The sequence below is a fragment of the Haliotis rufescens genome, unplaced genomic scaffold, assembly GCF_023055435.1.
Source record: "Haliotis rufescens isolate VD_foot unplaced genomic scaffold, xgHalRufe1.0.p SCAF_44, whole genome shotgun sequence".
In the NCBI taxonomy this organism is placed as follows: Eukaryota; Metazoa; Mollusca; class Gastropoda; order Lepetellida; family Haliotidae; genus Haliotis; species Haliotis rufescens.
The window spans coordinates 443,160-587,338 of NW_025964157.1; the positions used below are offsets into that span (position 1 = coordinate 443,160).

The 144,179-nt window shown below is 40.6% G+C and overlaps 3 protein-coding genes across 5 annotated transcripts in view; 2 read left to right on the top strand and 1 right to left on the bottom strand.

Moving 5' to 3' along the window:
• Nucleotides 1-1,916: 1,916 nt before the first annotated feature.
• Nucleotides 1,917-118,971, top strand: LOC124136025 (cadherin-like and PC-esterase domain-containing protein 1). 2 transcript variants are annotated; one of them, XM_046501772.2, is made up of 23 exons: nucleotides 1,917-2,133; nucleotides 64,310-64,612; nucleotides 91,780-91,924; nucleotides 92,402-92,547; nucleotides 94,231-94,303; nucleotides 95,023-95,212; nucleotides 96,364-96,538; nucleotides 97,087-97,241; nucleotides 97,687-97,759; nucleotides 98,718-98,879; nucleotides 99,367-99,471; nucleotides 101,289-101,497; nucleotides 101,720-101,775; nucleotides 102,800-102,829; nucleotides 103,509-103,698; nucleotides 104,844-105,024; nucleotides 105,737-105,863; nucleotides 106,567-106,703; nucleotides 107,373-107,593; nucleotides 108,744-108,845; nucleotides 109,640-109,727; nucleotides 110,880-111,026; nucleotides 112,831-118,971. In XM_046501772.2, the coding sequence occupies exons 2-23, from the start codon at nucleotides 64,325-64,327 to the stop codon at nucleotides 112,993-112,995; spliced, it is 3,165 nt and encodes a 1,054-aa protein (XP_046357728.2). In that variant the 5' UTR covers nucleotides 1,917-2,133; nucleotides 64,310-64,324; the 3' UTR covers nucleotides 112,996-118,971. The 2 variants fall into 2 exon arrangements, with proteins under 2 accessions (XP_046357728.2, XP_046357727.2); XM_046501771.2 differs by lacking the exon at nucleotides 1,917-2,133 and adding an exon at nucleotides 41,488-41,886.
• Nucleotides 118,972-128,417: 9,446 nt separating this feature from the next.
• LOC124136026 (ubiquitin-like protein 4A) lies at nucleotides 128,418-133,547 on the bottom strand. 2 transcript variants are annotated; one of them, XM_046501773.2, is made up of 5 exons: nucleotides 133,490-133,547; nucleotides 132,981-133,129; nucleotides 131,080-131,185; nucleotides 129,747-129,958; nucleotides 128,418-128,703 (listed from the first exon to the last, which is right to left on the bottom strand). In XM_046501773.2, exons 2-5 carry the CDS (start codon nucleotides 133,026-133,028, stop codon nucleotides 128,617-128,619), a joined length of 453 nt encoding a protein of 150 aa, XP_046357729.1. In that variant the 5' UTR covers nucleotides 133,029-133,129; nucleotides 133,490-133,547; the 3' UTR covers nucleotides 128,418-128,616. The 2 variants fall into 2 exon arrangements, with proteins under 2 accessions (XP_046357729.1, XP_046357730.1); XM_046501774.2 differs by lacking the exon at nucleotides 133,490-133,547 and adding an exon at nucleotides 133,430-133,451.
• A 218-nt stretch (nucleotides 133,548-133,765) lies between these two features.
• The window catches only part of LOC124136027 (nuclear transcription factor Y subunit beta-like), a 12,650-nt gene continuing 2,236 nt past the window's right edge, over nucleotides 133,766-144,179 (top strand). The window contains exons 1-8 of the mRNA XM_046501776.2: nucleotides 133,766-133,857; nucleotides 138,748-138,830; nucleotides 139,704-139,777; nucleotides 140,605-140,670; nucleotides 141,039-141,106; nucleotides 142,262-142,391; nucleotides 142,779-142,860; nucleotides 143,769-143,842. Coding sequence (XP_046357732.1) covers nucleotides 138,749-138,830; nucleotides 139,704-139,777; nucleotides 140,605-140,670; nucleotides 141,039-141,106; nucleotides 142,262-142,391; nucleotides 142,779-142,860; nucleotides 143,769-143,842 — 576 coding nt within the window. The 5' untranslated portion in view covers nucleotides 133,766-133,857; nucleotide 138,748. The remainder of the gene's footprint in view (nucleotides 133,858-138,747; nucleotides 138,831-139,703; nucleotides 139,778-140,604; nucleotides 140,671-141,038; nucleotides 141,107-142,261; nucleotides 142,392-142,778; nucleotides 142,861-143,768; nucleotides 143,843-144,179) is intronic.

Genomic DNA, 144,179 nt, shown 5'->3' on the forward strand with positions numbered 1-144,179 from the left:
CTTGGAACACCGTCCGTTGTTGACGCTGGATGAAAGGAAGAACCACTGGCCGTAAGATATTGTCAATGTAGCGTTGTGCTGTCAGATTGCCTTCGACGATGACAAGTTCCGTCTTCTCGTCCCCTCAAATGCCGCCCCAGACCATCACACTTCCGCCCCCATAAGGTTCCACCTCCTGGACACAACAAGGAGCCGTACGTTCACCACGTCGTAGATAAACTCGCGTCCGCCCATCAGGTTTGAAGAGTTGGAACCTGCTCTCGTCACTAAACAGCACTCGCCGCCATTCCCTTGTTGCCATCGCTTAGTTTGCCTGCACCACGTCAATCTGGCACGTCGATGTTGACGGGTCAAGGTCATGCCCTTGAAAGGGTGGATCGATGCTCATGATGCCAATCACTGGATTGTCCAGCCCAGACTCGATTATTTACAGACCGCCGTCATATAACTGGTATATTGCTGAGTGCGGCGTTAAACAACAAACAAACACAACCAACATCAGCTACTATCGGTGGTATGATATATAGAGCCTGACCTAGTCTGCCATACAGACCCTGACACAAATATATCAAATACAGTCCATGCAAGTCTATAACGTTTGGCAAGTCTAGAATGAATTTTCCCGTCACACACACTTTCAATGGCATGCCAGTGATAGGTAACAGGAACCTTTACACGTGTCGTGAAATTTCAAGAAATAATAGCTCTGCAGATTTGTTTAGTCTCTGAAAATGAAGAGAGTCCCTGGGCTCCTTTTTTTATTATATTTTTATTAAGATAACTGATTTTCATCTGTAAGATATGTTCATTTCAGAGACTAGATGTAAGTCTACGCCTGACCCCTCATCTCAAGTTTGGCAGGTAGCGTGTGTGTGTTTGTTTGTTTGTTGTTTAACGCCGAACACGGCAATAGACCCTCAAGTTTGGCAGGTAGCGTGTGTGTGTTTGTTTGTTTGTTGTTTAACGCCGAACACGGCAATAGACCAGCTACAGGACGGCGGCTAGTAACAATCGAGTCTGGACCAGACAATCCAGTGATTGACAGTGGGAACAACGATCTACGCCGTCGGGGTACCACGAAACACAATCAACCAAGACACTGAGCCTGACCATATGTTTATTTTGTCGCCTTTTGTTTGTTTTTTTTGTTTGTTGTTTAACGCCGCACTCAGCGATATTCAAGCCATATGACGGCGGTCTGTTAATATTCGAGTCTGGACCAGACAATCCAGTGATTGACACCATGAGCATCGATCCATGCATTTGGGATACGATGACATGCTTCAACCAAGTCAGCGAGCCTGACCTCCCGATCCGGTTAGTCGCCTCTTACGACAATTTTAACTTGGAATCCCCGTGGGGGCTCTCATATGTAAGTAGTTCCAATATATACAGTGAAGTTCAGGATATAAAAATAACGAAGGGTGCTGAACTTTTTTTCATGAGTTTATAAAGCACGTCCAGGAGAGTGTTCGGTTTTGTAGTTCCATTAGCTCAAAGAGTGAGTGAGTTGGGTTTAATGCCGCTTTTAACAGTATTCCAGCCATATCGCGGCGTGTCAGCTTAATGTGGGAGGAAAGCCCGAAGTGATGCAGGTCTCAGACGTTTACCACTTCGGTGAAACCCACGAGCACGGGTATGGTGCTGACAAACCTAGAAACATAATCGGGGCGAACCGGGATTCGAACCCACAATCATAGGTTTCTGGCGTGCCAAGGGACGCAACTCTGCACAGCGAATCTACAGGCTGTGCCCAAAGAAAGCTCAAAGAAAAGAGCAAACTGCGTCAAAGGTCGCTTTACAGTACAAAACTACTCCAGAAAACTGAAACCGAAACTACACGAAAACAGGACGTCAAGCGGAGAAAGGTCAACGACTGTCCATCGGCGGCGTGGCTGTGACGTTAAACATGCAACAGAACTGTGAATAATTGTCGACAGAGATCAAAGGGTTCAGGGCGTGGCTCTCAGCCAGCTGAGTGATTCCTCAGTCCGTCACGTGACTGCGGTGCCATATGGACTGTTCCTGGGATAACCACTTCACGTTGGATATCAAACTAATGCACGCGGAGTGTTGGGAATTATCCGGCGCTATCGGAACCAGTGGGTAAAGGACAGGAGTGCTGTAGGCGGGGTAAGGCGACATGTCGGATAACCCTTAGTCAGACTCGTAAATTCCAAAGTCCTTCCATGGGAGGCTCCGTCGATATGTGATAAAGTTTGTTTCCTTGTTATCCCAACTGCAATTCTGACATTTCGAACTTGCGGTGTTGTTAATATCTGCAAGCAGGGAGAGTGAGTTGGGTGTTGCTGCAGACAACAGCCTTGGTTTTTCCTGAGTAAGATTGCAGGTGTCCTGAACAGTAGGCTTGCTGTTAGAAAAGACCATAGTTCATCTCATACAGCCTTTAACAATGGGAGGTGACTGATGATATTCTGATTGCTTTTGATGTCAAATTGATATCAAGTGATGAGGATCTTTCAGTGTTTTAGATATATGTAGTTACTGTATATTTTGAATGAGCTGGGTTTACACTGTGTTAAACTGTATCTGATTACTGGCCTGTGTCCAGTGTATCAGTTTAATGTAGCCCAGGTCTATATACTACTCAAGAACAACTGTTTTCGTAATATAGATTATAGAATTGATATTTAATAAAATCAATTTCTAGACATTATAAAGGTTATGCAGTGCAAGTACAGCCAAGAACCAGTCTATAAGGCTTCCGTTTAGCATGTGACATTCATTACACGATTGGCAGATATTGAGATAGTGTCCTGAAGATATTTGGATATTCATGTATAGATTTAAAAAGGTCAGTGAAAGAGTGCAGGGTAACAAACTTAAGAAATTTTAAGCACTTCAACAATATTTCTTTATAAGAATATCTCATAAACACATTAGCCATAGATATATTTTACATAATATCAATACAATATTGTATCGAAAATTTGTATTCAATAAACTAATTATGTGAGCCCCATGCTGCGAATCTGAAACACAAACCATATTCAAACATGCCATCTGTATTCCAGGACAATATGCTAACCTGTCTCACATATTATTTCTCATGTGTTTTGGGGTAAATGTTTATGTAAGTAAAGTGAGACCTTTATGAGAGGCAGTATATCCTGCACTCAACAGCACTGCTTCCATCAGCACCCTGCCTCCCGCCCCTGTGTGGAGTACATCATGATTGCAGTGTATACACTTTGTCATCAACCTGCCACGCCCATCTGTGGGGTCAGCTGGTAGATGAAGATACATCACATATGTTGCAGTATATGTAGCCAGTATTCATTTGTAAATTACTGCACAACTGAATATGATTGTATCTATGTCACATGCAAGGGAATATACATGTACTATTTCCCTTCAACTGATTTCGTTGCTTTAACAGGTGTTTTATAGAATGTGTAGACTCCCTCACATGTTTTTGTTTGTTGTTAGGTATATTCCAGCGATGTGATGTGGTCTGTAAATAATCAAGTCAGGACCTGACAATCCAGTGATTGACATCATGAACATCTGGGATTAGATGACATGCATTAGCCAAGTCAGCGAGCCTGACCAACCAATCCTTAAGCTGCTATTACAACAACCTTGGCTTGCTGAAGACTAATTCTAACCTGGATCTTCATGGGGTCCTTCCATGTCTGACTAGGGGCACAAGTATGTCGTCCCATGAGTGTGTAGGGGGCACGGGTGGCCCAGTTGTCTAAGGCGCCGCGATTCGCTGTGCAGAGTTGCGTCCCTTGGGCACGCCAGAAACCTATGATTGTGGGTTCGAATCCCGGTTCGCTCCCATTATGTTTCTAGGTTTGTCAGCACCATACCCGTGCTCGTGGGTTTCACCGAAGTGGTAAACGTCTAAGACCTGCATCACTTCGGGCTTTCCTCCCACATTAAGCTACAGGTCGCGATATAACTGGAATACTGTTAAAAGCGGCGTTAAACCCAACTCACTCACTCACTCACTCATGAGTGTGTAGGGTCCGTCTCATGTCCAAATAGGAGGGGCATTGGTGACCTAAGCATCTAAAGGTTGGTTGGTTGGTTGGTTTATTGTTTAACGCTGCACTCAGCAATATTCCAGCTATATGACAGCAGTCTGTAAATAATCAAGTCTGGACCAGACAATCCAGTGATTGATATCATGAGCATCGACCCACCCAATTGGGATCGATGACATGCATCAACCAAGTCAGCGAGCCTGACCACCTGATCCAGTTAGTCGCCTTTTACGACAAGCATAGTCACCTTTTACGGCAAGCATGGGTTGCTGAAGACCTATTCTACCCCGGAATCTTCACGGGTCGCATCTTTAGCACCCCAATTAACTTGGCAGAGTAATCAGGGGTTACAATCCTTTTCCACCCTGATTATGTTTCTAGGCTTGTCAGCACCATACCCGTTCTCGTAGGTTTCACCAAAGTGGTAAACGTCTAAGACCAACCTTACTTTAGGCTTTCCTCCCACATCAATCTGACACACTGTGATAAAACTTATATACCCCCACATCAAGTTGACACGCCGCGATGCTCCTGAAATACTCCTCAAAGTTTTGAATCCAACTCACTTATTCACTCACTAACAAAGGCCTAAATAAAAAATGTGAGCTTTAGACAGCTTGCTTCAAACCATGAAACTCTACTTTACTGACCGACAATCCTGTTTGTTTGGAAACCTTAATCCAGCCATACTGTCCTTTCCCAATGAAATCATCCAAATTTGCAAACTTTCTGGATCAACGAACTATGGATGCTAATTAATGTTGGTTTAATTATGAATGGACTCTCAAAAAAAGATTGTCCTCATGGCAAGGTTTCCAGACTAACACATGGGGCGGTCGGGTAGCCTAGTGGTTCGATTCCCGACATGGGTACAATGTGTGAAGCCCATTTCTGGTGTCCCACGCTGTGATATTGCTGGAATATTGCTAAAAGGGGCGTAAAACCATTTTCACTCACTCCAGACTAACAGTGTCAAGATCTATCTGTATTCGGCTCAGGGCTGGTTTACCAACTTTAAGAAATGGACATGTAATATATTCTATGGGTTTCAGATGATCTCTGAACCATGATAAGTTGTCGGAAAGTATTATTGTCTAACTGTTGTTCAATGTTGATATCCACACAAGACAATACCACATGTGTTTGTGAACAGTATGGAAGCCTTTTAGGGCCATTTATTTTTTTAAATTTTTCTTTAAGCTACTAACTTCTAATTTCAAGATGCGAATATGAAATTTCACCTTATTATCTTGAAATTTTAACTTATTATCTTGAAATTTTAACTTATTATCTTTAGATTTCAACTTCTGTATCTTGAAATTTTAACATAGCATCTTGAAATTTCAACTTAGTATCCTGATGATATGTTGACATTTCAAGATACTATGTTGAAATTTTAAGTTATAATCTTAAAATTTCAAGATTATTATTTGCCAGAACACTTTTTTCAAATTTTGTTCTATTTCTATGTCACAGCCACACCAACCTGAATTCACAATTGTACTAAATGAAATAAGGGTGATAAATGCAACTTTTAGATAATAACAGTATTAATCAAGCCAAAAACTATATAAAACCTTAAGGGCCTAGTTTATGGGTTGGTCGGTAATGGAAAACATGAATATTTCTTCACATCTTGATGATGAAAGTTACGGAAACCTCTAAGGGCCACTTGTTATCCTTCTATTTTTTTTTAAATTTCAAGATAGCAAGTTGCAATTTCAAGATATGTTGAAATTTCTAGATACTAAGTTGAAATTTCAAGATACATACGTTGAAATTTCAAGTTAAAATCTCAAATTTTGTATTATTATCTTGAAATTCAAGATCATTATCTTGAAATTCAACTTAGTATATATATCTTGAAATTTCAAGATAATTAGTTGAAAATTCAAGATAATAAGTTGAAATTTCAAGTTATAATCTTAAAATTTCAACTCATTGTCTAGAAATTTCAAGATCAATATCTTGAAATCTAAAATTTGTATCTTGAAATTTCAACATAGCATCTTGAAATTTCAACTTAGTATCTTAAAATTTCAAGAAGATCATGAATATAAATAATGACCCTAAGAGGCTTCCGTAGGATCCTCCTCCTCAAGCCAGCCTGTCTTCAGCAGTCAATATGTGTCCCAGATGACAGTCAAGTGTGTTGCACTGTCTAGCAGGATTATTATGGAACAAATTAATCTTCCCTAACTGATCTATTGCTCTTCATCAGTCAGTCCAACAGTACCTATATCTGGATAATTATGGTCTTACAAATACATTAACCTAGGTTCATCTAAACAGAACAAAATACATGTAGGTGGTTCTAGGTATGTATCTCTATTGTATCTGGCATAGAGGTGATAGAGGGGGGAAATGATGTTAAATTAATTAAAGGGCAGAGTGGTTACTGTTTATACAGAAACATGTAGATGTATTTCATTTTTCAGAGAAAGGTTTCTCTTCTTGATTAAATGTGGACAGTTGCTAGCGACAAACTGTATTTTTATAGTATTTTAAAAAAGATACCTGAAACTTTTTTTAAAGACTTATGAACCCATTACAAATATACAGGGAAATTAAAAAGAATAAATTTCAGTTATTGTTTTATATTTTCTGTAATGTTGGATGATTCTATGGAAACCTTTTAGGGCCATTTGTTTGATTTTACTTTTTTTCTTGAAATTTCAAGATACTCACTTGAAATTTCAAAATGTTATGTTGAAATTTCAAGATATTGATCTTGAAATTTTAAGATTTTAACTTGATTACAAGATCGTAAGTTCAAGATGCATACGATGAAATTTCAAGATAATAAGTTGAAATTTCATGATAATAAGTTAAGATAAATTTATAGAAATAATAATTTGAAATAAGTATGTATCTTGAAACTTCAAGTTAGTATCTTGAAATTTCAACTTACTGTCTCGAAATTTCAAGAAAAGAATAAAAAAACAAATGGCCCTAAAAGGCTTCTGCATGATTCATAAACCAGAAAATTAATAATACGCTGACCTTGCTAACCTTAGGTGTAACACAATTCATCAGGCAGATCATTCCACTCTATTCTTGGTCTACATCTCATCATAAAGCCCCATCTGAAACCATAGAATATTACATCAGCATCATGTCGATATCTGCCGTATTACCCAGCTGCAGATGTATATTTCATGTCATGTGTGATATAGACAAGCTGGGCCTGTGATACATTGCAGGTGCCCCACAGACTGGCCATGTAAACACACTGTGTATCTGATTGTACATTTCATACACATGTGGTCAGCTGAGGCCCTCAGCTGTCTTGCTCTCCACACAGCAGGGCTTCATCAGCCCTTCTTTATCAAACTCAGGAATTTGGAAAATTCTGTGAACAAGACTTGTTTCAGTTTTGTTTTTATTTTGATTGTACATCCTCCAAGACTGAAGGTTAAGGGGAATATTTTGCTTTGATTGATGATATGAACTGGACATGTGGACCATTAGAATGTTGTTCTGTGTTTGATGTATTTGACAAAACAGATCAGTATTTAGACTTACTTAGCACAAGTCTCAAAGGGAACTATTATTAGTTTAAATCGTAATTTCTAGATTATATGAATAATAAGAACACGCTCTCCCTACAAAAGAATAGCATCCTTGACATCTGCTTATCTAGATTTGCTGTTTATAAGAATGGAACTACTGTACAGGTATATATACGTACTTATCATTCAGTAAAGACTTGGAGCAAGGCTAATCAATATTGTATACATATCCTCTTTGTTTTGACGTCAGATTCAAGCAATGGAATTTTGTAAACTCCGTTAAATCAGTGATTGTCTAAACAAGTTAACTGATGCTTTTTGTTCAATTTTTATACATTTTATTTTTTTAATCCACAGAAATTAAATCAGCATTTAGAAACTGAATTGAACAATTTTATTTTTATGGTGTTTTTTAAATTCATTTCATCAATCCTTAAGTCAAAAACTATATGAAATGCTATATAGACTATTAAAGGCTTTATTCAACTTTATTCAACTGACTTGGCATTGTGAGTGTCAGAATATCAGTTATGTCACATGCTATCAATGGAGGCAAGCCCCAATGCGATGTGAGAAGACCGTAGGGTGTTGATGAAGCAAAGATAAAATCAGAGGGATTTGAATCAACAATCATTAAGTCCAGGATCCGCTGCATTTCCCCTCTCACTCACGTTTCTTTAAGTGGGTGTATTGGCTGCCTCTGAGTCTAAGACACAGAGATATATGTGCAGAGTTGTGTCCCTTAGGTGTGCCAGAAACCTAAGATCATGAGTTTAATTTCCAAATCATGGTTCTAGTTTGTCAGCACCATACCATCTTCCTGAGGCAAGGGAATTAACTGACTATACAACTCCCGTTTTTCACCCTTGAACTGGGCTGGAATTTCTGAGTTTGATCGTTACTAAGCTCCACCAGTGGCTATTACAAGTTATGTCCCTTCTATGTCCCTCCTATTGACCAATTAGATTCCACCTCTCATATCATTTGCATTTGCTTGAAACAAAACGGCGGCACCCAGTCAGACGATCTGATCGATAATCAAGATCTATATTGTGATAAGATTTGCTTTGTAAATCAACCAAAATCTGAGCAACTGGATGTCGATTTAGTTACGTGATTTTGATTGGATAGAGCATAGACTCGATAGTCCAGCCAAAATATAACTCCATAATTCCAGCCTAGTTCGGCAAGGGTGGAAACTGGACTTTTATAGTCAGTTAATGTCCTTGGCTCTGGAAGATGGCTAAATAGCCGTTCTTGTGGATTTCACCAAAGTGTAAATAACATGCTGTGATATGACTGAAGAACTATTCAAAACAGTGTTAAAACTCACTCACTCACTCACAGCTTGCATGTTGATCTTTGTCTCGGGGACAGGGTGACATCGGAAGGAGGGCATCTATTTCCAATATCGTCTTTCTTTTGTTGTTTTGTTCCAGAAACAAAGATCAACATACAGCGCTCATGTCACTCAGCATGCCACTTTCATTTCTATGTTCTTCATACACAGGGCTCAATAAGGAGTTCTTCATGACATTTATGTGCCTTAGCTTCCTCTTTGGAAACGGTTATATTGTTGTTCAAATGATCTGATGTTTCAAAAGATATATTTCAATTCCATGTATGGGTTTTATCTGTGGTGGTGTGTCAGATTGAAACTGTAAGGAGAACTGCTATATTCAATGTTTTCCTGAGCTGCAATGTACAACAGGGTTATGCGTTAAATATAAGAGTGAGTGAGTGAGGGAGTAAGTGGCTGGCTGGCTGGCTTGCTGGGTTTGTTCGAGTGAGTGAGTGAGTGAACAGTATTTCAGCTATATCACTGTTGCTTAAAGTAGATGAAAAGCCAAACGTGATGAAGGTCAAATACATTTAGTCAACCCGTTATAAGCATGGACATGGTGCTGACCAACCAAGGATCATAATCACCATCAATACATGATCATATAATCCTGGTAAGCCTAAGGGAAACAACTCTGCATAGAGATGCTAAGAAGACAGGGCCACTCATCGCTAATTGATGATTACAGAAACAAAATACATTTCTATTTTCAAATGACAAAATTGTAAGCTTTCAAAGACAAATGAATGTTGTTATATTTTCTCAGCACACTACATTATCACACAACCCTATAAGACTGTCTCGTGGTAGAGCATCTGACCGGAGGGTGAAAGGTCGAGATTCGATCCCCGGCCATGTCATACCAAAAGACGTTAAAAGATAGTACTTGTTATTACCCTGTCTAGCACTCGGCATTAAGGAGCTAAAACGAGGACTGGTCAGCTTGAAGTCAGTATACTGTGTCTGAGTGGGGTATTCATGTTAAACTGCAGCATGGTATCTCAGTGGGCTAGCACTATAACACCGGAATTAGTCTGAACTAGTATCAGCACACACACACACACACACACACACACACACACACACACACACACACACACGTCGCTATGTAAGTACAATAATCAAGAACGCAACGTTAAGCCACATTTCACCTCACCACCTCACCACCTCACCACCTCACCACCTCACCAAATGGGAAAGCAATAGACCTGCACCATGACTGTAGAATATATATTTTTTAGGTATATATTTTTTACTAAAAGACTAGGCAAGACTAGATCAAACTAATCAAGTCTAGTTTGCTTGATATGAAAACAGCAGAAGAGGAAAGGTTCTATATAAGATTTTTAAAATTATTTTAAAGACATGTTTTCATTGACTAAGTGTTAGTCTTGGAAAGCATACCGGGTATAATCTGACATTTAACTGTCATGCAAAATAAATGGCCTATAGAATGCTAGGAGAGAGGTTTCTTTACCATTTGTGTTTATCCTCCAGGATTCCTACTGTTGGTTGAAGGGGGCACGGGTGGCCCAGTCGTCTAAGGCGCCGCAATTCACTGTGCAGAGTTGTGTCCCTTCGGCATGCCAGCAACCTATGATTGTGGGTTCGAATCCCGGTTCGCCCCAATTATGTTTCTAGGTTTGTCAGCACCATACCCGTGCTTGTGGGTTTCACCGAAGTGGTAAACGTCCGAGACCTGCATCACTTCGGGCTTTCCTCCCACATTAAGCTGACACGCCGTGATATAACTGGAATACTGTTAAAAGCGGCGTTAAACACAACTCACTCACTCACTCATTCACTACTGTTGGTTGATATAACAATCCCTCTTAGTCCACCAGATTGTCAGACATTAGTGTAATTGGTAGCTATATTCATGATAGACATTTCATGATTAAAAGGGGCACAGTTGGTCCAGTTGTCTAAGATGCCTCAATTCACTGTGCTGAGTTGCATCCCTTGGGCGCGCCAGAAACCTATGATTGAATCCCGGTTCGTCCCGATTATGTTTCTAGGTTTGTCAGCACCATACCCGTGCTCATGGGTTTCACCAAAGTGGTAAACATCTGACACCTGCATCACTTCGGGATTTCATCACACATTAAGCTGACACACCGTGCTATAACTGAAATACTGTTCAAAGTGGCATTAACCCCCACCTACTCACTCATAATCTCATAATTAGAAAGTTATGTTAAAATAATTCAGCTGCCGTTGATACAGTAAGGTACCAAATTGAGTCTATCATTTTTTCTAAAATGAAACATGATTTGTTCATACACATAAACACAAAAAGATTCTACAAATTACAAACAAATATACTGTTTTCAAGACAACTATTTACAATAAGTATTTGCTGATACCGCAAGCACAAATTGAACTACACTATGCAAAATAATGTTCATGTTTTCATAGTTTTTCAGTGGTCTTCAAAATTGCATTTCAATATGGATGCCATTTGACAACATCATATGCAAAAGCAGTTAAAATGACAGCTATTTCCTCGGGTGCCTGTACACTTCATCCCCCTGCATCTGATAAGTATCTTTACAGCCCGTCAATGTGCAAGTGTTTATTTCTACACTTTATCCCCGATTTTCCATATTTTTTTCCAAGGCATTTCCGGAGAAGTGGCATGTTTTATGCAGTGGCTGTTTGGATAAGTTGAAAGGATAATACTACATGTAGTGGCAGTGTTGCTGTATAAACAGTCATGTGACACTATACTTTAATGTCATGTGAAGTTTGAGACAAGCTGATGGGAATTTGATATGAGATGTTTTAATCACAAAGAAAATATTTCTCTTCTGTTTGTTGTGAAAATCTGTTGATGAAATCTTAGGACATATGTTTCATCAATCAAAATTGTTCCCATCCATGCTGAGAGCTTTTTCTGGTCTGTTCATTACGGGGTAATGAATGTGTGGTAATTTGAACAAACGGGAACTCAAAGTAAATTTTATGTCAAGGTTAAATATTTAGCATCCTTAACAAACAAGTGGGAGTGAAACGCTGAGTTCTTCGGATATGATATTTAGATTCTGATATTTAGGTCGAAAGTGGACAGTTGATGTGGGGTTGCCAGCAAGTAAGACACTAAAATAAACTTTTTAAATAGGATTTAAAACAGAAATCAACAAAAGATTATTATCAAAAAAAATTTGACTGTTAAATTTATTGTTTAGGTATATTTCTTTTACTAAAAGCCTAGGAAAGTCTAGATCAAACCAACCAAGTCCTATGAAAACAGTAGAAGAGGAAAGGTTCTTTCGAAAAAATGTATTATTATTTTAAAAGAGATGTTTTCATTGACTAAGTGTCAATACCCTAAAGGCGACGTTTCGATAGAGATCTATACCAAAACATCACCTTCAGAGTATTAAAGAAGTTTTTATCCACAAATTGTGTCTACTTTGTCATCCATCAACTTCTAAGTAATGCCTATCAAACAATGCACACTGTCCACAAGAAAATATGGTATCTGTAAAACTTGCTACCTGTCCTGTTTACTCAATATTTGACTTCAGTCTTTCATGGATGCCCTACAGACTGACTGCCATGTTCCCTCTGATCTCGGGACAAACCTGCAATCATGTTCCTGTCCCCGAGGAATGATTAACCTTCTGGACCAAGGCACGGGAAGAATAGCATGTGAGTGTGGAGTTGGAGCCGTGAACGGCACCACTGTGTGGATGTTGTGAGAAAAAACACAAGATTTTGCTTCTGATTTAGTCTAATGTACCGTAAGCACAAATGAATTTATTTGGGGTTTTGATCACACTTTCAATGTTAGGGTGGATCTGTAAAACCAAAACATGAATTCTTTGGTTTAAAAGCATATTTTGTTAATCAAACATAACATTGTTTTCACTTTTAGCAATGTTTAGCTATCTCATTCATAAATGATAGAGTAAGACCTAAGTTTACTCATCAATGGATACATTATATTTTTGGTAGGAAGGCTTTCTATTTAGTTTTGAAACAGTAAAAGTTTTCAGTTCCGTTATTAAGATTATGCACAAGAAAATGAAAAAGAATTGCAGTAGTTTCTACAAATATATAACAGATCTGTTGTCACCATAGACAGCCATCCAGTGTCCACTGAGGAACCCACCACATGTGATGTAACCATGTGACCTGACTACCCCAGGGGGCCTGTAATCCCCTCCCCTTTTAATCCCCAACCACCCCGAACAGCAGGGGGGCGGGGACTGAGGTCAAGAAAGTTCAGCAAGAAAGCTAAAATAATCCCCTTTCTTATGACTGAATCAACACAAGTCTTTACAATGAAGATGGATTTCTTCAAACACATGTTTAACATATTAAAATTATCCAGGATTTGAAGAGACATCTAATCTAAAATATTGGTAGTATGAAACATGCTAAGAGATCGATCCAACTGACAGTACATGCAAGTTTAATTTAAGCTGTTTTGAGCTTTTGATTTAATCAGTTAATGATTACCCCACTTATAACCCAACATTGTTTCAGTTTAGACCTGAGACCTAGACCTAGACCTAGACCTAGACCTAGACGGGCTCTAGGGCTGGGACGGGTAACTTGGGTACTCAGGTCGGGTGGGTACTGAGTTGGACGCGTGTACCACAGGACTACCCGGACCCGTGGTTAGTCATGTGATATATTGTTTAATGGCAAAAATTATCTAGAACTCTATGGTTACACTACAAGTCACTAATGTTCGCATTTCTTCTGACTATACACCCATTTCTTCGGACTTTTATGTTTGAATAAAGAGAAAACTTCAGTCTACGTCAGTGTATGCATGACCAGATCATTTTATACCTGTATCTAAATACTGTTTGACAGAAGTATGGTCAAACGTTTCCCAATTGGACATTTTGTACCTATCTTTTGAGACCTACAGCTGGTACCCGGGTAGTGTCAGGTAATAGGGGGAGGGTACCCAGGTAGTTATTTTGGACTCGTCCCAGCCCTAATGGGCTCTGAACAATGGAGCATCGTTCTCTGAATCACTGCTCTTCAGTTTCATGTGACGATCTTAACTGTCATTACAACAGACAGGGAGAATTATTTCAAACATTCTCCTGCTAATTGCAGTTTGTAACATTATTGAAGCCCAAATATGTTGTCATCTGAATGCATGTTCTCATTTCCATTTGTAAATCATCATGTCAAGTGAAGTTCTATCACAATTATCACTTTTTCATAGACCAAGATAGTTATTTCCTCAGAAGATATATCTTTTGTTTTGTAAGAATTGATATGATGCTGAATGGATTTTTGAAAATTTCATTTGGACACGACGCCATGAGTCTTCAAATGAGAACTTTCCGTACATACATACTTTTATGTCACAATGTTCGTTCAGCTGAAGCAATATGATTTAGTTCTTGACTGCACACAAGGCATGAAATTTTTCACAAATCTTGTCCCCAAGAAAGTGCATTATACTCAAGTGCACACTGTACAAGGTAGACACAATTTATGGATAACAACTTCTTTAATACCCTAAAGGCGACGTTTCAATAGAGATCTATACCAAAACATCACCTTCAGAGTATTAAAGAAGTTTTTATCCACAAATTGTGTCTACTTTGTCATCCATCAACTTCTAAGTAATGCCTATCAAACAATGCACACTGTCCACAAGAAAATATGGTATCTGTAAAACTTGCTACCTGTCCTGTTTACTCAATATTTGACTTCAGTCTTTCATGGATGCCCTACAGACTGACTGCCATGTTCCCTCTGATCTCGGGACAAACCTGCAATCATGTTCCTGTCCCCGAGGAATGATTAACCTTCTGGACCAAGGCATGGGAAGAATAGCATGTGAGTGTGGAGTTGGAGCCGTGAATGGCACCACTGTGTGGATGTTGTGAGAAAAAACACAAGATTTTGCTTCTGGTTTCCGGAGGAAATTTGATTCAAGTTGTTAACAGATCAGACAGTGCGTCTTCAAACCTGTGAGGCAGGTGTTACATGTGGTATGTTCTGAAGATCAGGATGATCAAATAAAATTTAGACTTTTGGTAGATTCTTGTTAAATCAAACCAGCTTATCAGCAAAATTGTTTGTTTCAAATTGAGTCCAATGATTAGGATTTGGGGGCAGCAAAGTTGCTGGAAAGCTGATGTTTTTCTCACTATAAGGATGCTGGAGGGGGAGTATTGGGGAGGGGGAGTGGTGGGGACGGGGGCAGAATACTGGTCCCAAGTTGTTCATGATTGTCTCTCTGTAGAGATTCTGGGACAGAATATCTTCTCTGGGGCAGTATAGGTCTGTGGATCATGATCGTCTGTGTGTGGGGATTCTGGGGCAGAATAGGTCCCTGTGGATCATGATTGTCTGTGTGTGAGGATTCTGGGACAGAATAGGTCCCTGTGGATCATGATTGTCTGTGTGGGGATTCTGGGGCAGAATAGGTCCCTGTGGATCATGATTGTCTGTGTGTTGGGATTCTGGGGCAGAATAGGTCCCTGTTGGTCATGATTGTCTGTGTGGGGATTCTGGGGCAGAATAGGTCCCTGTGGATCATGATTGTCTGTGTGGGGATTCTGGGGCAGAATAGGTCCCTGTTGGTCATGATTGTTTCTGTGTGGGGATTCTGGGGTAGAATAGGTCTCTGTGGATCATGATTGTCTGTGTGTGGGGATTCTGGGGCAGAATAGGTCCCTGTTGGTCATGATTGTCTGTGTGGGGATTCTGGAGTAGAATAGGTCTCTGTGGATCATGATCGTCTGTGTGTGGGGATTCTGGGGCAGAATAGGTCCCTGTTGGTCATGATTGTCTGTGTGGGGATTCTGGGGCAGAATAGGTCCCTGTGGATCATGATTGTCTGTGTTGGGATTCTGGGGCAGAATAGGTCCCTGTTGGTCATGATTGTCTGTGTTGGGATTCTGGGGTAGAATAGGTCTCTGTGGATCATGATTGTCTGTGTTGGGATTCTGGGGAAGAATAGGTCACTGTGGATCATGATCGTCTGTGTGTTGGGATTCTGGGGCAGAATAGGTCCCTGTGGATCATGATTGTCTGTGTGTGGGGATTCTGGGGCAGAATAGGTCCCTGTTGGTCATGATTGTCTGTGTTGGGATTCTGGGGTAGAATAGGTCTCTGTGGATCATGATTGTCTGTGTTGGGATTCTGGGGAAGAATAGGTCTCTGTGGATCATGATCGTCTGTGTGTTGGGATTCTGGGGCAGAATAGGTCCCTGTGGATCATGATTGTCTGTGTGTGGGGATTCTGGGGTAGAATAGGTCTCTGTGGATCATGATCGTCTGTGTGTTGGGATTCTGGGGCAGAATAGGTCCCTGTGGATCATGATTGTCTGTGTGTGGGGATTCTGGGGCAGAATAGGTCCCTGTTGGTCATGATTGTCTGTGTGTGGGGATTCTGGGGCAGAATAGGTCCCTGTTGGTCATGATTGTCTGTGTGTGAGGATTCTGGGGCAGAATAGGTCCCTGTTGGTCATGATTGTCTGTGTGTGGGGATTCTGGGGCAGAATAGGTCCCTGTTGGTCATGATTGTCTGTGTTGGGATTCTGGGACAGAATAGGTCCCTGTGGCTCATGATTGTCTCTGTGTGAGGATTCTGGGACAGAATAGGTCCCTGAGGCTCATGATTGTCTCTGTGTTGGGATTCTGGGGAAGAATAGGTCTCTGTGGATCATGATTGTCTGTGTGTGGGGATTCTGGGGCAGAATAGGTCCCTGAGGCTCATGATTGTCTGTGTGTGAGGATTCTGGGGCAGAATAGGTCCCTGTTGGTCATGATTGTCTGTGTGTGGGGATTCTGGGGCAGAATAGGTCCCTGTTGGTCATGATTGTCTGTGTTGGGATTCTGGGACAGAATAGGTCCCTGTGGCTCATGATTGTCTCTGTGTGAGGATTCTGGGACAGAATAGGTCCCTGTGGCTCATGATTGTCTCTGTGTGAGGATTCTGGGGCAGAATAGGTCCCTGAGGCTCATGATTGTCTGTGTGTGAGGATTCTGGGGCAGAATAGGTCCCTGTTGGTCATGATTGTCTCTGTGTGTGGGGATTCTGGGGCAGAATAGGTCCCTGAGGCTCATGATTGTCTGTGTTGGGATTCTGGGGCAGAATAGGTCTCTGTGGATCATGATTGTCTGTGTCTGGGGATTCTGGGACAGAATAGGTCTTTGTGGATCATGATTGTCTCTGTGTTGGGATTCTGGGACAGAATAGGTCTTTGTGGATCATGATTGTCTCTGTGTGGGGATTCTGGGACAGAATAGGTCTTTGTGGATCTTGATTGTCTCTGTGTGTGGGGATTCTGGGACAGAATAGGTCTCTGTGGATCTTGATTGTCTGTGTCAGGGGATTCTGGGTCAGAATAGGTCACTGTGGATCATGATTATGTCACCTGATGCTTGTCTATCCATGGATTCCAGAGTAGAATAGGTCACAGTAACCTGTTAATGGATGGTTTAAGATGCTCATGATGTCAATCACTGGATTGTCTGGTCCAAAACTGATTATTTACAGACTGCCATCATATATCTGGAATATTGCTGAGTGTGGTGTTAAACAAACAAACAAACAAACAAACATGCTGCCATGATATAATTGCAAAATATCCTTGACTGTAGCATTAAAAATTCATTCTCTCACTTTAAAACATCTACAAACTTTCAGAGACTGAAATAACTTTCATAAGAATCAAAAGAAAGTTGGAATTTCCACTATTTATAGATCCCCATTGCAATGCACAACCACACACCAGCCAAACAGCTTTGTATATTTCTGTCTAGCGCTTACTGCAGTCACAGTTTATTTGACAGCAAACAAGCATGGTTGGTCCTGTCAAAAAAAGCGGAATTTTAATTTCTTTTAAATCATGTCTCCCAAAATTAGAAAATGATCCCAAAAATATGTGGTGAGTCATCGCGACTCCCATTTTTACAAGGCTATTTAAAACCCTGAAAACAACATCAATTTGAGACATATCGATCGCTAATGCATGTTGCATGATTTATCACCTCTAACAAAATGTTTTAGCTATATTGAGGAAAAACATACACTCCTAAATGCATAAGCTGCATGACACTTTTTAATTATTTAAAAAAAAAAAAGTTTATGTTTAAATTTTGTTGATGGAAACCACCATGACGCTAATTACATTGCTGTTGTCCAAGGTTTAACCACGTGATAACGATATGCCAAGGGGGATAGTCTGTTCAAGGTTTTGAGTTTTTTGTGACGATACTTTATAATCGAAAGAAATTGATGTTAAACGTAACCCTACTTCACTTCAGTCATTTAAGAATTTTTTTTCTTCTTTTCTTAAAGTGCAAAAATATGTGTTTATTCCTTTAAATGATTCTTGCTGAAAACATCAGTGAAGGACTAAGTCTGGGAAATGTTCTTCTTAGGCAGATTAATGTTTTTATTTCTGTTTAATTTAATTATTTTTTTATCAGGATAGTAATTTGTTACAGGTTGTTGGCGATTACAGGGTCTGAGGTAAAGCCTGGTTTAGATGTCCATCAAACTGACTTGAAAAGTTTAGGAGAAAACTCCATCTAATAGTGTTTGTGATTCAAGCAAGTTAAAACAATACAAACATTTGTTTACGAGGTGCTGTACCGACTTATTGTGTTGAACATTAGGCCAAACAAGTCTGTCTTGCAGGGCTGGGACGGGTAACTTGGGTACTCGGGTCGGTTGGGTACTGAGGACCTGGGTACCCTCAGGACTACCGGACCTGTGGTTAGTCATGTGATACATTGTTTAATGACAAAAATAATCTAGAAATTTATGGTTACACTACAAGTCACTAATGTTCGCATTTCTTTCTGACTATGCACCCATTCCTTTAGACTTTTATGTTTGAATAAAGATGAAACTTCAGTCAACTTCAGTGTATGCATGACCAGATTGTTTTATACGTGTATGTAAATACATTTTGGCCAGGGCTATGGTCAAACTATTCCTAATCGGACATTTTGTACCTACAGTGGATACCCGGGTAGGGTCAGGTAATGGGGAGGTGGGTAGTAAATTTGGACTCGTCCCAGCCCTACTGTCGAGACATATAGTGCTATACAAATATACAATATACAATATACAATATACAATATTCAATATTCAATATTCAATATTCAATATACAATATTCAATATACAATATACAATATTTAATATACAATATACAATATACAATATTCAATATTCAATATACAATATACAATATACAATATTCAATATAAGAATATACAATATACAATATTCAATATACAATATTCAATATACAATATACAATATACAATATACAATATTCAATATACAATATACAATATTCAATATAGAAATATACAATATTCAATATACAATATACAATATTCAATATTCAATATTCAATATAAAAATATACAAGATCAGAAACCTAAAACACACAATCACTTTTGGTGTTACTTTTCAAAGCAAAACATTACTGCTAAACACGAAACACTGAAAAGCAGGTCAGCTATCCAGAGTGAAGTACACCTGTTGGTCCTGTTATTTCACGTGATTATCCTGTGATTATCCTGTTACGATTATTTTCTAATTAAAAGTGTGCAGTGTATTTCTGTCTTTTAGTTTCTAATCAATTTCATTACCTATTGCGTCCTTACTGACAAATATCAAGAATCCCTTTGTCTTCATCTTCATGTTTGTATTAATCAAATGTTCACGTAGAAACTAATCTCTGATATCATTATCAAATGTCAAATTAGAAGTAGCAAATGATGACTTCCTGAATACAATCTGACCTCAGCAATGTCGGACAACTCTATTTTATGTACAGGGGGTTAAGTTTGGTGTTCTCAAAATTTTCACGTTGATTATCTGCGGCATTTCTACCAATACCAATTGTCATGTCTCTCTCACATTTGCGTGTGATCGTTCAGCCATTGCATTCATCTGCGCTGTCCATACCCATCTTTGGGAACAACTCGGTAGACACTTCTCTCTTAAAAATAACGTCGTCCAATTTACGTCAAGTTGCAAGAGCATGTTCAAATCTCTTGAATTGACGTCATGACAGAACAATGTTTTACAGTGAAGTAAAGCATGCTTTGTTCTTTATTGTTCTTTGGGTTCATCTCGTAGCTATTTTATATATATAGAATACTAAACGAGCTCCCGTGTAATACCAATTTTATGAAACGAGTGAATAGTTGTGGTATCTGACGAGCGAAGTTTCATAAAATTGGTTTTACACGGGAGCGAGTTTAGTATTTTATTTATTACTTGCAATTTATAACGTTTTTTGAATTATACTGTTGAGTATGAATAGGCTGACACCTACATGATCCACGACATAGTCCAATTGAGTTTAATAGAATAATACCATACAACGGGTCTACCTTTAGAATTCACAACATTATCTTAGGGCTAAGACTTTCGCATCTCACATACTTTAACTTAGACCAACGACTGCCGTTGGGCTACAATACGATCGCCTTGTGGAACGGGCCTTGCACCTCAAAGTTTTCAATAACGTCACAATACCCGATGACGTAATTTGTGGAATTTTGTTGCAAGATCCATCGGCGAAACAATGCCATGTGACGTCAGCCTAGCAACAAGGTTGCTGGGGTCATCGAGTGTGCATAAGCTCCTCTCAGTGATCTATCAACTCCACACGCAATGTCGTTGAATAAGCCAAGGGATGTTGAGAGCTTTCAATATTTGTTCGTGAAACGTGTTCCGAGAGTACATAAGCACGCGTTTTGGTATTACACAATGTGTAATAAAGCTGTATGTTTATTAAACGGGTGATCTCTTCACGGGCAAGTAATAAAATGATATATACCATTGGCAACATTAGGTCTGTCTTGAGTCTGTGTTGAATAACAAAATGCTAAAAATAGCTGTCCAATCAAATTACTGTCATAAATGAGGGAAGTTCATGCTTGGTCAATTGCATGTATAAGCGAGATGCATGACGACATCCCTTCCAAATATAAGCTATGTTGTCCAGGGTATTTATCCTGACAGAATGCTGATGTGATGCCCTAGATAAACGAAGATGCACTCTGATAGGTGGAGAGAGTTTCTGCTAAGTGGTCTTGCCCGTCAACTGACACCTTAATCCCCACAGTACATGACCACTGACCTGGACGACAGGTATTGTCTGACCCCTTGATCCCCTGTACCCCCCTATTTACCCCCACCCCCCAGCTAGCCCATGGAGGCCAGTGATGGAGTACCCCCTCTGGCTGGAGTTGTGTCCACTGATCAAGGTGCTAACAAGACAGCAACAGGCTGGGAAAGAACAGTAAGTTATTTAAGAGGTGTATGGTTCAGATCTTGGAGGCTGTGAGATTGATGAGGCAGTGAAATGACCCAAAGTAGAATGCCAGGTGTAGCATTGAATATTAATACTAGCGGGCCATTATACGGAAGTATGGACACCTTTTAGGGCCACTTTTTGTGGTGTTTTTTCTTGAAATTTCAAGACAGTAAGTCGAAGTTTCAAGATACATATGTTGAAATTTCTGGTTAAAATCCTAAAATTTCAACTTTGAATCTTGAAATTTCATGTAAATATAAATTTCAACTTAGCATCTTGAAATTTCAAGAAAAAAACAAAAAAACAAATGGCCCTTTAAGGCTTCCGTACCATTAGCTGGAAGGCCATGATATGATTGGCCATGATATGTGTGTATCTCACTATGTGACACTGGTCTTGATACTATACATTACCTTCAATCGTCACCGCCTCCGTGGTCTTGTGGTAGAGCGTCCGCCCGGAGAGCGGAAGGTCCAGGGTTCGATCCCGGGCCGCGTCATACAAAAAGACGTTAAAAGATTGTACTTGTTGTTACCCTGTCTGGCGCTCGGCATTAAGGGGCTAAAACAAGGACTGGTCGGCTCGGAGTCAGTATACTGTGTCTGAGTGGGGTATTCATGTTAAACTGCGGCATGGTATCTCAGTGAGCTAGCACTATAAATCGGCATCAGTCCGGACTAGTACAAGCAGCCACACACACACATACACGTGCATGCACGTCGCTATATAAGTGCAATAATCTTGGACGCGACGTTAAACCCAACTTCACCTCACCTCACCTTCAATCGTCAGAATAGCATCCCAAACACCATGGATTGAACAATTTTTTTCATTTTATAGAATACATGAAGTCACTTTATTGACAGTCACTTTATCTTAATGGAGAAATTCCTCTCTTCATTGTCCCAGATAATATGTATATTGAGTCATCATGTATCACATATATATATCAGTTTTTAAGTCGAATGCTATTTATCGCAGTTTCAGCGTATAGTTTCACCCTCAATTTATAAAAATTAATGCAAATTAAGGCAATCAAACAATATCCTCATATCTCACATTAATAGGTAGGGAGGAAAGATTATATATTTATATAATATTTCTTTACTAAATTTTACAGATCTATAAAAATAATCTTATTTTCATGTACAGTGTGACCTGTTTTGACCACATTCTCGTGGCTCGAAGTGAGGTGAGGTGAGGTAGGGTGAGGTGAGGTGAGGTGAGGTGAAATGGGCTTTAACGTCGCGTCCAAGATTATTGCACTTATATAGCGACGTGCATGCACGTGTGCGTGTGCGTGTGTGTGTGTGTGTGTGGCTGCTTGTACTAGTCCGGACTGATGCTGATTTATAGTGGTAGCCCACTGAGATACTATGCCGCAGTTTAACATGAACACCCCACTCAGACACAGTATACTGACTCCGAGCCGACCAGTCCTTGTTTTAGCGCCTTAATCCCGAGCGCCAGACAGGGTAACAACAAGTACCATCTTTAAACGTCTTGTATGACGCGGCCGGAGATCAAACCCCGGACCTTTCACTCTCCGCGCTGACGCTCTACCACGAGACCACGGAGGCGGTCTCTGGCTCGAAGGAGAAAGAAATGGACGCCAGGTCATAGTGACCATGGCTAGCTTCCACTTCCAATTTAATTTTTTTTTTTTTTAAAAATCAAAATCTGTGAACAAACAAAATTTCAGTTGAAATTATCATTTCTTGACAGTATTTAGAATGTTTTCAATATATTAAGCTTCGGGGTAATGTTAGGCTGCACATATTTTGGTTTTCGTAACATGGGCCGCCACATACTCCTACTGAAAACAGCTGAGAAATAAATAAATTAAACATAAAAATATCTCCTGCAAGTAATATAGACCCTCTCCTACAATATACAATGTTCTATATAAACTCCATGTCTACATCACTATCAAAGATTCAAGAAGCCAGCTGCAGTTATAACTCCACATCAGAATGACTTTCATATAAATAAATAAATCATTGACATAGCTATATAATTTTTTTTTTTTTATTTGTCTGTGGAAAAACTGGAACAAGTCCGTGAAACACGACATCAAAAAATGTGGGCTTAGGAGCAGACGGATCATGAGGAAAAACAATTATGTTAAAAAGCCTGTAATAGGTAGTCAAGAAACTCTTGACCACATTTTTATATTGCATGGTGTTCTGATGTTTTACTAACTCGAAGTAGATTAGGTAGGGCAGGGCATGCTGACCCTTTTCGCGAACACCTGGTGTCAACACTATTTTCAGCGATCCATTCATATAATTGTCACCTCTATTTTGCCTTTTATACCCAATGGAATCTATTTCCGAAATAATCGAGACTGATTATTCTTGACGTTGTATATTTGTGTTAATTGTTATACACTTGACAGTGATATCAGGGGCAGGTGGCACAAAGCGATCTCACTTTCAATTCACAGCAATAACAAACTCCTTGATGTCCGCATCGTCGCACAAGCTGATATTTATCAGAATGTACTTCTTTCTGAATCATTGATGGCAGGCATGTTGAAATCATGTTATATACAATTGTTCGGTTACAAAACGTAGAACTGCAGTCCAACAATTTTCAAAGTATGTGTGACAAAACTTTTGGTCAGAAAACACGATAGAAATCGACTGAGTGTGTATTTGAGAGACAGATCCTGATATATACACATCTCTATTTCTAACTGTGACGTCATAACGTTTGCCTAACAACAGATTGTGTGAACTCATTATGTTCTCCTTATCTCCTACCATGAAGTGGGGTGGGGATATTGGAACGAGTTTGTCCGTCCGTGTTTCCGTCCATCCAATTATCGATGGGAGACAAATTTTCTCCAAAACTATTTAACATGTTTAAGTTAGAGAAATGAAATTTTACACACTCATGTAAGTGGTCACGATCTCAAATGAGTTCAAAAAGTGGTGTCTTAAGTTCACATTTTACAGAGTTGAGCCCCTTGCTCTTTAATTTTGTGAATACTGCTTGAAATTAGCAGTTTCTCAGAAAAAAATGAAGTTACATGAATAAGACTTTGCAAGCTCATCAAAGAAGTACTTGTCAAGATTGAGTTCGAAAATTGGTGCAGTTGTATTTGTTTCCAGTTACATTGACATCCATATTATTCACTACTACAGTGATCCCTCGCTATTGTGCTCTTCGATAAAGCGCTACCTCGGTTACTACGCGCGGTAACGCATGGCTCCCAAAATTTATGTACACTTTTAATACTGAGAGTTTTACACAGACATAATTGTATTGTTGTTCGTTGTTCATTTGCACATAACGCTTCTCATTGCATAATCAACCGTTTATCGCTGAATGGAGTTCTAATAATCTGTTTGAAAACATCCGCGGCAAGTCCCGGAAATACGATTGTTCAACTAGTTAACTTTTCACACTATACATCCTTTGATCTTAGAAGCGCATGCATGCAATAAAAGAGAACCACAAGCGAAGTTTATATTCTTAATTAGTGGGCAATCCAATTTGAGGCGACACTGTCACACACATGCATGAAGTTGCTGTCACATCACGGCGGTATATCAACAAACCAAATTATTATGTGCCCCAAGGCGGGCATAGTGATAACGCTGGTGTCTTGTTGTCATAGAGGTTTCTCCTTAATGTTTGCTTATGTTTGTTTGTTTGTTGTTTAACGCCGCACTCAGCAATATTGCAGCTATATGACGGCGGTCTGTAAATAATTGAGTCTGGACCATGATGGATCATGAGAATTGATCCACGTAATTGGGATCTATGACATGCATCAACCATGTCAGCGAGCCTGACCACCTGATCCCGTTAGTTGCCTCTTACGACAAGCATAGTCGCCTTTTACGACAAGCATGGGTCGCTGAAGATCTAATCTACCCTGGATCTTCACGGGTCTGTTTGCTTATGAAGTGGATGTGCTCCTCATACAAATTACATGAAAATCAGAATGTACTCGGAACATTGGACTAATACCACTCCACTTACCCCTGGCTACACCATACCAAAAGATGGTACTTGTTGTTACCCTGCCTGGCAACAAGACAAGGACTGCTCAGCTGTGTTACACTGCTTGTACTGTATTAATCCTTTTGCACTTCGGCAAGCAGCAAACCACATGTTCATGAACATCCCTATAAACCCCAAATAATCTTGAATCCGACATTAAACCCCATTTCAGCTTGCCTGATACACAGAATTGGCCAAATTTTACAAACTTAATGGATTAATTTTCAAGCTTCTAGATCAAAGCTGATGTCATTTAGATACAAAAATTACCTCTGACGACATCCCTTTGGAATTTTTTTTTTTTTATATATCGTAAAATTAAACTATTTATGTCTTGAAAGTTATTTGAATTTGAATTAATCTTACATCTTCAGAAGTCATGAGATTTATAGGAAAATGTCAACAGTGTAACGATATTGTCTCATTCTGATTATCTTGTGATATATGATCTGCTGTATTTGCTGCTGAGAAGGGATCGGATATAGTTTGTTTGTTATCTGAGATGTTTACCCATTTCTTGGGCTTGACAGCATAGTGATCATCACTTCAAAGGGCTCATTGTATAGTTTTTTCAGTTTATATTTGTCTGAATGTGGAATAAAGGAGTATGTTTAAATACTCAGCAATGTCAAAGACATGGGCAGTAACTGGAAAGACTTGTAGCCAAGATGATCACATCCTTGAGTGAGTGAGTGAGTGGGTTAGGTGAGTGAGTGAGTTAGGTGAGTGAGTGAGTGAGTGAGTGGGTGGGTTAGGTGAGTGAGTGAGTGAGTGAGTGAGTGAGTGGGTTAGGTTAGTGACTGAATGAGTGAGTGAGTAGGTTAGGTGAATGAGTGAGCGAGTGGGTTAGGTGAGTGAGTGAGTGGGTTAGGTGAGTGAGTGAGTGAGTGGGTTAGGTGAGTGAGTGAGTGAGTGAGTTAGGTCAGTGAGTGAGTGAGTGGGTTAGGTGAGTGAGTGTCAGTGAGTGAGTGGGTTAGGTGAGTGAGTGAGTGAGTGAGTCCCCTTTGTGTTTTCAGGATCGACTGCTGAGCTTTGAATCTGATTCACTCTGTTTCTTGATCTGGGAGAACCATCCCATTGCTTGTGGGTTTCACTAGATTTCTTTAGGTTTCACAAGGTTTCACTTGGTTTCACTAAACATCTACAACCCCGCCCCATCTTCCTCCCAAATGAATGGATATTACTGACATTTGTGTTCACAAGGGCATATGCCAAACTCACTCACTCACCCATTCTCACAAGAAACACAGGGTAGACTCAGAACAGATGGATGGAAGAATGGATGGATGAAGGGGATGATGATGGTTTGAAATGATGAACAGATGGAAATAATCAGTGTATGAGTGAGTGAGTGGATGTTATTCATCCATTGATCATCCCTTCATCCAAAGACTGATTATTATCCTTGCATCATCTTCATGTACCTGTATTCATTGATTTTTTATAATTCTAATTTTAGCTGATAACCTTTTGGGATTCCATTTTGTTTTAGCACATATCTACACGCGGGGAAATCTGTGGTATAAATGTTAACTTTTGAGAAATCACATCCGTACATGGAACTCATATAGCATCACCTTAAGCATGTGACTTTGTTCGTAATGTGCCATTATTCACCAAGTGAATGGGTACCCGGTAGGATGAGACGGTTGTGTGACTATGAACCTTCTAGCACTTCACATGAATCTTGGGTAGTATACTCCCCAGGGAGCTGAGAATGAATATCGAGTGCACACTGATCCAATGACCGGGGTAATAATGTTATCACTTTCAGCATGCACCTAGGGGATGGCGACTAGCACAAAGTACACACATCAATAATATTATTAATAATAATGATAATGATGATGATGATGATAATAATGATGATGATAAAGATAATGATGATGATGATAATTATAATAATGATAATAATGATGATGATGATGATGATGATGATAATAATAATGATAAAAATAATAATAATAAAAACAACAACCATTATAATAATAGGAGGAGGAGGATTGTGGCGGTGGTGGTGGTGGTTATTATTATTATTATTAACAAATAAAAAACTTTGTTATTGTATTGTGGTCCTAAAATCTGTGTATGTTTTAACATACAGCCATACCTTATTGACGTTTCAGTGTAGATCCTAACACCTTTATCACACTAATTGTAATAAGAAGTTGTTCATCCATAGAACTCGTCTTACTTCATCACTCCAACTTCTAAATGCCACTCAAAGAAGTGTTGTACACATAGTTATTAAATACGAGGTCAAATCAGATATGTCACCTAATGAATGAAAATCATTCACAAGATGTTAGAATATTAAGTGTTAATCTATACACACCACACTAATGTACAATATACTCCACACATGCTGCCATCATTAGTAACATCAGCCAAGATGTTATACCCGGACTAACATCGTCTAGAATCTCTGAACCCCTGAATGCGTTCGGCCTGTCCTATTATATCAGAGTTCTTTGTGCAGCTAAGGCAATACAAAATACAGGACAGAGTTGGTGTACTAAAGGGACCTGAAATGCCTGGCTAAAAAGTGGTGGTTAGTTGAAGGTTTTGGGAGGTCACGCTGCATGAGGTCACGTAGAGACAGGTGGTCGGAGAGAGAGTAGCCAACGAAAAAGACGCGGGACAAATACTTTGGATAAGAATTAACCTGACCGTCGCCAAAGCTTATGAATAACAGTTACCTTGTTCAGGAGTATTCAGGAGTGTTTGAGGTGAGATTTTATAGTCGTGAGTGATGTACTGTCGATCATGCCATCAGTGTTTTGTGAGAGTTGTTTTTTTCTGTCATAATAAAACTGTTGAGCAATCCCTTATTTTATTTGGTTGCAGATATTGGATTTGATTAAAATGATTTTTTGTCTGTGTAGGCTTTGTAACTCAAGGTCCTCATGATTGCCATGGCGATGGATTTATTTGAATTGACTTCGTGGGAGGAGTGGGTACACATAAGCTTTTGTTGTTAAAAAAAATATATCTGATATCTATTTGAACAAATATTAATCTGGAACATAAAAAATCAATCCGGTCAAAAATGAATAAACAGTTTAATTCTAAAAATAATTTTATTTGTCCATGAAGGATCAATAAATATGCAACTTAGAGTTTTGAATAGGTTGATGGATGGTCGTCATTGTTGAAGGACCAGCAACGTTACAGACCAGTCTGCAAAACTCTCCACCTGATAAAAATGTTTTCAATAGTCTTTAATATGTCAATGATTAATAAAGTTGGTTTAAAGAAATAATATAACAAATATGTAGCTTGCAGAAATGTACCAGAAACATGACATCCTTAGTAGGGCATAGTACATATGCACTTATACAGCATTCACCTGATGAAGGCGCAAGACGTAGCTCTGAAACATCGTACAAAGAATAAAAGAGGTTGCTATCGATAAAAAAAGTGTCATGTATTCATGTTCTCCCAACTTCTAAATGCCTGTGACAGACTTAGTGGGGCAGTTGTTCGGAAACAGCTCCATAATGAATCCAGGTCACTGTTAATGAAAGGCCACAGAGAGGTGTTGAAATCAGCCCTTATTTGCCCCTGTGTGTGTCACTGGGTGTGGACACACAGTCTTAGACAATAAGATGGAGAAACAAGAAGCTCTGAGTAATTCCAGTGTAAGTATGACCTCTGAACAAGCCAATTACTTATCATTCCTAAATTTCTCTGTTTCTGAAAATTTATTATGTTTGTGGTAGTTTATACAAAAGAGACTGCCTTAAAAAATTATAGCTGCAGAACTTTCTTTGGGTAAAAAGAATCTCTATTTTCCCTGGTTTGCAGAACATATGTTAATTCTGAACTCCCATGGTGTGTGTTCTTTCACATGCCTGATGGTTGTATCAGTTGTATCGGTTGTATCTAGTTGTATATTGTTTTGGAGTATATGCTTACTCCTTCATCAGGTGACTTGAAAGATCAATTTCGTGGTTTATGCTGACAGTCTGAACTGTTTATATACGACAGATACATTTTTCCAGAATTTAATTGCCCATAAGTAAGGGTGCATAAAACACACAAATGTGTATTATTCACGAATAAATAAGTCTTGTGTACATTGTTAAATCCGAAGGGGTGCTAATTAGGATTGTTCACTAGCCAATATATTACCATATACCGCAGTGGGCGCTTATTAGAGCGGGGCGCTTATTAGGTCGAATACGGTATTGGTTATCAAAAGCCACAACTTGTTGTAGACGATGTTGCAGTCATGCATTCCAGGACGTTACTGTAGCTGACACAAGTGACCTAGCCGACAGATGTATATGTAAAGCAATAAGCTAATAACGCACCTACTTGTGACTGCCGCATGGCCTAAGCCTGTATTGACACTTGAATGGCAGCTATTGACGAGCGTATATGTCCTCTCTAAGCATGGGTTACACTGTATAAATACAGCTAGCCACATTGTAAATAGCCAGGCAGTAGATATATACAACCCCGTGATTGACTTGGAGCAGGTTTGTTGCCCACAAGGTGTTTCTTGGGATTAAACAGGAGGTACTTCAGAGATATGTATGGGGATTTATATCAGAGAAAGTATTGGTTAGCCAGGCTTTCAATTTCAGCTTCCTCTATAATGTAGTGGTTTTCGAGTATGGCTCACGTATGTAGTTGTGGATAGTCTTGGACAGTTGAGTTGCTACACCCTATGTAAGCTGTCTTAAAACACATCTGTGACGTCATTCTATTGTTTTTCAGGAATGGAGAGTTGCTTGTCAACTGTACATTATCTTGAAGCAGCATTTGAATTTTTCAAATATTTTCAACTACAGAATATTTTGTCAAAGTGTAAAAGTAGGTATGAGTTTTAAGGAGGGGAATATCCTCGTAACTCTCCATTCCTTAAAAATAATGGGCCTCGGCCCTTGCGGGGCCTCTGCTCCATTATTTTTAAGGAATGGAGAGTTACTCGGACATTCCCCTCTACGTAATGATCTGTTGAGTCCGTGTTCTAGTGGATAGACCATCTGCCCAGAAAGATGAGGGTTAGTGGTTTTGATCCCGGCGGCGTCATACCAAAATACATCTTTCTGAGGCAAGGGAGTTAACTGACATTAAAGTCCAGTTCATCCTTGCCAAACTAGGCTGGAATTAAGGAGTTATCTTTTGGCTGGACTAACGAGTCTATGCATAGTCCAATCAAAATCCTGTAACGATATCGACATCCAGTTTATAAACAACATGGCAACTGCCATGCCGAATTCGTTCAATTGCAGGATTTGCAGATCATGTGTACTGTCAAACCTGTTTTATTACAATAAAGGTCTTTATTATTGATAAGATTGTCTTGAAACAGCACAGCCATTTTGTTTGAAGCAAATGCAAGTGATATGAGAGATGGAATCTGATTGGTCAGTAGGAGGGACATTGAAGGGACATAACTCATAATTGCCTCTGGTGGCGCTACGATCAAGCCTGGAAATTCCAGCATAGTTCGGCAAGGGTGGAAACTGGACTTTTGTAGTGAATTAACACCCTTCCCTTGAGAAGATGGTCGTCACCCTGCCTGGCGCTCAACATAAAGGGGATAAAACAAGGATTGGTGGGCTCGGAGTCAGTGTCTGAGTGGGGTATCCATGTTCAACTGCAGTTTGGTATTTCAGTGGGCTAGCATACTGTAAAACTGGCGTTAGTCTTGACTAATACCTCAATACCCTCCCCCTTGCCCCCACCGACACACACATACATGCACATTGCTGACTTACCATATTAGTGCAAGAATCTTAAATGCAACATTAAACCCCATTTTACCATTTTACCCTCGCCAGGCAGGGTAACAACAAGTGCCATCTTTTGATGACTTTTGGTTTGACACATCCAGGCATCAAACCACCGACCTTCCACCCTATAGGCAGACATTCTTTCCACCAGACCAAAGAGACAAAGATAAGATACTACTGCAGTTTAACATGAACTAGCTACTTGTAAATATCAGGGTTAGAATAGGTCTTCAGCAACGCATGCTTGCCATAAAAGGCGACTATGCTTGTCGTATTCGGTGACTTACAAGGTCGGGTGGTCAGGCTCGCTGACTTGATTGATGCATATCATCGTATCCCAATTGCATAAATCGATGCCCATGATATTAATCACTGGATTGTCTGGTCCAGACTCGATTATTTACAGACCGCAATAATATGGCTGGAATATTGCTGCGTGCAGCGTTAAACAACAAACAAACATGAACCAACTAGCCCACCAGACCTTCACATCAGCCACAGCCCTATCTGCAGCCCTGCTCACCTCGTCTCACACCACGATACATAATATGCTTGTTGTCTTTGTATCTCTACGCTTCAACCAATCCTCTGTCATCCCCCATCCATTAACCCACATCTCCCCATCCCCATCACCTCCAGGCAGCCATCATGACAACAACACTTATCATGCTCTTCTAAGACAAATATCATGCTGTACATGGAATTAAACATTTATTGCACCAATTTCCAAATTCCTGAACATTCTCTTGTTCATTTTATTCGATTTGTGGCCAGGAAAATATCCCGTCTCACATGCCATTTGCTTTTGCTCTCGGCAACTAGTTCTATTTTAGGCCAGATTGTTTTCAGATCACATGAAATCTAACATTGTTTATGTCGCTGGAATTTCCAGAGGTAAAAGGAGTGTGTCTTTTTCTGGGTATATAGCTCAATATGAAAAGCCTTGAAGAAGACAGATCAGGAAAATTCTATGTGCATCTCAAGAGCTATTAATTTTGTCTTGACACTGGCATTTGGCTAAACCTTGTTGCCTGTTTGTTTACATCTATGTGTGGGAATTGCAGGTGAAAGATCAGTTTCACATCGAAAGTTGTTAACTCTGTTTATGTTTTATGATCTGATAAAGACGTATTTTGTCTACACGCCTCATATTGTTATCAAATTCAGATTTAGCCGACCTTGCATATAATAATATTTTGAATTCCCTGCTGTCCAAGAAGTCATTCAAGGTGTTACTTGATGCAAGGGAGACCTTAGACTTGCACAAGTCTCTAAGGCAATAATTATTAGTTTAAATCATAAGTTCTAGATTATGTAAATAATAACAAGTTGTCCCTATAAGAGACTGGAGTCTTTAGATGTACTGTCCACATATCTAGACTTTCCTAATAGGAGGACATTAGCCCATCCATGGACTTTTCTTTCAGTACAGCCTTGGAGCAAGTCTATGGAAACCTCCTCATTGAGGCTTGTTCCTGGGTGTCTTTGCACTGCAAATTACGATTCCCTTTTATGATATAGTCTGATGAATATATTAATACTGTAAATCTTGAAATTAACGGGAGTGTGAATTAAAGGTGAAAATTGCGAGTGGTCTTGTTGATATTAATGAAACATTTATGTCTCCAAATGACTATTAACAATCTGCACACTTTGGATAGCGGAAATACCAACTTGAATATATACACAAACACGGTTTATTGAGCAGCAGTTGTAACAAGTACATAACAATGTCATTTAAAGAAAAGGAATTACACAATAGGCATCCAGTGAGTTATCACTGAGTTCTACCCACTCATGTCAAACTAGGCATCATTGACCACTCCAATCAGTGAACTTGTTCAATTATTTTATTGCCTTTAAACTTCGAATCCTTAATGCCAGTAAACAGAATAAACATATATGCTGTGAGTTGTTTTTAGGAAAACATGTTTATTGTTAGTACGTAAGTGCTTTACTCAGTGCTAATAAGCGGTGCTGTTTGCTGTTTGATTGGATTAAGGCAAGGATATGTATCATTCCACTGGGGATGGGGTAATGGAGTCACAACAATTTTGAGTCTCATTTTCGGTAGGGGTCAGCAGTCGTATTAATTTGGAGAGACATTAATTACCAGATTAACAGTATATGATTGAAAAGGGATATCTTCACATCTAGCAGTACGTCTACAAAATCAAATAAATTGTCATGTTTTAAATTCTTAAACTTCAGTTTTGATTTTGCATCTTTAATGATGTCACTTGTGTTTTATTTTTGAATAGTCAGGGTCTGTGAATATGATATGTTTTTTTTGTTTGTTTGTTTGATTGTTTGTTGTTTAATGCCGCATTCAGCAATATTCCGGCTCTATGGCGGCGGTCTGTGTAAATAATCAAGTCTGGACAAGACAATCCAGTGATTGATATCATGATCATCGATCCACACAAATTGTTCACCTCTTACAACAAGCATAGTCACCTTTTACGGCAGCATGGGTTGCTGAAGACCTATTCTACCCCGGATCTTCACGGGTCGAATAGTACATGGATATGATCAGGTTCACTGACTTGGTTGTACATGTCAGCGTTTCCAAATTACACAGATCGATGCTCATTATGTCCATCACAGGATTGTCTGGTCCAGACTAGATTATTTACAGACCACCATCATATGGCTGGAATATTGCTGAGTGCAACAAACAAAGAAGTTAGTAGGCAAGAAATTTTCCAACCTCATTAAGATCACATCTTCGTTCTCGCTACCACTAAACCAACATCTGAGGACATCCCATTACAGGTCACGGGGGCACGGGTGGCCCAGTCGTCTAAGAAGGCGCAATTCGCTGTGCAGAGTTGCGTCCCTTGGACATGCCAGAAACCTATGATTGTGGGTTCAAATCCTGGTTCGCCCCAATTATGTTTCTAGGTTTGTCAGCACCATACCCGTGCTCGTGGGTTTCACCGAAGTGGTAAATGTCTGAGACCTGCATCACTTCGGGCTTTCTTCCTACATTAAGGTGACACGCCGTGGTATCACTGGAAAACTGTTAAAAGCGGCGTTAGACCCAACTCACTCACTCACTCACTCACTCACCCATTACAGGTCAGGTCAGAACCTTTCGCAAACTTTGACTGACCAATCCGCAGGCGCAGTTTAACATGAATACTCCACTCACAGTATAGTTACTATAGTTACCAGCCCTTGTCTTATCCCCATAATGCTGAGCACCAGGCAGGAAAGCAACAAGTAGCATCTTTTGGTATGACAGCCGTGGATTGAAGCACCGACCTTCCACCCTCTACACAGACACTATATGCTATACACCACTGAGGCGGACCTTCAAAATTTAAATACAAAGGATGAATATCTTATCAATTTTTGTGACATGACAACATCTTTTGCTTTTTATGAAAGAGGGCGGTCGGGGAGTCTCGTGGTTCAGTGTTTGCTCATCATGACGAAGACCCCAATGTACAATGTGTGAAACCCATTTCTGGTCCCCCGCCTTGATATTACTGGAATATTGCTAAAAGTGACATAAACACTCACTCACTCACTCACTCACTGAAACCTGCCAATTCACTCACTCACCCACCCACCACTCACTCATCCACTCACTCAACCACTCACTCACTCGCTCACTCACTCACTCACTCACCCACCCCTTCCACCCACCCACTCACTCACTCACTCACCCTTCCCACCCACTCACTCACTCACTCACTCACTCAAGGATGAGAATATCTTGGCTACAAGTCCTTTTCTTCCACTATCAGCCAAATATAAACTGAAAAACTTATAAACTGTCATGATCACTATGCTGTCAAGCCAAAGCAATGGACACTCCACTTGGTAACACAATCCCGAATACCATCTGCAGAGATTTAGTAATACCAGCATCTTCAAACTTCTTCCCCAACTTGTCTACTTTACTCTCGAAGCTCTTAATCAACTATATCAATATATATATACCTCCTTCCCTCCCTTCCTCCCTCCCTCCCTCCCTCACTCACTCACTCACACCAACCTTCTCACTCACACCAACCTTCTCACCCACTCACTCACTCACACCAACCTGCCAACTCACTCACTCACTCACTAGCTCACGTGATTATCTTGGCTACAAGTCATTCCAGCTATTTTTTTCGACATTGCTGGGTTTTTCCACTATCAGCCAAATATAAACTGTAGATGTAACTGTGCCTAAGCAATGGGCTACACATCTCAGATAACAAACAAACTACATGTGTATCCGATATAGCAGTTCATATGTCACAAGATAATCAGAATGAGACAATATCATTACACTGTTGACATTTTCCTATAAATCTCATGACTTCTGAAGATGCAAGATTAATTCAAGGCATTAATTTTTTAATTTTTCGATTAACATTTCTTTCTCCCAAAGGGGTGTCATTAAAGGGAATCTTTTAAATTTAAATGACATCAGCATTGATCTAGGAGTTGACAATTAATCTATAAGTGTGCAAAATTTTAGCAACTTCTGTGTATCAAGCAATCTGAAATGGGGTTTAAAGTCGCATTCAGGATCATTTCAGGTTTATAGGGACTCACTCACCTAAACCAAAGTACCAGCGGTTCAGAATCTCACCTTTATTAAGACCTATCAAACTTGAGTGGTAAGGTGCAAGGTCCTAAATCCGTATTCCGTTTCGATTGACATGATTCAAGTTTTTGAGGTTTATGTAGAACATATATTTGGGAGCGAGATACTGATATGTTCAGTAGTTTTGAAAAAGCTTTTTGAAGTCCAGTGCTAAGTACGAGGGGCGTTCAATAAGTTTTGCAACTTCAATGTAAGACAAAGTCGCAGAATATCTTTTGCACTTTTATTTTTCAATATAATCTCCATTCACCTCAATACACTTATTCCATTTGTCCTTCAAGCTTTTAATACCACTTTTATAGAAATCTGCAGATTGGCCCTCTAACCATGCCTCTGTGGCAGCCTTTTTGTCCTCGTCATACAGGAAGCGTCTTCCATGTAGGGCAGATTTCATTTGCCGGAACAGGAAATAGTCACTGGGGGCCAAGTCTGGGCTGTACATTTAACGAATGGATGGACAGACGGACAAAAACAAATGACATGTGGGAGCTCACATGAGCAAAAACATAATTTGTTTTTTAAAATCCTGATGACTTTGTTCTTCTCAACATAGCCATTGGAAATACAGCATAGCAGTTTAAGACCTTGATGAAACCGGCTTTCATATGAAACACAACCGACATGGCAACAGTTTTAGATAATGTTTTGAGGAACAAAGAAAGTAATCTGAGCCACTTTTTTAATTCATTTGTTTACCCGACTACTGACAATGGTTTTTCTCAGTTTATTACAGTAACCTTTTAGTTTCAATCAAGAATTATGTTTCATCTCTATTGTGTTTCACTGAGAATTCAGGTGCAGTAGAGTTGCGCATCCACTGTCTGTCCCTGTTGATGCATGTTCTGTAAGTGTGTAATTTGAATAGTTCAAAAGCATGTGTACTGTAAAAACCTGATCCGTTTACAGAGGGTTCTGGAATTTTCATGTAACACCAACTGACTAAAGAAAATACCAATCGACTCACTCATGCACCCACTCAGTCTCAAACACATAACTAAATAAATAAGGTTCAACATATAGAACATACAGATTTTATAGAACATACAGAATATACAGATTATAGAGAACATACAGATTATAGAGAACACAGAATATATAGATTCTATAGAATATACAGAACATACAGATTATAGAGAACATACAGAACATACAGATTCTATAGAATATACAGATTATATAGAACATACAGAACACAGATTATATAGAACATACAGAACATACAGATTCTATAGAATATACAGAACATACAGATTATAGAGAACATACAGATTATATAGAATATACAGAACATACTAGATTATAGAGAACATACAGAACATACAGATTATATAGAACATACAGATTATATAGAACATACAGATTATATAGAACATACAGAACACACAGATTATATAGAACATACAGATTATATAGAACATACAGATTATATAGAACATACAGAACACACAGATTATATAGAACATACAGAACATACAGATTCTATAGAATATACAGAACATACAGATTATAGAGAACATACAGAACATACAGATTATATAGAACATACAGATTATATAGAACATACAGAACATACAGATTATATAGAATATAGAGAACATACAGATTATATAGAATATACAGAACATACAGATTATAGAGAACATACAGAACATACAGATTATATAGAACATGCAGAACATACAAATTATAGAGAACATACAGAACACATACTGGTAGAACATACATAACATACAGATTATATGGAACATACAGAATCTATGCAACAGACAGAAGAGGTTGAGAAACATTTGGTAACATGTTTTCTTCACTTGGGGACCAGTTATTTATTGTAGGGTTGGGGTGGGTCAGAGAGTTTTGATGTGCTAATGTACTGAAAATAATGACTCCCCTATGACTCCCCTATAATGCTTGTCATATTTTTGGATGACCCTCCCATGTCCTTGTACAGATTTTCCATGACCCTCTCAGAGAAGACAAAATGCAATGCAAAAGCACTGTACCTTTTATTTATTATACCCTTTATGTATTGTTTTGTTTGACCCTTACCCACATACTACCAGATTTAGTTTTGGTGCCCCTCCCCCATATTCCATCCTCCCCCACCCCCACCCCCCATCCCCCACTAATTTGTTATAAGTTTAAACAAAAGCAGTAACTTCTGTAAGGTGTCAGGCAATAAACACATGCTTGTTTATGCATATTGTTTGATTGGCGGGCACTACCAGTAGCGCAGGACATAGGTACACTGTTCACAAACACCAGGGCCCACTTGCACAAAGCGATCTTAGCGCTAAGATGATCGTAACTCCCATACTTTAACATAGGCTTACAATAGTCGTAGCGCTAAGATCGCTTTAGTCGTAGCATTAAGATCGCTTTGTGCAAGTGGGCCCTGATGATTTTCAGGGATCTATTCATATAATTTGTAACTGCTAATTTGCCTTTTATGCCTAGTGGAATCATCTTTTATGCCTAGTGGGATCATTTTTTATGCCTAGTGGGATTATCTTTTATGCCTAGTGGAACCATCTTTTATGCCTAGTGGAATCATCTTTTATGCCTAGTGGAATCATCTTTTATGCCTAGTGGGATTATCATGGCTGGCTATTCTCTGGTGTTGACCTTTCAAAATGTTTTCAGAGAAATACCTATCCTCTTTATCAACAGCTGATGATAATTAACACAACATTACCATTTCGATATATTTTCATTTACTTCCATAGGCAATCGTTCTTCAAGACATTTTGGGAACTTCGAAAGTTCGACAGATGATTATTAATTTAAATGACGGACATCATATGTCAACTTTGGAAGATGAAAGGAATACAACTGTGACAGATATAACATGTCTAGATCTCTCTAATTTTGGACAAAATATTTCAAATATGTTAAAGGCGTCTCAACGTATTGTAGTTGTCAGGGTGATAGTTTCTGACATTTGCTGAGATGAGATTTGGAAGGAAAGCCTTTTGTTATCAATATGTCTTGCATTATTTATCGAGATGAATTATCAATATGTGATTGAACAGATTAGTTTAACATGGAATCTTGAAGGTCATCAGGCTGGGTTCCAAGGTCGGAGGGCACTAAATCATCTGTCTCTGCCTCCTTGTCAATTGATAATCCGTAGGTATAATGTGACTGGAAACAGTTTAAATATTTCATCCTTTTAGGGTTTAGAGATAAGCTATAGATGTTTGACTTTAGTTCTTACACATCAAGGCACTTCTGTTTCGAAAAGAAATGGGTGTATTCTATTTTTGTAATTTTTATATTTTTATGAAAATATTTATTTTGACCTACACTAAAAAAGTGTGTTGGCCCAATGGCCCAATTTAGAGTCTTGTATGTCTTTCATCTGTGGTAGGATCTGTTGTTTGTGTGTTAAAGATGGCACAGTAGTGAGTTGACACAATTTGCTGTGCAGAGTTGTGCCCCTTATGTGTGCCAGAATCCTGTGATTGTTGGTTGAATTCCTGAATTACCCTGATGATATTTCTTGGGAAGTTAACGTCATACCTGTGCTTGTGGCTTTCATCACTTCTCACTTACTCACTCACTGAAATCTCAAATTCTCAGATTTCACAATCTCCCTGATTATGACCCTTGGTCTGTCGATCACCAGCAACGTGGTAACTGTCTTCAATCTGCATGGCATTATGATATAACTGAAATATTGTTTATGGTGATGTTAAACTCAACTTACTCAAAAAGAGAGGTGACATGAGCGTATGGATGCACAACTTGCTCTTCAGAAACTTGCTCTTCTTATGTAACAAATGTATTCAAATAATACCACCATTAGTTGAGAAAGGTCTGTTCAGAACTATATCAGTAATTCAGTCACAATGACAGCGTGTCATAATCAAGTACAAGATGTCAAAATGGCCGACACGATAAATGTGACGGGATTGATTTCGGGAGTTGCTAATGAAATTACTTTTTGAGCACTAAATAAAAAAAATTGATGTTTTTATTCAAAAGGATCCTTCAGACATCACTCTTCCTAACCGTGATTTTAAGGGATGACACAAAGATGCCTTATCATATAGATAGTGTTAAAACATCTGCCCACACGCAAATGCACACATGACGTCAAATGCACATTTGGCATCACACACACATGACATCACACGCACATATGACATAACACGCAAATAAGATATCACACGCACACATGAAATCACACACATATGACATCACACACACATATGACATCACACGCACATGATACGACACGCACATGACATCACATGCACATATGACATCACATGCACATATGACATCACACGCACATATGACATCACATGCACATGTGACATCAAATGCACATATGACATTGAACGCACATGACATGACACGCACATGACATCACATGCACATATGACATCACACGCGCATATGACATCACAAGCACATATGACATCACACGCACATATGACATCACATGCACATATGACATCAAATGCACATATGCCATCACACGTACATATGACATCACAAGCACATATGACATCAAATGCACATATGATATCACACGCACACATGACATCACACGCACATAAGGCATCACACGCACATATGACATCACACGCACATGACATCACACGCTACCGCGACGAGATCATCGGCCCTGTTGTTCTACCGTTTTTGTGTCGCCATGGCCCAGGCATTACCTTTCAACATGACAACCCCTGGCCTCATATTGCTCGACTTGTTAAGGATTCTCTTCAACAATACAACGTGAATGACATCCCCTGGCCGGCTCGCTCCCTTGATCTCTCACCAATCGAGCACATGTGGGATGAGATGGATCGGCGCCTTCGACGTCAACCACATGTTCCACAGACACTCCAGGAACTTCGAAACATGCTCCAGCAGATATGGACAGATATCCCACAGGACTTTGTGCGATGCCTGGTCCATTCCATGAGACGAAGATGTGTTGCTTGCATCGCAACCAGAGGTGGACACACACGCTATTGATTTGTAAATTGACGTTTTGGCATGTTCATGTTTTTTTTATGAAATCACACGTTTTCTGAAGTCAGTGTGGCAAATTAAACCATATGAACACTGACAGGAGTCTTTTATCTGTTGCAAACCGAAATTGTTTCAGATTTGGTAAAAAACATAACTTTGCATTAAATCTTATTCAATTTCACAGGAACTTTTGTTGTTCAGTATATATTCGTAACATTTGACTTTTCTCCTTTTATTTTAACTGAGTTATTTTTGTACCATAAGTATTGTATTTTTAACCATATGTAAAAAAAGGATGATTAAAAGGTTCTGTTTTTGTCATATAAAAATCCCTAGTTTTTGTTTATTGTCAAAGTGATTTTTACATAAGGGAGTTTTAAATAAGGTTTTCATAAGAACTGGCTGAGAGATTAAGGGTTAAAATACTCATTATTTTCATCAACTTAAAGTCAATCACACATTTACAGCTAGCCTTTTCAATTAAATATCACCCCATTCTGACACCCTTAATCCAAACTCCCAACATGTTCGCTGTTTATAGACAAACACAAGTCAGTTTGTCCTTTGTTCACCATGTCTGACAAGCGCTCAAACACTGCCTCAGTGAAATAACAATCATGATATCCTCTCATCAAACTCATACACCATACAATACCGTCTCCTCCAAACACAATCTCGGACACAAACACAATCTCAAACACAATCTCAGACACAAACACAATCTCCAACTATACAACACAGGGACTCGGTAGTCTCTTTTGTAGCCTTTCTGTCCACTTTGTTATCATCCAGAAAATAATCACCATTCAGAAAAAGTCCATTACAGATGTGCCCTATTAAACTGCCTCTACTCCAACACTCAATGCACAGTCTATTATAACACTATAAAGTGGCCATGACCATTTCCACTTCAAGGTCTCCTAGAAGAAAGACCTTCAAATGAACATCTCCATCGCCTCTGCTTAACCAGCAGGCCTATCCAGCCTACTGAACGAGCCTGAACGAACCAAGCATCACCCACCACACGCTCCCTCCCTCAGCATCAGTCAGCTGATCGCCACCACAGCGAGCAGTTGGCGTTCCCTGCCCTGCCCACATCTTAGCAAACCAGTGATGTTTATATTATTGCTGGAGAATAATTCCACCAGATGACTGACAGAGCTGTAGACTAATCGGATTTGAAACCTGTGCTGGTCCTCAAGCTTGGACAACCCTGTGAGGAGCAGGATTAGAGGTATTTTAACACCAACCTGTACATGTTGATGTGAGGAGTATACACTTTCATTCAGGCAGTTGCTGAGAGAATTTACGATATTCTGGAAGCAGGTTATAAGCACCTGTTTGTGCTGAGGATTTACACTGATCCGATGGGGATACTTGATTAGGCAGGTGAGTTATCTGACTTTGTTGTACTTCTTAACGCATCCCCTGCATTGTATGGATGAAGCTGTGAATGTGCCACTGTGGACAAGTATACATAGAGTGTGAATGGGTGGATCTAATGATGTAAGTCACACTCCAAACTTCAGAAGAATCAGGCGTGTTCACAATAACAAGTGAGAGCCAGCCAGAAACCTGTACGCTCTAACACACCAGGAAATGGTCCAGAATGAAAAGTGTATATTTATTTTGGGATCCAGCTCATCTGGTACCTGTTAGCCCGAAGATGATTTTGATGGAAAACATTTGAAATGTGTGAACTAAAATGGTTCTGTACTGTATGAACTAACTCTTTGTCTTGTTAAGGAAAGAAAAATATTGTTTCAAATTAAACAAACATGCAGCTAGCATAGCCACTGTTTCATTTATCAGCTATACTCCTCGTCTGCTGAATCAATACGACGAGGCTAACAGAGCATAGCATCCAGGTGTATAATGGAAAAAAGCTTCTTTTCATCGTCTGAAAACTATAGTGGTCTCAAAACAGAGTATTGATACATTTTGTACATATGACATCTTGTCACCATGACGAGGTGATTGTTAGATGAAGCTGCAGGTGTATAAATATATGATGTAGAGTATACAAGGCTCTTCACTACTCAAAGCATCTCATTATTATGTCAACATTGGATGGTTTAGGTGTGTGAATTTCAAGATCAGGGTTGGTATGCAACTGAATTATTTTACATGACTTTTTTTCTTTTTCTTTTTTTCTTTTTTTGTGCCACAATTTTACAACAGGACCAAGTGTTTTGACATGAATTTGGATCCCTCATTTGCTTGTTGGCTGAAACCTGTCAGTCGTTTCAGAATACCAATGCAAACTGATATACTTTTGAAAACCTGCTGGAATCCGGATGTTAACCCTCTGATATGTATAAAGTCATTCGTCAGTGTTATGGAATCCAGTGTTGAAAACATATTAAGGATGAAGTTTTGTTTGCAATCTGTCAGTCTTGATGGAATAGCATTTGAAACATTAATATTTATGAAATATGCTGTTGGAAAGCTGTCAGTCGTGATGGAATATCATTTCATAGCTGTTGGAAAATGGTAACAATTTTTTCCGGAAGCCTGTTAATGTGGATGGAATAGTATTGGAAACCTGTGAATCTTTATAGGTAATATGGCTGTAATCTTGATCCTATTTTTCATCCGTTGTTGTAAATCTGTAGTATTTGCTGAATATTTTTAGTGAGCAATCTGTCCAATGAGGTTTCAAATTTAAAACAGTAATAATATTAATATGAAGGGAATCAAGGTGACCTATTTTACCACTCTTGTACATAATCTGACCAACAGTGTGGCACTATCACCATGACAACGGTAAAATGTGTTTATGTGAAAACTGCCATGGTTAACAAGTTTGTTTGTTTGTTGTTTGTTGTTTAATGCCGCACTCAGCAATATTCCAGCTATATATATGACGGCGGTCTGTAAATAATTGAGTCAGGACCAGACAATCCACTGATTGACATCATGAGCATCGATCCACACAATTGGGATACGATGACATGCTTCAATCAAGTCAGCGAGCCTGACCACCCGATCCCGTTAGTCGCCTCTTACGACAAGCATAGTCACCTTTTACAGCAAGCATGGGTTGCTGAAGACATATTCTACCCCGGATCTTCACGGGTCGGTTAACAAGTCCCCATTATAGACTCATCGTTAGTCTGTCATACAGACCCTGAAACAAATATAGACAGCCCTTGCAAGTCTATAATGTTTGGCAAGTCTAGATTACTGCAGTATCAGGGTCTGTACAAATCTGCTGAATTCTGAAAATGAAGAGAGTCTCTGGGCTCCTTTTTATTATATTTTTATGAAGATAATTTAACAACTTTCAGAGACGAGATGTTAGTCTAACTTAGGGTAAGACACAGATAGGGTCTGAATCCCATGTGTTGACTGTGTCCAACTAGTCTTGATTGTGGAGGAAAAGCATCACTGTTAAGCTGCTTTGTGTCAAAGCGCTGTACATCACAATGTGTGTGTGTCATTTATCCTTGCTGCAAGCCTGATGTTGAGTCCTCAGAGTGCTGAATGATGCTGGAGATGCTGGAGACAATTCAAACATTACTTGTATTTTATACATTAACAGAAGAAGAGGATGTGACTTGATGTAAGAAGCTCTTAGTCAAGCTAAAAACAAAGTCTTGACACTGAGGGAGGGAGTGAACGAGGGAGGTATATATATATATATATCATGGGCGGATACAGCTTTTTTGAAAAGGGTGGGTGCACAATTAAGATCTATTTATTGTCTTTGGTGGTAATTTATACAGAAATAAAGATTTTTTTCGAAATAAAAAGGGGGGGGTGCGCACCCCCTGCACCCCCCCTCTGTATCCGCCCATGTATATACATTGATATAGTTGATAAACAGTTTCGAGACTGAAGCAGACATGTTGGAGAAAGAAGTTTGAAGATGCTGGTATTACTAAATCTCTGCAGATTGTATTGGGGATTGTGTTACAGAGTGGAGTGTCCATTGCTTTGGCTTGACAGCATAGTGATCATGACAGTTTATCAGTTTTTCAGTTTATATCTGGCTGATAGTGGAATAAAAGGATTCGTAGCCAAGATAATCACATCCTTGAGTGAGTGAGTGGGTGACTCAGTGAGTGAGTTGGTGAGTGAGTGAGTGGGTGAGTGAGTGAGTGAGTGAGTGGGTGCGAGCGAGAGAGAAGGTGGGTGGTTGAGTGAGTGGGTGGGTGGGTGGATGGGTGAGTGAGTGAGTGGGTGGGTGGGTGGGGTTTGGGTGAGTGATAGAGTGAGTGAGTGGGTGAGTGAGTGAATGGGTGGGTGAGTGAGTGAGTGAGTGAGGATGGGTGGTAGTGAGTTAAGTAGTGGGTGAGTGAGTGAGTGATAGAGTGAGTGAGTGGGTGACTCAGTGAGTGAGTGGGTGAGTGAGTGAATGGGTGAGTGAGTGAGTGAGTGAGTGAGGATGGGTGGTAGTGAGTTTAGTAGTGGGTGAGTGAGTGAGTGAGTGGGTGGGTTAGTGAGTTAGAAAGTGGGTGAGTGAGTGAGTGCAGGCAGGTAGGCAGGCGAGCGGTCAGGTGGGTCGATGGTAGTGAGTGAATGAGTGAGTGTCGTAATGCTGCTATATTCAGACTCATCACAGCGTGTCAGTTTGATGCGGGAGGAAGCAAGGAGCCAAGCATATATGTTAGGTTTATGTTAACCTAAAGAAATTTGGCTGTGGCCGCCAGTTGCCTACTGTTTCCTGATTGGCTGATAATAGGATGGGTGGGGCCTGTGAGCAGAAAGATGTGACTGGTATCCTTCCATCTGCATTTTTGTGTGTTAACGATAAGAGAAGGAGAAATTTTTGTTGAGTTATTTATTTATAAGAGATGACTTGAATGTATTTGTAGGTATAAAAGTAAGAAGTGGTGTGTACACATTATGCATGCCAATATTTATATTTAAACCTTGATCCATCAACACAAAAAATATTGAAGTATTTAAGCCATATGTGGGTACCAAGTGGGATGAGAATCAAACAATGATAATATCACATGAATTTGAAAAAAGGGGAGAAATGGGATTGGTTGGTTAATCTGAAATACAACATATAGCTTTCATAGGACTTCGACTTCCAGACTTATTTTAAGTTTTAACTAAGTTGTGGAAGATTAAGAGTAGAAAATAGACAGTATTTCCATGCATCAGCTTGATGTTGGAGGAAAGCCCCAAATGATGAATATTAACTACTTTTTTTAAACTAACAAGCATGGAATAGTGCTGAAAGACCAAGGACCCTTATGTGGGGAAATCTGGGATTCAAACACATGATCATCAAATCCTGACACAACTAAGGGATGTAACTCTATGCAGCAAAATGCAGAGCTTTCAGTACAGCATTCATCCAGCATCCCTATCTCAAACAGCTTTCATGGAATAGCACTAGCTCGACTTTTTAATTCATGTTTTAGAATTATTTCGCTTTTATAAAAAGACCCATGAAGATCCGGGGTAGAATAGGTCTTCAGCAACCCATGCTTGCCATAAAAGGCAACTATACTTGTCGTAAGAGACGACTAACAGGTTCGGGTGGCCAGGCTCGCTGACTTGGTTGAAGCATGACATCGATCCAAATTGCGTGGAACGAAGCTCATGATATCAATCACTGGATTGTCTGAGTGCGGTGTAAAACAACAAACCAACCAAACCAATCATAAAATACATATATTCCAAAGTTATGATGCAGAATGGGGGGCACGGGTGGCCCAGTCTCCTAAGGCGCCGAGATTCGCTGTGCAGAGTTGCATCCCTAAGGCATGCCAGAAACCTATGATTGCGGGTTCGAATCCTGGTTCGCCCAAATTATGTTTCTAGGTTTGTCAGCACCATACCCACCATGCTCGTGTGTTTCACCGAAGTGGTAAACGTCTAAGACCTGCATCACTTCAGGCTTTCCTCCCACATGAAGCTGACACGCCGTGATATAACTGGAATACTGTTAAAAGCAGCGTTAAACCCAACTCATTCACTCACTCATAATGCAGAAAAAAATCCCTGGTTGAGCGCCATAATAGGTCATGTGTTCCACCAGACAGCTGACATTTGCTTCTGGTATGACTATGTCAGTGATTTACGGCTTTTAAGATAAGCTTTAATAATTCATTGGAATTGTATTTTCATATTTTATGACACTGTGCCATTCTTTATTCTTGATTTGAATCTAAGAATACAGCTACAGATATAATTGACATGATAATTGTTCACAGCTAGTTACATTTTCAAAGGGTAACAGAAATGTTATTGTTTTTAAAAAAATCGTTGTGAGTAGATGAGGAAAAATAGATAAAATATTTTGATAGTTTTGTGTCTTCAAGAGTTATCTGAACATGTCTCCATGTGTGGCTTCTCCTTGGAGATGGTCAGGCAGCCTTGCCATTAAGTAGGCTGCTGGGCAGAGAAAGTATATATCATGTCAAGCTCATTAAAATCAGATCTTAGTTCTCCTCCCACTAAACATAGATCTGAGAACACCCCAAAACAGGTCACTAAAAATGAAACAAATGAGAAATTGTTATTAGATGGTGATCTATGTGATATTGATATCATTGTTGTGTTTTGGACCTTTGCATTGAGAGCTTGTCAGTTTAAGTCCTTATGATAACTGCTGGCCGTGTGTCAGCGTCTCTTTCTCCTGCTGTCTCCGCCCCTCTCTCTGTCTCTGTCTCTCTCTCTCTCTCTCTCTCTCTCTCTCTCTCTCTCTCTCTCTCTCACACCTATCTCACAGATCTCTCTCTCTCTCACATATCTCTCTCTCTCTTTCAGTCACCCTCTCTCTCCCACTCTCCATCACCCATCCATCCCCTCTCTCTATTTCTCTCACATCTATCTCACAGATCTCTCTCACACCTATCTCACAGATCTCTCTCACACCTATCTCACAGATCTCTCTCTCTCACAGATCTCTCTCACAGATCTCTCTCACACCTATCTCACAGATCTCTCTCTCTCTCAGCGTCTCTTTCTCCTGCTGTCTCCGCCCCTCTCTCTGTCTCTGTCTTTCTCTCTCTCTCTCTCTCTCTCTCTCTATTTCTCTCTCTCTCTCTCTCTCTCTCTCACACACACACCTATCTCACAGATCTCTCTCTCTTTCTCTCACCCTCTCTCTCCCACCCTCCATCACTCCATCCCCATCCATCCACTCTCTCTATTTCTCTCTCTTTCTGTCAGGTGCGCCCCTTTCAGCAACACTTTCAACTCCCCTTCCGTACCACTTCCAGCTTTCCTCACCCATTAAGCTGACATACTGCGATACATTGAAATACTCTTCAGTGGCATTAGACCACTAGCTGACTCACAACTTCTGTCCAGCTTACTTAGAACTTGCAAAGAACCTTATGCAACAGGGGGCACGGGTGGCCCAGTCGTCTAAGGTGCCGCGATTCGCTGTGAAGAGTTGCGTCCCTTGGGCACGCCAGAAACTCACTCACTCCTTATGCAACTGAACTAAAATGAGTATAGATTTGTTCAACCTTGTCAGGCATTGTGAGTGATATCTATCAGGGTGCCGGTGTACAAAACAACCTTAGCGCTAGGATGATCGTCAGTCTACGTCAAAGTATGGAAGTTACGATCACCTTAGCGCTAAGATGCCTTTGTACAACAGCACCCTGCTATGCAGTGAAACATTCTCAAGTCAAATAGTCCAGGCAAGACTAACACTTTATCAATGAAAACATGTCTGTAACATTTCTGGGTTTTTTTCGAAAAAATCTTTCCTCTAGATTTGGTTAGTTTCATCTAGACTTGCCTAGGCTTTTAGTTAAAAAAATACCTAAAAAAAATAAATTCCACAGTCATGGTGAAGGACTAGGTCCAGGCACGATATCAGTAATGTGGTTGGCATTGGTACTTCACTGTAGGACTTAATATGTTGTTTCAAGGATAAGTTTCAATTAGAATTGACTTTCACTTTGAGTGAGTTCACTGGAGTATGAACCTCCATTTTGGAGCTTGCGGTAGAATGTTGATGAACATGTAAGTGTAGCGGCCATAAAATTTCCAAGTCCCGTGATGGGATTCGAACCACGGACCTTCTGATCCGAAGTTGGACGCCTTGTCCACATGACCAAAGAGGTTAACCCCGTCAGCAAGCTGACAAGGTAAGGATGTCATCTGTGGGATGACTCCTCGCCTGCTACATAAGTAACATGATATATGTTTTATTCATGTGCTTACTTGAATAAATTTCATTATGTCAATTCAAAGTGAACTGTTGGTATGGGTGGCCATGTCGTCTTAGGCACCACAATTCACTGTGCAGAGTCGTGTCCCTTGGGCACACCAGGAACCTATGATTGTGAGTCCAACCTGCATCACTTTTGGGTTTCCTCCCATATGACGCTGACACGTCGTGATATAACTGGAATAGTGTTCACAGTGGCATTAGCACCATTTTCCTTGCTCACACAAACTGAACTAAAACTAAATTTAATTGGTTCCGCCTTGTTGGTCATCCAGGGAGTCTGAAGTGATGTAGAAAAGAGACATCATGTTTTATAACTGGAGTAAGTTTCAGTGTCAATGTAAGTATAATTGACAGGCTGGTGTCAAGAACGTCAGACATGAAATGTGAGTCTGTCAAAGGTCCGGAGACCCATTGGAGCAGATCATCATGATCTATGTCCATGGTACGCTAATTAGGTTATTGTTGGTACAAGCATTCATCTCCACAACAACTGGCAAGCAGTACGAGCTGTATTGGAAAATGACCATTTCAACTCGTAATTGTTAATGACCCAAGACATGGCAGCTGGGAGCCCCTTGTACTTACAGTGAAGAATGTGAGATGGATATAGTTGGGCTGACCTCGGTGACCTTGTGTAACGAGGCTGTGATACAGTTGTCACAGCTGCTGTTGGTGTAACTAAACCATTGGGGAACTATAAGTAGACTATTACCTGTCAGAGAATGTCCGTGAGGAATGTTACCGTCAGAGATATATTTCATGGATCTGATTGATTGCTGAGTTATATATATAGGCAGGGATTGTTTAATTTTAAGATGTGTATCTGTTACCTCATACCTGACACAGCTTATTGTCCCATCAACTGAGGCAGATGCTGGATTTTGAAAAATGGGTACACACTACCCAATTCCAAGTCTGAAAACAGGGTTAGTGACCATCTTCTGCCTCACTCCAGCCTTGATATATGCATACCACACGCACGCACGCACACCCACGCACGCACGCACACACACACACACACACACACACACACACACACACACACACACACACACACACACACACACACACACACACCACATGCATATACACACACACATCAAGTACACACACACAGCATACACACACAAGCATACACACACAAACACCCAAACCACACACCACACCACACCACACCACACACAACACCACACACCACACACAAACGACACACACACACACACACACACCACACAGACACACACACACAAACGACACACAGACACACCACACACAAATGACACAAACGACACACAGACACACCACACACAAATGACACAAACGACACACAGACACACCGCACACAAATGACACACACACACACACTTACCACACACACACAAACGACTCGCACACACACCACACAGACACCACACACAAATGACGCACACACACACACATGCTCATACCACACGCTCATACACACACACACCCCTACACACATACACCAAAGCATGCACCCAACACCACACCACCCAACACCACACCATGCACCATACCGTACCACACGCCACGCCACATCACACCACACAAAGCCACGGAAAGGGTAATACTGTTTTCTAAATGCAGATTCTTCAAAGCTGTACTGCCAGTCCAAGAGAGTAGGGGCGGTCAGGTAGTCTAGTGGTTAAAGCATTCGCTCGTCATGCCGAAGACCCGGGTTCAAATTCCGACATGGGTACAATGTGTGAAGCCCATTTCTGGTGTCCCCCGCCGTGATATTGCTGGAATATTGCTAAAAGCGGTGTAAAAGCCAAACTCACTCACTCACCCAAGAGAGTATGACAACAAATTGGATCCCTTCACACTCAAGTTGCTTCTCGACAGCATGTACGCGTGTTATCATGTTTATGACATGGGAATGGATTCTGATGATTCTGTGTTTATGTGATTGCCAAGCTGGGGTTTTGCCTTCATTACGCTCCATTTCAAGAGGTACTAGGTGTCACGCAATAAGCCGTAGCTCACCTGCACTGAAAATGCTGTTGTTGCATGTACCATCGCAGAGGCGGATCCAGAAATTTAAGAAAGGGGGTTCACATAATACCCAAGTCCCAAAGGTGACTTGGCCGAGGGTGCAGTTAACAAGTCAGGTGCCTGAATAAAAGGAGATAATGTGAATTAGGAAACTTGATATGAAGTAAACAGGTACCTTATTCGACGTAATAAGCGCCCCGCTCTAATAAGCGCCCACAGCGATATTTGCTAATATATATTGGCAAGTGAACAATCCCAATTAGCACCCCTTCCGATTGATCAATGTACACAAGACCTATTTATTCAAGTATAATATGCACTCGTGTGTAATATGCACCCTCAATTACGGGCAATTAAATTCTAGAAAAATATATCTGTCGTATATATACATTTCAGGCTGTCAGCATAAACCACGAAATTTATCTTTCAACTCTGTTTTTTTCACCAAAATAATATTCTATTCAGAGCCGCCTATTACAAATTTTGAGAGCGCCCTGGGCGCTTATTACGTCAAATACGGTAATAGGTGGAAAGACATACAGTACGTTTAGTGGCCGACTTTTTACCCTGCCCCAGTTTTTCACCTCCTTTGTACCCACATACCCTTGTTTATCTAATTCTACAGTGTGTTTTACTCATCGGAAACCTCTCTGTTATTGTCCCCCACTATGAAGTGGAAGGGGGATATAGGAATGGGTGCTGTCCCTAGTCCGTCTGTCATGTTTCATTTCCGGAGCAGAACTCAGAAACCATGAAAGATATCTTAACCAATCTTGGCACATAGGTAGGTCTAGTGACCTGGTGCCTTTTGATAGTTTTGGTTTTTCGAAAAAAATATTTTTTGAGTTTCCATGGAAACGACTTTGACTTAAAATGGCAGTAGTACTCGTTTCTGGAGCAGATCTTGAAAACCGTACAATATTTCTTGCCTTGCACACAACTGGATATTGGCTGGGGATATTAATATTTCATGCTTTTTAAAAATTAATTTGGTGAACATCCCAGCGATAGTGTCTCTAAGACTGCATGGCAGTCATTTTGAAAATGTCTTTTATGCCGATTTCTTGGTCATTTCTGTATTTGGATTCTCAAGGATCTGAGGACAGTGACAGAAGCCTCTGCAATACCACAACAATATTAGTCATGTTGGAGACCATCCATTCAGTATTTGGGGAATCATTGCTAGGTGCAACCCTGAGAAGGGGAGGCAAACAGATTTTGGTGGGACTTGCAACACCTTAATATTTCCCTCGTAGATCCAGAGGGGGGTGCACAGGGTGCACACCACACCTTTTTTCAGGCACCTTTCATATTAAGTGCACCCTCAGCCAAGACACTTCGTTATGTGGAAATTTTAGGCACCCCACCATTTTTTCGAAATCCTGGATACGCCTCTGTCTTTTAAGACATCCTGTGAACCATCACTTTTTATATACTCCCCCCTCCCCTCCAACACACAAACACACACACACACACACACACACACACACACACACACACCTCTCAGCTATCACCATGTCTGCCCATCCGTGAGCTGTACAACGATCATATTTGTTTGGACACCTGTCCCAGGTGGAAGGTGATGCATGAAAGGATTCTATTATAACAGTATACATGTATAAGGTCTTTCTGTGATAGACCGCCTCCGTGGTCTAGTGGTAGAGTGTCCGCCCGGAGAGCGGAAGGTCCGGAGTTCGATCCCCGACCGCGTCATACCAAAAGACGTTAAAAGATGGTACTTGTTGTTACCCTGTCTGGCGCTCGACATTAAGAGGCTTAAGCAAGGACTGGTCGGCTCGGAGTCAGTATACTGTGTCTGAGTGGGGTATTCATGTTAAACTGCGGCATGGTATCTCAGTGAGCTAGCACTATAAATCGGCATCAGTCCGGACTAGTACAAGCAGCCACACAAACACACACACATGCATGCACGTCGCTATATAAGTGCAATAATCTTGGACGCGACGTTAAACCCCATTTCACCTCACCTCACCTTTCAAATATTTAGTTGGGCCCATGACGACAAGTTAAACTGAAAATGACCATTGAATATTTCTGGATGAAACTTGCTAGTGGTGAGCTGATGCCTTTCGGTGATTTGGGGTTTGAACAGCATTATTTTTTCTTCACTGAACTGAAGGCATCCGATGACAGTCAACCAAAAGTGTTGTGAAAGTAGCCAAACTCCATTTCTGAATTGCACCAGACTGGGGGATATGTCATCTCCTGATGACTTGTTTGGTAAAAAGCCAAGGCAAAATACTTCAGTATTGTTTATTATGCTATTATTTCTTCAAAACAATCCTCACCCCACTCCCCCAGACTATCAAATGGTGTTCCCATTGTGTCATGTGACAGAATTCATTACTGCATTGTGACATGTGTAGTGGACAGTGTCAAGAAGGACCTGGTTATCGCTGACCACTGTCCCCATCCGGACACTTGCTGTGTCATTCTATCTCAGCCAACATGTAACCTTTGTGTCAACGCCAGCCAGCATCTGAGACTCACATTCCCGGGATTCTTTGGCCTGCTCACACATCCCTCATGATTATTTAACTCACCTAGAATCAGTCGGTTTTATCATTGAGGTTTGTGGGGCTTCTGTTGCATTTTTGCCGCACTAAGTATAATTTCAGCTGCATCAATATGGTCTTTAGATAATCGCATCTGGACCAGACTATCCAGTGATTGATATCATGAGCACTGATTTACGCAATTGGGATGCGATGGCATGCAGTCAGCCAAGATACAAAGCCTGTCATCCCTGACATGGATAGGTTGCCGAAGACCACGTCTAACCTGGGTCACCCCGGGGATGAGGGTAGTGACACACAAACATCATCACTGTCTGATTTTCAGCCCTCACTGTCCTTCTGTCCCATCAACCACCTGAGGTGCTTTCACCATTTACTCTTTCCTTGGATTCATTTCAGATACCCGGTGTTCAACTGGATTTTTTAAAACTAGAATTGGTTTCTGATTTATGAAGAGAGTCTCTATATGTTGTCATGTTTACTGGTGGCCCACCTCTAGATCTTATTATATATACTGGTGGCCCACCCATAGATTTTATGATATATACTGGTGGCCCACCCCATGATTTTATGATATTAACTGGTGGCCCACCCCTTGATTTTATGATATTTACTGGTGGCCCAACCCTTAATTTTTTCATATTAACTGGTGGCCCACCCCTTGATTTTATTATATTTACTGGTGGCCCGCCCCTTGATTTTATGATATTTACTTGTGGCCCACCCCTTGATTTTTTTATATTTACTGGTGGCCCGCCCCTTGATTTTATGATATTTACTTGTGGCCCACCCCTTGATTTTTTTATATTTACTGGTGACCCACCCCTTGATTTTATTATATTTACTGGTGGCCAACCCCTTGATTTTATGATATTTACTGGTGGCCCACCCCTTGATTTTATTATATTTACTGGTGACCCACCCCTTGATTTTATGATATTTACTTGTTGCCCACCCCTTGATTTTTTTATATTTACTGGTTACCCACCCCTTGATTTTATTATATTTACTGGTGGCCCACCCCTTGATTTTATTATATTTACTGGTGGCCCACCCCTTGATTTTATGATATTTACTGGTGGCCCACCCCTTGATTTTATTATATTTACTGGTGGCCCACCCCTTGATTTTTTCATATTTACTGGTGACCCACCCCTTGATTTTATGATATTTACTGGTGGCCCACCCCTTGATTTTATGATATTTACTGGTGGCCCACCCCTTGATTTTATTATATTTACTGGTGGCCCAACCCTTGATTTTATGATATTTACTGGTGGCCCACCCCTTGATTATTTTATATTTACTTGTGACCCACCCATAGATTTTATGATATTTACTGGTGGCCCACCCCTTGATTTTATTATATTTACTGGTGGCCCACCCCTTGATTTTTTCATATTTACTGGTGACCCACCCCTTGATTTTATGATATTTACTGGTGGCCCACCCCTTGATTTTATGATATTTACTGGTGGCCCACCCCTTGATTTTATTATATTTACTGGTGGCCCAACCCTTGATTTTATGATATTTACTGGTGGCCCACCCCTTGATTATTTTATATTTACTTGTGACCCACCCATAGATTTTATGATATTTACTGGTGGCCCACCCCTTGATTTTATTATATTTACTGGTGGCCCACCCCTTGATTTTTTCATATTTACTGGTGACCCACCCCTTGATTTTATGATATTTACTGGTGGCCCACCCCTTGATTTTATGATATTTACTGGTGGCCCACCCCTTGATTTTATTATATTTACTGGTGGCCCAACCCTTGATTTTATGATATTTACTGGTGGCCCACCCCTTGATTTTATGATATTTACTGGTGGCCCACCCCTTGATTTTATTATATTTACTGGTGGCCCACCCCTTGATTTTTTCATATTTACTGGTGACCCACCCCTTGATTTTATGATATTTACTGGTGGCCCAACCCTTGATTTTATGATATTTACTGGTGGCCCACCCCTTGATTTTATTATATTTACTGGTGGCCCAACCCTTGATTTTATGATATTTACTGGTGGCCCACCCCTTGATTTTTTTATATTTACTTGTGACCCACCCATAGATTTTATGATATTTACTGGTGACCCACCCCTTGATTTTATTATATTTACTTGTGGCCCACGCCTTGATTTTATGATATTTACTGGTGGCCCACCCCTTGATTTTATGATATTTACTTGTGGCCCACCCATAGATTATATTATATTTACTGGTCACCCCTTCATGTCTACTGGTGACTCACCCCTTCATGTCTACTGATGACTCACCCCTTATGTTACGACTACTGGTGACTCACCCCATGATGTTGTCATATCTACTGGTGACACCCCCTCACTTCAATAAGGTTGTCATATCTACTGGTGACACTTGTCACTTCAATAAGGTTGTCATATCTACTGGTGACACCTGTCACTTCAATAAGGTTGTCACATCTACTGGTGACACCCCCTAACTTCAATAAGGTTGTCATGTCTACTGGTGACACCCCCTCACTTCAATAAGGTTGTCATATCTACTAGGGACACCCCCTCACTTCAATAAGGTTGTCATATCTACTGGTGACACCCCCTCACTTCAATAAGGTTGACATATCTACTGGTGACACCCCCTCACTTTAATAAGGTTGTCACATCTACTGGTTACACCCCTTAGCTTCAATAAAGTTGTCATATCTACTGGTGACACCCCCTCACTTTAATAAGGTTGTCACATCTACTGGTTACACCCCCTAGCTTCAATAAAGTTGTCATATCTACTGGTGACACCCCCTCACTTCAATAAGGTTGTCACATCTACTTGTGACACCCCCTCACTTCAATTAAGTTGTCACATCTACTGGTGACACCCCTCACTTCAATAAGGTTGTCATGTCTACTGGTGACACCCCCTCACTTCAATAAGGTTGTCATGTCTACTGGTGACATCCCCTCACTTCAATAAGGTTGTCATGTCTACTAGTGACACCCCCTCACTTCAATAAGGTTGTCACATCTACTGGTGACACCCCCTCACTTCAATTAAGTTGTCACATCTACTGGTGACACCCCTCACTTCAATAAGGTTGTCACATCTACTGGTGACACCCCCTCACTTCAATAAGGTTGTCATGTCTACTAGTGACACCCCCTCACTTCAATAAGGTTGTCACATCTACTGGTGACACCCCTCACTTCAATAAGGTTGTCATATCTACTGGTGACACCCCTCACTTCAATAAGGTTGTCATATCTACTGGTGACACCCCTCACTTCAATAAGGTTGTCACATCTACTGGTGACACCCCTCACTTCAATAAGGTTGTCATGTCTATAACATGAGAGACCCTGTGGTGACTTTATAACTGGTCTCTTTGACATTAAGTATATAATTGTACTTTTATCAAAATGAAATGAACTTTACCCCTCAAACATTTTGAATAATTAGCCATTTTTGTCTTTTAGAGACTATCAAATATGTTAGGAAATTATTTATTCAAAGATTCCTAAATGTTATTCTTTAATAAACGATGCCAATTCGTGGAGATTTGTTCTATTAGTACATTCAAAATTATCTCTTCATTGGATTTTTATAATAAATGTGATCCACCATGCGAGGAGGGAACTTATGGGGGAAAATCACGTTTTGACTTTTCATTATATTTTAAAACTACAACATCTCTAGGACACAAAAGTGCAGTTCACAAGCTTCAATTCATATTTATTACAGAGATACATGACATCACACATGGCGATCTTCACTGAAGTAAGTTGACGTCAAACGTCTTTTTTATGACGTCATGGCACAACTGTATCCTAGCACCCGTAAGGTCCCTTGTCTCCTGATTGGTCACATTGTTAAAGTAAGGGCACCAAGTACAAGTTATTTTTAAGTGACCGCAAAACATATTTTAAAAGGCTTCAATCTTTGTCATATTCACAAAATACTACTCTAGGATGTTATATTTCAAGGTCCCTTTCCACAAACCAATCTTAGCATGACGAATCATGACACAAGCCTATGTTAAAGTATTGGAGTTACAATCATCTTAGCGCTAAGATCACTCTGTGGAACCTGCCTTGAAACTACCTGAAACTTATAAGTCCTTTTATTTTTTTTTATTTGGTTTGCAAACATTTGAAAAAAGGTTATCTCCCAGATAAGTACTGCTGCTAATGAATAAAAAACTAACAAGTTCTGATATGGCTTGACACCTAAAAATAATCAATAATATTTATGCATATTATTTATATATTTGATTATATTTATTCACCATTTCTTATGAACAGTGGTGAAAATATCTTCTTCTTTTTTTCCATCTAATTGTGAAACAAATTCATCACAATTATTTATATATTTGATAATATTTATACATATGATTTATATATATTTGATAATATTTATACATATTATACCATTTCTTATGAACAGTGGAGAAAATATCTTTCTTTTTTTTTCATCTAATTGTGAAACAAATTCATCACAATTATTTTTGTCAAAAGTCATTGTATATTTTTTCTAATTTCAGCGTGATTTTGTTAGTAGTTTTTGGTCATTCAATCATAACCCACCCACTTCAAAGATATATAAGCCGGAAGCAGCGATATTTTGCCCAACTGATTTTTTTGTAAGCTATTTTGGGTCAAAGTAGGTATTTAAGCAGCTGGATATTGTAATCTGATCCTCGTCAGGAAATAGGCCTACTCCTCTTACAGAAGAGGACAATTGATACAAACTATGAAATAATAAATTATTGAGCTTCATTCTGCTCATCTGATTGATGTACATCAATGATAATCTACAATCTCCCTTCCTCAGAAGCAGCATCTGTGATGAGAGGATTAATCTTAGTGTTGATGATACACAAATGGTCCCACTTGCACAATTTTAGGTGAAAGTTTTATTTAACAGTTTACAGAACAATCAGAAAATACAATACTATATTTTAAAATTACTTCAGGGTTCCTGATCTCCTTATCTTTAAAGGGTTAGAAAAATAATAAGAGGCAACTAGAACAGTTATATAAAGTTAAAATAACTTTTAACTTTTCAAATAATATATTGATCAATAGCATTGTACGTGTTATGTTACAATAAAAGTACTAAAAACATCTTGTACTTTAAAGAGTATTTTATTTATTTTATCCCACTGAACGGACTGACCCAACACCTTCATGACTAATAAAAACTTAAGCTACAAAAGTCACACTTACTTACTGACATCTGAAGCCTATACAACAACACTCCAACCCGCCCACAAATACACCCACCCACCAACTCGCTCACTCACTCACTCACTCACTCACTCACTCACTCACTCACTGACCCACCAACTCACTCACTCACTCACACACTCACTCACTCTCATTCTCACTCACCCAATCTCACTCACTCACTCAATCTCATTCATTCTCACTCAACCACCCACCCACCCACCCACTCACTCACTCACTCACTCACTCTCACATTCTCACTCACATTCTCACTCACCCATCTCACTCACTCACTCAATCTCATGCATTCTCACTCACTCACTCACTCACTCACTCACTCACTCACTCACTCACTCACTCACTCACTCACTCATTCTCATTCTCACTCACCCAAACTCACTCACTCAATCTCATTCATTCTCACTCACTCACTCACTCACTCACTCACCCACCCACCCACACACTCACTCACTCACTCACTCACTCACTCACTCACTCACTCACTCACCCACCCACTCACTCACTCACTCACTCACTCACTCACCCATACAAATTCCACACAGATTATTTATCACATATTCATTATGTGTGTAATTAAAACACCTTTCCTCAATATAAAAGTCTCATATTCTCTGTTTCGATATAACAAGTACTCCCAATTTCTTCACCTCACATATTTCCAAATTAAATCTACAGGTAAGAGATTAACTTTCTGTGTGGTACTATTCATGGAGTAATTACGGTAGTTTGCCCCCTCCACAATATTGTTCCACTGTGATCTCCATTCCCCTAAGGCTATGTTTGTATCTACTCCGAGATCAGAGAAACATCACTTGAAGGAGAGGCAGCTTCAACGAAGGTGACACTGCCGACACTTACATGGCCACTTGGGACCCATATTGACAGTTTTGAAGCAAGTTATTTCCCTCAAAGGCTATTTCTGTGAACACCTGACAGGTTAATTACAGGTGTGTGTACAGGAAAACAACAAGGCCTCATTGTAATGTTTTTGAACCTTATCTGATTTGGTTGTACAAAAACAAAGGTTTTTACATGAGAATGCTTTGTAGTTGGTCAGTATTTTTCAGTACGGAGATGTTAGGAATTCTAGTTAGAATCAGATTCAGAGCATCGAAAATACAAAAAATTAAAGGTAACATATATTGTTAACTTAAAGGCACATAATTATGTTGACAAATTGCCCATTTTTTCAGAGGATTGTGTTGAAGTAAGTTGTTTGTACGCCACACTCAGCAACATTACAGCCATATGACGGAGGTCTGTAAATAATCGAGTCAGGACCAGACAATCCAGTGATTGAAAACATGAGCATCGATCCACACAATTGGGATACAATGACATGCATCAACCAAGTCAGCGAGCCTGACCACCCGATCCCATTAGTCGTCTCTTACGACAAGCATAGTTGCCTCTTACAGGAAGCATGGATTGCTGAAGACCTATTCTACTCTGGATCTTCACGAGTCGTTGAAGTAAGTCATTGGGGGACCAATAAGGTCTTTGATAGGGATTTAGAAGTTGGAAGAACATGAATACATGACACTTTTTATGGATAACAGCTTTTTTTATTCTTTGTAACAACGTTTCAGAGCTACTTCTGGCCCCTTCATCAAGTGATTGAAAAATAGTTGTAAGTGCTATAACTTTTGTGCAGAGTTGTGTCCCTTAGTCAAGTCAGGATCTCCAGTTTTTCTCCAATTTTTATTGTTATGGAAATACCATGCATAGACCAGTACTGATTTCCCAAAAAGTGGTAAATGTCTGAGACTATGCCAGGTTCCCCTTGATTAATGAACCAAGATTTGTCAGCACCATATCCCTGCCCGCAAGTTTCAGTGAAAATTGTCTATAACATCTGCATCAATGGGCTTTCCTTGCCGAAACAATTTTATAAATCTTAGCCTGGTTTGTGTACTTATCAATATCATAAATCTTAAGTCTGACTTGTGATGACGATGCATCATTGGAAAAAAATCCTTTTCAGTCATAGAAAAATCCCTTGGATCTCTACGGTATGAAAAAATCATTCTGATTCTGATATGATTATAATTTGTTTTTATCAATTTTTAAGGTTGGTGGATTCTTAAACAAAGCGAAGAAATTGTGAGGTTGAACTTTATATCTGAGATCACTTTGAAAACAAATACCTAAATATGATGGCTATACGTAAACTGTGTTCCCGTGAATATCCGGGTTAGAGTGAGTGAGTTGGGTTTAACGCTGCTTTTAACAGAATTCCAGTTATATCGCGGCCTGTCAGCTTAATGTGGGAGGAAAGCCCGAAGGGATGCAGGTCTCAGACATTTACCACTTTGGTGAAACCCACGAGCACGGGTATGATGCTGACAAACCTAGAAACATAATCGGGGCGAACTGGGATTCGAACCCACAATCATAGGTTTCTGGCGTGCCCAAGGGACGCACCTTAGACGACTGGGCCACCCGTGCCCCCTCCGGGTTAGAATTGATCTTCAGCAACCCATGCTTGTCATAGAGAAGACTATTGATGCATTTCATCTTCTATCAATTGCGTTGATCGATGCTCATGATGCCAATCATTGAATTGTCTGGTCTAGACTTGATTATTTAGAGACAGCTGTCATATAGCTGGAATATTGCTGAGGGTGGCGTTTAACGACAAACAAAACAAACCTACACTGTGTGAAAATACTGAATATGATGTAAACTGTGTACATGTGAATATCCGGGTTAGAATTGATCTTCAGCAACCCATGCTTGCCTTAAGAGATGACTACGGTATGTTTGTCGTAAGAGGCAACAAAAGGGATCAGGTGGTCAGGTTCGCTGACTTGGTTGCGTAGATTGATGCTCATGATGTCAATCACTGGATTGTCTGGACCAGGCTTGATTATTTAAAGACAGCAGCTGGTATATTGCTGAGTGCAGCATTTAACAACAAACAAAACAAACCTACACTGTGTGAAAATACAGACTGTTAAACAAAAATGAACTCCAAACACACTGTTTGGGTGTCTAAAATATTTTCCTGCTCATATTGGAGGATTTACATGATGTGCTCTCAGTAAAGAGAACTTTTGGAAATGTGCTTCTGTTAGGACCTTAAGGAAACACAACTTATATAAAGGTAGGTGTGTTTGGCATTAAATAACAAATTGCTTTGTTGCTATTAAACAATCCATAAAAATATATTTCTCAATTGAGTTTTTAAAGAAACTGACGGGACACCTAAAATAAAACTGATCATGTACCTTTAAACATATGAAATGTTGTTAGGCAAGTACTCTTGTTAAAAATATAATGTGACAGCAAACAGATATTTCATCTTGCTTTCAATTATAAAGCAATATTGTAATGTTGTTTCAGCAAAAGCTTTAATAGTCAAATCATAGTAATTTCAAGCTATTCAATTGCCGAAGCTACTGTTGCACTTGAAATAATGTACCAGACAATGTCAACCAATCAAATTACTCTGAGATACAGAGCATAATACAAAACAATCAGATGTGATGGAGGCCATTTTGTTCTCATTGTCACTAATTTCGCTTAATGTCAGCTGTAGGCTTAATGGTCAGCTGACGTGATTATTACTTATTTTCATCTGGTAACACAATTAATTCCCACGCTTCATGGATATATTATTCATTTATGCCTCCGTAAATATCGTACTACATCGTTAACCTGACATATTAACTTCCACACCACTAGTTCTCTCTTTATCAAACTGTTCACGTCATTCTATTTTATTCCCCTAAAGCATGATGAAGAGATCATTTCTTGTGTAATTGTTTAATGGATCAGCTGGATCTAAATCTTTGAAGTAAAAATATTCTGAAAAAATATTTGCTATGGACATTATCTTTACTTGATAAGTTGTTTTGTTTAAACTTTAATTTGACGTATGTTTTTAAAGGGTAAAAATTACCTCATACATCTTGGCATATTGATGTAAAACTTTGTAATCAAAGAAACAAATGGGGATGCTCAAAAGTAAAGAGGATTTCAACTAATCTCCGGTTTCAAGTATCAGCTTTTTCGCAGTTGTAAAACAATATTAATCACATTGTTGTCAAAGCTGCACATTTTTTATGCTTGGTTTATGGGTTTGCAGACCTTAAAAAATTAAACTTCAGAAAACAATAAAATCAGAATAAAAAGTTTTGGTTTTTATTCCACCTTTGGTAAAGATCACTACTACAATTTGAAAAACAAAGGAATATTTATAAGACTAAAACGATAAATGTTTATAACAGATTTTAGATCTTAAATATTACTAAGTTCCCAAACCAAGCCAAGGTTTCTAAAACATATTTCCCCTACCTATTCAAATCAAATGTTAGTATGATTAGAACAATCAGGTACAAGTTTTATTTATTTTATACTTCCAAATAATTTTTTCTCTATGAGCAATCTGATCCTGGCATGCAAAAGGGAAGCAACTCCTGACAGTGTGGCTGCAGTGTGATGACTGATACTTGTTGACTGGAGCTTGAGGCACCATTTCACCATTCATGTGATTCAGAGTTACGTCCCTTGGGCACGCCAGAATATTATGATTGTGGGTTCGAATCCTGGTTCGGCCTGTTTATGTTTCTAGGTTTGTCAGCCCCATGCCCGTGCTCGTGGGTTTCACCAAAGTGGTAAACGTCTGAGACCTGCGTCACTTCGGGCTTTCCTCCCACATTAAGCAGACACGCCGTGATATAACTGTAATACTGTTGACGGCCGCGTCAACCCCAACTCACTCACTCAGATGACAATGTGTTGGGGATCCACCATGTAATAAAATGATTTGACAAATTATTATTTTTCAGTATTTTCTCACACATGCACACACAGACCGAATACCAAATGGTTTCTCCCTTAGCATGGTAACCCAACTTGTTTTTATGCCTTGATTCACAGATCAGTCAAATTTCTTTGAATGACCGGACATGAGGAAATTAGCACTATTTTTAACGCTTTAAGGAACACAGCTCTCTTGAACTTCATTTTCAAACTGTGACAAGAAGAGAGAGATAAAAATTAAGTGTCTGAAGAAATACAATTGTGTTTGTTGCCAATATTTCTTTTCAAGTAAATAAAACATCATTGTATTTGTGAACAGCTGCTAGTGTGTTTATTTTATTAGTTTTTTAACATTATCTCACTGCAGAGCCGTTACTCCTGCGAATTCAGAAAGCTTGGCTTGCTCTCTAAGTCTAAATACTCAAGACACTGAATATAAACTCAGCTTGTTACTTAGTCTCTGGATACCGGCCCGTGGCTTAGTGGATAGGGGGTCTGCCGCGAGAGCGGAAGGTCCGGGTTCGATCCCCGGCTGCATCATACCAAAGGTGTTAAAAGATGTTACTTGTTGTTACCCTGCCTCCCACTCAACATTGAGTGACAAAACAAGGACTGGTCAGCTTGGTGTCAGTATACTTTGTCTGAGCTGGGTATCAATGTTAAACTGAGGCATGGTATCTCAGTAGGCTAGCACTATAAAACTGGCATTGGTTCAGACTATAAGCAGCAACACACACACATGCATGCATGTTGCGATATAAGTGCAATTATCTTGAACTTGATGTTAAACCTCGTTTCACCTCACCTCACCTTAGTTCATTTCAACACCATCTCCAAACCCACTGAAGCCTATTGTAGGTCTCTGATTAAGGGGGCGGTGGGGTAGCCTAGTGGTTAAAGTGTTCGCTCGTCACACCGAAGAGCCGGGTCCGATTCCCCACATGGGTACAATGTATGAAGATCATTTCTCGTGTCCCCCGCTGGGATATTGCTGGAATATTGCTAAATGCTGTGTAAAACAATACTCACTCAGATTTAGACATGGCTCATTGTTGTGTAACTCAAAATTCACTCACTCACTCATGTAATGTAACGTCTCCTTTCAGTATCAGGGATGAAGTATGGGCCCCCGCCTCTGCAAGTTGAGCTTCCGCTCGCTGCGCGACCTCTTCCTCCTCCTCATCCTCATCGCGGTGCTTTCCTCCATGATGACCCTCCACATGAGCAGTTACCTCCCTTGGCTCCAGTCCCAACCCGAGCTTAAGGTCCATGTAGACGGGCACCTCAACATCTACCGAAGTCTTCAACTGAGTGAGAAGAGGGAGGATGGGTCGAGGAAGAGGCTGCTGTTCCATGGGAGGAAGAAGATGTCTGGAGAACACCGGGCTCTGGTTGCAAGGCTGTTGCAGGTAGGTGAACACAGGGCAGGACGTGTCCACAAAAAACTTGGTTGCAGTGGACTAGCCAAGCAGCTGTCCACTGGCTGTCACATCCCTGGAATAGAGCTGAAACAACAAGTCTAGTACAAATAACATGTATTTACAATCTGACGTTCAAAATGTGCTTAGTCAGCATGATCTGTATAGGTTCTTTGTTTTGTTTGTTTAATGTCACACTCGGCAATATTCAAGGAATATCATGGCAATCTGTAAATAATCGATTCAGGACCAGACAATCCAGTGACATCATGACCATCGATCCTTATGGCTGGGATACGATGACATGCATCAACCAAGTCTGTGAGCCTGACCACCTTATCCTGTTAGTCGATGAGCATAGTCGCCTCTTACGACAAGCATGGGATGCTGAAGTCCAATTCTCTTCATGGGTGATCAGTAGAGACTGGGGCGAGTCCAAATATACCACCTGGGAAGCCAACCCCTATTACCCGGGTACCCGCTGTAGGTCTCAAGAGATAGGTAAAATGTCCGCTTGAAATAATTTGACCGTAGCCCTGGAAAAAATGTATTTAGATACACATATAAAATGATCTGGTCATGCATACACTGAAGTTGACTGAAATTTTATCTTTATTCAAACATTTTAAAGTCAGAAGGAATGGGTGCAGAGTCAGAAAGAAATGCGAACATTAGTGACTTGTAGTGTAACAATATAGTTCCAAATCATTTTTGTCATTGAACAATATATCACTGACTAACCATAGGTCCGGGTAGTCCTGTGGGTACCCGAGTCCTTCTCAGTACCCAAGTTACCCGTCCCAGGTCTAAAAGACACTGTAGTGACACTTGACTGATTGTTAGTTTTGTCATTAATTGGTACACATTGAAAACATCTCTTCCTAATACATGTATATATACTTCTCTATATGTTTCTATGTTTAGCATTCCTTTTGGCAGTGAGTATATTACTGTGTCCAAAGGATCATAGCGTAACCCTCCCATTACATGACATTACATGACAATGCTGGGTAATCTAGGCCTGCATGACACTGGATTACGTCGTGATGTTTCTGCAGGGGTTAAGAGTCCATCCTCAGCACTACATATGTAGGTTGAGGCCGGCTACAGCCACTGACACAACCATCAGGTTATCTTTACATGATAGGGTCCTTCTTCAATCTTCCTAATACCATCAAATAGTCTTCTGGGAAATGTCTGCTGTTGAATCATATCTTCTTGGATAAAGAAAATCCTTCTTGCTCACCTGGTATGTCCCACAGAGCGCCAAGGCTCTTAGCGCTAAGGTGCCACATGGTCTGTGTTTTAGGGTGTACATTGCTAACTAATTACATGGATTTACCGGGTCATTTATGTAGGGGGCCAGGGGACTCTAGCCTTCAGTTGTAGCGATCAGAGATTAAAAATTTGGGTTCCCAAGCTACTAAAAAGAGGGGCCAGGGTAATGGTAAAAATTGAATACAGAACTCTATCACTAGTGATTTTACTGGACTTTTAGATGTGGACTTCCCCAACTGAAACAAATCTGCATTACTGTTGTGTACAGTATTGCTGACCATTGTGTACAGTACTGCTGACCATTGTGTAGAGTATTGCTGACATTATGTATAGTATTGCTGACCATTGTGTCGAGTATTGCTGACCATTGTGTAGAGTACTGCTGACCATTGTTTACAGTACTGCTGACCATTGTGTACTGTATTGCTGACCATTGTGTAGAGTAGTGCTGACCATTGTTTACAGTACTGCTGACCATTGTGTACAGTATTGCTGACCATTGTGTACAGTATTGCTGACCATTGTTTACAGTACTGCTGACCATTGTGTACTGTATTGCTGACCATTGTGTAGAGTACTGCTGACCATTGTTTACAGTATTGCTGACCATTGTGTAGAGTATTGCTGAACATTGTTTACAGTATTGCTGACCATTGTGTACTGTATTGCTGACCATTGTGTACAGTATTGCTGACCATTGTGTACAGTATTGCTGACCATTGTTGATTGTATTGCTGACCATTGTTTACAGTATTGCTGACCATTGTGTACAGTATTTCTGACCATTGTTGATTGTATTGCTGACCATTGTTTACAGTATTGCTGAACATTGTTTACTGTATTGCTGACCATTGTTTACAGTATTGCTGACCATTGTTTACTGTATTGCTGACCATTGTGTAGAGTATTGCTGACCATTGTTGATTGTATTGCTGACCATTGTTTACAGTATTGCTGACCATTGTTGATTGTATTGCTGACCATTGTTTACAGTATTGCTGACCATTGTTTACTGTATTGCTGACCATTGTGTAGAGTATTGCTGACCATTGTGTAGAGTATTGCTGACCATTGTGTACAGTATTGCTGACCATTGTGTACTGTATTGCTGACCATTGTTTACTGTATTGCTGACCATTGTGTAGAGTATTGCTGACCATTGTGTAGACTACTGCTGACCATTGTGTACAGTACTGCTGACCATTGTGTACAGTACTGCTGACCATTGTGTACAGTACTGCTGTGACTGTGTAGAGTATTGCTCACCGTTGTGTAGAGTATTGCTGACCATTGTGTACAGTACTGCCGAGACTGTGTACAGTACTACTGAGACTGTGTACAGTACTGCTGAGACTGTGTACAGTATTGCTGACCATTGTGTACAGTACTGCTGGCCATTGTGTAGAGTACTGCTGACTATTGTGTACAGTATTGCTGACCATTGTGTACAGTATTGCTGACCATTGTGTAAAGTACTGCTGACCATTGTGTACAGTACTGCTGACCATTGTGTACAGTACTGCTGACCATTGTGTACAGAACTGCTGACCATTGTGTACAGTACTGCTGGGACTGTGTACAGTATTGCTGACCATTGTGTAGAGTATTGCTGACCATTGTGTACAGTACTGCTGACCATTGTGTACAGTATTGCTGACCATTGTTTACAGTATTGCTGTCCATTGTGTAGAGTATTGCTGACCATTGTGTACAGTATTGCTGACCATTGTGTACTGTATTGCTGACCATTGTTTACTGTATTGCTGACCATTGTGTAGAGTATTGCTGACCATTGTGTAGACTACTGCTGACCATTGTGTACAGTACTGCTGACCATTGTGTACAGTACTGCTGACCATTGTGTACAGTACTGCTGTGACTGTGTAGAGTATTGCTCACCGTTGTGTAGAGTATTGCTGACCATTGTGTACAGTACTGCCGAGACTGTGTACAGTACTACTGAGACTGTGTACAGTACTGCTGAGACTGTGTACAGTATTGCTGACCATTGTGTACAGTACTGCTGGCCATTGTGTAGAGTACTGCTGACTATTGTGTACAGTATTGCTGACCATTGTGTACAGTATTGCTGACCATTGTGTAAAGTACTGCTGACCATTGTGTACAGTACTGCTGACCATTGTGTACAGTACTGCTGACCATTGTGTACAGAACTGCTGACCATTGTGTACAGTACTGCTGACCATTGTGGACTGTATTGCTGGCCATTGTGTAGAGTATTGCTGACCATTGTGTACAGTACTGCTGACCATTGTGTACAGTACTGCTGACCATTGTGTACAGTACTGCTGACCATTGTGTACAGTATTGCTGACCATTGTGTACAGTATTGCTGACCATTGTGTACAGTACTGCTGACCATTGTGTAGAGTATTGCTGACCATTGTGTACAGTACTGCTGACCATTGTGTACAGTACTGCTGACCATTGTTTACAGTACTGCTGACCATTGTGTACAGTATTGCTGACCATTGTGTACAGTATTGCTGACCATTGTGTACAGTACTGCTGACCATTGTGTACAGTACTGCTGACCATTGTGTAGAGTATTGCTGACCATTGTGTACAGTACTGCTGAGACTGTGTACAGTACTGCTGAGACTGTGTACAGTACTTCTGAGACTGTGTACAGTATTGCTGACCATTGTATACAGTACTGCTGGCCATTGTGTAGAGTACTGCTGACTATTGTGTACAGTATTGCTGACCATTGTGTACAGTATTGCTGACCATTGTGTAAAGTACTGCTGACCATTGTGTACAGTACTGCTGACCATTGTGTACAGTACTGCTGATCATTGTGTACAGTACTGCTGACCATTGTGTACAGTACTGCTGAGACTGTGTACAGTATTGCTGACCGTTGTGTAGAGTATTGCTGACCATTGTGTACAGTACTGCTGACCATTGTGTAGAGTATTGCTGACCATTGTGTACAGTACTGCTGACCATTGTGTATAGTACTGCTGAGACTGTACAGTATTGCTGACCATCAACTCAGACACCCACAAACCAGAATCAATTTTAATGCCTACCTTGTTTCACACTTTACTTTTGTCATGGAGTGGAAAAATAAAATGACAAGCATCCATCATCTTTTTTCTCTCGATTTATCAAGTGCTACCAACTTGTAGCAAGCGCCTACAGCTCCCACTTCAGCTGCTCATTAAGCTAGGCTCCCTGTTGTTAGCAGATAAACTGTATACCGTACACTAATGAGCCTTGAACACTCAGGAGGACAGGCGTAAGTAATGTCCCATATGGCGCCAATGGAGGGGCCAATGTTGGTGCTTCGGACACTCAACAATGTGTTTCAGTTTCAAGGTCAACCTCAATCCAGTGATGTCAATGCATCATCTCAATCCAGTGATGTCAATGGCACCACCTCAATCCAGTGATATCAATGGCGCCACCTCAATCCAGTAATGTCAATGCATCATCTCAATCCAGTGATGTCAATGGCACCACCTCAATCCAGTGATGTCAATGGCACCACCTCAATCCAGTGATGTCAATGGCACCACCTCAATCCAGTGATGTCAATGGCACCACCTCAATCCAGTGATGTCAATGGCACCACCTCAATCCAGTAATGTCAATGCATCATCTCAATCCAGTGATGTCATAGGCACCACCTCAATCCAGTGATATCAATGCACCACCTCAATCCAGTGATGTCATAGGCACCACCTCAATCCAGTGATGTCAATGGCACAACCTCAATCCAGTGATATCATAGGCACCACCTCAATCCAGTGATGTCAATGGCACCACCTCAATCTTTTGCAGTATGTCATTGGAGCCACTTCAATCAAGTGATGTAAATGGCGCCATCTCAATCTGCACCAGTATTATGTCATTGATGCCTCTCATTGGTGCCATCTGTCAATACCAGTATGTCATTGGCACAATCTCATTCTATACCAATGATGTCAATGGCGCCATATCAGTCAGTACCAGTTCAATTTTGGTGAAATATATTCTTTAAAAACAAATAATGATATTTCCTTTGATTATCAGAAATGCAGTCTGTCATGAATATGTAAGTATATGGACATTTAATGTTATACACCTATTTATGGCATGGAAGAAGTCGCCCTTGATTGACTGTGTGTTCAGGCTGGGTAACACTGTGCAGGTGCTGTGCACAGTCTGCAGGAGACTTTATTCAAGTGTTCTGGGGTTGGATATCTGGGCTCTGGCAGAGAGAATACGGAACATGCATGGACCAGGCAGTCTGGTTATAATGTGGATTTTCCCATTTTCCATATCAGTCTGCACATTTATGCCTGCCCCTGTGTCCTGTCCGTGGGTAATGACTGGGGTTTACACCATCGGTTCTGTAAACAAACACTGTTTATTTCATGCACAGATCTGATGACTCTTTTTTTAACATTGATTGTCCCCCGCCGCGTGAAAGCGCGAAGCGGGGGATATAGTATTCACGACCGTCCGTACGTCCGTCCGTACGTCCCACCTGTTTATTGCCGCGATATCTCAAGAACTAAACACTGGATTGTCTTCATATTTGGAACTATGGTGTATATACAAATTCCGCAGACACCAGTCGGTTTTGGTGACCTTGACCCCATTTTCAAGGTCACAGCAGGAAAATCTGCTTTTGGAGTTGGAAAACGGTGTTGCCGCGATATCTCAAGAACTAAACACTGGATTGCCTTCATATTTGGAACTATAGTGTATATACAGACACCGCATACACCAGTCGGTTTTGGTGACCTTGATCCCATTTTCAAGGTCACAGCAGGAAAATCTGCTTTTGGAGTTGGAAAACGGTGTTGCTGCGATATCTCAAGAACTAAACACTGGATTGTCTTCATATTTGGAACTATGGTGTATATACAGACACCACATACACCAGTCGGTTTTGGTGACCTTGACCCCATTTTCAAGGTCACAGCAGGCAAATCTGTTTTTGGAGTTGGAAAACGGTGTTACCGCAATATCTCAAGAACTAATCGCTGGATTGTCTTCATATTTGGTACTATGGTGTATATACAGGCGGGGGACATTTCGTCACTTTGTGACAAATACTTGTTTTTTCTAAATTTTTATTAAGAATAAATTCTGCTGACACGACATAATATAATGACTTTGCCTGAAGGTTGTGTATAACACTGTCTAACCTAAAGGTGGGCAGGGGTGGCCCAGTCATCTCAGGAGCTGAAGTTAGCTGTGCAAAGTTGCGTCCATTGGGCACATGGGAAGCCTATGGATCAGGTTCGAATCCCTGTTGCCCTGATTATGATTGGTAAACGTCTGAGACCTGCATCACTTCGGGCTTTCAAGCTGACATGTCGCGATATAACTGGAACTGTTAACAGAGGCGGGAAACCCAACTCTCACTGAGCCTTAAGGCTATGTATAACACTGTGTTAGCCTAACAGCCATGTATAAATCTGTAGCTTGTTTGTGAACTGAAGTTGCAGTTACACAGCCCCAAACCCCCCCACCCCCCCCCCCCCCCCCCCCCCAGCAATAACCCAGCTATATAATGGCGATCTGTAAATAATTGAGTATGGGCCATACAATCCAGTGATTGGCGCCATGAGCATCAATCCGTGCAATTGGGATATAATAACATGCATCAACCAAATCAGTGAGCCTGACCACCCCGAATCCGTTAGTTGCCTCTTACAACAAGCATAGTCACCTTTTATGGGAATCGTGGGTTGCTGAAGACCCATTCCACCCCTTATCTTCACGGGTTTCCAGGCCAGTAAAGAAACTGTAACTGGTTCCACACAGTGGAACTTGTCAGCAATGGCAGACATATCACACACTACATAACGTATTATTTCTAGGAATTCCATTCGAACTGTCCTGATTGCTAAATTGTGATTTGTAGCTCTGTAGTTAAGAAAGGATCAAAAGAATGCTCTGTAAGTTTGAAACAAGCCATGGTCTGTTACATTAATAGGTGAGTGAAAGACTTCACTGATTCTACAGCTTTTGAGTAGATAAGGTTTGGACTTCTGACACTTATAATGGTGTGAATTAACTTCCGTATCTAATCTTCAGAAATAACATATCAGTTGATTGGTTCACTGCCGCCATGAGAAGAATTTTTGTCCACTCACAGCAGTTAGAATTAGACTGGTGAAAAAGGTTTGAGTGAGCAAGTGGGGTTTAACGCCGCTTTTAACAGTATTCCAGTTATATCACAGTGTGTCACGGAATTCGAACCCACAATCATAGGTTTCTGGTGTGCCTAAGAGACGCAACTCTGCACAGCGAATCACAGCGCCTCAGATGACTGGGACACCCATGCCCTCGAAAAATATTTGATATTAAGGTGCAATTCAAACTTTGATGTCGGACACAAGTCTTAATTCTTTAGGATTCGGGAAGAAGGATTTAAAAGTCGTCAAGTTCTCCATCCGACAAAATCAACGTACAGGTCTTACAGTTCAGGGCCCCTTTCCACGAAGCAATCTTAGCGCTAAGATGATCATAACTTCCATACTTTGACATAGGTTTACGATAGTCTTACTGCTAAGATCGCTTTGTGGACGAGGCCCTGGGCGGTAACAGGTCATCATTTAGCTCTGAATATGAACAGCATCATGGTACACTGAGCTGTCATAATGTGGTGTATGCTCCCCAGGGAGATAAGAATGAAAATTGAGTCCGCACATAGAAGATGAACAATCACTACAGGGTAAACAGAGGCACATTTCAAACATAGTCACCTGCCTAAGTCACTTGCCTTAGTCACGTGCCTAAGTCATTTGCCTAAGTCAAGTGCCTAAGTCATTTGCCTAAATCACGTCCCTAAGTCACTTGCCTAAGTCACGTGCCTAAGTCATTTGCCTAAATCACGTGCCTAAGTCATGTGCCTATTTTATTTGCCTAAGTCACTTGCCTAAGTCACTTGCCTAAGTCACTTGCCTAAGTCACATGCCTAAGTCACTTGCCTACGTCATTTGCCTAAGTCACTTGCCTAAGTCACGTGCCTAAGTCACTTGCCTAAGTCACGTGCCTAAGTCACGTGCCTAAGTCATTTGCCTAAATCACGTGCCTAAGTCACGTGCCTATTTTATTTGCCTAAGTCACGTGCCTAAGTCACTTGCCTAAGTCACTTGCCTAAGTCACGTGCCTAAGTCACTTGCCTAAGTCACTTGCCTAAGTCACTTGCCTAAGTCACTTGCCTAAGTCACTTGCCTACGTCATTTGCCTAAGTCACTTGCCTAAGTCACTTGCCTAAGTCACTTGCCTAAGTCACGTGCCTAAGTCACATGCCTAAGTCACTTGCCTAAGCCACTTGCCTAAGTCACATGCCTAAGTCACTTGCCTAAGTCACGTGTCTAAGTCACTTGCCTTGTGTTACATGTGCTTCAGTATGGGGCATGGCTGAAGCCCTAGAAACTAGGAGTCAAAGCACTGAACACAGTCCCCACAACTCTCCCCGACCAATCTGGCCTGATGTGTGACCTTAGCGCTGTACACAGGACCATGTGCCAACACATTTCAAAACTGCACAGCAGAATTTGAAAATTTGAAAGATTGAATTTGTTTTTTAGAAGTTATTACAAGTAGTTCGATAACAACAAATGTGCACACTCTTAAGAACTCCATGGAATGCTACACCTTTATAACACCGGTACACTTTAATGTGTAGATAAAAGAGGGGGAATTTAAGTCTATGCGCATATGAAAAAAGAATCTGTGATTTGGTGGCAATTTATTTTCTTATTTATCCATTTGGGTCACTGATCATGATTAGGGAAAGACAACCATCTGATTACAGTTAAAATACAGGCTACATTTAGCATGCCAAGCATGTGAATCTGGCAGGTTCAATTGGTCAGGGCTAGAAATATGTTTTTGTGGCACGGTATGAGCATTCCTTGGTCAGCTGGTCAGTCCGGCGGCAGGTGTTCAGAAACAGATGGAAACACTTGTTAGTGTAACATGAAGCTCATATTCTGTTACCGTCAGACCTCCAGTGTTACCCAGGACCTTCAGTGTCATCAATCTGATAACACTTTCTGAATTACGTTTTACGCAGATTTTAACAGTTTTCTAGTAGGGCTGGGACGAGTCCGAACTTACTGCCCGCTTACCCGACCCTACCCAGGTACCTGCTGCAAGTCTCAAGATTTGGGTACAAAATGTCCAATTGAGAACTGTTTTACTGGAGCCCTGGCAAAAACTATTTAGATACACGTATGAAACGATATGATCATGCACACATTGAAGTTGACTGATAATATATCTTCAACCAAACCAAAAGTCAGGAATGTGTACATTATAAGTCAGAAAGAAATGCGAACATTATCGACTTGTAGTGTAACCATACAGTTAAAGTGTTATTGTCTTTACACAATATATGATATGATACCAGGGTCTGGGTAGTCCTGTGGGTACCCAAGTTACCCGTCTCAGCCCTATTTTCTAGCAATATCATGAGAGTGAGTGAGTGAGTGAGTTTGGTTTTATGCCGCTTTTAGCAATATTCCAGCAATATCACGGCGGGGGACACCAGAAATGGGCTTCACACATTGTACCCATGTCGGGAATCGAACCCGGGTCTTCGGCGTGACGAGCGAACGCTTTAACCATTAGGCTGCCCGATCGCCCCCAATATCACGAGAGGGGGATGGAATGGCAAACTGAAACAGCGATAAGCCGATACATTAATCACGAGGTTAAACTTCATCCCTCCTAGTTCTGTAGATGATGATGATGATGATGATGACGACGACGACGACGGAGTCGATGATGATGATGATGAAGATGATGATGATGACGATGATGATGATGATGATGATGATGATAACGACAGAGACGATGACAATGATGATGACGACGACGGAGACGATGACAATGATGATGACGACGACGGAGGCGATGATGATGATGATGATGATGATGATGATGATGATGATGAAATTTGGTTTATTAAATTTTGGATTCAAATATTTTCAAAAGCCTTTTGCACAACATCTAGGAGAGGTAGTCAAGAGGATCAGCATGTATTTTCCGTCTTAAATATGTTTTTTCTAACATGTTAAGACTATTATCTGTGTGTATTGATGATAAAGACCATGAAAAAGTGTCCTTGAATCCTTCCTCGCCAATGCTTCAAGCCTGTGTTATCCAGTGAGCAAATGGAGACATAAATGTAGGCAAATATATCTGTAGAGTTATCTACCTTGTTGACTTTAAGCGATAAAGGCTACGGGCTAAGATCACTGTGTTGAACTATTCCCAGATGTTGGGTGATGAATGGATGTGTTGACTGGATGACTGATGATGAATTTTTGCAGAGATAATATTCATTTTATAAAACACCAAGCATTTCTACTTCATGGAGCCCATGGGGATTCTGGGATTGAATAGAAGTCCCACATTTCCCCTACTTCTTTCTTGAGTGATCCAGAGATAGAATAGGTCCCCTGTACCCCATGCTTGTCTCCTTGTAGGGATCCAGGGATAGAATAGGTCCCCTGTACCCCATGCTTGTCTCCTTGTAGGGATCCGGGGATAGAATAGGTCCCCTGTACCCCATGCTTGTCTCCTTGTAGGGATCCAGGGATAGAGGGATAGAATAGGTCCCCTGTACTCCATGCTTGTCTCCTTGTAGGGATCCAGGGATAGAATAGGTCCCCTGTACCCCATGCTTGTCTCCTTGCAGGGATCCAGGGATAGAATAGGTCCCCTGTACCCCATGCTTGTCTCCTTGTAGGGATCCAGGGATAGAATAGGTCCCCTGTACCCCATGCTTGTCTCCTTGTAGGGATCCAGGGATAGAGGGATAGAATAGGTCCCCTGTACTCCATGCTTGTCTCCTTGTAGGGATCTGGGGATAGAATAGGTCCCCTGTACCCATGCTTGTCTCCTTGTAGGGATCCGGGGATAGAATAGGTCCCCTGTACCCCATGCTTGTCTCTTTGTAGGGATCCAGGGATAGAATAGGTCCCTTGTACCCATGCTTGTCTCCTTGTAGGGATCCAGGGATAGAACAGGTCCCCTGTACTCCATGCTTGTCTCCTTGTAGGGATCCGGGGATAGAATAGGTCTCCTGTACCCCATGCTTGTCTCCTTGTAGGGATCCGGGGATAGAATAGGTCTCCTGTACCCATGCTTGTCTCCTTGTAGGGATCCGGGGATAGAATAGGTCCCCTGTACCCCATGCTTGTCTCCTTGTAGGGATCCAGGGATAGAATAGGTCCCCTGTACCCCATGCTTGTCTCCTTGTAGGGATCCAGGGATAGAATAGGTCCCCTGTACCCCATGCTTGTCTCCTTGTAGGGATCCGGGGATAGAATAGGTCTCCTGTACCCATGCTTGTCTCCTTGTAGGGATCCAGGGATAGAATAGGTCCCCTGTACCCCATGCTTGTCTCCTTGTAGGGATCCGGGGATAGAATAGGTCTCCTGTACCCATGCTTGTCTCCTTGTAGGGATCCAGGGATAGAATAGGTCCCCTGCACCCCATGCTTGTCTCCTTGTAGGGATCCAGGGATAGAATAGGTTCCCTGTACCCCATGCTTGTCTCCCTGTAGGGATCCAGGGATAGAATAGGTCCCCTGTACCCCATGCTTGTCTCCCTGTAGGGATCCAGGGATAGAATAGGTCCCTTGTACCCATGCTTGTCTCCTTGTAGGGATCCGGGGATAGAATAGGTCTCCTGTACCCATGCTTGTCTCCTTGTAGGGATCCGGGGATAGAATAGGTCCCCTGTACCCCATGCTTGTCTCCTTGTAGGGATCCAGGGATAGAATAGGTCCCCTGTACCCCATGCTTGTCTCCTTGTAGGGATCCAGGGATAGAATAGGTCCCCTGTACCCCATGCTTGTCTCCTTGTAGGGATCCGGGGATAGAATAGGTCTCCTGTACCCATGCTTGTCTCCTTGTAGGGATCCAGGGATAGAATAGGTCCCCTGTACCCCATGCTTGTCTCCTTGTAGGGATCCGGGGATAGAATAGGTTCCCTGTACCCCATGCTTGTCTCCCTGTAGGGATCCAGGGATAGAATAGGTCCCCTGTACCCCATGCTTGTCTCCCTGTAGGGATCCAGGGATAGAATAGGTCCCTTGTACCCATGCTTGTCTCCTTGTAGGGATCTGGGGATAGAATAGGTCCCCTGTACCCCATGCTTGTCTACTTGTAGGGATCCAGTGATAGAATAGGTCCCTTGTACCCGTGCTTGTCTTGTTTAGTGTGGGCCAGGACCGAAGACGTAGAGACTCTTAGGAGTTGCGCACCCGAAAATGGTCACCAATCCAACTACTCTCTGCGATCAACATAGCTTAATTTCACCTGATTTCTGATCTGTGTGCTGTATACAGGACCTTGTGCAGCATGCTTATATATCTAGCCTCAGTCATTATTTAACATGTCTTGAAGCCATGATAATCTAGCACTTTGTTTACAAAGGGTTGAAATGCTGACTAAACAGTTTTGTCGTAGTCGGTTTCAGTGGACTCTCAACACATCCCTGATAAGATTAATCTTGGCTAATTGGGGTGTGTGTATAGGGATTAATTGACCATATGGAGCTCGTGCGCACACTTGAAAGATTACACTTCTTATCTTTCACATCAACTGTCTGTTAACAAGGATTTCATTAGTCAAAAGAAACTATACATGTCAATTATTTTGCAAAACAAATTAATTTGCAGATATCTGATTTGAAAAGACTTCCCAGATGTTTTTTCACACCAATCTGCAAATACTGTGAACACTTTGCACCAAGTTACATAAAACAGATATTGATTTGGTTGAAAAAGGATATTTTCCCTGCCATGTTAAAAATGATTTGAGGAAAATGTATTGGTTTTTGAAACTAATGCTTCATCAAATTTGACAGGTTCTGGAAATTTGAATTAGTGGTGTTTTGATGAGGTGAGATAATGTTTTTGCTGACATCAAGATGAAGCTTGATGATGGCTCATGCAGAGTCATCTCCCTTGTCGAGCACCAGAGCAAGCTCCTTCCCAGCGCGTGACACCTTCGTTACACTCTCGGTAACATCGTTGCCACCAGCATGGGCGCGGCCATTACAAGAATCTTGAAATTTGCCCTCTAACCCCAAATGTAGTAACGTTCATACTTTTGTTTATGTGTTTGGGAATGCCATCATATTTCATTTTGAAAAAGTTTAATTCTGACCATGTTTTCCAGATGAATTTACTTTGTTGTTTGTAGAATCAGATTGGTTGGAGATTGCAGACTAACAGAAAATCAACCAACGTCTCCCTTACATTCTTAATATATCAATTACATGATAGTTTTAATGAAATAGAAATTCAAATTGACAAGCAAAGAACAGTAATTTAGCAGCAGTAAGTGTATTCAGCGTCACGACAGTCATCACTTGTTTGTAAACATAACGATCATTCGGGTGCGATTTCAACTCCAAGCATAGTTGGGGCCACCTATCACAGTGGGGAGTTTTGACTGGTGGCAGCGATAGTATAGAGAGCTCTGCGAACTGGCTTACACTGTGAGGAGCCTGGCACCAGAGTACCATAGGTGAATGGAGTGCCATTCTGGTGGAGAGTTATCTGCCCCTACCTCCATCTGTCGTCTTGAGTTGATGATACATTAATATTTTCATAATTTGGGACATTTTCCAAAGAACTATAATATCAGGGATCTATGGTATTAGGAAACTGATTTTTTTGTTTAATTACTTGCAGATATCATTGATACGTACATTTATGATCCTGCAACTATATTTTCATAGATATCTTTTCTTTGCATGTTTTTGTACGATTAAGATTAAGTCAAACGGCTTTCTGGAAAAGGTGTGTTTTGTGATGTGACACCTCGTGTTTAGAAATCGTGTAATTATTTTGAATATATTTCACCAAATGGGTTGTAATAGTATTGTATGTTTACTTCCACAAACAAGATCAACTGAATCACAGTAAACATTTCAGAATGTATAAGGGTTTAGGATGCACAAAAAGAATAGGTGCACCCCCGGCACTCCAGGTACCCCCAGCAAGCCCTGGCATCCCCGGCATCCCCGGCATCCCTGGCACCCCCTTGCATCCCCCTCTAGAATCATGTATGATGAGGAAAGAAGTATTTTGACTTTAATTTTATTTTGATGATCTTGATGTCGATATCAGTGTTCAAGCTGTGTGCAAGTGAAGACTGCGACGTGTTAGAGAAGTGAAGATGTGAGTTATCTCCCCTGGCGGGCATTCAAATCTAACTAATCACAACCTGACTCAAGTACCCGATTTCAGTTTAATATGCCACACATTCGATTCCACATCTTTTCCACCCAGCATCCTATAAGTCGAGATGTGTCCAGAAACTCTACTGTTTCCCTTCCTTGTTAGAGAAGTGAAGACACGATTTTTCCCTGTCGGAGTCCTTGAGTCCATCAGAGCCTGACACGTGCTCAGGTCATTAAATACCTTACATTCAGGGAACCTATTTCAACTCTGCAAGCAACCAGTACACTGCACAGCCTGATTTGAACTATCCTGAACATAACAAAATCTGTGAGGTCCACAGAATGCTTTCAAAAACTCTTAGTCAGAATCTGTCCCAAATTCAGACTTCTAGGACTGGAGTCTGTCAAAGCTGTCAAACGCATGTCAAAAGAAAACTCCTGTGTTCTGTAGTGTGAGTTGATGTGACGAGATTGCATAAAAACATCCAGTGTTGGAGAACAGAGTGGTTGAATTGAGTATCAATCTTCTGACGACTGATGCTTGTCAGTGAATACAGCACTCACGTCTTAAAAGTGGCCTAACTGATACATCTTCTGAAAAACAATTCAGGCCAAACCAGGTTAAAAACTTGTTTTATGGGAAATGTTTTTTAAATGAAAAAAGGGAATTTGTTCAAGTGCTCAATCTAGAATTCTTAAAATATATAGTTCTGCACAGAATTGATGCCTGTCACATGTTTTAGCTTTGTGGACATGGTTAATCTTTTTCTTCAAATATATGAACTTTTTCCATCTGAACATTCTTGTTGTTCACTTTGTTGAAAGCACAGCGCAAACAGCTATGTCACCTACAAAGTTATCGTCAGTGACTTGACAATTATAATATTATCCTTGACAAGCTTGAAGGACCTTTTCCAATTGTTACACTTTGGTAAAGTTTACAATCGTTACACTTAGGTAAAAATGGCAAAAGAAACTTTCAAAATGTACAAAAAAAAAAGGATTTTCGTTCTTTTGTTCGACTGTGTTTACCGACATTTCGAGTGTTTAGGCAATGGGCTCATGAAACACACAATTTGCTGCCCCAGTAGAGAATGAGTCAATGGCTATATTTCTTTCACATCAATTATGGCTCTGAATTGAATTTAGAGTATCCTGAACTAGCCACCCTTACTTGAAATACAAAACCATCGGCCAATTGTATTTTTTAATGCAAAGATGTTTTGGTTTTTTTAAATGAGGACAGGTTCTGTAAAGCAATAAATAATTTGGTCTGACATTGATAAGATTACTTTTAGAAATTAAATCTTCATATATCTTCAAACTCTAGACTAACATCTAGTTTTTGAAATGAACATATAGAAAAAAAGAGTTGTTAAATTATCTTAATAGACATATAATAGAAAGGAGCCCAGAGACTTTCTTCATTTTCAGATGCAGTTCTCTAGACTTGCCAAACATTATAGACTTGCATGGGCTGTATTGGATATGTTTGTTTCAGGGTCTGGATGACAGACTAGTATCAATTAATCTTACCCCCTAGCATACAGCGTTTGTACATTAGACAATGGGAACATGGTGACCCCACCTTCTTGATGATAGACTTTAAGATTAAACACCATCAATATGAACAGGCTGTCCCTGACTGTACATTTCACGGCGTAGACCTTTGAATACCAGCACCTGGCCAATTACAACCCTTTGCCTTTCAACCACCCAGGATCATTTTCCTTAAAACCTGTTCTCCTCACAGATACAGGGGCTGGAAAGGTCAAGGTATTGTCCTTCCTCAGGGCCCTAAGGGGCTCTGGTGAACTCTGGTCTTGGTCAGTCAGTTGTGTCCATCATAATTAGCTTTACTTTACAAATATTGTGTCGCCATGTTATCATGTTGGTCTTTGTAAAGGTGCAGTTAGACTTGCACAAGTCTCTAAGGCAATAATTATTAGTTTAAGTTCTAGATTATGTAAATAATAAGAACAAGTTGTCACTATAAGAGACTGGAATCTTTGTACTGTCCACATATCTAGACTTGCCTGTTAGGAGGAGGTGAGGTGAAATGGGGTTAAACGTCGCGTCCAAGATTATTGCACTTATATAGCGACGTGCATGTACGTGTGTGTGTTTGTGTGGCTGCTTGTACTAGTCCGGACTGATGCCGATTTATAGTGCTAGCTCACTGAGATACCATGCCGCAGTTTAACATGAATACCCCACGCAGACACAGTATACTGACTCCGAGCCGACCAGTCCCTGTTTTAGCCCCTTAAAGCCGAGCGCCAGACAGGGTAACAACAAGTACCATCTTTTAACGTCTTTTGGTATGACGCGGTTGGGAATCGAACCCCGGAGCTTCCGCTCTCCGGGTGGACGCTCTACCACAAGACCACGGAGGCGGTCCTATTAGGAGGATAGAATTACTACACATCCATGGACTTTTCTAGTGGCCCAGTGGGAAAGTGTGTGCCTGTCACATGAACTTCCTTGGTTCCATCCCAACATGGGTTCAATGTGTGAATTGTGAAGCCCCTTCTTAAACCCTCAACCTGTGAGTTGCCAGGAATATTGCTCAAATCTAGGTCCGACAGTCTCTGAACCATATTATTTCTTCTTTTGCCTAAGGGGGCGGTGGGGTAGTCCAGTGGTTAAAGCGTTCGCTCGTCAATCCGAAGGCCCGGGTTCGATTCCCAACATGGGTACAATGTGTGAAGCCCATTTCTGGTGTCCCCCGTCGTGATATTGTTGTAATGTTACTAAAAGCAGCGTAAAACCATACTCACTCACTCACTCTTTCGCCTAACCATACTGTTATAATATAGTCCTAAACGAAGCAAGTCTAGATTTTTACACGGATTCCTGTTCTGAATCTCCTATCTCAATGGGACTCTTTTTCAGTTTGGATATATGGGCTTGTTTCTATCAAAATTATATGTTTTCACAGACTAAGCAGTAAGTCTAGGTAAAACCCAACTCACTAACTCTTTCATAGTTGAATATAACATAGTTGATTGCTGTAAGATCTGTGTTAACTGGTTGAATGAGTTGGGTTTCGTGTGGCTTTTGTGAGTGTAGAAGGGTGTGGAGTCATCCCACAGATGACATCCTTACCTTGTCCGCTTGCTGACGGGGTTAACCTCTTTGGTCATGTGGACAAGGCGTCCGACCTCGGATCAGAAGGTCCGTGGTTCGAATCCCATCACGGGACTCGGACATTTTATGGCCGCTACATGAGCATTTCATTTATGTCATGGTATATCAGCTTACTGTTTGTTTGGTTGTTGTTGAATGCCGCACTCAGCAATATTCCAGCAACATGATGGTGGCATGAAACAAACTGAGTCTGGATCAGACAATCCAGTGATTGACATCATGAGATATGATGACATGCATCAACCAAGTCAGCAAGCCTGAACACCCGATCCCATTAGTCGCCTCTTATGACAAGGATAGTCGCCTCTTCTGGCAAGCATGGGTTGCTGAAGACCGATTCTACCCCGGATCTTCACGGATGGACCATTGGTGTAGTGTTGACACACCAGCTATGAATTGCACCCATGTTCATCAGTATTGACGAGAGTCAAACAGCTACCATATTTGTTTGGCCTTACAGTAAATATCCCTAATTTACAGAATAATGTTACTCCTTCATAATCATGGACATAGATCACGGAGAGAAAAGTAAGCGTCCGATATGTTTCACTGTTAAATAAATTACTGGTACACATATTTCATGTCCCAACGCATGCTCCCAGGCCATAATAAATTGATAATTATGTTTCATCCCTGACCACCAAAAAACCCATCTCACATGATTTTTTTGGTCTCCAGTACAAACAAGAGAATTTGCTTTGTGTCTTCCCTTCTTACTTTGTTTGTTGAAGTGAGTAAGTGAGTATTGTTTTACGCCACTTTTAGCAATATTCCAGCAATATCACGGCAGGGGACACCAGAAATGTGCTTCACACATTGTACCCATGTCAGGAATCGAACCTGGGTCTTCGGCGTGATGAGCAAATGCTTAACCACTAGGCTACCCAACCGCCCCTTGCTTGTTGAAATACTGAACATATCTAAGTTTGTATGGACCACATCCTGTGAATGTAAACAATGCTTTGGATAGTTTCTTAAAAAAATTATGTGTGAAAGAATTGCCTCCTGCCCAATATTTTTGAATATATTGATGAAATTAAAATAATTAATTTATTGTGTCCTTATTGCCATTCCATTATTTTTCTCAATCAGTATACATCCACACCCCTCAGACATACGATCCAGCTGGCCCGGGGGTATGTGACACATGAGCAATACTTGTGGTCAAGTGCTGGACACGGCCAGCTGGCCAGCTGTCAGACTGACCGGCAGACTGACCGGCAGGCATGGAGGTCCCTGCGCCTTCTGTGTTCTCTGTAAACAAAGAGGGTGAGGGTTGGTACCTGCACGCTCAGCCTCAATGAAAACAAAGAGCTAAGGATGAAAGTTGTTAGAAGACAGCCTGTGGTCTGATTAGAGATATTGTATTCAATGTATTAGAAGCATGTCAAAGCACATCAAAGCACATCGAAGCACACGCTGCATTGAACATTTCAAAGATGGCTGCATAAGGCATGTGAAGAAACTTCAAATCACTGGTTACCTGTTGAAGCTGGGAGATGGAACAATATTATTAAAGGAGACAAATTAAAGTCTAGAAATGCAACCAGTGAAATGCATATTTTGTTTTGTCAGTTGTCTGAAATCAGTTGATTCCCTCGCACGACTGTACATGTAAATATCTTACAAATCTCCAGACTCGACTTGATTATTTACAGACCACTGTCATATAGATGGAATATTACTGAGTGTGGCATTAAACAACAAAGAAAACAAAACAAACAAAACTAAATGGATCAGGTGGTCAGGCTCGGTGACTTGGTTGATTGTGTGACATAATACCCAGACAGCATGGGATGTTGCTCATAATATCAATCACTGGTTGGTCTTGACTCAGATATTTACAGGCCACTGTCATATAGCTATGAGTGAGTGTGGTCTTAGCAATATTCCAGCAATATCACAGCGGGGACACCCGAAATGTTCTTCACACGTTGTACCCATGTGGGAATCGAACCCGGGTCTTCGGCATGACGAGCGAACGCTTTAACCTCAAGGCTACCCGACTGCCCCTCATGTAGCTGTGACATTGCTTAGTGTACTAATTGTATTTTGTTAGGGTTGGGTGGTTTGTTGGTTTGTTGTTTAACGCCGCACTCAGCAATATTCCAGCTATATGACGGCGGTCTGTAATAATCGAGTCTGGACCAGACAATCCAGTTATTAAATTCATGAGCATCGATCCGCGCAATTGGGATCGATGACATGCATCAACCAAGTCAGCGAGCCTGACCACCCGATCCCGTTAGTCGCCTCTTAAGACAAGCATAGTCACCTTTTACGGCAAGCATGGGTTGCTGAAGACCTATTCTACCCCGGCGTCTTCACGGGCTGTATTTTGTTATGGAAATATAGCCACTTAGTGTTTAAAAACTACAAATACAATAATAATGATAATATTACCTCGACCACTTATCAAAAGCAGTTTAGCGACCTTAACTGAGCATGTCTAATTTTAATGAAAGGGTGATAACTCTGTAATTTAAAGATGTCCCCGAAATGGTTATTTAGAATTACTGATAAAGGCATTTCATATAAAAGGGTAAAAATTATGCCAGTGAGATGAATTCATTGTCAAGAGTTGTGTCCCTTAGGCATGCCAGAAACCTCTGATCGTGGCTTTAAAACCACGATTTGCCCTTTTAATGTTTCTATGTCTGTCAGCACCATACCCAGGTTAATGTGTTTAACCAAAGTGGTAAATGTCTAAGGCCTGCATCACTTAGGGGTTTTCTCAAACTGACATGTCGTATATAATTTGATACCATTGTACTACAAGTGAGAGATTAAGATAGGATTTAGATACTAGCCTACTCAGTGTAACAGCCGAATTAGCCCAAGTCGATAATGAAAGGGAATACCCCTTTAAAACATGACCATCATCATGAGTGATTTTCAGATGTACTTAACACTTTATGTGGCAGACTAATGGCAGATGAAGTGACGATACGGCACACAGATAGTCCAGCCAACGTTAATGGCCAATAGCTTAAGTGCAGATTTTTGCTCGAGCTGTAATAGGGAAATAGCATTTCCATTGCTACATCCATCAGTGTAGTGCATACTGATAACCATTCGGTCATTATAGCTGTATTAATATTTAATAGAACTTGAAACATATGATAATTCTGTATGTCTTGGATGGTTAGATTCATGAATTAAAGACAAAACTCACTGACTGTGAAATGAAAGCTGTTTGAAATTATCCTTTTATCGTGAATCGGATAAGGATGGCCTATTAAGGTTGTCCTGCTTCATTATCTTAATGAGGTAATGCAAAAGTGTTTTTATTAATGGAGGTGGAGGATAATTGCTGGTTAATTATTAAGAGAGTAAATGAGTCCACTTGTTTACAGAACATATTAAAAAATGATTACTGGCTTAGTGCTTTGATGTATGACCTGTTTCTGTGTCGATAGTTTGGTGAGGTTGTCTGTAAAAGAGACATTGCTTTGCCAACATATTGGATACTTTTTGATTGGATTGTTTCTTCACCTGGGTTGTTTTCATTATATTTCGGGTGGTCGGGTAGCCTAGTGGTTAAAGCGTTTGATCGTCACGCTGAAGACCCGGGTTCGATTCCCGACATGGGTACAAAATGTGAAGCCCATTTCTGATGTCCCCCGCCGTGATATTGCTTGAATATTGCTAAAAGTGGCGTAAAACCATACTCACTCACTCACTCACTCATTATATTTCTTTCTTCCATGAAGATTTTTATTTCATTTCCAACCAGTCTTCAATCCACATTATCATACTTCCATGTCTGAATGTTAAGATGTGACTGGTTCACATGATCTTAGTAAAATACTATGTATCCCGCCTGGGAGGGGAATAAATTTGAGCAGGAGACTAAATCCCTTATACCCCACCATGAAGAAGTCAGGCTGCACGTGGATTTTTGAGCAGGAGAATAAATCCCTTTCCCTTCTAAGCCAAAAGCTGCACACTTTTTCCGAGTCAATGATAATCATGTGACATGGCACAAGTTAACTGCTGTTTTCTATCAATTTTGAAATTGTTTAAATTAAACATGTTAGTAAGATAAGTTCATTATAGCAGTATCACGAGGGGTACATGGGGTTTTAAGCATCCCTTAATAGGTTTTAACCAGTCAGGAAGACCCATTAAATACATGTACCCCACGGGATACAGATACAACTTATGATAACACAAGTGATGACACTGAAATATTGTTCAGGGAATAAATAGCCTCATAGGAACTGTCAGCAAAATTCATGCATATTTATCATCCAAACTACACTTAAAAGCCGAAGAGTGATGTGGACGATGAATAAGCATGAATTTAGCCAAAAATCCTGTGCTTGAATCAATAATTACGAGGGGGAGGGGGGAGTATAGCATTAAGAATGTTTTTCATATACCGGGTAGTATTAAAGTATTTACTACCCTCTCAGTGAGTGAGTATGGTTTTACGCCACTTTTAGCAATATTCTAGAAATATCACGGCGGTGGAATCCAGAAATGGGCTTCACACATTGTTCCCATGTCGGGAATCGACCCGGGTCTTGGGTATGACAAGCAAATGCTTTGACCACTAGGCTACCCGACCGCCCCACCCTCTCAGTGGTTTATATTAATGAACAAAGGAATGTCTCCAATCCCTAGTTTTGCTTTCTTCCTATATTGAGATAATCACTGTTAAATAACAAAAATGCCGTCCACAGTGGTACTATAAAAACCACTCACTCACTTGAAGGTTTAAGGTTAATAATCCCCTCAAGTGTACTGGCTGTGCCAGACAGCTTTGTCCACCAAGAAGATTAGTCTGTCCAGCTGTCCACTCTGATGACCGTAATCCCTGCTTGTCTGGCTAGCACTCGCTCCCACCAGTGTCTAATCCTGGGATTAAAGTTCAAGCCCGAATTACACGGAGGCACGTGTTCCAACATGGCATTTTCCTTACGGGCTGGATTGAAAATCTAATGATTTCTTTGGGGATTAGATTTAATGAAATTTCTCATCAGGAACACACAAGGAAGTACTCCAGTGTCATTATGCATGCTTTTTGTAATGGTTGTTGGGTTTAATTAGTGTTTTAGAGACAGAAAAAAATCAGGGTTATTTGGAAACAATTTTGTAAAATTTCATTTGGGTATTAGTCCATCTGAAGGGATAAGCTTGAAGACAGAACATAACAGTATTGACATTTATTTCCATGAGAGTTCCGAGCTGGAAGATGGTTAATGGCAGTCAGTAAAAAATTCTTGAAACACTTCTGATTATCAGACAGCCAGACTTTCTCCAAAAGGACTGTAGCACAACAGATTTTCCGTTTTGATTTTTGTGGGTGAGTGAGTGAGTTGGGTTTAACACCATTTTGAACAGTATTGCAGTTATATTATGGCATGCCAGCTTATGTGGAAGTGATGCAGGTCTCAAATGTTTACCATTTTTGGTGAAACTCTCAAGCATTGGCGTGGTGCTGACGAAACTAGAAACATGATTAGAACATCCTGGTGAAGAGGTTTACCATAGTTACCATATTAAAGACATGTGAAGATCCGGCGTAGAATTGACCTTCAGCAACCCATGCTTGTTGTAAAAAGTGACTATGCTTGTCCTAAGAAGCGACTGAAGGGATCGGGTGGTCAGGCTTGCTGACTTGGTTGATACATGTCATTGTATCCCAATTGCGTGGATCAATGCTCATAATGTCAATCGCTAGATTGTCTGGTCCAGACTCGATTATTTACAGACCGCCGTCAAATGGCTGGAATATTGCTGAGTGCGGCATTAAACAATAAACAACAACAACAACAGCAACAACAACAACAACAACTGTACTGTAGGCCATTGTAAACCAATAGTGTTGCACAATGAGTTCCCACGATGAAATTATGTTGCTTTATTCATTCATCATGAAAAAGGGGCGGTCGGGTAGCCTGGTGGTTAAAGCGTTCACTCGTCACGCCGAAGACCCGGGTTCGATTCCCGACATGGGTACATGGGTACATTTCTGGTGTCCCCCGCCGTGATATTGCTGGAATATTGCTAAAAGCGGCGTAAAACCAAACTCACTCACTCACTCACTTCTGGACAAAATGACTGACCATGTGGAGCAGTTAACAAGATTCTGGAGAGTAGAACCGTGCAGAGATTTATTATATTTGTGTCACTTTCTCTTGTACAAAACACATGCAAAATGTAAGAAATGTGTTTTTTACATTTAATTCATAATCTTTAAAAAGTCAACATTGTCAGTGCAAGAATGTCGGCTGAAGTGAGTCGCGCGTGTTGCCGTAACGTTACACAGCTCCATAAGCCAATTGTAAAGTTTTTGAACATAAACAAGTTGATGCAGACATGCATATCAACTGGATGGATGGATGGATGGATGGATGGATAAAGAATATTTATCAAGTTATTTATTTGGAATCTGAATACAGAATTCTGGAAAGCATATGGATGATCGATTGAAAGAATGAATGAATGAAAAGTATTACCAGCGACCAATGAAAAGCCAGGTTATTTATAGAAAAACTGTATTTCCCAAGAGCATTACAGAACATTTAATACCCTCTATCTGGCCTCCCTGAGGGGAAGAACAAGCCATATCTCCAAGGAGATGATTATGAATATAATGAAATTGTATCACAATTTTCTGTATTATATTACCACATAATCATTCAATCTGTCTTACAGCTCTGCAAAAAAAATGTTCGGTTCTCTGTTTTGAAGAAAAACATTGTATGCCTTGGAGCAGTAACCAAGTAAAATATTGTCTAACAAAATTGCCCCCAGCAAAGATCCTCCACCCCCCTCCTCATAATTTCATGCCGTCAGTACCACAAATTGCTCATTGTAAATTATGCACTTGAGAAATAAGACTGGAGCTACTTGCTAATATTAAACCTCCAGCCATCAGGCTCCTGTGCATTACTTACCAACAACTTATGTTTTTAGCTTCACAGATAGTGTCAAAAGAATTTGGTGGGAATTAAGATGGTAAACGAAAAACATTAAAGATATTTGTTATCTTCTTCAAAACTGATATGTAAACATGTGGCCATCTGTGTTCTGTTCCTAAAGCCGGTCTCGTTTTTTTGCAGTTTAATGTATTTTGGGCTAAAAAAATGTTTCTCGGCACATTTTTCCGAAAGTGATGATGGAGGAACATTATATATTTTTTTGGTACTAAGGATATCAACAAACACAACTGAGCATGAACTAAACATGGCTCTTTAATACCCTGTCAGTGTTCAAGGATGATAACAGAGCTAGTATGTTTTATGTGAAGATGGAAGTTTAAAAATATTTCCTTGTTGGCGGAATGAATTACTGACATGCAGGATTTATAGCCTGGCACTGATGGCTGAGAAAATTGTTCATTTTTAGCATATTAGAGTTATGAATATATATATAGTAGTAGTAGTAGTACTAGTAGTAGTAGTAGTAGTAGTAGTAGTAGTAGTAGTATCATCATCATCATTATCAGCAGCAGCAGCAGTAGTAGTAGTTGTAGTCTGGCACTGATGGCTGAGAAAAATGCCCATTTTTAGCCTAATAGAGTTATGAATAGTAGTGGTGGTAGTAGTAGTAGTAGTAGTAAGAGTAGTTCTAGTAGTTGTTGTGGTAGTAGTAGTAGTTGTAGTTGTAGTAGTAGTAGTTGTTGTAGAAGTAGTAGTTGTAGTAGTAGTAGTAGTAGTAGCAGTAGTAGTAGTTGTAGTAGTAGTAGTAGTAGTAGTAGTAGTAGTAGCAGCAGTAGTAGTAGTAGTAGTAGTAGTAGTAGTAGTAGTAGTAGAAGTAGTAGTAGTAGTTGTAGTAGTAGTAGTTGTAGTAGTAGTAGTAGTAGTAGTAGTAGTAGTTGTGAGGATCATCGTCAGTACGACCCAAGTTTTGTATACACTTTCTTCCTCCATCACCCCAGAACACATACAAGCAGCTGAATATAATAATCTACACGTCAAACAACCCAACATATCTTGCGTAATACCTCAATCAGCAAGTGATTAATTCTCATCTAATGACAGGTTGTGTTTTTCAAGTGTTGCTGACATTTACTCAAAAAGTGCCGCATGAACATATAGAAATACTGATATTTTATGAAATATGTTTTGTCCATCTGGGGATGTATTTAAATATTAAATATGATTAATAATTTAAGGCATCATCAAATATGCTAAGTGAGAGGAGATCTGGCCTGCTTGAAATGATTTAGCTTAATAGCCAACACAATTTATGAATAATTAAGAAATATCCTCTACTTGCTACTAGTCAAAAACCAGGAGATGACTAAAAAGTTCTCCCGGAATTGATATCGTTAAGTAAGTTTGCAGTTATAGAACAAGAACCATCCTAAATGAGTTTTTAACAACACATTCTCCTTTTTCCAATGAGTGCTCATATAACGTCATTCGGCATCCACACTATCGTCTTCATTATTCATGATCATAGTTAAGTCTTTGCACAGATATTGCTGCTATAAAAAGATCATTGATTTTCAACTATCATTAATCTGGAAAATATTTCGAAAAACAACATTTTATATTATCCTAATAAAAAAATGAAAAATAATTAGACTTTTCTTTCTGAAGCCAGTGAAAACATTATGTCTGAATAATGTACCACATTTTCAAGTTTGTTAATTGATTTGTTTCTTAGGAAGCAAGATCGGCTATTCTGATGATGAAATGAGCTTATTCTTCTGTACCTAATTTTTATTGACATTATTCATGAGCATCTAAACTGGGGGGCAAAAGACAGTATACACTTGAAAATTGAATTTGACCAATAAATACAAATGTTATCAAAACGTTACTCGTCGCCAAAACACGACAAACTTAAACCAAAATACAATTGTGATACCCATAAACAAATAAACATCCATATATATAGAAAATATATATATAATATATATAATGTTGTTATTTGCTTGTGTTGGTGAATTTGTGAATATTGTGAATATATATATATATATACACCAACACAAGCAAACTTTGAGCCATCAGAGTGAGTGAGTGAGTGAGTGAGTGAGTGAGTGAGTGAGTGAGTATGGTTTTACGCCACTTTTAGCAAAATTCCAGCAATATCACTGCGGGGGTCACCAGAAATGGGCGTCACACATTGTACCCATGACGGGAATCGAACCCGGGTCTTCGGCGTGATGAGCGAACGCTTTAACCACTAGGCTACCCCACCGCCCCTGAGCCATCAGAGGTTACCTGTAAAAGATTTGTAATCATGTGATATTCTAACCACCATTTTTCATAGCACTCATAGTTATAAATGCTTCCAAAGCCAAACCAGTGATTTTCATGTGGTTATGATTATTTGGAATGCGAGAAACAAAAGGAACAAAAATAGAATGTTCTTTCATTTGAGGTAAGGTTTGTTTCAAACCTCTTGAAAAAACTATGTTTTCCAAGTATTAATCATATCAAACATAGAAATTCTTCATTTATTTTGCTTCCCTGTTGCTAATTCAAGGTCTGGCTCATTTGTAAACAAGAAAACAAATGATGCGTCCGGAACACCATGTTTGTGGTGTGGAATATCGATAAGTCATCCTTCATGTTTTTTGTTGGCAGCTGGAAGAGCAGTCGCTGCCCCTGAAGACCTCCCCAATTGTAATCCTAGCCGAGGGTTCTCTATCAGCTGTGAAACATGAGGTTCCGCTCCTTGAGTCAGCCTTCTCACAACTCGGAGCCAAAGTCAAGTTCAAAGTCATCGAAGGTATTCATTATTTATGGGTTTGAATTTTCTAGAATCTAAATATAATAAAAAAAAAAATTCAATTTATCTTCTTTTATGTATTGTAATTCAAATTTGTTTTTTGTCAAATCTGTACCTATTGTGTTAGATTGTAAAAAAATATTTGTTCACAGTACATGTATGAGACTAACATGTAGTCCCAGAAAAAAGTTATCTTAAAAAAAATCCATTATACACAGTAAAAAAAAAATCCAAAAAGAAGCTAAGAACACTTTCAAAACATTCTAGACTTAGTTGGGAATCCTTTTGAAGTTATCCTCTTGGGTATGGGAGCTAGACTCATAATTCATGTATCAAAATTATGTATTCTTTATATTGTTTAGTTCTGTTATTGTCATCAACTTTACTTTTACAGACCATCACTAGTAATATGTTCTGAGCATTTGAGATAGAAATCTAAAGGTACCAGTAATACAATCTAAGTAAATATGATTTCAGATTCTGATAACAAAGATGACAATGTGGATGAAGACATGTATGCCACCAACAAGCCCACATGGCGTGTACTGATGTGTCTGAACACATCCAGACCCAACACATGCCGGGACACAGGGCAGCACTTGGACCAGAGGGACTTCCAGAGGGTGAGTGGGTGGGTGGGTGGTTTAGTGGGTGAGTGAGTGAGAGGGTGAATGGTTTGGTGGGTGGGTTAGTGAGTGAGTGGGTGGGGTTTTGAGTGAGTGGGTGGATTGGTGAGTGAGTGGCTGGGTGGGTGAGTGAGAGGGTGAATGGTTTGGTGGGTGGGTTAGTGAGTGAGTGGGTGGGTGGGTGAGTGAGTGGGTGGATGGGTGAGTGAGTGGCTGGGTGGGTGGGTGAGTCAGGGGGTGAATGGTTTGGTGGGTGGGTTAGTGAGTGAGTGGGTGGGGTTTTGAGTGAGTGGGTGGATGGGTGAGTGAGTGAGTGGGTGGGTGGGTGAGTCAGGGGGTGAATGGTTTGGTGGGTGGGTTAGTGAGTGAGTGGGTGGGTGGGTGAGTGAGTGGGTGGATGGGTGAGTGAGTGAGTGGCTGGGTGGGTGGGTGAGTCAGGGGGTGAATGGTTTGGTGGGTGGGTTAGTGAGTGAGTGGGTGGGGTTTTGAGTGAGTGGGTGGATGGGTGAGTGAGTGGCTGGGTGGGTGGGTTAGTGAGAGGGTGAATGGTTTGGTGGCTGGGTTAGTGAGTGAGTGGGTGGGGTTTTGAGTGAGTGGGTGGATGGGTGAGTGAGTGAGTGGGTGGGTGAGTCAGGGGGTGAATGGTTTGGTGGGTGGGTTAGTGAGTGAGTGGGTGGGTGGGTGAGTGAGTGGCTGGGTGGGTGGGTGAGTCAGGGGGTGAATGGTTTGGTGGGTGGGTTAGTGAGTGAGTGGGTGGGGTTTTGAGTGAGTGGGTGGATGGGTGAGTGAGTGGCTGGGTGGGTGGGTGAGTGAGAGGGTGAATGGTTTGGTGGGTGGGTTAGTGAGTGAGTGAGTGAGTGAGTGAGTGAGTGGGTGGGTGGATGGGTGAGTGAGTGAGTGGGTGGGTGGATGGGTGAGTGGTTGGGTGAGTGGTTGGGTGAGTGAGTGGGTGGGTGGGTGAGTGAGTGGCTGGGTGGGTGGGTGAGTGAGAGGGTGAATGGTTTGGTGGGTGGGTTAGTGAGTGAGTGAGTGAGTGAGTGGGTGGGTGGATGGGTGAGTGAGTGAGTGGGTGGGTGGATGGGTGAGTGGTTGGGTGAGTGGTTGGGTGGGTGAGTGGGTGGATGGGTGAGTGAGTGGCTGGGTGGGTGGGTGAGTGAGAGGGTGAATGGTTTGGTGGGTGGGTTAGTGAGTGAGTGAGTGAGTGAGTGGGTGGGTGGATTGGTGAGTGAGTGGGTTTGGTTGAGTGAGTGGGTGGATGGGTGAGTGAGTGAGTGAGTGAGTGAGTGGGTGGGTGGGTGGGTGGATGGTTCGAGTGAAAGAAGGTGGGTGGGTGGGTGAGTGAGTGAGTGGGTTGGTGGATGGGTGAGTGAGAGGGTGAGTGAGTGAGTGAGTGGGTGGGTGAGTTTAATGCTTGACAGTGTTTCAGTTATATCAGCTTATTTGAGAGTGAAACCCAACTTGACACAGGTTATGGCATATTGGTAAAACTCACATATATACTCAACTATATAGCTGAAAAGACTATTGATACAAAATCTGTAAAATCGGTAATATGTTGATGGTGTCAAGTGTCGAAAACACTGCACATCTAACACTGAATAACACTGCATGACATTGCATGACACTGGCTATATCCATGTACAAGACAGGCAGTATATTCACATATCCCTCTGTTTCCAGATGAACGTGATCCCCGCCCTCCATGCCCTGTTGTTTGACCCTCAGGTCATGTGCCAGGGCGTGGGCAGTACAGGTAAGTAGGAATCATAGTAAGAGTTGCTGTAGGTTGTGTATCAATATTTTCATCAGAAGAATAAAGAGACTTTTGTCCATCAAAAAAGGATAATTCATTACAAACTGTAAACCACATGTCCTCAAAATTAGCATGTTGGTCTGACATCTGTAAGAATTCCATTTAAAATATGCAAAAGAAATCCCTACCCACCTACCCAACTTCATATTACTTGGCTGCCCAAAACATAAGTATATTTAGTGATGGTCTGGTGGTGTTTATTTGTAGATTTATGTTATGCCAGATATGACTTTTGAGATAAGCATTTTTTCTATATATTTAACTTAATTATATTTTTCAACATAACAGGCACTTTATGATCTATCCTTTTTAATAAATATGAATAACGAATTGTGTTCTTGGTGACCCCCTTTCTGTAAGAAATGTGGGACATTATTTTGTTTCATACAATGAGAAGCATGTGTAAAAAATGTCTAGATTATTATCAAGGACTAGAATATTTTTTTCAAAAAATCCCCCCCCCCCCCCCCAATTCTACACTGAAAATCAAATAGTATCTCCCTAAATACCCTGTAATATAGGTCATATGGCCTTTGAAAGAATAAACTGAATGAATTAACTACACACAAAAATTGTTATAGACAAACCAGCAGGTAACTGATGTGACTAGACTCTGCACAGCCTCATGCATGCTTAATTAGAGTGACTTCCCCTGACAGGTCAGTGGCAAGGGGGACCACTCCCGTGTTACAAACTTCTTGAGGATGTCCGTGCCCTGCCCTCCAGCCAGCCTGGTGACAAAAGTGGAGGTGGATGTGGTGAGCGCACAATGTGGGTCCTACACGCTGGAAGACAGGGGGGACAACCATCCATTCGGGAGTGTGAGGAGCTGAAACAACTGACAAAGGGGTAAGGACGATCGGCTACATTTGGTCCAGTCTGTGTATTCTGCTCAAGGATTTGTACCAGCCCTGTGTGGATTTCAGGTTAGAAAAGATCCCAGCAATGTGACTGCCTCCATGGTCGAGTGGTAGAGCGTCCGCCCGGAGAGTGGAAGGTCGGGGGTTCGATCCCTGGCCGCGTCATACCAAAAGACGTTAAAAGATGGTACTTGTTGTTACCCTGTCTGGCGCTCGGCATTAAGGGGCTAAAACAAGGACTGGTCGGCTCGGAGTCAGTATACTGTGTCTGAGTGGGGCATTCATGTTTAACTGCAGCATGGTATCTCAGTGAGCTAGCACTATAAATCGGCATCAGTCGGGACTAGTACAAGCAGCCACACAAACACACACACGTACATGCACGTCGCTATATAAGTGCAATACTCTTGGACGCGACGTTAAACCCCATTTCACCTCACCTCACCTCCCAGCAATGTTGCAGCCTCCAAGGTGATTTGATGGGCCAAATTCCTGGTAGGTTAGGGACATAACTCTTGTGTTTATGATGACCATACAGCTCGGTTATCTTATGTTATCGTATCTCAAGCACGTAGATCGATGCTCATGATGTCAATCACTCGACTGTCTGGTCCAGATGCGATTATTTACAGACCTCCATCATATTGAACAACAAATACACAAACATCTATAAAATCAAAATCATAAGAAACAAAAAACCTACTTTGATTGGCCTTGTGAAAAGTGTATATGATTGGCCATGTGTATATGACTGGACTTGTGAATATCATTGGCCTTATGTATATGATTGGCCTTGTGTATATTATTGGCCTTATGTAGATAAGTGGCCTCATGTATATGATTGGCCTTGTGTACATGATTGGCCTTATGTTTATGATTGGCCTAATGTTTATGATTGGCCTCATGTATATGGTTGGCCTCATGTATATGATTGACTTCATGTTTATGATTGGCTTTATGTTTATGGTTGGCCTCATGTATATGATTGGCCTTATAATTATGATTGGCCATGTATATATGATTGGCCTTGTGAATATCATTGGTCTCATGTATTTGGTTGGCCTTGTGTTTATGACTGGCCTCATGTTTGTGATTGGCCTTATGAATATCATTGACCTTATGTATGATTCCTGTTGACAGCCCTGACTGGAAAGCTGGTGTGGCGGTGAAGCTCCCTCCCCGCCTGTTCCATGTCGGAGTTCAACCACTGATGGTCCAGTTCCATGTGCTCGTGATGTCCTTCTCCCCACTCCGACTCTATCTGCACTCCGAAGCCCTCACTTGGGAGGGTATCAGCTCCTACCTCAACAAGAAGGTAAAACAATGAAAGATGGGCGTGCAGACTGATTGAGGCCTGACTAGAGAACGACCCCTTTTGTGACAGAATTACAAACATGGGCCCACTTGCACAAAGTGATCTTAGCGCTAAGATGATCGTAACTCCCCTTTTTACTTCAAAATAGTGCATCATGTCCAAATTGAAGCGTCGATTGCAGGATTTGCAAAGCATGTGTACAGACAACTTAACGTCAACAGATTTTTTCCTAATCTTTTCATGTATTTAATGAAGGTGCTCATGTGATTTTATTACGTCATTTTATCGATCAGATCATCTTGACTGGGTGCCTCTATTTTATTTGAAGCAAATGCAAGTGATATGAGAGGTCGAATCTGATTGGTTAATAGGCGGGTCATAGAAGGGACATAACTCGTAATAGCCATTGGTGGCGCTACGATTGAGCCTGGAAATTCCAGTAAGTTTAGCAAGGGTGGAAACTGGATTTTTATGTCAGTTATCTCCCTTGCCTTGGGAAGATGTGGTTCAGTGGGCCCCAAATAGTCAACCTTATGATCTCGTTCCAGCCCCAGCGGAGCCTGACACTGGGGGAGCTGCAGCAGCTGATGAGGGACTCGCGGGGACACCAGGTGTCGATGGACCAGCTGGAGGAAGCTGTCGTGGATGCACTACTGCTCCTGGAGTCAGCCGACAAGCACCTGCAGGAGCAGACTCACACTAGGTCAGTCACCCCGTGTATGAGGGTGGGGGATGCCTATGCCCAATAGGATGTCTTCGTGATCTGGTGGTAGAGCGTTCGATCCCTGCCCACGTCATCCCAAAAGACCCAAACATGGTACTTGTTGTTACCCTGCCTGGTGCTCGGCATTAAGGGGCTAAAACAAGGACTGGTCGGCTCGCGTCAGTATACTGTGTCTGAGTGGGGTTTTCATGTTAAACTGCGGCATGGTATCCAGACTAGTACAAGCAGCCACACACACAGGCCACCGTCACATAGCTGGAATATTGCTGAGTGTTGTGTTAAACAACAAACACAAACACTCTGATTGAACCCCAAACAAACATTCCTGTTTCACCTACTTTCTCAGACAAAGGCACAGGTAACAACAAGTAGTGATCTACAAGCCTCTGTGATGGGTAATGTGAATATATTGTGTTGCTTACAGGTGCCATTCCTGCTTCCAACTCCTGGAAGTGGCCACAGTCTTCAACACTTCCTTCCATCCATTTATACTGCAGGTAACCCACAGTTCTTTTGTAATCGTGAGTGAGGGAGTGAGTGAGCTTTGAACGGTATTCCAGTTATATCAAAATGGGGGGCACGGGTGACAGTCGTCTAAGAAGGCGCAATTTGATGTGCAGAGTTTCGTCCCTTGAGCACGCCAGAAACCTATGATTGTGGGTTTGAATGCCAGTTCGCCCCAGTTATGTTTCTAGGTTTGTCAGCACCATACCCGTGCTCGTGGGTTTCACCAAAGTGGTCTGAGACCTGCATCGCTTCAGGCTTTCCTCCCACATTAAGCTGACACGCCGTGATATAATTGGAATACTGTTAAAAGCGGCGTTAAATCCAACTCACTCACTCACTACATCATCATGTCAGAAGATGTGAAAGGAAAGCTTATCACCAGTGATTACAATTGAAGCGTGTCACGCTCAGGAACCCGATCTTAATACGGTAAACTAACTAAAACAAACTTGAGGGGACCACTAATTTTAATTTGTAATAACCGTAGTTCGTTACAAGCATACATACAGCATATATACAACAAATGGTTGGGACTTAAAAATAAGTTAGTTTTAGCGTGTGTAGCGGCCATAAAATGTCAGAGTCCCGTGATGTGATTCGAACCACGGACCTTCTGATCTGAGGTCAGACGCCTTGCCCACATGACCAAAGAGGTTAACCCCGTCAGCAAGCTGACATGGTAAGGATGTCATCTGTGGGATGACCCCACGCCCTGCTACACGTGTTTGTTATAAACGTAGTTTACTGCAATAGGTGTCTGGTCATACTTACGTCATCCATGATAAAATCTGTAGTTTTCATCCTGCCTGTCTCACTTTTCCCAGAGACAATTTTGTGACCTTACAAGCCATGGCGGTCATCCAAATGACTTTTTCTTTAAACTACAAGTGTCTGTCTTGATTGCAAGATTAAACTAGAAACAGAAACACAACTCTTATTTGATTTCAGATCAAGCCATACACTCACACAGGCAAAATGGCTTCTCTAAATGAATACCTTGTGAGACAGAGGATACTGGAAGATTTGGCAGCCATGTTGGTTGCTAGGGATACCGTTGTCATGGATATTGCCAAGGGGCTTGGAGAACTTGGACTGACAAATTTATACAATGTGAGTACATAATATTATGTTTACTTCTTTACTCGCTTGCATATTGATACATATCGCGATACTTGAGACACAATGTATGTGTCACGATATTAAATTTGTGCCATTTTTGCTTGAAATTCTCTGTTCGATGACTGCCTCCATGGTGTAGTGGATTATGCATCTGCCTGCAGAGCTGTAAGCCTAGGGTTCGATCCCGAATGCGTCATACTAAAAGACATTAAAAGATGGTACTTGTTGTTACCCTGCCTTGCGTTTGGCATTGAGGGGTTAAAACAAGGATCGGCATCTTTTATTTGTGTCAGTTTAAATAACTGGGTGCTGATGTACAAAGCGATCTTAGCTCTAAGGTGATCGTAACTCCCATACCTTAACACAGACTTACGACAGTCGTAGAGCTACTTGTTTTGTACAACAGCACCCTGGACATTAAACAGCTCTGTGATGTCCCTATCCTGAAGTGTCTGTCCTGTTTCTCTGTTCAATACAGGAAGGAGTGTGCAATTCTGATCAGAGCTTCTGCCTTAGTAAAGGGGACCTCATCTTCTCCCTCAACAACAGACGTGAGCAGCTTCATCACGGCAGCTTCATCAAGGTCAGGGTCATTGCCTCAACTTCAACTCTGTCTTTTAGGTGTCCATTTTAGTTTGTCTTTATCTCCATTCTCAGCTTCAGAGTGAGTGTGCTGCAAAAAGAAAATGATAAAACGTAAAAATCCAAAATTGTATCTTTGGTTGAATATACATCTGATGAGTTGTTTAAGATGTACCGTATTCGACGTATTAAGTGACCGGGGCACTCTCAAAATTGGAGATAGTGGGCTCTTATTAGAATGTAATTTTGGTGAAAAAAACAGAGTTGAAAAATTGTTATTTTCGTACAGTAGTTTATGCTGACAGCCTGAAATGATACAAAAGAAAAGTATGTACGTATCATACACGACAGATATATTTTCCAGAATTTAATTGCCCACAATTAAGGGGTGCATATAATACACGAGTGAGTATTATACACGAATCAATAAGTCTTGTGTACATTGATCAATCGGAAGGGGTGCTAATTGGGATTGTTCACTAGCAAATATATTAGCAAATATCGCCTTGGGGGCTTATTAGAGCAGGGTGCTTATTACGTCGAATACGGTATGCAAAATGGTTCACAATTTGAGTTCAGTACTGGTTATGAAGTTTTCAATATTTTTTAACAGTGTGTGTGCTCATACATTCATGGCACCATTTTTATTTTTTTACATGTACTGTATTTATGTTGATTGTTTAAAAGACAGGAAAAGCAGAGACCATACAAATATGTTGAAAACACAATTCTATATAGGCACAGGTACTTTCGTTGTTCGAATATCGTCCCAATAAGATGCAATGATAATTCTTTTTATGAAAGCCTTACATGAACAGCAAAGAAAATTGTCCATTTTGATAAAATAGTAAGATCTTTGCAAAATATATGACACAAAATACCATGTTCTTCTTCATTTGTTGACCAGGGCCCCGTTCCACAAAGCAATCTTAGCACTACGCTATCATAAGTCTATGTTAAAGTATGGGAGTTACGATCATCTTAGTGTTACGCCTTTCGTAAGTCTATGTTAAAAGTATGGGAATTATGATCATCTTAGTGCTATGCCTATTGTAAGTCTATGTTAAAGTATGGGAGTAACAATCATCTTAGTGCTACTCCTATCGTAGGTCTATGTTAAAGTATGGAACTTACAATCATCTTAGCGCTACGCCTATCGTAAGTCTATGTTAAAGTATGGGAGTAACAATCATCTTAGTGCTACTCCTATCGTAGGTCTATGTTAAAGTATGGAACTTACAATCATCTTAGCGCTACGCCTATCGTAAGTCTATGTTAAAGTATGGGAGTTACAATCATCTTAGTGCCATGCCTATCATAAGACTGTTAAAGTATGGGAGTTACGATCAACTTAGCGCTATATATGCCTTTGGTAAACCTATGTTAAATTATGGGAGTTATGATCATCTTAGCGCTAAGATCACTTTATTGACCCTGACAACTAGCTGCGATGAGATGTTTGTTAGTTTATGTATGATCTTAACACTAATCAGATTACATGGAATCAAGTGATAAAATCAAGGATTAAGAATTTTAGACTAAAAATCTAAAATTCACACCAGTTAGATATTGCTAGTGCAGAGCAATTGGATAGCTTGGAATTTGGTCCTGAAACCCTGAAAATATAGAAACGGGCCCAGTCCGTCCGTCCATCCGTCCTTCATGTTTCGTTTCCCGGAGCAGAACTCTGAAACCGTTCAATATTTTTTAATGAACCTTTACAGGTCTGTCAAGTACTTGTTGAACTTGTGCCTTTTGCTATTTAGAAATTTGTTACAGTATAGACCCCTACTGATATCTGCAATTTTTCAATTCCAGCTTTATCCATCCACTGCAGCTGTGAAATACACACATTTGTTACAAGCTGTCAATCAAGATGGGGACGAGGTAGACGACATAGAGGGCGCCACTGACCAACATTCATCTACCGTGGAGTTACATTCCTATCTTCTCAGCCTGGAGAGTTACTTTGCACATATGGAGGAGGAGGAGTCTATCGAAGCTTATGATGATATGAATGTACCAATGTAAGACACATCGAGAGCTTTATTGTTTGCAGTTCAGTGTGGATAAAAAACATATTAATGATCGAATCTAGGTCCTTCTTGAGAATATTTCACATACATGTAGTAGGAGCCTGTTCTATTAAAGTGCATACTGGAAGAACTATGTGAAATTTAATATTTTGGAGCATTCATTTGAAATATATAGGATAGATATTTTAATTGTCGACAATTTGCTTTTTTCAGAGACTTTGATGGTATAACCAGTGCTAAATCATCTGCCAGGGGTCCCAATATCACAGGTAAGAGAAATGATTCATCATCAGATCCTAACGAGAGGTGCAGGGATGCACATCCCATCTTTATGAAACATACTGAGGCAAGACATTTTTTTTAGCTTGGTTTATGTATCTGCCAACTCAAAAAAAATTAAATGTGAAAAGAAGCTGTGTTTTTTTAATTCTTTCGACCAGAAATATGTAAAATATTAAAAACACAGCTCATTACTGTCGCTATCATTATGAATACATTATATAAAGCCTGTTGAAAATCTACCTTAAAAACTCCTGTCCCTACCTTTTTTTCTTTTTTTTCTTCCAACTTAACATTTTGCAGAAATCCCCCAAAGTAATTGAAATTATGTTTTTATTGACCTATCAACCTGAATTTTGGGGACAAAAATGTGTAAATAAATAGAACTTTGGCCTAAACATGATATCATATACAAATACTTATTACTAAATCATTTACTGTTTCAGTTTTAATAAAAAGAACATTTAATGAACTCATTTTTGGAACTAATGGAATGACCAATCAGAAGGCAGCTTTCTCGTGCTTTATGGCACTAATTTCAAATTGGCGACAACGCCTCAAAACTTATTTTGACAAAATCTCGATTACAAATTTGAAACCTGAACAAAAAAACATTCTGGAATAGCTAATAGATGGTCCAGATTGTATGGATACAGTCGTTAAACCCATAACTATCGTTCAGAGTTTAAGTTTTCGAGGCTGCATGATCAGAAATCACATTATGACTGTCACTTTCATAATCTGGTAAGCGATGCTCTGATTGGTCGGATGAAAGGTCGTTCTGACGTGACCCCTAATGGGATGTCCTCAGATCTTTGTTTAGCGGTAGCGATAACTGAGGTCTGATTGTAATGAGATTGGGTCTTCGACATGACGAGCAAATGCTTTTACCTCAAGGCTACCCAACCACCCCTATCACTTTTGTACTAATGTTGTCTGTTCCAAATTACCCCAAGCACTTGCAGCTGTGAAACACATGTAACTCATCCGAAGCTAAACGTTTACTTGTTGCAGAGGTGCAGTCCAGAGTGGCATGTGACAATGGTAAGTACCAACATCCACTCATTGTGTAGTCAAACCACTACTACAACAGATTCTTCAATATACAGGATACCCAACATCCAGAAATCAATGAATGTGGGTTCAAATCCCAGTTCATCACAATTATGTTTCTAGGTTTGTTAGCCCCATACCTTGCTCATGGGTTTCACCAAACTTGGCACATAGATAGGTCTAGTGGTAAATTGGTGCCTTTTGATAGTTTGGGATTTAAAAAAAATTAATTGTCTAGTTTCCATAGCAACGACTTTGACTTGGCTGAAAATGGCGGTCATGCTGGTTTCCAGACAGCTATTGTCTTGAACACAACCGAACATGTCCTATTGGCGGGGATATGAATATTTCATGATTGTTTCTTCATAAATAAGGTGAGCTACAGACCTGTGGTCTCTGTTTGTTTGTGTTAGTGTCCATGTGTAATTTTCACACTCTGTCACATACAAGGATCAACCACTGGTGCTAGTTTACTGCATAAAACTAGTATACATAAAACAATATTCACTAAAAAACAAAATTGGATCCAGGTCGATGAATGTGAATACAAAAGCCTACCAGTGCCAAAAGTTTGTTTGGGTTGTATGTTGCCCAGGGAGCTGAGAAAGCTTATTTTTATTATTGTAGTTATTCTTATTATGACAATGAACACCTATGCTTCCTTGTGCAGACCCTGCCAGCATGCCATACCTCGTCAACGTCATAACAAAGCCTTCCATAGACCTGATGCCAGAGTTCTCTCCCTTGACCACGGAGTACCGGGCAGTGGTTGGGTACGACATGCTTCTCATCACTGTGTGGGCGTTTGCCAAGAGTTGCTCGTCTCAGGCCCGTCTAGAGGATAAGCATGGAAACAAACGGTGAGTCAGAGTGCTGGCTGTTTCTGAGAGTCAAGTGGCAATTGCTTTGTTTTCGTCCTGCATTCTTCAATGTTTTGAAGGACAGAATGTTGTTACATCTATTTTATTGTGAAGAGATTGATAGTTTTACACATCAACAAATATCCCTTTGTTTACTTAGCCAAGGTGCAAGATCCAAAACAACAAGTATCTGAGGTTAGATTGAGTTGATTACAATTAGTAGTATGATGCTATTGGAGAAATTAAGACATCTGTATATTTCTTTTTAAAAACTCTGTAAGTAAAAGGCTGGAATCTTTGTTTGTACTTTTAAGGAACAGCTCATGAAAAAAGTAAAGACTGAAATATAAACAAAATGCATTGAAAAGAAACACTAAAATCAAACAATGTTATTTTTCAATTTTCGTCAACTCTTGCCAACTTTAGGATAAGCTGCTCTGCTCTGTTGAATAAGAAAAATACATTTGTCCTTCTCAAGACAATGACTATGCCTGCCTAACCGAGTTTTTGAAAATCATTGCATGAAAACAAACTGTATTTACTTTTGCCTTGTTAAATGGCCTTTAAAATAAGTGAGTTTGGTTCAACACTGCTTTGAAAAGTATTCCATATCATGTCATGTCATGTCATGTCATGTGATATGTCATGTCATGTGATATGTCATGTGATATGTCATGTCATGTCATGTCATGTCATGTCAGAGGCGGTGGGGTAGCCTAGTGGTTAAAGCGTTCGCTCATCACGCCGAAGACCCGGGTTCGATTCCCGACATGGGTACAATGTGTGAAGCCCATTTCTGGTGTCCCCCGCCATGATATTGCTGGAATATTGCTAAAAGCGGCGTAAAACCAAACTCACTGACTCACTCACTCATATCATATCATGATATAGTGTGTCAGCTTAATGAGGGAGGAAAGCCCGAACTGATTCAGACCTCAGACATTTACCACGTTGGTGAAACCCACGAATATGGGTATGGTGCTGACAAACCTAGAAACATAATCGTGAATTGTGGGGCTTCGGCGTCTGGGCAATCTGTGTCCCCTCACAGACATATTTGTCCAAAAGTTTGGCTCATAGGCATGTATTTGTTTGATTTTTGTTATCAATATTGTCCAAATCAATTGATGATTTCTTCCAACTAGAGAGGTGAACTTTACGCTGGGTATTGGGGAGAACCGTATCAGTATTTATGTGGTGGACATGAGTCACGCAGACCCCTGGGTCCTCAACACCTACACCCTCATCATAGAGAGGCAGGGGCCGGACTACCAGCAGACGTCATTCCTCCCTGGGCTGCCCCATCAAGTCTGTAGTCTCACACAGGTAGGTGTTCAACCCCCGTCAAGTCTGTAGTCTCACACAGGTAGGTGTTCAACCCCCGTCAAGTCTGTAGTCTCACACAGGTAGGTGTTCAACCCCCATCAAGTCTGTAGTCTCACACAGGTAGGTGTTGTATCAAAACAAAAAATGGTATGGATTTTGGAAAACAAGATGATGAAAATAAAAAAATATGTCTTTAGGTAAGTGAACAAGGAAGAGAGTAGTGATAAGATGTTTTGTTGTTTTCATTATACGTAATGAATCAGAGATATAAATCCTGCACACTAGCAGAAGTTGATCTGAAGTCGACAGTAGTGTGAGTGAGTGAGTGAGTGAGTTGTGTTTAACGCCGCTTTTAACAGTATTCCAGTAATATCACAGTGTGTCAGCTTAATGTGGGAGGAAAGCCCGAAGTGATGCAGGTCACAGACGTTTACCACTTTGGTGAAACCCACGAGCATGGGTATGGTGCTGACAAACCTAGAAACATAATCGGGGCGAACCGGGATTTGAACCCACAATCATAGGTTTCTGGCGTGCCCAAGGGACGCAACTCTGCACAGCGAATCGCGGCGCCTTAGACGACTGAGCCACCTGTGCCCCCTTGACAGTAGTGACATATAGAGAAAGAAATAGTAACCAACCAATGGATGAGGGATACGGTAACCACAGCTACTGTATTCCAGGCACCTAATTAGTTTGTTGTCTGTTTCAGGACTGCTCTCTGCGTTTCCTCAAGACCTCCTCCTGTGGGTTGAAGCCGGTGTACCAGGAGAGGAGCTGGGCCAGGTTCATGGAGAAGATGATGTCCCTGCCGCAGTGCCAGGACGGGGATGTGAAAGGTTTGTCATCCGTCAGATACTGACATTGATGTACTTCCTTGTATCCATGGACATCATGATTAAACAAATGTATATCTGTGATTCTGTTTCTTTCTTTCTTGCTGTAAGAGGCGACTAAATGGACCAGGTAGTCAGGCTCTGTGACTTGGTCATTGATTGCATGACATTGTATCCCATTGCACTGCGTAGATCGAAGCTCATGATGTCAATCACTGGATTTTCTGGTCTAGACCCGTTTATTTACAGACCACTGTCTTATACAGCTGGAATAGTGCAGCATTAAACAACAATCCATCAAATAAGCAAACCCAACAGGAGTATTGGCTAAAAATAGATTCATTAGAATAGAGTGCTATTCAATTAAGGATTGACTGTGGATGTTTTTTGGTTCATGTATGAATCGATAAACTGATGTGCAAACCGTTTGAATCTGAGTAGGGATTCTTACCACAGTTTGGGATTGGGATCCCCGACACGTAGTAATAAAAGTAGTTCAATTCGGTGGGCATGGCTTAAATTTTTTAGATTTATTGGGAAATGAAAGCAATAACATGTGACCAATTCAGCTAATCAGAATGCAGGAATTTCAATGAACACAACGGAAATTTAATTATTACTTTCACAAAAAGTTTAATCTTTGCCTTTTAATATTCTCCAACCATGTTTTGACTCCAGGTTGATTTCTGATGTTTCTCTGTTGCAGGTCAGTGGTATGTCCCCTGCACTGACTGCAATGATAGCCCTAGTTGCTATTGGAAACAGGCGCTATGGCAACCAGATACTTGTTCCTATAAATGGTTACCAAGAGGAAAAGTGCAGCAGTGTTTTGCTGGTAAAAAGGTAGGCACACATTTTGAAAACAGGTAAGTTTTAACTGAAAAAATGTAAAATCATTTACAAAATAGTTTGGAGAAACAATTGTAACAAATATATTGTTCATATGTAATTTGTCATCACTATAAAATCATTTGGAACATGTAGCAGTTATTACTTATGAGATGGCCTGATTCCCTGAACTTTGACGCAGTGGTCTGTGTTTTAACATGCTGTGCAGAGTTGCTTCCCTTGCTAGGTTCGGGCAGTTGTGGTTCAAATCCTAGCTTTTCAGAGATTATGATGCTAAGTATATCAGTATAATACCCATTCACTACTTCTAATAACTTAATTCTGTTTTGCTTGAAACCAAGATTGAATAAGGTAAAAGGCCATACTACAATTGTCTGAAAAAGAAATATTTCTATCTCAAGTATAAAAAACACAAAACTTTTATGAAAATTCAAAAAAATCTGTATCAAGTGGAAAAAATAATTGCCATAAGAAATTATTTTAATGCGGCCTTTATTAGGAAATGGGAACATTTAAAAATGTACGAGAATAGTCTGTAGTGCAATACAATAGCCACTGATCTAGACATCCATTATGGAATTGTACTCACTGACATGAATAAAAAAAGTTGAAAAAAATAAATTTTTTGATTGAATAATAGAGTGTGTTGTTGCTGTGATCCAGGTGTTGTTCATAGGGGACTCAACAAACCGTGGCATCATGCACTACATCTCGGAGCGAGTGAACAACACGTTGTTGGAGTGGGACAAGACGCACCACTTGAAGGTCTACAACAACCTCAACAACAACACAACAACATTCAGCTTTGCCTACTACCCTCAATTCTGGCTGCCGGCCGAACACAGACCCGTCTTTGACAAAGCTCTTTTTCAACTTATAAAAAAGTAGGTGCAGTTTCTTGTTGTTGTTGTTGTTTGTTTGTTGTTTAACGCCGAACTCAGCAATATTCCAGCAATATGACGGCGGTCTGTAAATAATCGAGTCTGGGCCAGACAATCCAGTGATAGACATCACGAGCATCGATCTACGCAATTGGGATATGATGACATGCATCAATCGAGCCTGACCACCCCATCTCATTAGTCGCCTCTTACGATAAGCAAAATCGACTCACCCTTAGTAAAAGTCAATGTGAGGTCGAGATTTGTGAAATGTTCGAACCAATCTTGTAGTACATGCATCATCAATTATCCAGTGTATTATGTCGCAATTATTTTCTTAATCAATATACTGCCTCAGTGGTCTAGTGGTAGAGCGTCCGCCCGGAGGGTGGAAGGTTCGGGGTTTGATCCCCGACCGTGTCATACCAAAAGACGTGAAAAGACGGTACTTGTTGTTACCCTGTCTGGCGCTTGGCATTAAGGGGCTAAAACAAGGACTGGTCGGCTCGGAGTCAGTATACTGTGTCTGAGTGGGGTATTCATGTTAAGCTGCGGCATGGTATCTCAGTATGCTAGCACTATAAATCGGCATCAGTCCGGACTAGTACAAGCAGCCACACAAACACACACATGTACATGCACGTCGCTATATAAGTGCAATAATCTTGGACACGACGTTAACCCCCATTTCACCTCACCTTTATTATCAATACTCTGGACCACCTCCATGGCCTAGTGGTAGGGTAGAGTAAGAGTCTGCCCGGAGAATGGAAGGCTGGAGTTTCGATCCCCGACCGCGTCATACCAAAAGACGTTACAAGGTGGTACTTGTTGTTACCCTGCCCAGCGCTCGGCATGAAGGGGCTAAAACAAGATCTGGTCGGCTCGAGTCAGAATACTGTATCTGAGTGGAGTATATATGTTAAACTGTGGCATGGTATCTCAGTAAGCTAGTTCTATAAAATAGGTACGAGACTAGTACAAGTGGCAACACACACATTTGCCTGCACGTCACTTTATAAGTGCAATAACCTTGAACACAACGTTAAACCTTATTTTATCTATTATAAATTCTCGGGACTCATTCACTGACATATTTTCTGTTTTCGGCTGCCTTGTATAATATTTGTCCAAATTCATTCCTTTATTGCAGAAATAGTCCCCTTGAGAACAGCACGAAGACAGTGCTGGTAATCGGCGGCGTCCATTGGTTGGCCAAACACCACATAGACGTTGTCATCAAGGCACTCCGGAGGTAATTCAGCTGACAACCAGTTGCCTCCCTTTGAAAATCTAGTTGTCTTCAGAATACATAGAAATCAAATAACCCCACCTCTGTGCCAAAACTGGAAGGCCTCAATCATTTCTTGGGGTTCTTTTCTTAAAAGGAAAATGAATTAAGTACTGTTTATTTTAAAATTTCAATCCCATTATTAGACATAATATTGTCATTTAATTTAATTTGATATTTACCTTTGGAGGAAGGTATTCAAGGGAGGTAATTTTGCAGATAATTATGGTTGAATGTGCCATTCTGAATATTCAATTTGATGTGGCTTTGCCTAGAATTTACTATTGGCGTCCCTTTAAAAATCTAGATAATGCTTTAATTTCAAATAAACCAGGAAAATTGAATGTTTTTACCCTTTCATTTAAAGATTATGGTTTAGAAAATACATGTAGGTACCAAAAAATATGAACTTGCCACTGTAGTGAGTGAGTGAGTTGGGTTTAACGCCGCTTTTAACAGTTTTCCAGTTATATCACGGCGCAGCTTAATGTGGGAGGAAAGCCCGAAGTGATGCAGGTTTCAGACGTTTACCACTTCGGTGAAACCCACGAGCACGGGTATGGTGCTGAAAAACCTAGAAACATAATCGGGGCGAACCAGGATTCGAACCAACAATCATAGGTTTCTGGCGTGCCCAAGGGATGCAACTCTGCACAGCGAACCGCGGCGCCTTAGACGACTGGGCCACCCGTGTCCCTCTTGCCACTGTAACCATAGTAACACTCTAGTGTATGCTAATGGTGCACTTCTTGTTCCAGGGAGGGTCTGACCGGTGTCCAGCTGGTGGTCAAGGGACTGGGAGCCGGCTTCCACCAGCCGGTCAGTGGCGTCCACTGTCTGTCACAGGTATATCTCCGCTACTGTGTTCTTTATCTATGTATTAGTATCGCATTAAGCCAGGTACAAATGGTTCTTGTTCCTTGTGACCTGTTGAATGCTGCCAAGGTAGGGATGGAGGATTATTACTTTATTAATATTTTTTTAGTTATCTACAAATCTATAAAGGTAAAGTTAAGTCTGTAAGTAATCGAATCTGGACCAGACAATCCAGTGATTGACATCATGACCATCGATCCACGCAATTGAGATAAAAGTAAGGTTAAGTCAAATATTTCCGAGGCCATTGTATTAGGTTATGGCTCGGATTCCCTGCAAATCTGACATACTATTAATGACGTGGTGTGAAATATGATATGAAACAAGAAAACAGAAGGCAGCTTTCTTGTGCTTTACGGCACAAATTTCAAATTGGCGACTACGCTTCGAAACATATTTTGACAAATTCTCGATTACAAATTTGAAGCCTGAACAAAAAAACATTCTGGAATGGCTAATAGATGGTCTAGATTGTAAGGATTCAGTCGTCAAACCCGTAACTATCATTCCGAATACCCGTGGATGTTAAGGTTTTCGAGATTGCATGATTAGAAATCACATTCCGACTGTCACTTTCATAATCTGGTAAGCGACGCACTGATTGGCCGGATGAAAGGTCGTTCTGACGTGACCCCGAATGATATGTCTTCAGATCTTTGTTTAGCGGTAGCGAGAACTAAGGTCTGATTTTAATGAGATTGAACTATCCCCTGCCAAGGGTCACATTAGAGTTTTGTTTGTTCATACAGTAGTGAATATAAACTATGAAAATGAGTCCTATAAAGCCTTAAGATGAGATAGGGACAAGGGTTGCTTTATGTCATCAGAAAAAATGATTAATGTGAAATTAATACACACAAAAGGACCCTTCTCTGGAAAAAATAATTTATGGTACCAATTCTAGAACTCAGTCTTGATAATTATCTCTTAGATAAGCTTACTTCAGTAGTTTCTGAGAAAACTTGTCCCCATTGCAGACACTGTAAAAAAACATGGATCAAAGGCCATTAGTGTGAGAGCTGATTCATCGTCGAAAACCAATCTATACATGTGATATTGTTTTGATATAAAAATATCCACTGTTTGAACAGGAGAGTTTGTAGTTTTAAAATCCCTTTTCAGAAAGAGCAGCAGCGCTTTCTGTCTCACAACCAAGCCACACTAAAGTACGCCAGACAGAGTGGCTTCAGCATCGTTGATACGTTCAACATGACCATGGCGAGATACAGAGACTTCTTGCAAGGAAAATGTGCTTGCCATTTCCATAGAGTAAGTAAACCGCAAGAGTGATCAGTATGATTTTATGCCACTTTTAGCAATATCCCAGCAATATCACGGCAGGAGACACCATAAATGGACTTCACATATTGTATCTGTGTGAACAATCAAACCCACAGTTTTGGTGATGAGCAAATAGTTCAACAACTGCTATCACGTCAATAAATAAATGCCTTTGACTCTAATGCTTGCAGTGAATAAGCTCTGTAACAAATTTAAAATTTATTTACTCAAAATATTTGATGTGGTTTTGTATCTAGCACTAGGGTCTCAAATGAGGTTAAGTTGAACAGCACTGGTGGCAGAGAGTAGGTGGATGGGTGACTGCTCTTAGCAACCTTGACTCCTGATTTCAATCCCCTTACTGAAACAACAGTTATACAACTTCAAGAGGGTTTGTTTGTTTGTTTGTTGATTTACGCCGCACTCAGCAATATTCCAGCTATATGACGGCGGTCTGTAACTAATCTAGTCTGGACCAGTGATTGATATCATGAGCATCGATCCACGCAATTGAGATCCATGACATGCATCAACCAAGTCAACGAGCCTGACCAGCCGATCCCGTTAGTTTCCTTTTACGACAAGCATAGTCGCCTTTTACGGCAAGCATGACTTCAAGAGGGACTTTGCTCCACGATTGGTTCCCATTGTCTTTGTTGATATTTTGTAATTAGTGATTTTTGTCAGTCTGACACATTCCCCAGGGGTGATTAGGGAACTCGTCAATTTCTAGATTGATATACACCTTAAAATATGAATTACAGATGAACAAAATAGATATTAAATGACTGATTTCAACTTTGCTACACCTGATAAAATAACCTGATCCTGGTCACAAATAAGTCATCTCTTTAGGCTCTTGTTGGAAATTTGCCTCTGTGCTCCCAGCAGTGAATGGGTACCCGGTAGGATCAGGTGTTCATGGGATGTCTGCTGGTTTGTTTTGTGTTCACTATGTAACTCAAATCTTGTACTGGGTGGTGAAGAGGTGAAGCCAATGTAAAATAAAACCTTTATATGTCGCACATTAGTGAGATAATTCCAATTTTGTGATAGGTCACATATTGCTATTGTGAAAAGCGAATGAGAGTAGTGTCATAATGTTGTTTAAGCAATGAAGGAACAGTGTTACCTCATTGTATGATATCAAAGAACTGTTATCCATGGGATGTCACTTCACAATTTGCACACATTTTATCCATATATCTCATTTTTTTTTCCATTCGGAACTTCCTGTTTACATTCTTTTTCAAGAAACAGAAATCAGATATGCTGCCCTGAATGTTTCACTCATGCATACTGAATTGACGCTGATTAGCTGATTAGGAAGTTCACCAGGCCCCTGTTCCACAAAGCGATTTTAGCGCTAAGATGAACGTAATTCCCATACTATAACATACTCTTACCGTAGTCGTAGAGCTAAGATGAACATAACTCCCATACTATAACATACTCTTACAGTAGTCATAGCGCTAAGGTGAACGTAACTCCCATACTATAACATACTCTTACAGTAGTCGTAGCGCTAAGATGAACGTAACTCCCATACTATAACATACCCTTACAGTAGTCGTAGCGCTAAGGTGAACGTAACTCCCATACTATAACATACTCTTAAAGTAGTCGTAGCGCTAAGATCACTTTGTGGAATGGGCCTCTGATCTTGTAAAAGATGAGATATTAACAAGCTTGGGAAGCACTGAACCCAACTCATTCACTCATAAGTAAGTTTAAGATTCATCTTCTACCCTCAGTGATTACCTAGAACTAATCCAATTGTGTCATTTTTCAGGTGTCCATGACAAAAACCAGTTATAACCCGTCCAATGCTGATGGATCTAAACATAGCCTTTCATCCTCCTACTCCGAGTCCTCACAGACTGTGTATCATGTTGAAGGGGAGATAAATGCTGTATATTCCGAGATGTTGATTAGCCAGATCTGTGGACCTTCATAGCAGGAGCTGGGACAACATCAGGAACATCAGCGCTATGGTTCATCACAAGACAAACATACATTAACAACACACAGTCTTCAAACTAAATCTGTTAACGTTCTAAGACGACATTTCAGTGTGGGATGGCATACAATTCTAAGAGAATTGGGGAATCGAGAGGTTTGTGTGTGCAGCCCTACCCAATATTTTTCAGACATCTTAAGTTTTAACTTTGTGACTTGGGTATTATGTGCACCCTCCTTTTTCAAATCCTGGATCCGCCTCTGAAGAGTCATATTCATCACACAGATAATATATCCTTGTTTACTTTCACAAAACACAAGGAGAGTGCAGGCATGAGTGAATTAGTTGTGAAGAATTTACTGTCTGTTGATGACAAAAACCTTCCGCAATATTTGATGTGAAGGATAAAGCACGACTCCTCTGCAATTTGGTATCGGCAATGTAAGATATGTGAGCTTGCAGGTTTAATTCCCGTCATCCATAATGAAAAAGTTTAATTTCTTGTCAACATTGGACATTTGAAACACAAACTCCAAATTCAATCTGCTACTCAATTCATCAGGTCTTACAAGGAAAAAGTAAAACCTCATACCAGGTCTTACAAGGGAAAAAGTAAAACCTCATACCCAGGATGAGGTCTTACTAGGAGAAAGAAAAGCCTTCCAAGAGGTTATTACAAGATAGGAAGATACCTACAATACAATAGGCATAGTGACAGTAGGTTTATCGGTACTTTTAATTCCTGTACAGCAAACTCTAGATGAGGGCAAGATTTGCTTGATGGTAACTTGAAATGCTAGGTACATAGAGGAAAACCATAAGTGGTCCACACAGGGAAACCAGCCCAGGACTTCTGTATGGGAGGCCCAGTCAGCTAAGGGGCACATTTTGATATGCAGAGTTGCGTCCTTTAGGATTCAAACCTAGGATTGTGGGTTCGAATCCTGGTTCCGCCTGATTATTTCCTTGGTTTGTCAGCACCATTACTGTGCTGGTGGATGTCACCAAGTCTTACCTCCCACATCCAGCTGACATGACGTGATATAGAAAATGGTACAGAAATACTGTTCAAAACCAGGTTAAACCAAACTCGCTCACTGTTTGTGAACACATGCACTCGCCATCTGTCTGTCAACACATGAAATAATAATTCCTAAATTTAATGGCTGAATACAAAGCAATTATATACAACTCAAAAGAAGTTAAGGCCCAGCTGATTCTTTCATATTGCTCTAGTTAATCTGAGCCTTGACAGATTAACTATAGTTATATGAAAGACTTGGGTGGCCCTTAACTTCTTTTGACCAGTATACATGTATCAGATATCATACTTTCTGTTTTTAGTGAGTTAGAAGACAAACATGGCACTTTGATATAGCAATACAATATGCCATAATGTTTTCAATGTCAAATAATTAAATTTTCGTTGTGTGCATTGAAATTCCTGCATTCTGATTAGCTGAATTGGTCACGTGTTATTGCATTCATTTCCCAATGAATGTAGAAAATTAAGCCATGCCCACCGAAGCGGACTACTTTTATCACTACGGAATGTCGGGGAATCCCAGGGTACAGTGGAGGGAATTCCCTATCCGCTCACCTGTATCTTCTTGAACTTATCAGGCCTCGTATTCATACAGTTTGCACATCGGTTTTTCGATTCATACCTCAATGAACCGAAAAAAATACACAGTCAATCCTTAAGTATTATTGAAATGATTCATGATTCACAGTTTAATCTACTTTGAATTCATTTTTGATATGGTTATCACATGTTTTTATTTTGTTAAGTAATCCTATGGACGACCAATCACACTGACGGTATTGAAATTGATCATGTTGCTACCTGTGTGACACAAGCTATTTTCAGGACAACTATTCCTTGTTTATCATATCACCACTACTCTGGTTCAGTTTTATTATTAGCAAAATATATTTTTTGTACCCCAAATCGGAAATATGCAGTGATAAGGAAACTTGACATTTAATATGTTTTGGGGGATTTATTTTTAAAATTAATCATGTGCAAAACAAGTACATGTTAGGTTTTAAAATCAATATTTGATTTGACTGGGGATCAGTGGTATCAAATCACTGTAACGTGGCTTGGATTATTACAGCTGAACTGACTGGGGATCAGAGGTATCAAATCACTGTAACATAGGTTAGATTATAACAGTTGATCTGACTGGGGATCAGAGGTATCAAATCACTGTAACATGGCTTCGATTATAAAAGCTGATTTGGCTGGTTACTCTGAGGTATCAAATTACTGTAAAATGGCTTGGATTATAACAGATGATCTGACTGGGGATCAGAGGTATCAAATCACTGTAACATGGCTTAGATTATAACAGCTGATCTGACTGGTGATTAGAGGTATCAAATCACTGTAACATGGCTTCGATTATAACAGCTGATTTGGCTGGTTACTCTGAGGTATCAAATTACTGTAACATGGCTTAGATTATAACAGCTGATCTGACTCGGTACTTAGAGGTATCAAATCACTGTAACACTGCTTAGATTATAACAGCTGATCTGACTGGGTACTTAGAGGTATTAAATGACTATAAAATGTCAGCTGATTTGGCTGCCTGACTGCATAGTAATATACCGGTATACTCACAGTAAGAACATTGAGGGAACATGGACAATTCCTATTTGCTAATTTGAGGCATATTTTGCCATGATCATGACAGTTTTGAATATTTATATGTAAATAGTATACATGATGTAAAGATATTTATTTCTTGTAACAAATAATATTTGTGTACATATGACAAGTGTGTGTATGGAGGACGCATGGGACCAAAACACTGAATTGCTCAATGGTATGGTATAATAGCCGTTTTCAAGAAGTTAATAGACCAGACGTTTTAAGCCTTGTATAAGGGATGACCTTGATCCTATAAACAATCTGTGCGCCGTTAAAACTTGGTTTAATTCAACCCCTACTTATCAGCTGGATTGTTTCATTTTTATTTCAAGAGCCTTCTTTCTGTCCTGGGTGTAGCATTGTTGATAATTCCCCGATTCATGCTTAGAATTATTTATATTTTTGTCTTTTTTTACATTCATATTTTTAGGAATACACTGCATAATGTAGTATATGTATAATATTTTTCTTGCATAATAAGTTTGCAATAATACATGATAATAAATGATTGACTTCTACATGTATTAATGTAATATGGACGCAATTCAATGCATCCTGAAGCTGCGTAACATATATCATTCATTAATGAACTGAACAATGTCCTTATATACTTAATATCAGATATTTTGATTTCCATGTTCCACGTTTCCACAACAACATAATTTATTGCATGACACATTATACATACAGTCGGCCCACCTTATTGGTATGGTATGCCACCATGGGGGCCGTGTCAAAAGTTTGCATGTCATTTCCAAGATTATTTTTCTGGTTTCAATCATGACAACCTCCCTCGCCCTCAGTAAAGTGTCAACTGCAGTTAATACCAGAATAATGGATCTTTATGATCCAGGCAGTGTATGTAATGTGTACACAACTTTGTTTGTCCATTTTCTGAAAATAGAATGTAGCAAGCACATAACAGGAAAAGAGTTTTGATTTTTGTGTTGAAATTAAGTCCCTATTAGTTTTATTAAGATACAAACAAATGTCCTTTACAATTTATACATACCATTTTTAAGTGGCTTAAGCGCCAATACTGTCTTCATAAAGGAGGTTGAACATCACATTGCCAAATGGAACTGTTATTTTGGAATTAACATGTGAACTTTTCACACAACCCCGTAATTATTTTTCTGAATAGGAAACATACATTTATCTCAGGGGATTTACAAGATTTCTTGACTTTTGTTTCTTACTCAAATGTTTTTTCATCTGACAACCCTATTACATATAGACCCTGAGATATACAGACCCTTTTATATTCAGACCCTGATAAATACAGACCCTGTTAAATACCCTATTACAAGTACCCTATTAAATATATAAACCCTTTCAAATATAGACCCTGTTAAATACAGATCCCTTTAAATACCCAGATCCTGTTAAATACAGACCCCATTCAAAACCCAGATCCTGTTAAAGACAGACCTTGTTAAATAAAGACCCTAGTACACAGACCCTGTTCAGTTTAAGCTGTTACACATATATAAGAACTTGAACCAAAATATTCGATTCCAATTTCAACAGGGAACAAGCTATTCTGTAAGATGATGTTATTTCCGTCCATGACCCTCAGGTCACATATCAGTTAGAAATAAGGGAGTGTTACTCTGTAATGGGGTGTGATACTCTGTAATGGGGTGAATGATACTCTGTAATGGGATGTGGTACTTTGTAATGGGGAGTGGTACTCTGTGATTGGGTGTGGTACTTTGTAATGGGGTGAATGATACTCTGTAATGGCGTGAATGGAACTTTGTAATGGGGTATGGTACTTTGTAATGGGGTGTGATACTTTGTAATATGGTGTGGTACTTTGTAATGGGGTGAATGGTACTCTGTAATGGGGTGAACGGTACTTTATTACCGGATTTGATAATTTGTATCGGGGGGGATGGTACTTTGTAATGAGGCGTTCTGTTGATACTCACTAGAGGAGGTTGGGATTACAAATAGGAAAAAAAGGATAAGAACCTCCGACCCACCCCTGTAACAAAAGAAGTGTATGTTATACTCGTAGGTCAGTGTTAAACATGACTGTATGTATATTTCAGATCCAAGTGAGTTAAGTTGTCATGTTATTCATAATTTTATCTGTATTTTACTTTATTACCAGTTTATATAATTCAACCATGACTCTTTTATTTACTAATTTGATGTTTTGTTTATTCTGATGTTTGACTTTTTGATTCATGCACTCACATTTTACTTCAGTGTTCTACCTTTTCAGGGACGAAGCTTAGCTAAAAATAACAAACACTGAGTTACATCATGACTTTTTTCTAAGATGGCACAGTGTATACATCATTTGGAACTGGATCACCGTTTGAGCCGTGGTGGATCTTGGGAGTGACCTCCCCTTTCCTTGGCTATAGATTTATAAAACAAATTCATTGCCCTATTGGATATCCTAGATCTGTACTAATAATTTGCTTTTTGTGGAAGAGAAACTCATATCCATTGAAAATACCCAGGTGAGGCAGATAATAAATTCACCAACGCTCGAAAAGTAAGATCTTAGGACAACAATAGCTGATGTGCCTTTCTGAAAATTATTCCCTGTACTGCATGGTGTAGTGAAATAACTGACCATATTTCACCCGAGTGACCAATGGGTTTTAATACTGTATTTGGAAATAGTAAAATGGGTTCATTTAACGCCATTTGAACAGTATTTCAGTGATGTCATGGTGTGTTAGCATTTGTTGGTGTTGACAGACCAAAGTTCATCACCAGGTTTGAGGAGGCTTGTAAAAATTCATTTGTTTCTTCTTCCCCCCTCCCCCAAATTCTCTGGTATTTTTAAAGCAGATAAACAAATTTGAAGTCAAATTTCATTTTTGCACCCAATTCTGTTTGCATACACTTTGCTTTTCTTGGTGTGTAAGGTTTGTAGAGGGACCTAGCTGTGGTCACCATGACAACAAGTCCATCTTTTCATCCTTCAAGGTGCAGGGCTGTATTAGAATAAAGATTTTTCCCAGTCAAATATTTACAAATTATATCCTCCCTCCCTACCCTCCCCACCAAAACAAGACTTACCGGTATGTAACAGGCCTATTCATGGCGATGCTAGCTACCCTAACCAAGGATGTTATTCCAGTGCTAACAGATTACAGGTTGTCAGGAGTACACAAGCATCAAATGCTTCCATTGCCCCTTGGAAACAAATTATCAAGTGCTGAAATGTTATATTATTGTTTTGTTGATTTTGTAAGATATTCTTTAAGGAACACAAAGTGTACATGGTACACAATCGGCACATTCTTGTTGTAAAGACTGTACAAAATGTCAATAAATCGTTATCATAATTCCATGTTGTGTATTCACTTAATCATATTGTGTTATGGTCAACCTGCTTCCAAATATACCTACCAGAAACTTAAGACTGACCTTCTAAGTCAGTGTCACAATCAGTGTTTGTTTGTTTGTTGTTTAAAGGCCACACTCCAAGGCAATATTCCAGCTAAATGATGGCGGTCTGTAAATATTGGAGTCTGGACCAGACAATTCAGTGAGCATCGATCTCATGGTATACGATGACATGCATCAACTGAGACAGCGAGCCTGACTACCCGATCCTGTTAGTCACTTTAGACAAGCAAAGGTTGCTGAATACCTGTACGATTTCCTGGTTTGAAAATTGGGGACTGTACGGTTGAGCAAAACTCTTGTGCCCGAAATCTAGGCGTGATCATTGACTCAACACTCAGTCTGGATAACCATGTAAGCAGTATGTGCAAGACAGCTTACTTTCACATCAGGAACATCAGACAGATAGCAAGATACGTAGACACAGCATCAGTCAAGTGCCTAGTCCATGCATTTGTAACATCAAGACTTGACTATTGTAATAGTCTTCTGTATGGTATCCAGCAGCAGCATCTGGATAGACTACAGCGTGTGCAAAACACTGCTGCCAGACTCATCACACGGAAGTCAATGTGTGAACACATTACACCCGTCCTGAAAGAGCTGTACTGGCTACCTGTGAGACTCAGGATCGTGTTCAAGCTGATCATGTTTGTCTACAAATCGATCCATGGGCTATCCCCAGTATACCTCCAGGAACTCACTGCCCTTTACCAACCTGGCCGAACACTTAGATCTGCAAACAAACAACAGCTTGCTGTTCCACCAACCAGCAGAACATATGGCGACAGAACCTTCCGAAAAGCAGGTGCAACTCTATGGAATGCACTGCCCATTGATGTCAGGGGATCTGAAGATCTCAACACCTTTCAATCAAAACTCAAGACCATCCTCTTCAAAAGAGCATACGACTGAGCGCTCTTTTGAGCAGGCAGTATGTCTGGATAAGTAGCGCTATATAAATGCGTAATTTGAATTTGAATTTGAATACCAATTGTAACCCAAATCTTTTCAGCGTGTATGGAAGGTGAACTTTATATTATAGTTTAACAGTCCTTTGTTTTGGTTGAAAGTGTAAAAACATTAGCCCCGGGTTTTACATCTTCAACCAAAACCAAGGAGAAGCAGTTTAACTTACTCATGAACCATCTAAATAATAGAAATACCAGAAAAATAAAAGGAAGACTTCGGGATACCTTACAGTGAAACAATACAGTTGTTATGGTACAAAAGGAACTTGATGACAGAAAGTGAGAGAAAGAAAATGTGCAGCATGCAGACAACTGAAGTCATGACGTAAGATTGCACACCTGTTCATAACCTGTCCAGCTGCATCAAATACGCATTAAAACTAAAATATGCAGACAAATCAATCCTAGTGATACACATACTCAACAAAACTAGAAATATGCTATTGAAATAAAACATACTGGTACCTGTATATTACAACTACTGGATAAAACGATTTTGTATATTACAACTGTTAGATAAAATCATTGCGTATCAGCCGATCGCGAAATTCACTTAACCACAGTTACATTCAGAAAAACTTGTGTGACTCACGAACACGAATTCTGATGGATTCCAACTGAAAAGCACATAATTCCTAGTCAATGTATCTGAAACAGTGGCTGACAGGTGATTAAAACAATAGCACCTTTCTTGCATTGCTAGGTTTTTCAAACAAAAATGTGAGTGAGTGAGTATGGTTTTATGCTGCTTTTAGCAATATTCCAGCAATATCACGACGGGGGACACCACAATTGGGCTTCACACATTGTACCGATGTTGGGAATCGAACCCCGGTTTTCAGCGTGACAAGCAAACACTTAAACCACTCGGCTACCCAACTGCCCCTAAAAACATTAGAATACCCTCTAAAAAATATGGTACCCAATCAAAATACAAACACTGTGTAAAACCCAAAATATCCAAAAGCTTATCTATAGCTCTCTAATTGTCTTAACTCCTGGTGATACAAAAGGATGACATTCCTGGACAATTTCATCTTTATTGACATTTCCATTTACATCGTACATAGGCAACATAAGCATTTCAGTGCTGATTAAAATTGACATAAAACATTTTCGCAGATGCAGATTTTGGCACAGGTAATACATATTCAAACACTGTTACCGTAACTGAAGGAACATCAGACAATCATAAAACACTCACTCTAGGATTAACACACAAGGCAGCACTGGGTTCCTCTTAAGTATTGTGATGACATACAATCCCTCCATAAACTAACCCCCTTTTAGCAACATTCCAGCAAAACCACAGCACAGGGACACCGGATAGATTTTGTTTGTTGTTTAACGCTGCACTCAGCGATATACCAGCTATATGACGTCAGTCTGTAAATAATCATGTCTGGACCAGACAATCCAGTGATTGACATCATGAGCATCGATCCCAGCAATTGGGAAACGATGACATGCATCAATCAAATCAGCAAGCCTCACCATCCGATCCTGTTAGTTGCCTCTTACAACAAGCATAGTCACCATTTAAGGCAATCATGGGTTGCTGAAGACCAATCTTTACGGGTCAGGGCTTCAGACATTGTACCCATGTGGTGACTCGAACCCAGGCCATTGGGTGACAAGCGAACACTTACCCACTAGGAAACACCACTGCCCCGATTTGTTGAGTGAGTGAGTGAGTATAGTTGAACATCGCTTTGATCATGTCATGGTGTGTTGGCCTAATATGGAAGGGGATGCAGGTCGCAGATGTTTACTACTACGGAGAAACACAACAGGGATGGTGCTGACAGACCAGGAGCATGGGATTCAAACTGATGATCAGCGGATCCTTACATGGTTGACGGAGGCAACTCTGTACTGGAAATGTTGATGGATAAGAATTCAAACTAAAGCATACTCTACTAACAGAACAATAGTCATAGAGGCATACTACTACTAGGAGTGAAAAAAGACTTGACACAAACCACATACTACCCAACGACTGATAGTGATGTTGAGACATATTCTTTTACCAGCTTACAAAACCCAGAGGACAACTTAAATATACATGTAATAATTTACTTGATTTAGGTTAATCTTGAACTAAAGACGAAATGCTGGGGTTCCTTAGGAACATGGTAATATTTTCTTTACAACCTATTCAAGCAATTAGTCTCATTTAGTCCTAGTTTTGACACTCAGAATATCTCTATAATGAGTCAGTGAGTGAGTATGGTTTTACGCCGCTTTTAGCAATATTCCAGCTATATCACGGTAGGGGACACCAGAAATGGGCTTCACACATTGTACCCATGTCGGGAAACGAACCCGTGTCTTCGGCATGACGAGCGAACGCTTTAACCGCTAGGCTACCTGACCGCCCTATCCCTATAATGAGCTGAGTACATGTAGTATATTTGCTTACCGACCACAATGCTCCCTATGAGAAACAAAAGGTTAATTTACAATAGGCTATCACAATACCAATAATACATTTGATGAGGATGAACACTGAAGAATAGCAAGAAAAATCTGCACAGCTACTTCCAATTCTACCATTCACAATAATCATCAGTTACGACTGGTGCAAAAGATAAAACTGAAAAAGTCACAAACATAAGATGAATTTTAAATGCACCTTGCCTACACTGTGTGCATCAGGCGTACATTTGTGTTATTATGGTTTTCAATTTAACCTTGACCTGCAGAAGTGAGTACAACCCGGTCTGAGATTTGTTTGGCGGTTGTTAACACCGTACTCAGTAACATCCCAGCTATATGATGACGGTCTATAAATAATCGAGTCTGGACCAGACAATCCAGTGATTGATATCATGAGCACCTGATCCTGTTAGTCGCCTCTCACGACAGGCATAGTTTGATTTGATTTGATTTGATTTGATTGTTGTTTGATGCCGCACGCAACAATATTCTAGCTATATGACGGCTGTCTGTAAATAATTGAGTCTGGACCAGACAATCCAGTGAGTCAGTGAGCCTGACCACCCATTCCCGTTAGTCGCCTCTTACGACAAACATGCACTGCTGAAGACTGACAAGCATAGTCACCATATACGACAAGCATGGGTTGCTGAAGACTGATAAGCATCGTTGCCATTTACGACAATCGTGGGGTGCTGAAGACCTATTCTACCCAGATCTTCACGATTACCCGTCTGAGAGCAGAGATCAAATTACAGGTCAAAATATCCTGCAACTGGACAGGACCGAACACAGAGAGTGCTGAAGCGAAAGGGACAATACCACAGCTGACACAATATACAGCAGATATATACTGGATGGTATCATTGTCGGTGAAACCATCTGGATTAACAAATTTCTGTATCAACACATCACTTGAAACTATATGATTTAATCCACCTTCTCAAAGTACCGGTATGATGTGTAAGACAATCCACATCCCTAGGGTATGAGGTGCACAACAATCCCTATTCCTAGGGTATGAGGTGCACAACAATCCCCATTCCTAGGGTATGAGGTGCACAACAATCCCCATTCCTAGGGTATGAGGTGCACAACAATCCCCATTCCTAGGATATGAGGTGCATGACAATCCCCATTCCTAGGGTATGAGGTGCACGACAATCCACATTCCTAGGGTATGAGGTGCACGACAATCCCCATTCCTAGGGTATGAGGTGCACGACAATCCACATTCCTAGGGTATGAGGTGCACGACAATCCCCATTCCTAGGGTATGAGGTGCACGACAATCCACATTCCTAGGGTATGAGGTGCACGACAATCCACATTCCTAGGGTATGAGGTGCACGACAATCCCCATTCCTAGGGTATGAGGGGCAGGACAATCCCCATTCCTAGGGTATGAGGTGCACAACAATCCCCATTCCTAGGGTATGAGGTGCACAACAATCCACATTCCTAGGGTATGAGGTGCACGACAATCCACATTCCTAGGGTATGAGGTGCACGACAATCCCCATTCCTAGGGTATGAGGGGCAGGACAATCCCCATTCCTAGGGTATGAGGTGCACAACAATCCCCATTCCTAGGGTATGAGGTGCACAACAATCCCTATTCCTAGGGTATGAGGTGCACATCAATCCCCATTCCTAGGGTATGAGGTGCACGACAATCCACATTCCTAGGGTATGAGGGGCACATCAATCCCCATTCCTAGGGTATGAGGTGCACGACAATCCACATTCCTAGGGTATGAGGTGCACGACAATCCCCATTCCTAGGGTATGAGGTGCACGACAATCCCCATTCCTAGGGTATGAGGTGCACGACAATCCCCATTCCTAGGGTATGAGGTGCACGACAATCCACATTCCTAGGGTATGAGGTGCACAACAATCCCCATTCCTAGGGTATGAGGTGCACGACAATCCCCATTCCTAGGGTATGAGGTGCACAACAATCCCCATTCCTAGGGTATGAGGTGCACAACAATCCACATTCCTAGGGTATGAGGGGCACATCAATCCCCATTCCTAGGGTATGAGGTGCACGACAATCCCCATTCCTAGGGTATGAGGGGCACATCAATCCCCATTCCTAGGGTATGAGGTGCACGACAATCCCCATTCCTAGGGTATGAGGTGCACGACAATCCCTATTCCTAGGGTATGAGGTGCACGACAATCCCCATTCCTAGGGTATGAGGTGCACGACAATCCCCATTCCTAGGGTATGAGGTGCACGACAATCCACATTCCTAGGGTATGAGGTGCACGACAATCCCCATTCCTAGGGTATGAGGTGCACGACAATCCACATTCCTAGGGTAGAGAGGTCTGCCCTGGCTGCCATCCCTCTACATCCCATTCACACACGTCACATGACTGGCAACAACAACTGTATCTGGCTGCAACGGCAAGCAACGTAAGGGACACGACTCTGCACAGCAAGTTCCTGCAGCCAAGACAAAAAGGCCACAGTTCCCATTTCGCGATGTGAAGACGACAGAGGGGCCGACACAGGTTATCTAAAAGGGGAATCCAAAGTATTGCTCACGTCCATGATCAGTGTTGTACACTGCAGATTCATAGCACAAGATTACAGCCCCCTCTTCATATCCTTAACAATTTCCTCATTCTTACTAAAAACAAAATATTTCTTTAATCACACATTTCTGTAAAGCTGTGAAGTACAGTAATAAGTGTAAAGATAACATGATACCGGGATATACATACATGATACAATAGTACAACATTGCCAACAAGGGAAGAGAGATTGTGTGGAATAACTTACCAATGTTTGCACATTTTAGCAATTCTCAATGCTGATTGGTCAATTGAAACAATAAGACGTCACAGAAAACTGACGTCATCCATTGTTCATGGTGTCACAAATTGATAACATGTCATCTAACAGTAGGCTGCCTTCAGTGAAGTTATCTGTAATTTTGACATTTCATACATCTTTTCTTCATTTTGTCTTAAAATGTCAACGAGTAAAAAATACAATAACCTACTTTAAAATGACAGATTATCTGTCCTCCATGAATGATGTTAGTCACTTGCTAAAGGCTCTGGTTATTCTCTAAATACTCAATGTAAGATACACTACCAACAAACAATAAGGGAACTAATCATCTGAATGCATCTTCCCGAGGCAAGAGAGTTAACTGACTTTAAAAGTCCAGTTTCCACCCTTGCCGAACTATGCTGGAATTATGGAGTTACATCTTGGCTGGACTAAAGGGTCTATGCATAGTCGAATCAAAATCGCGCACCGAAATCGAAATCCGGTTCGTAAACTGTCGTGCAGATTTCGGTCGATTGCAGGATTTGCAAAGCATGTGCACCACCAACTCGTTGTCAGCAGTTATTTTCCAAATCTTTTCATGTTTTTAATCAAGGTGCTCACGTGATTTGATGCATTTCGCTATGCAAGACCGGTTTTATCACAATATAGATCTTGATTATCAATCAGATCGTCCTGACCAGGCGCCACCATTTTGTGTGAAGCAAACGCAAGTGATACGAGAGTTGGAATCTGATTGGTCCATAGGATAGGCTTAGAAGGGACATAACTGGTAATAGCCACTGGTGGAGCTACGATTGAGCCCAGTAATTCCAGCCTAGTTCGGCAAGGGTGGAAACAAGACTTTTAAAGTCAGTTAACTCTCTTGCCACGGGAAGATGACACCTTTCTTCATTTTCTCTTAAAATGTCAACGAGTAAAAAATACAATAACCTACTTTAAAATGACAGATTATCTGTTCTCCATGAATGATGTTAGTCACTTGCTAAAGGCTCTGGTTATTCTCTAAATACTCAATGTAAGATACACTACCAACAAACAATAAGGGAACTAATGATCTGAACGTAGCTACCATTGAGGTGTCCATTTACAATACTGTGGCGTTGCATCTGATCTCAACATCTCACATCATGCATTAAAAGTGTGAGTGCCTACAAGGGAACTTACTATCACTGATGCAGTTGAGCTAAGCACATGCTTAAAAATGCCTCCGAGAATTGTGGATACGATAGATGTGGGGATGTCAACATCCCAAGTTGGCCGAATGTTTGGCAAATCAAAAGGTGTAATTTCTCGACTGTGGGACAAGCACCATTAAACAGGTGGGGTCGCAATGAGACTTAGACCCGGAGGCCTAAAAAATTACACCTGGACATGTCTCATTACATGACTATCACCAAGCAATAGAATCAAATCGGCTCCTGTTATCAATAGGGAATTCCGTACAATAACAGGTAGGCAAATTTCAACACCGACCGTTAAAACTGGCTCTATGCAGCCCGCCTGAACGCAAGGCGTCCTGTGAAGGAAGTGACCCTAACAGCTTCCCTTAGGCAGTAAGGTTTGGAGTGGGTTTGGCAACACCAGGACCGACAATGCACCAATGGCGTTTCAACATGTGGACCGATAAAAGGTTTAGCCTCCGATTCACAGATGACAGGAAACGTTGTTGGCAACAAAGCAGATAGCAGTATGCCAGGGCAGCAATGCTGGACAATGAGTGAGTGAGTTGGGTTTAACGCCGCTTTTAACAGTATTCCAGTTATATCGCGGCGTGTCAGCTTAATGTGGGAGGAAAGCCCGAAGTGATGCAGGTCTCAGACGTTTACCACTTCGGTGAAACCCACGAGCATGGGTATGGTGCTGACAAACCTAGAAACATAATCGGGGCGAACCGGGATTCGAACCCACAATCATAGGTTTCTGGCGTGCCCAAGGGACGCAACTCTGCACAGCGAATCGCGGCACCTTAGACGACTGGGCCACCCGTGCCCCTGCTGGACCATGATCAATATGGGGGCAGTAGTGTCTTGGTGTGGGGCGTTATCACACATGACAACTGATTTGGTTATTGTGAATGAACATTTGACCGACCAGTGATCTCTTGACGACATTTTGCGCCCTGTTGTTGTTCCACTCGCTAGAATTATAGGCAGACGTATTCAACTGCAAGATGACTATGCCAGAACACACTGTGCCCAGGTCTTCCCCGATGATCTCTGATGAGAAGGCATACGGACATTGGACTGGCCCACTAAGTCCACAGACATGTCCCCAACAGAGCACCTGTGGGATGTTCTCGGACGGAGAGTGTACGCCAGTGACCCAGCACCGCCAACATGACCCAGCTTGGAGTAGCCTTGAGGCAGAAGGGCGGGCCATCCTAAGGGCAATGACAATGCCATTCCATATCATGCTCAGGTCATCACCGATGATCCCCGACAAGAAGGCACACAGACATTGGACTGGCCCACTAAGTCCCAAGACATGTCCCCAATAGAGCACCTGTGGGATGTTCTCGGATGGAGAGTGTACGCCAGTGACCCAGAACCGCCGAGCTTGGGACAGCTCTTCAGGTGGAATGGTGGCAATACCAAGCTTTAAGGGCAACCATATGCATGTTAATCGCAGTATGCCATCAAGGTGTCGTCCATGTATTGCCCAACATGGTGGACACACAAGATATTAATCTACACGCCCAAAATTAATTTTACAGACATTTATCATCCTTACACTTTCACTACCATTTCATCAGTTCCCTTATTCTCTGTCGGTCTGTCTCTCTGCATATTCCTTTCAACAGAAAGTTAATAAGTCCACATGTATAATTTTAAACTAGAATGTTGTCCTTTTCACAAGCTTCTTTGAGGGCAGCATGTCAGTATGACATAACTGGCAATGCTTTTCTCAAGGTGCACAAGCATCACTTTTATCATGATACATCCTCGAAGACCTACATACTGCCTCAACAGCCTGGAAATGCAGTATTAACTGTATTTCCCAACAGATGTGATGAGCCCTGTGACCTCCATATTCTTCATCAGAACAACTTAAACAATACAGATTCTCAAGATGATCAGTTTTCTGATCAATTAGATGATTCCGAAATAGCATTCCACTACAGCATCTTGAATCAGCAAGTCTAAATGAAAAACAAACTTCCTTGTACTCTAATTATTTAATCCTTATGACTTCCTTGTGAAACACACGGATTTCACTTCATGTTGTTGGTAACCATGGTAACAGATATATTATCTTCAAGCTGTTCTTGTTTTGCGTTCAATCAAATGATTAGGCATCGACATTATCACAACTGTAGGTTGAAGGTCGAGTCTGTTCGTCTTCCTCTCACACAAACACTACTATCTTTCTCCCGTGCCCCGGATTTTAGAGGCTGCTAGTCTCTCTATGTCATCTAAACTCATGCTGGCCAGGCCTTTGTTGAAATCCTGCAAGGATAAAGTGAAGAAATGATTAATGATCCTGTTAAAAATGCTCCAAAAGGTTTGACGGATCTTTTCTACATCAGACAAACTCTTACATGTACTGTTGTGTTGGTCATCTGCCCCCAACAACTCCATCGCTGTTAAACGGCTGATCATTAATAACGCTCACCTGTTATTTGGACCCCAAAGGTAGCATTAAAGTGAGGGATCACTGCATGACCATTAAAATTGTGAATGGACACCAAAACACTGCGAGACCCAAGGAATGGCTTTTTGAATCATCAAAACAGTGAGTGAGTGAGTTTGGTTTAACGCCGCTTTTAACAGTATTCCAGTAATATCACGGCGTGTCAGCTTAATATGGCCCGAAGTGATGCAGGTCTTAGACATTTACCACTTTGGTGAAACCCACGAGCACGGGTATGGTGCTGACAAACCTAGAAACATGATCGGGGCCAACCGGGATTCAAACCCACAATCATAGATTTCTGGCGTGCCCATGGGACGCAACTCTGCACAGCGAATTGCGGCGCCTTAGACAACTGGGCAACCCGTGACCCCACATCATCAAAACAAATTCCTGCAGCATGCACGTCAAATTTAACTGATATTCATTTTCATTCTGATAGGAAATACATACAAAGATCAGACTGTCCATGTCAAGTCAAAACCAACTTTTTCAATTTATTTTCTGCTTGTGTTTTGGGGCTCTGGTCGGTTGAATCCATAAACAGCACAATAAAATAAATTATGTCGCTCTTGGGGAGCACTAGAACTGTCCCTGAAAGTCCAAGGCCATTTTGTCAACATCCTCAAGTTACCTCCCTTGTTCCACCAGTGATCTGGTTTAACCAACTGTATCAGACTAATGCTGAGGATATCCTTTAGATAGAAACAAGCAACATCTTCTAAAATTGAAAAGGAGCCCAAGTGAGATGGCACTTTCAGAATCAGCGGAAATTCTATACTTGCTTCAGTTAGGACTACAACATTACAACAACAGATCAGCGGAATATGGTTCAGGGACAGAATAATTGTCTATGTACCTTTCTAAATTCTGCAAGTACTAAGTCTGCATCCTTCTCTGTATAATGTCTGCGTAGGAATGTCTGCAGTTTGGTCCAGACAGGGGCGCTTACATCTGTGTCTGAACTCACTGTCTTTGAAACACTGTCAGCTGAGCTGGCCGAGCCAGGACGTGAAACCACAGTCAGCTTGCTGCCATCTTCTATATTGTACTCACTCAGTTGTTTGTTGTCTAGACAAACAGAGAAACAAATCAACCAAATAGTACAGAATTATCATGATAAACATAATTCTTAACAATCAAGCTACAAAAAATTCAAATAACATACTTAATATTTTTTAAAAATCTGAATCAACATCTTACTATTACTTTTACCTAAAATTATTAGTTCTAGGAATTATAAGTTTTGAACAAAATTCCAATGATTGCATTGTTTCAGGCCAGGTGAGCAAATTGTAGGCAGAGTGAGTGAGTGAGCGAGTGAGATTTTACGCCGCTTTTAGCAATATTCCAGAAATATCACGGCGGGGGCACCAGAAATGGGCTTCACACATTGTACCCATGTCGGGAATCGAACCTGGGTCTTCGGCGTGACGAGCTAACGCTTTAACCACTAGGCTACCCGACCGCCCCAATTGTAGGCAGACAAGTTAGAAGTGCAAAGAGTTACACCCTTAAGGGATTCTTATCGCTCAAGTTATCTTTGTTTGGTATTTCTGTAACATTAAATGACATCAATTAGGGACTGGTCATTTATTAGGGAGGGGGAGGATTAAGGGAGATGGGGATGGGAAAATGACACACTGAAAGATCGGTGTGGTCAAAATTTATCACAACTATGGGGGCACATGAAAAAATGAATATAATAAATCTGAATATCACTAAGGGACTGGTCATTTAATACAAGGTGGGTGGGTGAGTTGGGTTTAACGCCGCTTTTAACAATATTCCAGTTATATCGCAGCATGTCAGCTTAATGTGGGAGGAAAGCCCGAAATGATGCAAGTCTCAGATGTTAACCACTTCGGTGAAACCCACGGGCACGGGTATGGTGCTGACAAACCTAGAAACTTAATAGGGGCAAACCGGGATTCGAACCCACAATCATAGGTTTCTGGCGTGCCCAAGGGACGCAACTCTGCACTAATACAAGGAGGGGTATGAAAATATATATGGTGTTGGTGTTGGGGGTGGGGTGGGATGGTGGTAATGCATGAAAAAATGTTACATAAAAAGGTAGGGGGCAGATCAAGACCAATTGCCCCCTTCCTTAACATTATTCAGGGCTGTTGGGGTAATGACAAGGACCCCTAGACATGTTTTCAAACGTTGCATAACCATCTCAGCCTCACCTGTCATAGGTTTCCCCTTGTACAGCAGCTTCTGGTTAGCGATGGGAATAGACATGAGGGCTGCCACCTGTTGTTTGATGTCCGTAACATAGCTGCTGGGCGATGCCTGCAACACAAAGACGCCCACTACATCCCCAGCCTCCAACGTTCAACTGTTCCACAAGTCACCAGGCTCCCACTGTTATGTACCTGGTCTGCTTGTTGTCTATCGCTACATGCAGCATTATTCTGGCTATATGGCTGCTGTCTGTAGATAATTAAGTCTGGACCAGACAATCCAGTGAGTGACATAGCGACCATAGATCCACCTGTGTTGACAATTTACTTTACCTCCCCTAAAAGAATGGCTTTTGAGAACTATTTCTGATCCTCTTCCAGTTCTTTCATTCGACATGCATAGGGTACGGGTAACTTGGGTTATAGCTAAAACGTCACCTCAGCAAAACATCACCTGGCGAAAACGGCACCGATTGGCTGAAACGTCACCTCGCCTCAAGCGAAAACGGCTACTATTGCCTGGCGAAAACGGCACCCTATTTTTTTTTTACCTTGGCAAAATAAATGAAATTTGTGACGTTTTGCTGAGGTGCCGTTTTAGCCTGCATCCGGTAACTTTGTACAGAATCGGGATTCGCGGAGAAACATTTATGTGAAGCAAAAGCTTTACACACTGTACCTGGAATCAAATGTGAGACAAAAGAATGTCTTTACTACAAGGCAACCCAACAAGAATCTTGCTACCGCCCCTATAACATCTGAATATAGAGCTCCAGATAAGCTTTTGGTGTTTTGGGTATTTTACCCATGCATTTTAAAATCATTGGGTATCAGTAATTCTATCTGGGTATTCAAATTTCTGTTACCCACTAGTTTTTACACATGTGGGTATTTAAGTTAAATATTTAAAAACACTATTCATCTAGTCCCTGCAAACTGGTGTCGTGTGAGTTCGAGAGCTTTATAGGACTCAAAAATACCACGATACTTCCACACGAAAGTGTGATGGCAAATGATCATGATGTAACTGTCATCGTGGAGTTTGGCAAGGTTGACGGAATGCTCGTTTATAATTTCAAAATAAGTTGCTGATTTGCTAATCAAATACGCAGGGTTACTTCACAAAATTTTGATGATACGCACAAGTTTTATTTTTGTAGCTTATCTGTAATGTTCGTTGCGTATTTGATACGCTTGGATTTTATTTTACTGCGTATTTTTTATGTGTATTTCTGATGTGTATTTTACGCAGATACGCAGCTTATCTGGAGCTCTGTGAATACATATAGAATACATGGAATAGATGACATGTAATAGAATTGGCAGTTGGTAGGTGTCTCCAACATATCAAAGTTTGAGGAGTTTACAAGACCTGGTCTCAATGTAAAGTGTGGTTGAACTATTAAGCTTTACTGATGTAAAGCGCATAGCACCTACCCACTAAAGTTTTCACTCAAAGAAGGTGGACCTACTAAATTGCTGATCTACATCAGTTGGTTGGTTTGTTGTTTAACGCCGAACTCAGCAATATTCCAGCTATATGATGGCGGTCTATAAATAATCGAGTCTGGACCAGACAATCCAGTGATTAATATCATGAACATCGACCCATGCAATTGAGATTGATGACACGCATCAACCAAGTCAGCAGCCTGACCACCCGATCCCGTTAGTCGCCTTTTACGACAAGCATAGTCGCCTTTTACGGCATCATGGGTTGCTGAAGACGTATTCCTGCCCGGAATCTTCACGGGTCTAACACAAAGTAGGTGGACCTACTAAATTGCTGATCTACATCAGTAAACAAAACTGAACCTACACACGGAGATTCCTCTAAATCTTATGGTATCGACTCAATCTGGTAGTTTGGTCATAATGTCCATGAACACACTGATTAAACTTACGGCAATGGTACACTCGTCTCCGTTCAGTACTTTAACGGTCAGCCGCATTGTCTTTTCGTATGCTGATGGATCTGCTAAACTTGTCGATTTCGTCAATCCACTGCAGACCGGTGATTCCCCAAAACGTCACTTCCGACTCGCGTAGATATCTACCATATTTGCCAAAGAAATTCAATGAAGATCATTTAAGCTGTAATAAAGTAAATACTCGTTTTTCCTTGGACCATATTACCCTTAGAGATGCGTATGTCATCAGTTCATGGACAAGACATAGCTCAAACATTTGAATAGTCGTGCACTATTTGTTATCATGTCATATAGTTCATGCAGGTGCCCGAAACTTGCTACCTACATGTATCGCTTTTCTTGCTTACATACGTTCTTACATCAATGAATAAGTCAGTTTCAACTAATCAGCTTTATAAAACAACCATTTGTGAATTTATTACATTCTCTGTATGTCTAGTTTTAACTTTTCAAGCGCCCAGGAGAGAGTCTGTAAACATTACCCCTTCTCGTCAAACGTGCACTACTTTTCGTCAAAACATACTCGTATACTACATTCCTCACAACATATCAATTAGGTTACACATTTTTCACGTAATAAATCACAAACTCTTGATTCTTATTATCAAGATTCATTATTTGCGTTTTTCTTAAAGTCCAAACTGTGACAGAAGTGATACAAACGTGTGTGTGTGTTTAAGATTATATCTATCCATTTAATATTGATTTATTTTTGTGCAATAAGTCTGCAGCAAACTAGTATCCTGTTAAATCATTGACTGCATTCTTCGCTGAGTGGCTAGGCCCTGCTGCAATCTCACTGGCTCGTGCGTTGACCAACCAATTTCTCAAGCTCGTCTCAATCACCCAGGTTTGTTGTTATTATCCTTTGGCCAATAGACTACACGTGCAACTCTTTCAAACCATATTCCATCTACATTGGAATTATAGTCATATTGCGATCTCCTCAGTTCACTCTTTTAGACAGTTTCGGATGTTTTCAGCTTTCTCCGCCATTTTCTTTTGTAAGATGACCTCGCCAAAGCCGAGTACCGGCACGATCCGATAGCCTACATCGTTGTAAATTTAGTATGCCGACTACACGTATCTAGAACGTCGTGTCCATGTTTACAGATACACCACCCACCACGAATGTCGATTGCGGCAGGATACATAATTCCAACCTTCCCGCATACAAATGTGATCAGTATTTTTTTTTGCTTTGAAGAAGATAATTTCCTGGTTTTCGTCTATAAATAACTCTGCAGAAATTTCAAGAAAAGCGTCAGGCATGTTGCTGTTGGAACCAGTGACAGAATACTAGTTCTTGTAGACATCTCCAGGTCACCATTTCAACAACACAAATAAATCTTAAAGGATTAGAAGGAAAAAAACATTTAAAGGGGCACTGATCTCTGACAATTCATGGTTTGATGCCTTTGTTATTTATTTTTTCCTGTGGATACCCGGATGATATCCCAGAGATCTCAACTAGTTTGGGACCTGTACTGCGCCAATCATAAGTGCATTTATTGCTTTTATTGATAGTATAAGGGTACATCATCACATTGATCAACAAAATGCCTAAATATTCAGTTATTTTACAATTTAAGTGAAAAATCGGTCCATTTATTTTATTATGATTACAAATTCCAAAAATTTCATCACCCATCATTACAACTGCCAAAGTTATATGTAAAACATTAGACAGTTACCTTGTTGGGGGAATGTATCCGTAAATATCCACATATTAAAAGGAATAATATCCCACAAGTATGCAGTTGTACAAAGAAACTTGTTCGACGTCACATGTCTTTGTATCAGTCTGATATTTTAAAATATATATAGCATTTCTGGACTCTATGTTCTTTTCTCAAGTTTGGTTGAGGTGTTTCACATAGGTGTCAAGTCTCACTGGTCAGCTGAGATAGCACACGTGACAACTATGGTGATAATGTCCTTGGTTCTTTAAAAAAAAAAATGCTTTGAGTTGGATAACAATGAGCCATCAACAGATATGGGTGTATTCTGTCTGCTTTAGTAAACCTACACATGTAAACTCTTCATCTGACAAATCCACTGTGCAAGATAATAATAATTAAATTTTCGTTGTGTTCATGGAAATTCCTGCATTCTGATTAGCTGAATTGGTCACGTGTTATTGCATTCATTTCCCAATGAATGTAAAGAATTAAGCCACGCCAACCGCGGTGCACTACTTTTATTACTGCGGAATGTCGGGGAATCCCAATATTACAGTCGAGGGAGTCCTCTTTCTGGTCACGTGTATCGTCATGCACAGGACATTTAGCGACTTTCATGCATATTCATTGTCCAAACTACCCTTTGAAACCGAAGGCCGAGAATGAATGAAACAGCAAACGTGCAGGCTCGCTTGCCTGTTTTTTTCCCGCTCGCCCTGGTTCAACTTTCATGTCTTTGGGTTTCATTTCTAACTAGCATTTCTCCAACTGTGTTTTACTGTAATCAGGGAAGTAATGTTTGAATCACGCAGTAAATGACCATGTTATTTGAAACAGCCGCCTTCTCTCAGACATATTTCTTCAGGTTCGTTACAGTCTGACTGTTGCAGTTCTTTTCGCCTCTTGCCTTAATTGACAGGTCCAATGAACATTGTTTTAATCCAATTCTCCGTTGATTGGCTACTGACTGTGTAGGCGCGTCAAGTTATGTAAACGATCACCTGATTCATGTCACGCCACTGTATGTATTCCTACATCTGGAATGTTTATCAATGTTGTCATTTTTGTCTGTTTTGATATATGGAACTGTTTTGGGTTAAACTATTGTAGATAAAACATGTTTTACGTTGTCGAATTTAATTATAAGCATTGACTGTATATTTTTTTCGGTTCATTGAGGTATGAATCGAAAAACCGATGTGCAAACTTTTGTAAGAATCCGCTACACGGATTCATACAGTTTGTATATCGGTTTTTCGATTGATACCTCAATGAACCGAAAAAAATACACAGTCAATCCTTAAGTGATTAATTAATCGGTTAACAAGGTAGACACAATTTTATGGATAGCAACTTCTTTAATGCTGTCATCCATCAACTTCTAAGTAATGCCTATCAAACAATCGGTTAACCCTTTGATCAATGTTGTTTTTTTTGTAACACATCTGATCATGCCTCTCTTGCTGCGCTGTTGCGTTAGTATTACATAACATACATTTCACCCCACTTCAGAAATGCCAAATGGGTACCTTTGTCAGGTAATCTGACTGGTACTACCACTAATACCTGTAATAAATTCATTAACTGAGCATCAAGTGAATGACAACAAATAGGGATATACCAGGAAACATGGATGACAACAACTGACCAAGGAAGTAGTAATCGTAGTATGCACCCAATCTGAAATCCGAAAATGTCTTTCACTGCTGGGATACTTCTTTATATTAAACTATGACCATCAGGGGTGTTTCCAAATAAGGCTATCTGATGACCTTCCACCGTTCTTTTTGTCTGTTTAGGTTGAAGAAATTAATTGATATGCGCCCTTTGTAATATTGAAATCTTAATAGATCTCGGGTAACCAGTCAGTTTTTAGAAATGTGTATAGATATTTCCTCAAGGTTTATCTGTCCTTACAGACATCGTCCAGTCTCTTGTTGTGCTGTTGTGTTAGCTGGCAAATCCACTCACAGCAGCTAGTGAGACTAGCAGGCAGTGTTAGACAGCTGGGAAGAAGCCAGAGATTTGTGTCCCTTTAAGTTTGAAAATTTATAAACAAATTTGTAAGACATATAAATATTCAATATGGTTATTTGAAACAGTTTACTCACTCTCTTCACCTGCTGGAGAAATGTATATTTGTCATCATTTCATCAACAGAAAATAGTTTCAACATAATAAACATTTGAAGAGCAGTGCAACATTTGTTTGGCCCATGCGGTTCACACAGGTAGATGAGGCTGTTGGGGTTGTGGTTGGCACAGGTACTACAGAAATGTACCCAAGATACCTCTGCATTCACTCATGTACCAAAGCTTGGCAGTATTGCCTGTGTTGATGTCAGGATTGTATTCAAATGTTTATGCTTTGTTCTGTTGATGATATGTGCATACGTATCTCCAGTAGGTGAAGAAATTATCAAGAAACACAATTAGGCCGAACCAGTTTATTACATGTTTTCACTTCTTTATCCCCAATACCCGTGAAAATCTGGGTTAGTATAGGTCTTCAGCAACCCATGCTTGCCTAGAGAGGCGGCTATGCTTGCCGTGAGAGGCGACTATGCTTGTCGTGAGAGGCGGCTAACGAGACTGGGTGGTCAGTCTCATTACAGGTCATACAAGAACGACCTTTTGCAGCGTTAGAAATTGGCACTAGTCCTGTAGTCCTTACCAAACTGCCCAATAGTAAAGGTATCCTAAGGACTAGTAGAAACTGGCCCATTTTAAGGGTTTGGCTATATGTTATCATTATAAGGACTAGTGGACAAAAACTGTTATTTTCTAACCCTGCTTTTGTAAACTTTTACCTACTAATGAAATGACTAGCAAGAAATCCACACAAACCAGTCAGAAAGGAGTATTTTCAAACATTATGGCTCTAATTTCTAACTTGCAAATTCCTTTCCAGACCACGCTTTGAAAAATATCGATTCAAAATTTAAAAACTGAACAGAAGAAAATTCTTGAATATCTAACAGATGGCTGAGGTTGTATGGCAGTACTTCCCACAGGCTATGGAAGGTCCCTTTCGTTTAAAATGGTTATCCCACTGAAGCAAGAAATGGACAATGACTTTGACTGTCGTTTAGAATACCCTATGTTAACCTTTTTGAGGTTGTGTGATTTGAAAACACATTCCAACTGTCACTTTTCCGATCTGGTAAGGGACACTGATTGGTCAGATGAAAGGCTGTGACCCATAATGCAATGTCCTCGGATGTTTTTTTAGCAGTTACAAGAACTAAGATTTTAGTGAGATTGCAGCTATTGACGGTAGTCTAGTGGTTAAAAGCATTCGCTCGTCAAGGCGAAGGCAATGTTCGTTTCCTGCATGGGTAAACATCTTCTCGAGGCAGGGGTGTTAACTGACTGTAAAAGTGCCGTTTCCACCCTTGCTGAACTAGGCTGAAATTTCTAGGTTTTGATCGTAGCACCACCAGTAGCTATTATGTGTTGTGTCCCTTCTGTCGCACCTATGGACCAGTCAGATTCCATCTCTCATATCACATTAGCTTTAAACAAAAATGGCGGCACCCAGTCAAGATGATCTGATTGATTATCAAGATCTATATAGTAATTAAACAGATCATGGCCTGCAAGGTGCATCAAATCACTTGAGCACCTTGATTAAAAACTTGAAAAGATCTGCAAAATATTTGTCAACGCCCAGTTGGCAGTACACATGCTTTGCAGATCCTGCAGTTGACCAAAATACTGGTAATGTAACTCTGGAATTCCAACCTAGTTCGGCAAGGGTGGAAACTGGACTTTTATAGTCAGTTAACTCCCTTGCCTCAGGAAGATGTGGGTAGATTGTGTGAAGGCCATTTACAGAGATTTTACTTGGAGACACTTGTCATTGGGATATTTTCTTGATATTATCAACTGTTGATAGCAAATTCTTCCATGTCGTTACCATGATTACCAAATTTGACCTAAAAATTAGGACATTTTGGAATACTATCAGTAAGTAAAAACAGCATAAAATGTTACTCACTCACTCACTTACTCCACAAATGTTTGTGTTGATTTTGTGATTTATCATTGTGACTTCAGGATGGAGACAGCTGAAGGTTCCGGGGACAACAGTCTGAGTGAGTCGTTCCTTGCAGGCAGCAATCAGTATGTTGTGGAAGGAGGTGAGTACAGATACTAGGGCTGTAACGATTCACTGATATCATCGATACTTAGGAACACGACCCGTGAAGATTCCGGGGTAGAATGGGTCTTCAGCAACCCATTCTTGCTGTAAAAGGCGACTATGCTTGTCGTAGAAGGCGACTAACGGGATCGGGTGGTCAGGCTCGCTGACTTGTTTGATACATGTCATCGATCCCAATTGCATGGATCGATGCTCATGATGTCAATCACTGGATTGTCTAGTCCAGACTCAATTATTTACAGACCGCCGTCATATAGCTGGAATATTGCCGAGTGCGGCGTTAAACAACAGACAAACAAACTTAGGTACACACGATACCTGAATCGTCAGTTTGTGAGATTGCGATATGCTATAAATAGATCAGGAACTAATAGCGTTACCTCCCATGATGGCAGAAGTAGCATAGCGCCACCTGTAGGCATAGCAGAACAGAGGATGTGGTAGCTGAGGATGCCATGACTGTTGCATTTTATGACCATACCTTCATTTAAAACTGTTTTGTTCTTGTGATTTTCTTTGTTAAAGTTTTTGAGATAATAATAAATGTCCCAAGAACCCATTGCTTGTCATAGAGGTTCATTGGATCATGTGGAGTACAGTATGTTGTTGTGAGTCTGGATGGTGTGGATCGTCGCTCAAGTCTTCAATCACCATTTGCCTGGTCCACACTTGATTATTTACAGGCTGCCATGATATGGCTAAAAAATGATGACTGTGGCATTTCACATCATGGACATTCACTGACAGTTGTCAGAATTTCCATCAGAAATGTACATTACTCATTGGCCATCTTTCTGTAGCTGCCGTGGTTATATCGAGAGGTTATATAGGTATGGAGTTTCTGTTGCAGGTGATGGTGATGAGGTGATAGCATCAGGGGAAGGTGACGAAGAAGCAAAGACAGACGAGCCCCTGAGAGAACAGGTAGGTCAGGACTTTGATGATAATGATCTGCTCAGGAATAGAAATCAGCTTCTTATTTTAATGGTTTCACAGACACTAGTGAAACTGTTTATGCATAAAATCATTTTGTTTTTCGGGACATTTCAGGATTACTTATTGCCCCTGATGAAAGATTTCATGTTTAACAAACCTTACAATGCCTGTAGTAGGAGAAAGCGAAGTAACAAGATATTCTTAGTGGTATGCACAGAACCCTTTCCGCTTAGGTGCTGCAATTTGCTGTTCAGAGTTGCATCCCTTAGGCATGCAAGGATCCTGTGGTCAAATCCATGTTACACTTGATTGTGATACTTGGTTTGTCAGCACAATACCCATGCTCATCTGTATCCCCACAGTGTAAGATTTGCATAACTCCTTGACTTCCTCTCATAGCTGCGACACTCACCCACTCAACTATCAGGTCAATTTCTATCTGTGATTGCTTTCTCATATACTGCCCAGTCTTACCAGTCATTCATTCATTCATTCATTTAAGGACATTTCTGTCAGATAAAGCCCATTTTCTGTCAGATAAAGCCCATTTCTGTCAGATAAAGGCCAGTAACTGTCCTGAGTATTTGGGTCATGTTGACCTTTGGGAATTGCCGTCAATGTCCACAGGCTCCTTTTAATGAGCCAAACTTTTCAATAGTAAATGAGGTTGTAATTCAATTCTGAACATATGAAATTCAAGTATGATTTTCACTTGCTTGTGTTGATTTAATTGGATGAATTGTATGCTGATTTTAAAACACTTTTCCAGGTCATTTTTTGTTCTTTTTGAATAATGATGTTTTTCTTCTTTGCAGGATCGATTTTTACCCATTGCAAATGTTGCAAGAATTATGAAGAAGTCAATACCAGCAAATGGAAAGGTAATGTGTCAACATGGTCAAAGTTTGATCTGTCACTTGCTAACAATTTCCTAACGTAAAAAAAAGTTTGAGCTAAATTACGTGTTGTTTTCTCAAATGACTTCACCTGCCAAATTATTGCAATCCAGCCCCCTTGGTGCAACACTGAAGGCCATTTGAAATTGAATGTAACTGCCATGCTGATGGTAATCAGCTGATTGCCAATGCTATCTCATGCACTCCTTCCTCTGTTTCTCCAGATAGCCAATGCTATCTCATGCACTCCTTCCTCTGTTTCCCCAGATTGCCAATGCTATCTCATGCACTCCTTCCTCTGTTTCCCCAGATTGTCAATGCTATCTCATGCACTCCTTCCTCTGTTTCTCCAGATTGCCAAAGATGCCAAGGAGTGTGTTCAGGAGTGTGTATCAGAGTTTATCAGCTTCATCACCAGCGAGTATCCTTTCACCCACTACTAAAGCTCAACAACTGCTAGTCATTTACTATTTATCACATTATCGCAGGTCACGAAGTGGAAGGGAGATATAGGAATGGGTGCTGTCCTTCCGTCTGTTTGTCCGTCATGTTTCATTCAAAAACTCAAAAACCATGAGTGATATCTTCACCAAACTTTGCTCATAGATAGGTCTAGTAACCTGGTGCCTTTTGATAGTTTGGAATTTTTTAAACAAATATTTTTCGAGTTTCCATAGCAACGACTTTGACAGACTGAAACTGGAGGTGGTGCTCCTTTCCAGAGCAGATCTTGAAAACCATACAATATTTCTTGCCTCGCACACAACCGGACATGTCATATTGGCAGGGGATATGAGTTTTTCATGCTTGTTTAATCAATAAGCACATTGTTCACCAATCTAATTAACATCTGATCTTTGATATGTTACCTCTCTGCATAAAGATCTGAGGATGCCTCCCTGTTCATCTCACTCAATCACCATTTTCTTAGATTTCAATCTCTTTGGGGGGGGGGGGGGGGTAGCCTAGTGGTTAAAGCATTCGCTCGTCACGCCGAAGACCAGGGTTAGATTCCCGACATGGGTACAATGTGTGAAGCCCATTTCTGGTGTCCCCCGCCCAGATATTGCTGGAATATTGTTAAAAGCGGCGTAAAACCATACTCACTCACTCACTCACTCACTCAATCTCTTGGGGATGAATTTTTATTGCTCCGTAGCATGTCTTGAAAGGATTGTCATGGGAGACATTCATGATGCAGTGCATCTACCACAGCAGTTAGCGGCTTGAAAGGGGTGAGATCCAGAGTAGAATAGGTCTTCAGCAACCTAAGCTTGAAGTAAAAGGCCACTATGCTTGTCATAGGAGGCGACTAACAGGATCGGGTGGTCAGGCTTGTTGACTTGGTTGATGCATGTCATCGTATTCCAATTGCTTACATCGACGCATGATGTCAATCACTGGATTGTCTGGTCAGAATATTTACAGACCACTGACATATAGCTGGAATATTGCTGAGTGTGGCATTAGGCAACAAACAAACAAACAAATGATAGGAGAGCAGTGTGGGATTAGAACTGCCCAGTGGTCAATGCAGGGACCAGGACAAATGTCTGTTGACCTTGACCCTGTCCAGAGCCAGTGAGCGGTGTCATCAAGAGAAGCGAAAGACCATCAACGGAGAAGACATATTGTTTGCCATGTCTACCCTAGGATTTGACAACTATGTGGAACCTCTTAAGGCATATCTACAAAAATACAGAGAAGTAAGAGAAACTTGTCTTTCATTATAGTTGGATATTACTAACTTCAAATATTAGTTCCTCATATGCCACTTACTCCTTTAACTTAGCAGTAATGTGATCCGTGATGCCATCACTTCCGTGGTCTCGTGGGAGCTGTGTGATAGGGTTGTCCTCTCAGCTAGTTGAAACAACTTCTTCTTCAGCAAGACTTCACACAGCTCTTCTTTCTGTCAAGACAAACAGTTATATGCATTAAGGAGTAATGCAGGATAAGTATTCAAAAATAAAAAATATCTAGGATTTTTCTAGTATGATACTGTGGATATCCATCCACCATGCTCAATGTCCTTTCCGACAGCCTCTATTTGTCACCACTCTGATCAAGTAATGTTTCTCATCATGTTTCAGTCATCGAAAGGGGACAAAGTCCTTACTGTTAATGCTGCTCAAGATGCTAGCATGGAAGAAATGGTTGGAGAGGAATCGTTTGGTAAGTCACTCAGTGGAACTAAATGATTGGCTATATTGATTTCTGTATTTTGATGACCTTGTCCTCCATTTACAACAGCAACATGATCTTCAGACCCCACACTCCTAGTGTTCTGGGGAAGAAAATGTTCCCAGTACACACTGTCAGGAGAGTCCAAGAGATAGGAGCAATTTGTTTCACCAAAGAGGTCCAAGTTAATGCTTGTTTCAAAGACATAAAAGGCTGAATTTTCCAAAAATGTTTATCCCACAAAAATCTGATGGGCCATTTTCACAGTAGGGAGCGCTGAAATCATGACTCAGCGTTTTATTTGCATTATGCCTCTTAAAAGTACATGGATGTTTTCATCAAAACTAATATTTTTGTCTTTTAATGTTTGGTGTCAAAATAAAGAGAATACAACAACCTACACAGTCAAACACAAAAATTAGGCATTCTGAAGTATTTGTTGTGCAATAATACTCTGACTGGACAAATCATTGGTTGAACTTTATTTCATTACCAATTGCCCTGCTGTACCTGTGACCTGTGAAGACCCGGGTCTTCAGCAACCCAGGCTACTGATGGGATTGGGTGGTCTGGCTCCCTGACTTGGTTGATGCATGTCATTGTATGCCAATTGTATTGATCGATGCTCATGATGTCAATCACTGGATTGTCTGGTCCAGACTGATTATTTACAGACCACCATCAGATAGCTGGAATATTGCTGAGTTTGGCATTAAGCAATATGCATAACAGTCAAAAGTGCTTTTCAGTGTTATGATGATGAAGTAATGTTGCCAGGTTTTTAAAAACCGAGACGAAAACTCTCCCATGTAGTGTACATACCAGGCAAGATTATTTCTGAACCAATTTGTTGACTCTTCAATCCCAGTATTTTCAATGATGATGATTTCTATTTACAGGTCAGTCAGTGACGAGCATGTTGACCACAGATGGTGTACATTCAGGAGTCATTCTTGCTCAGTATCCCAATACAGTAAGTAAAAGGACACTTATCAGTCATAGCAGGTGCTGAGTAGGTCCTCAGTACCTCATCATCTGCCACAAGAGCAGAAGGTCTGATGTTACCCCTGGTCACATCATGACGAAAGACTGCTTGCACTGGTCTGGAGTAATGCCAGTTTTATAGTGCTAGCCGACTGAGATACCATGCCGCAGTTTAACATGGATACCACACTCAGACACAGTATACTGACTCCGAGCCTACTGACTCCTTCTTTTAGCCCCTCAATGCCAAGCACCAGGCAGGGTAACAAGTACCATCTTGTAATGTGTATTGGTATGACGCGTCTGGGGTATCACTCTCTGTAGGT

Bases quoted from the DNA above. Each gene is read 5' to 3' on its own strand.
- LOC124136025 (XM_046501772.2), top strand. From the start codon at position 64,325: ATGGGCCCCCGCCTCTGCAAGTTGAGCTTCCGCTCGCTGCGCGACCTC. The intron at 91,925-92,401 runs GTATTCATTATT...ATATGATTTCAG, and splicing joins CAAGTTCAAAGTCATCGAAG to ATTCTGATAACAAAGATGAC. The intron at 95,213-96,363 runs GTAAGGACGATC...TCCTGTTGACAG, and splicing joins CTGAAACAACTGACAAAGGG to CCCTGACTGGAAAGCTGGTG.
- LOC124136026 (XM_046501773.2), bottom strand. From the start codon at position 133,028: ATGCGGCTGACCGTTAAAGTACTGAACGGAGACGAGTGTACCATTGCC. The intron at 129,959-131,079 runs GTGAGGCTGAGA...CTGTTTGTCTAG, and splicing joins CAAGGGGAAACCTATGACAG to ACAACAAACAACTGAGTGAG. The intron at 128,704-129,746 runs GTACATAGACAA...TTATCCTTGCAG, and splicing joins TACTTGCAGAATTTAGAAAG to GATTTCAACAAAGGCCTGGC.